At 29.0% G+C, this 144,179-nt stretch overlaps 11 protein-coding genes across 13 annotated transcripts in view; 6 read left to right on the top strand and 5 right to left on the bottom strand.

The window, feature by feature from the left end:
• Positions 1–1,425, bottom strand: part of dia (diaphanous related formin 1) — a 10,993-nt gene extending 9,568 nt beyond the window's left edge. Inside the window, exons 1-2 of one of the 3 annotated variants that reach the window (XM_015519429.2) lie at positions 1,404–1,425; positions 183–255 (exon numbers count right to left, since the gene is read on the bottom strand). In XM_015519429.2, the coding sequence (XP_015374915.1) occupies positions 183–221 (39 nt within the window). In that variant the 5' untranslated portion in view covers positions 222–255; positions 1,404–1,425. Of the gene's footprint in view, positions 1–182; positions 256–497; positions 767–1,403 lie in introns of those variants that run through there. The other 2 variants (XM_015519428.2, XM_015519430.2) reach the window with 2 other exon arrangements.
• Positions 1,426–9,287: 7,862 nt separating this feature from the next.
• Positions 9,288–11,094, top strand: Osi22 (Osiris 22). The gene is made up of 3 exons (XM_015519423.2): positions 9,288–9,869; positions 10,287–10,567; positions 10,666–11,094. The coding sequence occupies exons 1-3, from the start codon at positions 9,635–9,637 to the stop codon at positions 10,738–10,740; spliced, it is 591 nt and encodes a 196-aa protein (XP_015374909.1). The 5' UTR covers positions 9,288–9,634; the 3' UTR covers positions 10,741–11,094.
• Positions 11,095–15,343: 4,249 nt separating this feature from the next.
• On the bottom strand, positions 15,344–23,058 carry LOC107169627 (apnoia). The gene is made up of 2 exons (XM_015519431.2): positions 21,684–23,058; positions 15,344–17,050 (listed from the first exon to the last, which is right to left on the bottom strand). The coding sequence occupies exons 1-2, from the start codon at positions 22,129–22,131 to the stop codon at positions 16,428–16,430; spliced, it is 1,071 nt and encodes a 356-aa protein (XP_015374917.2). The 5' UTR covers positions 22,132–23,058; the 3' UTR covers positions 15,344–16,427.
• Positions 23,059–24,036: 978 nt separating this feature from the next.
• On the top strand, positions 24,037–45,186 carry LOC107169621 (DNA-directed RNA polymerase II subunit RPB11-like). Its single transcript, XM_089216533.1, has 5 exons — positions 24,037–24,149; positions 38,213–38,317; positions 38,384–38,473; positions 38,581–38,758; positions 45,086–45,186. Exons 2-5 carry the CDS (start codon positions 38,265–38,267, stop codon positions 45,122–45,124), a joined length of 360 nt encoding a protein of 119 aa, XP_089072659.1. The 5' UTR covers positions 24,037–24,149; positions 38,213–38,264; the 3' UTR covers positions 45,125–45,186.
• On the top strand, positions 40,253–43,846 carry LOC149060710 (uncharacterized). The gene is made up of 2 exons (XM_089216708.1): positions 40,253–40,715; positions 40,804–43,846. The coding sequence occupies exons 1-2, from the start codon at positions 40,598–40,600 to the stop codon at positions 43,338–43,340; spliced, it is 2,655 nt and encodes an 884-aa protein (XP_089072834.1). The 5' UTR covers positions 40,253–40,597; the 3' UTR covers positions 43,341–43,846.
• Positions 45,187–56,666: 11,480 nt separating the features above from the next.
• LOC107167967 (uncharacterized) lies at positions 56,667–66,477 on the bottom strand. Its single transcript, XM_015517202.2, has 2 exons — positions 66,339–66,477; positions 56,667–58,523 (listed from the first exon to the last, which is right to left on the bottom strand). Exon 2 carries the CDS (start codon positions 58,489–58,491, stop codon positions 56,887–56,889), a length of 1,605 nt encoding a protein of 534 aa, XP_015372688.2. The 5' UTR covers positions 58,492–58,523; positions 66,339–66,477; the 3' UTR covers positions 56,667–56,886.
• LOC107167968 (uncharacterized) lies at positions 66,399–73,224 on the top strand. Its single transcript, XM_089216913.1, has 3 exons — positions 66,399–66,577; positions 69,842–70,010; positions 71,300–73,224. The coding sequence occupies exons 2-3, from the start codon at positions 69,842–69,844 to the stop codon at positions 72,649–72,651; spliced, it is 1,521 nt and encodes a 506-aa protein (XP_089073039.1). The 5' UTR covers positions 66,399–66,577; the 3' UTR covers positions 72,652–73,224.
• Positions 73,225–85,245: 12,021 nt separating this feature from the next.
• On the top strand, positions 85,246–90,695 carry LOC107167970 (uncharacterized). The gene is made up of 3 exons (XM_015517206.2): positions 85,246–85,466; positions 88,216–88,667; positions 89,990–90,695. Exons 1-3 carry the CDS (start codon positions 85,449–85,451, stop codon positions 90,405–90,407), a joined length of 888 nt encoding a protein of 295 aa, XP_015372692.1. The 5' UTR covers positions 85,246–85,448; the 3' UTR covers positions 90,408–90,695.
• Positions 90,696–93,627: 2,932 nt separating this feature from the next.
• On the top strand, positions 93,628–124,274 carry LOC107167974 (uncharacterized). The gene is made up of 13 exons (XM_015517210.2): positions 93,628–94,539; positions 96,234–96,693; positions 111,923–112,109; positions 113,059–113,241; positions 113,351–113,650; positions 113,753–114,037; positions 114,118–114,230; positions 114,453–114,756; positions 119,839–120,040; positions 120,132–120,188; positions 120,468–120,605; positions 121,753–122,012; positions 122,606–124,274. The coding sequence occupies exons 2-13, from the start codon at positions 96,313–96,315 to the stop codon at positions 122,779–122,781; spliced, it is 2,586 nt and encodes an 861-aa protein (XP_015372696.2). The 5' UTR covers positions 93,628–94,539; positions 96,234–96,312; the 3' UTR covers positions 122,782–124,274.
• Positions 124,275–124,779: 505 nt separating this feature from the next.
• Positions 124,780–135,929, bottom strand: LOC107167975 (tripartite motif-containing protein 2-like). Its single transcript, XM_089216199.1, has 11 exons — positions 134,775–135,929; positions 134,299–134,675; positions 128,477–128,668; positions 128,175–128,390; positions 127,806–128,061; positions 127,464–127,731; positions 127,229–127,394; positions 126,974–127,146; positions 126,752–126,911; positions 125,252–125,435; positions 124,780–125,167 (listed from the first exon to the last, which is right to left on the bottom strand). Exons 1-11 carry the CDS (start codon positions 134,890–134,892, stop codon positions 124,890–124,892), a joined length of 2,388 nt encoding a protein of 795 aa, XP_089072325.1. The 5' UTR covers positions 134,893–135,929; the 3' UTR covers positions 124,780–124,889.
• Positions 135,930–140,922: 4,993 nt separating this feature from the next.
• Positions 140,923–141,762, bottom strand: mRpS23 (mitochondrial ribosomal protein S23). The gene is made up of 3 exons (XM_015517208.2): positions 141,592–141,762; positions 141,338–141,499; positions 140,923–141,261 (listed from the first exon to the last, which is right to left on the bottom strand). Exons 1-3 carry the CDS (start codon positions 141,633–141,635, stop codon positions 140,982–140,984), a joined length of 486 nt encoding a protein of 161 aa, XP_015372694.1. The 5' UTR covers positions 141,636–141,762; the 3' UTR covers positions 140,923–140,981.
• Positions 141,763–144,179: the final 2,417 nt, after the last annotated feature.

The raw sequence follows: 144,179 nt of genomic DNA, 5'->3' as shown, positions 1-144,179 counted from the left end.
TAGGTAGCATATTATACTAGTTAACCTTTGATTTACAATAAGTAAGAAAAAAGTAATAGCAGAAAATAATAAAAGTAAAAAAAATTCATGTAAAAATAAAATTTCATATTAAGGAATTTAGTAGGTATTAGTCCAATAATTTAAAATAAATGTATAAATGTATAAATATTAATAGCACTTACAAAACCAGTGGTTGGCTTGGTTTTTTCTCCGCGAGACATGTTTATTCTGTTGAATATTGATTACTTTCAACATCTAAAACAAATAATAAAATCATACAGTTCATTCAACAGACAGAAAAACTTAAATAAATTGTAATATACATAAGGGCTGTAATCTAACAAGAAATCTCAATATCATAATTTAATGAAACAATTGAGAAATATGATGTTACATAGTGGACGTTGCAAAATGTAAAAACCAATAAAATACCAATCGATTTCGAGCATTCTGAAATATTTAAAAAGCAGGTATGACTATTTATCAAAAATATTTACTTAAAAACCTGTTGAATGTTACTACCATACATAATAATATGTATCAGTAAATGAAACAATGCAGGAATCGTGAAAGCGTAGTTAATGATGGAATCTAGTAGAATAGCACCGGTTTGAACATTTCGACGTGTATACGTTACTCACCAAATGATTTTTTAGTTTGTTTGATATATATTATATATTATAAAAGGCAAATAATAATCGTAATAAAACACTTAAAATTAAGTTACAACAACAACAACACGGGCAATTAAAATAACTTGAGTGTTATCACTTATCTGCTTGTACCACAGTCTCGGTTAGATAAGGCATTCTAAAAAAGATAAGATCTCCCACAACCCGTAGTTTGTACCCTGGTCGAACGTACGCTATTCCGTCACAATTCATTGCAACCGTTTACAGATCCAATTGGTCGCAAGTCATCAAATACCGGAAAATCGTCGAATCGTCGATTATTACCCATTAATTTTATACATTTTTATCAATATTACTACAATAATATATCGACGATTCTCATAGGTGTACGCAATTCACGGCACTAACGTGGAATAAAATATATACGTGCGACTATGCGAGCGCAACACTCGAAGGTCCTAACGTTACGCTACGCTCCGTTACGTACCTGTTTTCTACCTACCTCCAAACGGCCGTTATCGTTCTAGGCCGTTTGCGCAATAATTTATTGTGTATTTAATGTATTTATGTATGTATGTAACAAATAAATGTTTGTTCAACGAATAAGTAGGAAACTTTTTATTTTCATGTGCTTAAGTAATATAAATTACATTTTTTGGTTAGGTGCTTAAAAAAAAAAACATAATATAATGTAATGTACATTTTTATAGCGTCATAGACGTTAATGATATGTTATGAATTATGATATGATGATACCTATAAAAACATTACCTACGTCGACTGATTTTTTTTTAAGGCTGTTTGATATTGTATTCCTCGTTACGTAGGGAAAGTAATTTTTATTAAAACAACGCTAACGCACTTTCATGGAACGCCATTTAACTGGCGCGACTTTTTAAGTGGCCGAAACGACGTTGATGTCAGAATTTGTCGGGCCTTGAGAAATTTAGTTTTGATCAAAAGCCAAAAAAAAACTGCAAATACCTACGCGATGCACATAAATATACCAGCTACGGAGGCGGAACTCTACATACCTCTCCCTACTTTAAATAAGCAAAACTATAATGATTTATTTTCGGAGGGGATTATACATAGTCATAGATTACATGCCTATAGTCTTACTATATTTATACAAGGGGAAACTATATTATTCTTCAATTATCTCAACCATTTTTAAATACGTATTCAATACTATTAAATCATCAAACTAGGTATTTTTAAAATTATATAGTTAAATTATAATTCACCTAATTAATATTAACCCTGGACTAAACACCTTAGCTGCATGCTATTAACACTGATGTTAAAAAATTGAATTTCAAAAAATAAATGTTAATTTATTTAAATGATAAAAATTATTTATTCAAAAATTCATTTTTTCATAAGCGTTTTAGATTGGACGGATTTTTTTTAAAATAGTTATAATAAAAAAAAAAAACATACAGTTTATAATTTGCTGACCTAATTTGTTTAAATGTTGTACAAGATTTCTTCTAAGTTACTCTCACTTGAATAAACAAAAAATTTAGTTTAAAGACACATTCATTTTTATGATCTGCTGACGTTAAATAAATTATTTATTGTGGAAAATATTGATGGATGGATTATGGATATTATCAAAAGTATACATATACTACCATTGATTATAAATACTATTAGTATTATAATAGTATATTTTATAATCAATGATACTACATAGGTATTTTGCATTTATGCACAGTATTTATTTTTATAATCATACGACAATATACGTTAAAATAATGTAAATGTTCCAATATAAGTAATAATTTTAAGTATAGGTTACCTACCTACTGCCGAGTACCTACCTACATAGTTTTATAATTTTAATAATGTACACTTTAAAAATATTGAATACAAGATTTCTCATTAGTTTTACTCGCAATAAATTTAAAACTAAATAAACAAATACTAAATAAACTAATTAACTAATATACCAGCAATATTTATTCTTTTATAGATATTTGAAGTTAAAACATTATTAAATTGGTTATTCAAACGAAAATAATAACTATTTTAGTTATTAGTTTATTACTTATTTAATTATAATTTTATGTTATAAACTAGTAAATAATTACTATTTATACCAGGAACACATTATGTTTTGTTCTATTGCGTACGTCGGCATTGCTTTATTAGTTCATAACAATAATATTGTATCATAATCTAATACAAGCAATACAGCACGAGATGACGAGGTACACCCGGGGTTTTATAAAGTAGGTAGTTTGTAGTACAGCACGGCAAGTTCTCTGATTATTATTTTTTTTTTATTATATACATAATATACATAGCCACATAGGTACCTATATACATATATGACCACATGTACAATGTGCCTATCTATATTATTATATTATATACCATATATATGTGTAAAATATATAAAATATATACTATTGTATATCCAATAGTAAACATTATATAGTGGCCACAGTCATCCTTACTGCTATTATTTTTTTTATCACTTAAATGCCTGCCTGTTTACATTATGATTTATAACACATAGTATCATATTACTTAAATATTTGACGTAGTACTGATATTTTATAGAAAAATAATTCTTGAAGCAGCTTGAAAATTAAAACCAACTAATAATTAAATTAATATTAGCATTCTATCACGGATCACGGATTTTAGTGATTTTACATTATGTGAATAACCTCATTAACCTGCTGTCTGAAGATCACTGTAGTACATTTTCATCATAATTAATTAAGTATATTAATGTATTATAATGCTAATCTTAATCTACTTATCCAACCGAATGCCGGTTATAATTTTGGTATACCGCCAGATTGCCGTAAGTTTGGTTGTAACAGCCGACCTGATGGTTACACATCATAAGAGCAATATTTTTAGTTAGTAAACATTACTGTATAAATTCTTTAACATTAATAATATATAGTATACCAAATTAGGTACCTATTAGGTATTATATTAGGTGCTGGTGCCTATATTGACTATCTGGATATATGGCTATCTGTATTTTTGTTCCTAGTATTTGTACCTATGAAATTACCATTAAAAATTATACTTCTTAAGCAATCATCTCAATAGAAAACAAATATAACATTTGATTTGCCTAAGACGAATGTAGCCTGTAGGTACTTAGTCCTAAATATTAAAACATAATTTAAAAATAACAAAATTGACCGAGAAAATGTTGTAAGTCGCTTCAAATCAAATGGACTAACTAGAACTAGATAGGCATTCTAATTAATTTATAAGTAAAAACTACAAATTTGTAAAACCACATTTATTAATGGAAATAATCAATTATTTAATAAAACATATTTAAATTTATTATGAAGTTCATTTTGAACTATTCGAAAACGGATTACAAGACAAAATTTAAAACAGTACCTAGTGTTATTCCATTTTTTAGTTCTAAAATTCGATTTTATTTTTTAAATTTAATGTAAGATCTTTTCTTTTTTAAGGATCATAAATTGAATATGTGTCTCAAAGGATTCAAAGTTGACTTAACAACAGAATAAATTATGTTTCAAAAATTATTAATGGCTTAAAATTCTAGTCGGTGTGTGAAATCCCAATAAGTCCCGAACTTTTGTCATAAATGTGTAGTAATTGATAGAAGCAAGTAAAGATAATATTATTAAACATCAGGTATTTATATCTTATTATCGTACACCCTTTCTTTTTATTGGCAAACATATTATATTAATAACGTTATAATATTGTAGATAAATTATTCATATTTGATCCTCTTATTTATTTCCAGAACAGAATATTCATTATTTATCTCTAAAAGAAATCGAATAATTGTTACAATATTATTCATTTTAAATGGTAATTGTACATGCTATAATAATAATGAGCAGTATCATACTATTCTTAATTATATTTAGATTAATTTATAATTTAAAATACATTACCTAAGTGTTTTTTGTAAACGAGTATTAGTATAATACCGCATGATACCGCACATAATATTATGATTAATTATTATTTTCAATCAACTGTGTTTGAAGCATGATGACTCACTGTTTTAAAATAATGGAGAAAAAATATATCAATCATTAATTATATTATATAGGTATTATTTGGAAGGTAATACCAATAATACGTTTGTTAATAAATATTATTGATATTGTTGACCAATGTTTAATACTTTTGGTTAATTAGTTTAGTATAAGAAATGTTACAGTAACAAGAGTTATATTTTTTTTAAACTTACAATTTTTAGCGTATTTGTTAGTTAAAAAAAATAAAAATTATAGCTGTTCCATAATTAACATATATTTTTCCATAATTAAATTTTAAACTCAAACAAAAAATAATTAAATACCTACCTATACTTTGATGTTTATACCATTATACGCATAAGTATATGATTGAATATTTGAATATAATAGTCGAGGGAGAGGTATAGGCCAAAGAAAAAGTGGTTAGAGGTCAGGGTTATGATTAGGGAATATGATGGTATCGGCATATGATGGCATCGGCATATGTGGCATGGATATAGAGATAGTTATGTGTAGGAAGTGGTGGAAGACAAATACAAGAGTAGTTGACCCACGTGGCGTCGGAAAACGACGATGAATACCTAAGAAATAACCATCTACATATTTAAAAAATCTAATAAGCCATTAGAATGATATGGTAAAAAAAATTGAATTTTATAAAATCGAAAAATATACCTACCTAATAATTTTTATATATTTAAAAAAAATAAGTACATTCAATTATAATTAAAATTGTTTTTTTTCATTGTTTATTTTCTACTTTTACGATTTTTAACCCATAAATGCATTTACGTAATATCCTTTTAAGTTTTAAATGTAAATATTATAATATAATAGCCCCTATATAGGTACCTCTTTTTACGATTGAAATGTTTCATATTTAAATAAAATGCCATCGGTTTCATCGTTCTTTTCTATTTACCTACTCCACTATCGTTAGTTTTTTAAAATTAACTAATCTTTAACGGCTGTTATAGAAAAGATCTTTATTAGATAGACCAAATTAATATGCTCTAAGAGTATATAAGTATACTTTAGGGTCTTGACTTCTGAAGCAGCTAAGCTATGTTAGACTCAGACACACCTTTATAGAATGTAACATTGAGTACATATAGGTGCAACTTGTTTGCATAAATCTAAAAAATTGTGAAGTAAGTATATTAATTTTTTTGGCACTAATGATCAATCCACCTATGGAAGTAATCATGTAGCATGGCAGCATATGCTTACTACCATTTTAGATTCTGAACGAAGTGATGAATGTATTGATTTTACAATGATGTGTGTTTTTTTTTTTGTGTGTCTGTGTACAGCATAACTAGCCGAAATAATGCTTCGATTTCAAACTTTGGGGGTGGTTTCTGATGTAAAATTGAAGATCCTTGATGCAGTATACAGGTCAAAAGTAAACATTTTCCAACAGTTTTCAAAGAAATCGAGAAAAACCAAAAAAAAAAAATGACAGAAAAACGGGAATTTTCACGCAAAATCAATTTTCGACTAAATCGATATTTTTATATGGTTATAATTCAAAAACCAAACACTGTAAATACTTGAAATTTTCACCAGATGTTAATGTTAATGTTATCTTTGTACAGTTTAATTTTCAAAAAATTTTGACTTTTTTTGAGTTATTTATAGACCACTGAAATTTTCAATTTTTTTGAGAAATTTTTTTTGAAGTGTCGGTAAAAAAATGTTGGACGACCAAAAAAACTTGAAAAATTAATACAAGGTTCCTTAAGAGTTTTTCTTAATGTAGCTAAAAAAAATTAAAAATCGTAAGTCACAATTTTTTTTAAAAAGCGTTTATAGTTCAACATTTTACGAAATCTGTCGAAAACGCGAAAATTTGCAAGTAAGTTCGAAGTTGAAAAATCATAAAATTTTTTGCTTTTATAACTAAGGATTAAAAATACAACACTAAGTTTTCCATAAGTTTTCCTTCAAGTAGCTATAAAGAAAACTCGAAGCATCATTATAGGAAAAATTTTAAGTGCGTTTGAATTTTAAATTTTTACGAAATAGCGTAACGATAACGATTTATCTTGAAACGATCTTAAATATTTAAATATTTGTTATTGTTCAAAAATTATAAGTCGTAGATACTTGAAAATTTCACCAGTTATTCATATTGGCATTTTCTTTACATGATTTCATTTTCAAAATATTTTGACTTTTTTTGAGATATTTATAGACAACTGAAATTTTCAATTTTTCTGAAATGTCCATAAATTTTTTTTGGCCATATCAAAATACTAGAAAATTTAATACAAAGTTTCTCATAAGTTATTCTTATAGTGAATAAAAAATTATAAGAATAAAAATGCACAATTTATTTTTATTAGCATTTGAAGTTCAAATATTGACAAAAATTCGTCAAAACCATGAATATTTGCGAATTATTTTGTAGTTCAAAATTCATAATATTGTTTGTATTTTTATCTAAGGTTATAAAATTCAACACTAAGTTTTCCATAAGTTTTGCTTCAAATAGCTATAGAGAAAATTTGAAGCGTCATTATAGGAAAAATGTTTTGAGCGTTTGAGTTTTAAATTTTTATGAAATCGCGTAATGATAACGATTTATCCTCAAACCAGGTATTCGTATATCTATGATAATATAAGTTATTATGAATTATGATAACTACACTAATTGATTAACCATGCCTTATGTAAAATGAATCTTAATTAAAAAATAAAATATTTGTTTCAAAATAGAATAAATGACAATATTTAAATATAATATATCCTAGACTGACAAATCATCTCCGTTCAGAATCGTTTTTCGTATACAATGATACCTATCATTGCATTCAAATTTAATCCCATCCATTAAAGTAACCTACTGTACAGCAGAGCGACATCCACAACTTACCCGCTTTTTTTTCTTTAATAATAAATTCATTAAAATTCTGATTTTTGGAATTTTTAAATATACTCAAAGATCAGATTTTCAAATTTCTGATATTTTTGTTCTACTTATGACGTGTTCTGTAGTGATATATAAATGTATATATTATTTTAAATTTTACTATAAATTATTTAGTAGATATTTTTTTGAAAATGTTGATGGGTCTAATTCAAAATCCAAATGATTAGTTTTTTAGTTATCAAAATGATTGTACTAAGGATAATAATTATTGTCCTTAAAAATGACTTTCAAAAATAAATTAATACAAATAATAAGCGTAATACTTATTGGAATTAGTATTTATTATACTTGGGCCATTTATCCAAGTTAAAAATATTGATAGATTAGTATAGGTAAAATAATAAAATATTCAAATACTAACCATTGACCCCATAACCAAGAACCATTTATCTTTAGAACACAAAATTAAATAATTCAAAACTATTCGTAGGAATTTTTCAGTTGAAAAGGAGTGCTTTAATTTAAAAAACAGAAGTTTGTAACTCAAAACGAGAAGTTGGACAACAAAATCTCAAGAATTTGAAAATATATTTAAAAATTACAAAAACAATATTTTGTATAACTAAATTTTGAAGAGAAAAAGAGGTCAGAGGGTGAGCATGCTTGGCGAATCACCCTGTATGACTGTATATATATATTTACGTTTGCCGAAAAATCATAAGTAGGTATACGTATACCGGTGTTCAAGTATTGGGGCAGATACCTAATATAAACGCATTATTCGAAAACGGACTTGCCAAAAAAAAAAATACTTTCTCTTCCAGCTATTATAACTACAGTAGGTGCCTATATAGCTATATTTGAACCAAATTTAATCGGTGTCATATCATTATTATTATATATTCGTCGTCGTCACAATAACGTAGGTACTATATATATGTACAGTGTATCCCAAAAGTCAAATACTCCCTATAATGTTTTTCCATAGTAGATCAACATTTTAATATTATTGTTATTTTGTAAATTTATTAGTGCTATTATTAATTAGATTTTTTTCTAAAAAAAAATTGAATTTATGTAATATATTATATCGAATTGCAGAGACGGGTACGAAAGGCACTTAGGATGACTTTTGTCGCATACTGTGTTATCTGCATATCAAACTGCAGAATTTCGCATAAATATTAATGCGTATATTTCACGTTCACGTCTATACTTGTTTTATAACCACGGGCCGTGGCGAATAAAACAAATACTTATACGGCGATACATATTATTATTATGTGTCATGAGACGCGACGATTTCACACGCGCGTAGCCGATGAGAAGTAGGAGACCACGGAGGACGCAGACCGCATATATTGGAATATCATAATATACAAAATCGTAATAATAATAATAGTAGTATAACGACACGATAGGTATGTGAGTATATTATACTAAAATAGGTATCCTTTCCACTGAATTTCATCGCGGAGGACTTCTTCTTCGAGTATCCAACCGGATGTCTTATCACCGTTCACTAACGATATATATCTGTAGATACCTCTTCCTATACGTATATATATATATATATATATATATATTATATACCTACATTATAATTGTATATAACATACTTGCTTTGCGTGTGCGCATGTATGTGTATATATAAAACCGTATAACCCACTTACCATCACCGTGATCACGTGAAAGTATTCGGTCAAGGTCCCCCCCGGGTACCACGGCCACGGTCGGTCAATCAGGTACCCGTCGTATATACCTACTAGTGCACGTATATCAATTTTCTATTCGTTTTATACGCGTCGATCTAAGCGTTCGGAGGGCATTCGTTTCGGATGTCGCGATCGTATTCGAACGTCGTCTCATTCACACTCGTCATATCAAGGAATCATTGTCATTATTTCTATCGTTTTATAGGCGGTGAACCGGCATCTCACATATATCACGATATCGCATACACTGTACCTATAGTTGACGGTCGTCACCGGCGGCGTCTCGTCTTTATTTAGTCTTTGCCGTCGTCTCACGCCGTTCGGTCGACACAATATAATAACTATAATTTACAATAAAATACCTATCGCATTTCCGGAGCGGCTTTTCGATTCGGCACAAGAAAAATGTCACTCTCCACATGCGGTCTCGCCGTTTTTGCGTGCGTCGCGATATTTGTATTGCAATGTGCTGTCGATTCGACTGACGCTTTGCCGACCACAGATCAATCGCTGGAGTCATCCACACAGTTGCCGCTGTCATCAAGAGACACCGAAGACGAAGTACTCGGCACGAGTGCTCTTACCACTTCATCAACCGGTGTAGAGGTTGGTGATTATGCGGTTAAGGACACGGCTTTGGGTAAATATAAAATAACGGTTACTCCGATATGTATAATATAATATTATAGGTACCTATGAAATGTTGTTCAATTATATCTATACAAACATATTTATATAAATACTAAATACCATCCATGAGAGAAAATAAAATAAATAATTGTATAGCTAATGGCCTTAGTCGCCGGGCTTTAGAACAATAGAAAAAAAATAATTATATTACCTATAATCTATATCCTTTGGATTGTGATATTAAGAAATATATATTTTACTGTTTTTTAAATCTATAATGTATTACATTTTTTGAAAATAAGCTGCCCACCTCTATAATTGAATAATACATCTTTATAAATAATACATACATATATACATTTAAATTAATTTGATTATTATAATATATTATAATACATAGGTTTAAATCGTTTGTTTTTGATTACAGTGGACAGTGAAAAAGGCCACGTCCATAAGCCTATTAAAAAAAAGAAACCTTTGGGCAAACACAAGAAGAAAAAGCATTCGTTTAAAGATAAATTTTTGCCTCTGCTTCTAATACCATTTGTTATTCAAACAATGCTCATACCGTTTTTCATAATGAAACTGAAATTGTTAGCTTTGAAAGCAATGGCAGTGGGCAAGTTTGCGATTCTGTTGATCGCTTTTAATATGATGCGTAATTGGTCACAAAATGCACACAGTACTTCGATTCGTGGATCATCTGGGGTAATTATTAATACTGTCTGACATTTAATTACATTTAACATAACTGCAATAGCAAGCCACATTAATTAACTAATTAAATATTTTAAATCGTGTTGTAGGATTCACTGCTCATGGCTCAAAATTACGGTTACAACGGTGTTCCAGAATTCGGCGCAATATTTAATGGCCGTTAGTAATTGACCGACTTTTGTAGTGCCTAATAATTTATTAAATTTATAATGCAATGCTCTCTGCACACGTTCAACGTCGGAGGTAGTGCTATATCAACATAAGACTATTTATAAACAAAATCACCAATGATGTATTAGATTAATGACTATATATTATATTAATGAATGTAATATCTCGTAAGGTATATTACCTACATTTTATGATATTGTATTTTATCATTAACCATGTCTCAAAATTAGATTCTATTTATGTGTTATTTTGTGCCTTATATCTTTATTTTAATATTGTCATAATTATCATAAGTTATTATGTAGAACTACTTACTATAAAATATAAAACTTTACATTTTGTATGTATATTATTGCTACCATGTATAACTATCGGTGTAAAATTATTAATTTGTTAATTTAATAAATAAAAATACGAATTAATAACAGTAAATATAAACAGGGAGTTATGCTAGTATTTATATCTGTATTTACTGACTCACTAATAGATAGAGCTATAGCTATACAATGTATATCTTTTTATATAAATATTAATTTTGAATTGGTAAACGACTAGTGTTTATACAATATCTGCAATGTCTAGATGCCTAGTTTATCTATATTAAACCCTATAATTTAAACTGCAGTCGACGCTTATATTATGTAGTTTATTTCAATAAAATGTTATTATAATAATGATACAGGGGTAAAATTAATAAAAGTAGTTGCATTTTAGATAAATAATAAATATTAATAATTAATAGTCATAAATTATATGATACTATTTATTATTCATGTATCGTTTTTATACTCGAATGGATACGTATAGATAAACTGGTGCCTGTATTTGTACAAGAACCATTTATAAGACAAGTATAGTTGTATACATAGACAATAGATAGGTTTACCTAAAACTATTCAAGCTCAAGTGATATACTAAAAAAAAAATACCTAACATTTACATTACATAATTATATATTTGAAAAATATATCATTTTAATAATACATACTTTTTAGTTTTAAAATTAAATAAATTTTAACAAACTGCCTTTAATATAGTATGGCCAGGCTTAAAATGTAATGACGAAGGTAAATATGACTCAATTTGGTACCTAAGTGCATTATATCATGTAAATTTACAAAATACTTAAGCATATTTTAAGTTACTGTATAATAAATATAATATATTTAGCTTTTGATATTCATTCATAGTTATTTCAATAGTTAATAATATAAATAAAAATTACATGTCTACCTATAGTATTTTAAGTACCATTGGTGTCCAACACGTCAATTTCTATTAAATAGATTATAGATAGCACTAAAATAGTTATAATATGTATTTAAATAGTCATTTAAAGCATTATTTTAACGTGAAAAAATACATCCAGAGACACGTTAAAAAATATCGAGAAACTCGCTCTACTGTATTATAATAGCAGGTGTCAAGTGTACCTCGTCATTGAATGGGTCACTGCTGTAATGGATGTATTAAATTTAAAAAATAAATATCATTGCACACAAATAGCGATAATGTGTCTGCTTATATCACAAAGTAAATTGTATAATATCGCTATTAGAAAATTATTATAATTATTTATTTTACTATACTAGTAACACGGTAGGCTGAATTAAATATTGATAGAAAAAAAATTGCATCATAATATAATAGGTACCTACTGTTATTAATTATTATTATATTGTTTCGTATATTATGCTAGCTGATATTAATACGGAAGTCAATAATGATGTTAAGTACTCCCAGTTAAACAAGTTTAATGTTGAATAAGATCATAGTAAAAATAGATAGGTCGCTTAAAATTACCTGATTAAAAAATTTTGAAAATTTAATTCTGAAAAGTACCTTAATAATATTATTATACGCAGTAGAATATTTTTTTGCTTTTGGTATAAAAATTGAAATTTTATGAATTTTTAACATTAATTTGCAGGCTTGTAGCAAACCCACACAATCGGACAAAATATATTATGTCAACATTTTGACTTAAGAGGACCTAAAACCCTCCAATCTTCTTCCATCTTAGTATCTTACAAACGTAGTACATAGCAAAAATGCACTTGTGCGGGACTACTTTTCTCCCTCAGTATTTATAGTAAAATTATTAGAATTCCACAACGCATATGTAAGAACTTTATCTGTGTCATAGCGTCATTATTTATTTGATGGCACAAACCAATAATTTTTAATAATTAAATGAAAAAATAAATATATTTTCTTAAGTTGATAACTTTAATTATATATATGCTATCAAAAAAAAAAAAAAATAATAATAATAACAACGCTATGACGCAAATAATGTTACCTATGCATAGTGGAATTCTAATAATTCTATTACAAATACTGAGGGGAAAAGTATTGTCCCGCACGTTTGTAAAACGGAGACAACGGATGCGGTCATGAAATCTTTTAACAACTTGTAAAAATTAATATTGTGAACATATATTTTTAATATTTTTAATTCCTATAAGAACAACTTTTATAGGTTCTTTAATTACATTTTTAACCTAGCCAAACATTTTCGATCAACACTTTTTTGTAAAAATTTAGAAAAATTATATAAAATTAATAGTTATATACATTTTTATTGTAATAATGTGCAAATTTTCGTAATTTTAAAGAATTTAATAAAAAAATTTAAAATTTAAACAAGTAGTTGAAACGCTCATAAAAATCATAAGACTGTGTATTTTTGATATTTTTATTTTATTTATTTGCCTAGGCTCAAATTATGAAAAAGCTATTACATACTTAAAACGTAGGTTGTAGGAACCTATTAAAAGTTGATCTGATTTACTCAAATATATAAATATATAATACTACTAATTACTAATAGTAAGTGATGTGCTAACAAACTAATATAGGGACTCATTAATAAATAAATTGAAAAAAGATGTAAATATTTCAAAAATGTGTAAATAGTTCAATTTATTTTTAAAATTTTAAATATACAGTTTCTTTATGAGCATAAATCATATTAAAGTAATAAAAATATATAACATCATACTGAAATTTAGCATGTAACAATAATTAATAAACAACCAAATACGTGGACATAACAACTAACACACTGTACATGTAAATAGTATGTCGACATTATGAAGACAGATAATATAATATGTACCATCAAAGTAATTAACAATATTGTCATATCAATACATAAACTAATTTATAGGTGTGGTAAAAACACATTAGTGCGTGACTAGCAAATATATTCTAATTGAGAAAGGTGTCTTATTGAGATGTATAAAATGTTTAATTTGTATGGCTAAGTATTGAGAATTTAAATCAAGGTTTCTCATAAGTAGTCAATGCCGTAACCAAAAAAATCTAAAAAATGTATAATCCACAGTTTCTAAAATTATGAATATCTAAATTTCAAATTTGGACGAAATTAAATATTTTAATAAAGTATATCGATTTTATAGTTGTAATTTAAAAGCCTATGGATATTTGAAACAATTAAATACTAATCCCATAATACCATTATATTTTATACACATCATAATTACTTTTTTAAATGCAATATTTCCGTGAAAAATAATTTAGCCAACTGTATTATCGGAAAAATTAATAGATTACCCAAATTATTTACAATTTTTTACTACAACAATATGGTTAGGTCCATTTCAATCTAAAAACGAGATACAATTTTCCTATACTGTCCATTTTCCTTCACAAAAAAATAAAAGGTTGGTTTCCATTTTTCTCCACATTATTTTCGAATAAAATTATGACTATTTTCCTTCAATATTGATATATAAACTATATAGTTAAATATTAATTAGATATAGTAAAATAATCATTCACATTATATCTAATTTTTCTTTTCTTTAAACAGGTATTAATTGGTTGCTTAAATGTCCTATATAATATTACAATCAATTTATTTATTTATTTTTTGTTATGTATAATTATTTATGCTGACTATTTTGTTATTTTATTAGATTTATTTATTGAAGGAAAATGGTGAAGAATTATTTTTAATTTTTAGAGGAAAATGTCTATGGCCGAAATTATAATACAAATTCAGATTTGTGGTCGTTGTCACAGATCACAGATGTGTGAGGGATGAAAGCCGTATTCACTTTATCTTTTATTTATTTTATTCATAGGTGCAATTTTTGTTCACCATTCTAATTATATAAATACATATTAGTTATGACTACTAATAAGCTACATATGACAATAGTTAAAATGGTAACTAGATTATTTTTGTGTAATCAAAATACAAAAGTAATATTCATTAGTAACATTCTTTTTTCAATTATAATAATGAATTACAGTAACGAGTAACGTTACTTATATCCAGTACTCAACACCAATGGCTATTTGATATTCAATATGATATCTACACGCTACATTAACCTATTACAAGAAAACACATTTTTTTTTCTTTATTGAGATTTTAGCTTCAAAATTATTAAACTATAACATTTGAGTATGAGAAACCTGAATCTCTTGGGGTTTTTTTTTCTCGATATTTTGATTAAAGGAGTTGTAATAAACAATAGTAATATTATGATTTGTTTATTTTAAATACATATATTTATCAATATATAAAGAGGTAGGTACAATTTAAATATACATTAACACAAATTCAAATAAGTAGTAGAAGTATATAATTTTTCCATTTTCAGATTAAAATATAAGTCAACTGTCTTTTATACAAAAATTACTATGTATTAATCATATTTTAAACATAAAATATTTATTTGTTATATCTTATATAGGTATAAGCTCACCATGCAGATATGGATGACAAATAATTTGTAAAAAAGACAGAACATCATTTTTACCATAAATTAGGTGTTGAGTTTGTAAATGTATACATCATATTCATGTTAACTTGATTGAGTACAAATAGATATTTTCAATATTAAAATATTTATTAAATATAAATAGGTAATAGTGTACTACTGCACTATTTAGTATAGTAGTTAGTATAGTATAATAGTTTTGGTTTGTTTATTGCGGTATAAATTGCGTTAATACCTACTTATAAAGTTATAACTATAGTAAACAGCTAGTCCATAATAACTAATAAGTATTCTGTATTTAGTACTAATGTAGTGTAATTGACAAGCACAATTATTGCACGTGGTTAGGCACGAAAACAGAGTTGTGCTAGATTGGTGGGTTGGGATGAGAGGATAATTTGTTTAAAAAAAATTGTTTAAACACGGCCATGTATGATTTGATTTGAAAACTTATTGATTAGTGCCTGCCCCCCTTCAGATATTATGTTTTGTAATGTACCTGAGCATGGTGATATATAATGTCTATGTAAAGTAACTACTACCGCTAAAATTTATCTAATAGGTTAAATAATATAATAATTTGAAATTAATTTTATATAATATTATGTTTATACAATAATTATATGGAACCCGTTTTTCATTCGTATTAAAAGTCGATGGGCGTAACGGACATGTCGTACACATAATTGTATAATAATATCGATATAATTTAAATATAACAATATAGTAAAACCTCCCTAATGGAAATATCCAAATAGCTGACGTATTTTTGAAAACAAACTATAAACTTTCTACAAACTGAACCCTTTGAATGGTGGACAGCATATCTCCACAAACAGCTAGTGGACAACATTTCAGCGACAGAGAGTGTCAGGTATTCAGACTTTCAGAGGTTTCACTGTATTATAACATAACATTGATTATTATCCTAACCACCGGTGATAGACACTATTGCTGACAGTCGTAGACTCGGCGGCGCCCAAATGCAGGCGATTGTCACCGCGATGAACCATCGCGGCGGCGTCGTAGTATTCCTCGCCCGCCCGATTCCAATACGCTCCGCCGCCTCCGCCGCTGTTATAATAATAATTGTTGTTATAGTTATTCAAGTCATCGTCGCCGTCGTCGTTGGCCAGTTGCGGCGGCGGCACCTTCGCATAATAGCCTGACGGCGCTGTATGACCGGGCGAATAGTTAACCATCGATGGCACAGGACCGGGCGCGGTGTGAACATGCACGTGTATGTTTTTATCCTGTGAAGGCGGTGGCGGTTGCGGTTGCGATGAACGGTCATAAGGATCGTAATGGTATCCCGACCAGGACGAAACTGAAGGCATCGGTGACATGTAGGGATTGTGGAACTTGGACAGCTTGGCCACTAAACCGGTCAAGGCTATGATAAGCAGTATCACGCTGATGGTCACGCCCTTGAGGGTGAGCACTACCAAACCGATCAACAGCGTGGTGATCACTCCCAACTTGTACATCATCGGTATCATGATGAACAGTTGCATTCGCCTTCGTCCAACGCCGAAAGTCCGAGTGACTGAAAATCAAAAATTCGAAGATACCACAATATAGACTGGTTATATAGGAGATAAATATAAATAATAATCGTAGGTGGAAATTGGATTCTATAATTAGGGGGGAGAGGATTAATTACTTAAAAGGATTAAAATAAAATATATTGTTTCGCTCGAAAATAGTTAATGTTAGAAAATGATTTATATTTTTAAATAGGTATTTAGCACCAGAAAATGTACAAATTATTTTGTATTTAAAATTGTCTATTCTCCATTTAAATATTTTGATTTATATATTTAAGGTTTGAATCTGTGGTAGAATTATATCACTCAAAAATTGTTCTTACACCAATTTGAAAATATTGAAAAGAAATTTTTGCCTTCGCGTTAGTTTTCTGTTTCTGTTGCTCGAAGTTATTTTTTCATAGGCTTTATATATAATATATATAATATACCATAACCATAGTTATCTAAATACGTACGACAATTAATTTCTTTTTAATTTTATATTTAATTTGTTTGAATTCAAACCAATTTTGTAGTAGTTTCTACAATTTATTTTGAAAATTATGATAGTTAGTCGCTACCAATTGCGTAGCCAGGATTTTGGAATGGGGGTGAGAGCGAAACCAAAAAGGAACAGCAACTGTTTTATTATCTAATAAACAGAAACTAATTGATTAAAAGTTATAACATAACTTATTAATGTCAAACAAATAAAAAACTGTACGACTACAGCAATTTTTTCTAAAGCTTTTCTGAATACTGGTTATCAGGGCTCGAGATTTATAGCACTTAAAATCATTAAAATAAGCGCTTAAAAAGCTCTTAAAACATCATTATAAGCACTCAAATAAGCATTTAAAAACTTAAATTTTTGACATGATATTTATCAAAAAACAAAAAAATTCTAATTAAAAAATCAAACAAAATAAAAATAAATCTTTATCTTTATGTTATAAAATAAATTAAATGTAACTTTCGATACTTTAAGGATTTTATGAATTTTCCGAGGGATTTTCTGAAAAACGAAATGTAAACGATATTTATAATAGTCAAAAACATCATAAAAACGTAGAAATGGTAAAATAAGCAAAAATAATCAGAAAAATGGAAATAAGCATTTTTTTGAAAAATCGCTAAAATAAGCAAAAAAAAACATTTTCAAACTTTATAATTAAACGTATTATAATAACATGACATACACTTCTATAGCACTATGCTACATTTTAAGTCAATCCATAAAAATAAGCAAATGCTTTAAGTCCCGAGCCCTGCTGATTATAATATGTAAATATAATACGTCAATAGTGAGTGGAGGGGTGGGAGTGTCGAATTGCTTCCCTATACCATGGCTTAGGTTAGGTGCGTCCAGTTACGCGAAAGCAAACAGTCCGCCCCTGTCAATCGGTGGAAAAAAAAAAAAAAAAAAAAAAAAAAAAAAAGGTGCGTCCAGTTACGCACTGGTTGCGTCCATAAAAAGCTTCAAAGAAAATAAAGACTTTTTCAGTAAAATATTTGTACTAATATTATTTAGAAAATATAGTATACTTTTCTGTTAATATCTTGAAGATTTATAAAAGTAAATAATATAGCAGTTATTTTTTATTTGTTTTTAGGGGAGCTTAAATAATTTAATAATTTAGTATCATCATAGGCGCCGACTCCACGGGGGCTAAGGGGGCGATCGCCCCCGTACATTGATTTAACGGGGGCAAAAGTATTATTTCGCCCCCGTGCCCCGTTGTGTACAATAATAATTATGTGGTTAAAATATCAGATTATAACATGAAAATATTCATTAGATCATCGACGATTTTATATTACCTAAATATGATCTATAAATACTATAGATCGCTCGACGCTCACTACTATTTGATTTTATATTTTGTCTAAAAATACATCTGTCATTTCAATTTTTCCCGAAATATAGACACGGAACTGATTTTATTACCATTATAGTATATAAACTAAACATTTTCAATTCAAGTAATATTATCTATAAATTATAAACAAATATATTTATACCACCCTAGAGGAGTATTAAAATAGAGTTAAGGGACAATTTGGTAATTACTACTCTCGGTAAGCAAACTACAGCATACTATAGAATTTTTTTTCGCTTAATAGAAGAGTTTGCCCCCGCGCTAATATCTAAAAGTCGGCGCCTCTGTGTACCATATAGGTATTATATTCATTTTTAATGTTTTCTATTTTGTCTTTATTTTTTATATTCTTTAGTAGCTTATTAAGACATTAATTTTAAAAATCTTCGACTTATTCGTGTCTTTAAAATTACGATTGAGACCAAAAAATAACTTAAACAGCTTTTCTAGGTTATAAAACTTTTTATAAGTAATTTGAAGGGTTTTGCTATTTATCTAGTCGAGTGTCAAATATCATACTTAATCGTACAGTTAATATTACTAAATATCATGCCTATGTCAGAAAAAAAAAATATAAATTAAGCGTTCTACATAATTTTTATTGGGATGGTTAGGTAACTCATATAGTCATATCTATTATGATTTGGAGGTTTAACCATTAATAATATGGGGTTTGGTAAGTAGGTAAGTTCTTAGTTCTTAACCTAATGTACGAAACATATTATCAGAAACAGTTAACAGTTACATAAAAAAGTTTCTACTCGAAAAATAGACATCCGTATCTACACCACGGAAAAAATAAATAAATCACGGGGGTAAAGACGAGACACTGAGTATGATATATCATTATAGAGCCCGTGGTAACATAGCAGTTCTGGACATGGACACACAACACACGTTTGTATTGTTTACAAAAATGCAATTATTATAGGTATAAATTTGAAAGCTTATTATTGTTTTACACTCGAATATCGCATTTTTTCTGTATTAGCTTATTATATATTTTTTAACATGAGATTTAGTGTAAAAGAATGTGTGAAAAAAACGTTAATCACTTGAAAGAATATTTGTGAAACATGTTCATTATTTAAAAAGTTTTTCATCGGGGACAATTGTCCGCAACTTGAGTATTAAAAAGTTTAAGAAACATCGATGTAATGAAACTCATGAATATCGTGATATAAAATATTGTAACAAACGGTCAAAAAGTAATATTAATCCAAGACAAAAACAATAATTAACAAAATTAATATTAGTGGTTAATCAGTAATTACATCACACAAAAACACAATGTACTAATTAGAAAGTAAGCGCATCTCTGCTGGACTAGTGCTATAGGCACTATAAACTATTGTACCTTGTACCCATGCAGTACTCATACAGTAAAACCAGAACAATGCTAAAGATTGTTGAGAAATCGGCCAATATCACGATCCCAGGTTAAAACAACTAAACCTAGTTTGAAAAAATAGTAGGTTTACAACTTGTCTAATTCTTAATTATGTCTTAGAATTTCGTAAATCATTATAGATATTAAAACAAGTTTACAATTTCATGTATTTTTCAATATTTTTTTCTGTATATAAAATTTCTACCTACCTACGTGTTTAAATGCGGTCATTTAAAATTGTTTGTTAAACGAGGGCAATCAAATTAAGTCACATGGAAAAAAACATTAGAAATTCATCTCAAAAATAATAAACATATCTATTGAAACATCTATTGAATTATACCTATTAGTTTTCAGTTGGAAGTACATAATATCATATTATTTAATCTTATAATAGTATAATTTTAATTTTTTAGTATACCGCCTACGTCGTACATGTACCTATTAATAATAATAGTAATTATGAATTAAATTTGGAAAAAACAATAGCTGTAAATTGTGTAATTTTGCATGTCGATAAATTTTTATTTAAGAATCAATACTACCGAGATATAAATCTGATTATCATGTCGTCAAAATTTTAAGTATGAAGTTTCATATAGATAAATATTTCAGATGTTAATGAATATAACTGTTTTTCTTTTTTTTACATTTCATTACCGCCATAACATTTCTAATTATATTTATGCATTTCTACGATACACTTCATGTATGCATATAGAATTATTTAGCAGATGACGTTTTGTAATTATTAAATGCCACAAGGATGTAATATTTTGTTTTCATTAAGGCATTTTAAAGATAATGTTAAGAAAATGTAATAATATAATATGTTACAGAATTATCGGTGTATAAATTAACATTAACATATTATATTTAAAAAACTTCATGATATTTATTTTGTTTTCACATAGGTATATTTATGTGTACCTTATTCTTAAACTAAAACATTTATAGATTTTTTTCTTTGTTTTGTTTAGAATTTATTTGCAATATTTATTGATAGTTGAATGAAAAATATGTATAATGCAAACTTTATCGTAAGTATATGCATGTTGTAAGACTATATTTTGAGGATTTACACTCATTACATTTTTCTAAACTGTTTTTAGTTTTCTTGATAACAAAATATATTGTATAAGTAACGATAAATAAATATGTTTGAGGCACCTAAAGAGTAAAGATTGATAGAGTTTAAATAGGTAATATATGGTATAATATACTATATATATATCTACCTCATAACGGTCTGCATCATACTGCAGACAATGCAAATACCTATGCAACGTCTCAATTAGCTAATAATTATAATGGTTTTACGACGGATCGATTCCATCAACGGACACAGTTGTGTATAACGACAATATTTGTCATATTTACCGGCATTTTTCGAATCGTCCGTGCGCTGAGTTATGCCGAGTACGTATCGTTGTTTCTCCCGATCCTTGTACACGTTCAAATCCAGTCCTCGGACTATAGCGTCACGCCACGATAGCCGATGGTTGTCGAAAACGGCGTCTGCTTTAGCCACGAGGTCGTCGGTTGGAGATCCCGGTGCCATCGTCAAGCCATCGCTGGAACGGCGATCGGAGTCGATCGTTTCCAGCCACAAGTCGCCAGCCAACCGACGGTCGTGCGTCGATTCGCGTAAGCGGCTCAGCGCGCGCGCGATCTCAGACCTCAACCCCAACGGTCCCGACGACGCGTCTCGGTCATCGTTCCGGTAATCCGCGGGCTGCCGGACATCCGAAGCGTCGCAGCATCCCGCCACTGATGTAGCCGCCGCGTGCAGAAGCAACGGCACGAGGCAGAACACGGTCCACCGCATGGCGATCACTGGACGTAGCGGAAGTATCGGCGCATGGCGGTGCAAGTGCACTATACGAACGGTCGAAAGCGACCGAATTTAATTAATATTATTGATAGTAGTAGTAGTAGTAGTAGTGGTAGTATCGACGAAGTAGTTGTGGGACGGTTGAAAACAAATTTGCTTAAAACACCACGACCGGAAATTTAGTACGAACGACGAAACAAACATGCACACGACAATACGATGACTACTACGGACGGACCACTGCGTGGACTGCTATAACATGTCTGCCGGCTTTTTGGCACTCGTCACCATATTATACTTATTAAAAGTAATATACAGTCGATTATGATTCACCGCGTGTTTACCGGGTCATCGTCAAACGAACGTGTACATTCACTCAAATCACTTTCGCGCACGTATGAATGACGAATGACAATAGCCCGTGTGTTGCTGCCGGAGAAGCGACAATCGTATTTAGGTACGTACCTTGTACCTTGTTGTGCCTACCTCGTGCGTGTGCGTATTTATATTTTATGGAGGTGCCCGTGTGTACAATTGCCACAGTACATGGACAGGTATATACATACGACTGTGTTTATCTGTCAGCGCGGCCAATCGAGCATTCCGTCCTCGTCTTCGGCCCACATAAATTAATTTTTTACTATTATTATTATTACTGTCATCATATTATTATTGTTGTTATTGTTATTAAATGCGCGGCGTGTTCACGTAGATATGATGTACGAATATAACATATTATAGTATTATAATAACTGTATTCGGCGCGTGTGCGATGCGTTCGTGCGGTAGCCACGTCGTATCGTTCAATGAGCGTGTTTCTCCGGGTTGTCGCGTCGCCACTGCGGCGGTCACTATATTATATTATATACGCGTACGTAGGTATATAACTTTTATTTGAGTGTGTGTGTGTGTGTATACGATGTACCTAGCCCAACAGAATGTGTGCCGACCACTGCAGCGCAGACCGACGGACGATAACAATTATTGTTGTTCCGTGCGCGCACGCTTCTTCTTATATATGTATTATATTTAATACGTCTGTGTCTATGCCACTTGTGAGTATGTGTGTGTGTGTGTGTGTGTACATAAATATATATATATGTGGCGTGCATACTGCCTACAAGATGACCGACTACATTACTATGATCCGGATTTCTACGAATCACGACCTGTGAGAGCTGTACATAATAATAATATATTATAATATAATGCAGTACACGATACAATATTATCTTCTTCAATGTACATTATTATAATACACTCGTCTAGAATTATAATTAATATTTATAGGTGTACTAGGTACTATATACATTTGAGAACCAGTTTCTATCCCACCCCCATTGTACCTATATATTGTATTATTTAGAGAGTGCGTTTACGTTCCTTATTGGAATACTCGAGTACGTTTGTATAGGTAAATATACTCGTACACATGAAACAGCCAAAAATCTATTTTACTGGGCACACGATTTAGTGGACCGATAGTAGTTTAGGTAGTGTAATAAAGCTGATTATTCTTCAAATCCGGTTTTACAGTTTGTCGTCGCAATGGGTCAAGCTATATATTATATAGTTGATAGTTGTTATATGTGTTTATATGTACCGTACAACGTAGAGTTAGGAGCGATATAAACACGTTATAAAGACATATTTTATATGCCTATATCGTATAACGATAACCTATCTATCTGAATGCAAAATGTCAGCAGTTAATACAGTTAAATACATACTAACTAGTGGCAACAGTAGATGGTTTATTGTGATGAATTTGATGATTTCAAAGGACTTAAGAGTCCTCGACAAAAAGTCTACTTTTTATTTATGCGCGGCTTCTAGTTTTGTAGTGTAATAATATTATTAATGTCTAAAAGTATTTTTGTTCATTATTTTAATGTTTAATTTGAAATGACTGCAAGTGACATCGGTAGTCTAGTACTTTATTTTTATATCTAATTTTAAATTAAGAGCGAAGCAATGGATTTGTTTTGTCAATGTATTGATTTCATAACGATGTATGTGTTTCTTTGTGTCTGTGTATACACGATAAATTGTCGAAATAATGCTTCGATTTTCGACTTCAGAAACTTTTCCAGTAGGAAAATGAATCTAGTTGGTGCATTGGGGAGGTCCAGCAGTTATTAATTTAGGAAAAAGTAAATTCTTACGCAAATTCGGTTTTTTACAAAATCAATATCGGTTAAATGGTTGTTGGTGTGATTCTAATGCAAATTACATAGTAGATACGTGAAATTTTCACAGAATGTTCAATTGCCATTTCCTATACTTGATAAGATTTTCAAAATATTTCAAATCTTTTTAAGTTATTAATAAACATTTTCAATTTTCAAGTTTTTTAGTTTTTTTTTTTCTATGAATGTCTATAAAATTTTATTCGTTAAATGAAAAAGCTTCTTTTTTAAAATTTTTTTTTATAAATAAATGTATTTACAATCTGTAATATAATAAAACAATAAGTGAATTTGGGAATTTTTTTTACATGGTTCGGAAGCTGAGTGAATGGTGCGTCCATTGACATTTCTTCAAACTGTTTTTTTTTTTTTTATTTAGCGAAGTAAATCGCGGGGCCAATTTTGTTTTAGTCGACGAGGAGGGTTATCCGGCAGAGTCTTAGAGGAAAGGTTTGAAATTAGCGGGTTTGGATGATTATTTGTTTTATAATGAAATTTTGTATAGTGTCTTGAAGCGAGGGTGTGAAGAGTTGGAATGTTCAGGTCTTTGTGGATTGTATGATTTCTAACATACCAAGGTGCATTTGTCAGAAGACGGAGACTAATCGACTGAAAGGATTGGAGAAGATTTAGGTTTGAGTTTTTGGTTGAACCCCAGATTTGAATATCTTATATCAATGCAGGACGAATTAATTGTTTGTATACAAGAGTTTTATCACTAAGTAATATTTTAGAACGGAGAAGTTGACGTAGTTTATGTAGTTTTAGTTTCATAGATTTTCTTTTGGTTTATGAAAAATCTTAAAAATGTAATACAAGGCTCCTAATATATTGTTTAAATGGTAGTTAATAAATATTAAAAACACAGTCACAATTTTTTTTATAAACATTTAAAGTTTAGATTTTCCCAAATACCTAGATATCACGAAAATTAGAAAATTATTTTGAGTTTGAAATTTTCATAAAAATGTATCTTATTGAATCAAGATTTGCTAGATTTTTCATAAGTTTATTTTCATTTCTTTTTAAATTTTTATTCTATAATTTTCAATACAATTTTATTCGTTGGGTCAAAAATTTTGAAAATTGAATACAAGGTTCCCTGTATGTCATATAATATCTGTTGGAATATGTTAAAAATATATAGGCACATTTTTTATAAACGTTTAAATTTTTAAATTTCAAATTTCGACAAAATTTACAAATTATTTATTAGTTAAAAATTTATAAAACTTTCAACCTTTAAATCTAAATCACGAAATTGAAAATTGAAAACAAAGTTTTACGTAAGTAGTTAATTCAAACAGTTTTTTTATGGTTAAATTAAGTTTAAATTAGGACGTAATTAATATTAAATAACCAAGAATAACACTTTTAGTTATATCGTTGTAATTCAAAAATATTATTCGTGGATACTTGAAATTTCTAGAGTAGGTATACCTACTTAACAGTCTAATTGTAATAGTTATTGTCGTTATGACTAATGACTTATACTAATATTTTATAGTATAGTGTATATAATATGGATGACTGAGAGAGTAAAGTACATAATGAATTTGATTTGATTAATTTGAAACTTATTTTATAGGTACCTACATCTTTTTTTTTTTAATGTTTACAATATAATTATTAATATAGTACAAAATATCCTAGATTAACAAACCGTCTCCGCTCATAATAGTTTTTCGTACACAATGATATTATTATTTATTACCTATGCCATTGAATTCAAAATTAATACCATTCATTACAATCATTACAGTAACCTACTTTAAACCTAGTACCTACAGCAGCGAGCGACATCCACTTACTTACTCGCTTTTAAAAATTATATTTAAATTTATATGTTTTGGTTATAAAAATTGTCTCATACCTATTTAAATTATTTATATTAAATTTTACATCTTAAGTTAATTTCTTAAGTTTTTACTTTTTGGCATATTTTTTATTGTACTTTTCCATGATCAATATTCATGGCTATAGGAGACCCTCCACCAATTATATTGGTTGGCTGATTAAATTTGGTCTATTTGGATTTTGTAGCCTTTTGTAAATGTTGTAGCTTTTATACTCAGATTTCCATCTTTCTTGATTTGATTGCTGCTATTCTCAAACTATAATTCACATACATGTAGGTAGAAATAAATTTAGCGGAAACAAAAATCGAACTTTTTTCAATTTGATGAAAATGACTGACACCCCTAGTGTGTACTCCTTCTTTAAAAACAATTATAACTTATACTCTAATCTACTGGAGAGTAAACTATCATTCCTTACATATTCATATTTATATTCGGTAAATATTTATTTTAAAATATATTTAGTATTTTATAATATAAAATTATAAGTTGAAGAAAATGTTTTATGTTCTCGACGTTCTCGTCGTTCTCTTATTAATAATAAGGCAAAATTTATAAAGACAACTGAAATACATTCATTTAAATACATTAGGTTGTATACTGTCAAATTCGATGTTTAGTTTTTAGATTTCAATGTTCAAATTAGATAGGTACCTATTCTATTACAGTGTCAAGACTTAGCTAAAACTGAACATTTTTTTTTTATTTTTAACCACAGAATAAATTGAAAATGTGATTTTGACTAAATTATCGTTGCTTCGAAATTTTTCTAAATTTCAAATTTGACTGGTAATTTATCTAATGTATTATAATTTAAAGTATTTTAACAAAAATTGTAAATATTTTCAAAAAATATATAGCAAATTTCGATCTATAGCACAGAAATAGTTTAAAATTATCCCAATTTTGTTGAAGAAACTACATTGAGTGAAGAAAATGTTAATTTTATGAACACTGAAATTAATTTTATTTAAAATAATAATTTTTAGTTAGAACAAAAAACTAAAATTATTAATTTACGCGTGAATATCCAATTTAATATAGGTATATTTATGGAATCAAGCTCAATTCTTTTTATAATATTCTTGTAAGAAAAATGTATATGGAACATTGTCTTATATTTCAGACAAATTGTTTCAAGTACTTATAGTGTCAATATGAATATTTGATGAAAATATCAAGTCATATAAATTTCAATTTGATGATAATAAAAAATAAAAACAGACATCGTTTTACTATTATTTATTGATCATATGGCCATTAGCTGTTTGTAGCGGGGAATGGTCGGTTTGGAACTCGTAATGTATGTATGGTAAGAATTTGTTGTTAAAACCCCGGGTGGTCACCCATCCGAAAGCTAGCAGCACTGATTGGTACATATACTCAGAGCGTTTCCGCAATTGAGTGTCACACACATCGTTTTTTTTAAAACATATTTGGCTTCGTTCAGAATCTAAAAGAAATTAATAATAAATTTGATATATTTTTATAGTGCGCAAGGATTAAATTTCAAAGCGTTTTGGAGTGGTAACTTAAAAAATAATACTATAATATCTTATATTAATATAATCCATAGGTTATAAACTTTTAGAAATAGAAAAATATTTGAAACTAAAATAATACTTAAATAGTCAAAAAAATATGAGAGTAATATTATAATATATATTATACTTATTAATACCTATAGGCTATATGTAAGTAGTCTATAACTAAGTACTTTTCAATACAAATATCGCCTACAAATTTATAATTCATATAATATATATACTATTATAGAACTATGCCAACATAAATACAATATATGTCTATGCTGACTTAAGATATAGGTACATATAGCTCATATAGAAATAAATTATTAGGACATAGAGTTTAAAATTGGCGACTAGAATGCAGGTGAAAGATTCAGCTCTGTCTATAGTTCATTGTGTTGTAGACTGATTGTAGACCATAATTAGGAGGAAGTTTTTGTTCATGAGCAACTGTTATGTACCTAACTATCAAGTACTGACCTACAGTGGCGTACTGAGACCCAAAATTGGTGGGGGGGGGGTTAATTTTTAATTAACATATTGGATGACGTGACACCTGAACATAATATTCAGAATTAAATCATTCAAAAACTTCAGTGGAGGGGGTTATCCCCAATAATAAGACCCTCCCCTCCGTTAGTACGACACTGCCTACCTACCTATAAAATATGGAAAATCGATATTATATGCTCCATGGGTGTCGTGGAAGTTAATATTGAAAATGTATTTTTTTTAAATTTCTTTCGAGTATTATAAATAATGATTTTTATATTATTTTTATACAAATTATTATTTTTTTATTTCGTAAAATGAAATGAACATCTTTACATCAATAAATTCTGAGTAATATTATTCTATTCCTTTAGGTAGTCATTCCTACTTAATTTTATTTTGAATCTAAAAAAACTAAAAATTATAAAAGAAACACACATCTTTTAGAAAAACTTTCAAATTTAAAGAAAAACATGGCGTATAACCAATTACTAATTTGTACAATACACTGTCACTGCCAAAAACATTTTTAGTAACATCGCAATATTTTACTGAGGTACTTTAGTACTTACCTAAACATCTATAGGTATAGGTACTAATATTTTATATGGAATCAACATAATTTAAAATTATTACTGAAACATTAAGTCAAACAGCAATTAACATTTTATTTGTACTTATATATTAGTCTGTATAATAGGACTAAATTTTGGCTTCAGCTGAAATCAGAAATGACAGAAACACCTGAATAAAAATGTCTTGCAAATTTTGGTTTACCCAGTATGTGGGTAGTATTGGTCGAGATCCTAAGATAGATGTCTCAGTTACACTTAACTTATGGACGATTTCTCTCTATAACGGTCACATACTCACATATGACTAGCTTTACCTAATCAGTAATCGGTGTCGGTGATTACTAATCACTATATATATATTGTCACTAGACAGAAGGTAATTCCACTAACTTGCGGCTGTTGCCACTACTTACCTATCTTTAAAAATCACTTTCATGCTCAAGCACGTGACCATTTATGGGTATTACAAGAGATTTATCAACGACAAATGAATTTGTGATAATTTTTATGAAATTTACTATGAAATATGAACCAATATATTTTTATTATATTTAAATTGTATTTAAATTATATGTAAATACTAGCTTACGACATTTCAATGATCACAATAAATAAATTGTATGTATGTAATTTTTATATTGGACAATAAGGTAAAAAAAAAAAATCATTAAAATTAAAAAACAAATCAATATTAATTACCTATAAGATTCAAACTAATTAATAACACTCAAAGAAATCCTTACGCGCTTAGTTCAAAATAATTTGTATTTATAAATTAATATAGGTATACAGAGTGATTCACCGAGCATGCTCACCCCCGTATTTTTGTTTAATCATTAAATAATTTAAATGATTGTACACTTTCTGGTACAAATAAAAAATTATAGTTTATTTAAAAATTCTTAAAATCAGATTTTGAAATACTACAAAAGCTCTAAAAAAATAGTATACTTTTAAAATACACTGCCTATTCGAGTCTCTAGAAATCTATTGATGTACCTTTTATTGAAAACATTGTAAACTTCAAAGTCCATACTCAGTTCATAGATTATAGAATACAAAAAATAGCAAACAATCAGACAAACATTCACTTTTATATGTTATAATAATTTTATTTGTTTGTTTATTAATTCAAATGGGGAAAAAGCCCAGTAACAGTTTTAAATTAAACATTATAACAGAATTTAACAAAATATAGAATATATAGATAAGATGTAGTTCGTAACATATCAGACCGTCTTCGCCCAGAATCGTTTTTCATATTAGAATGTTTTATCATTGAATTCAAATAGTATAGGTATGCATTCATTTATGTGACCTACTTAATAACGATTAAAAAGATACACTCAACACTTCTACTGTGAGCTATACCACTTACTGTTCGCTTTTTATTATCTAAAATTGCATTATGTATAAATATTAATAATAAATGTACATAATGATTTCGCCATTGCCTACCTATATAATTGTCAAAATTAGGATATTAAATGTCTTAAAAAAGTTATACATGTTATAAAATTTATATAATAATAATTAAAAATGTATATTAGTTACCTACATTTAAAGAGTGGGACCTATTGTATTAAATTTTCAAGATTTTGAGATTTATTTTTTATTTTTATGTATAAGGAAAAACCAATGAAATTTGAAATTTGAAAACTTAAAATGCCTATACACATCTCAAAATTACTTTTAATAATTTAAAAATGATAGTTTAAATTAGTAGTAGTGTGATATTCAAAATTAATGTTTTTTGAATTATTTTTAATATTCATTATTTAATAACAATTGAATCAAAATAAATTTTTTATTTTAACTTTCAGTTAGCTGCAGCAATATTACAATTGTTCAGTAATTATTATTTTTTATTCCTCTATAATCACCAATTAGATACAGTTCTGAGTTCACTACCAGATAGGTACCATTCTCAAAGATGAGTATTACTGAATTCTTGTTCCTAAAAACGATGATAAATGTAATCTCTTACAATATTTTCTTTAATATTACTATTTTTTTTTAAATGTATAATTAAAAATTAAAAATTATATAAATTGTATTTATTAGTTTTTATATAATAAGATGAGGGCAATATAAAAACTTATGATTTCATTGTATTTAGATAGATAGTCTTCAACATAAGGCATACATTAAAATATTGTTTTCAATAGTTTGGCATTTATCTTAAAAAATAGATATTATTCATGCTATGAAATATGAGTGGTGGCGACTGCGGCAGTGACGCCGGTACACGCTCTGTGAACGACACTGATGAGACAGGTATAATAAATAATAGCCAAGCCACTAGAGAGCGTTAAAATGATAGTTCCATGGATATTTTTCTTTTTCTCTATTTCAAGTCAGATGTCATTTTTTTAGTGTAAGTCCTGTCAATCGCAATAAATGTTTACCGTGATGATCCATTGCCAGACTGAGCTTTAACCTAATAATTCATAAGGTCTGAAGTTGGATATAGGGATAATAACAATTGTGGTATCATTAGGTTTTCAACAAAAAGTAACTAAAACTGTTGCGTGGAATCAATACAATACCCATTAATTATCGAAAGCACTTTCAGACTTTTAGTAGCTGACCAATTTTTTTTTTACTAATTTTTCACCATTTGTGGCATGGTATTGTCGAAGAATCGTATGTTTCGCTTGTGTTTTTCTTATTACCTAAATTACCTAATAAAGAAACTGAAATATTCAAACACATACAAATGTTTATTTGAATATAGAGTAAATAGTTGTGCGCATTATCAACTTAAAATTTTCTCCCGATGATGTGTTTATAGATTTTCAGATTGCTATACACACGGCTGAAAAGCTTGTTTGGACTAAAATTATTGTAATACGAGGGGGCTGTTTCCATTTAGGACAAAATTGATGGAAAAAGATTCAAGCTGTTGGTTTAGTCAACTCATACAACACTTTAAACTCAGAAATAAGCAATATTTTAAAATATTTTTTTGGTTTGCATATTTCTAAAATCCGAAAAAGTTAGCAAATATTTTGTAAAAAATGTAATAACAATACAACCAAATGACAAGCAAATATAATTATTTTACGATTATATAATAAACACTTACATATCAGCTGATGCTACATTTCCCCGAATATTTGGTCGGAATTGGATGCTACAACCGTGCGTACAAGCAACTACCTATTGTTGTGGATCGTATCTTTCATTATTAAGGAGGGAGGAAGGTCGCAGGCCTCAAGCCTAACTATTTTAATTAAAAAAATGGTCCTGACTGCAGTCTAATTACTTTGTAAATTATGATTTTTTTGAAAATGGTGTTATGATTTAATGAAATACTTCTTATACATTGGATCTTACCAAAAAGTGTGTTTTAAATAAGTAATTATTTTTTTTCAATTGTAAAAATTCAAAATAGTATAATATTTTAAAAAGTAATTTCGAAAATCTATTGTTCAAGAAGCATAATACATGACGTAACAATTTCAAAATACTTTGGTTCATCAAAATGGTTTTTACCTTTTGTAATTCTCTGGCCGTAAGCTGGTGTATTTAATGAAATATTTTGTAGCTACGGCGCTCGGCAGCCGGCCGGCTATAATTAGATATTTTAGCCAAGATTTTATATAAATTAACGATGAAAAAAATCACAAAGAGCAACTATAGTAATTTATTTGATCGTTGTGTTTATATAATAATTAAAAATGTTTTGGAGAGCTTTTAAAACATAAATTTTTTGAAACAGGTGTTTTCTGATCTTTACTACCAGCATGTTTTGATGGGCTCACTTTTTATCTAGAACTGTCATCTTCGGAAACCGAATCATTTAAATACAAATACCTAGCTGATTAAGTTAATTAATACGATTAGTAGTTGAGGCCTAAACATGGTAATTCTAAAGGGCCTGGGTGGGTAAGCGACCAACCTGCCCTGTCAGTCCACCTCTGATCCTTACCTATATTATACATAGGACATAGGTACAAACATATTATATATTTATGTACATACTTTAAAAAATGACAAGAGCCAAGAGGTTCATTAACAATACCAGAGTATCGATAATAATGTGCATGTAACTATAAGACACACAATCGCAAGTGTGGTGGCATCACAATATTAATTAAAATTTATTGTTAGATTATGTTTATTAGTTTCCCTGCATTAAATACTGCAATACTATATTCCGCTATCAACGAATCCGTTTAATTATAATAATTGTTCATAAATTCAACTTTGAGCTTCAGCAAGCTAAAAATCCTTCAATACACATATAGGTATTCTGTGTGTGGAATTCTTTCGACATGTAATTTAAAGTATATAAATCTAAGGAAATATTTTTGGATTATATATGTATGTAATTGACATAATGATTTTAAAACCCATATGAGAGAACTGAGAGAAGAGAACCATATTCTGGCTGTGAGAGAATTATTGAGCATTATATTAATTTAAGAGAAGTCGCATCTTGAAGGTCTCTACATGTCCGTTTTAATAAGTCTAATTTCTGTAATATATCATATTAATATTAAGTAAAATACAACATTATATATGTATAAACAAACCATTAAAATTATTTTTATTTAATCAGTTAAAAACTACCTATATGCTATGTAAGTATGCACCTATTTTTATAGTGAATATTATGATAATAAGTGGTATATTGAACTCGACTATATAATTTTCATGATGTGTACTGTCTAAAGCTTTTTTGATTAAATATCCAGAACCAATGAAGGATAATCTGGATAATGTGAATAATATAGTATATTGATGCCGGTCCATAAGTAACTAAAAAAGTGTCCATTATTTTTCATATTAATCTGAATGATTGCACTGTTATTACTAATTGTACCGTTGAAAATATGATCATCTGAGCACAATAACAAATAACCAAATAGCTGTTACATTATATAATTTTCGATGAAATGTATTTTAAGTGAATTGATAAATAATTTTTATTTAAACATTTTTATAAAATGCAATCATAATAATCAAGAATATAAATCCTAATATACAGGACTGAAAACGATATGGTTAGAGGGTGTGATAGGTAAATCCTCCTATTAATTATAATATTTAATATTTTAATATTTTTAATTATTCTGCAGTTTTCAGCAGTATTATAATGTAACAATAACTAATTTTAAATATTTAAAACTAAAAATTATATTATAAAATAACTTCAGTCTATAAAGACAAATAAGCCTAGTTTCCTAGTTCCTTCTTAAAGAACCATCCAACTCATAAAATTTTCTTTGGCTTAAATTATAGTACACACCATAACGAAAAAAATGATATTGTTGGTGACTATCAAACCGCACTCTTCTTGCCGTGCAAATAATATAGGAGATCTTCTATATATTTTTCCAGACTAACATTTAAAAACAAAATTTAAGGATAACAGTTTTCAAGACTTAAAAATACTATACAAATTTCTTGACTAACTTACTTTAGGAATTTCCTCACAAATTTTCCTCATATTTTTCCTAGATAATGAATTAATGAATATAAAGTTCTTGATTGTACTAACCTTTTAAAAAATTTGTTTGCAATTGATAAAGACATTTAATATCAACTGCAATAGGTATTTTTTTAAATATTGAAAAATAATAATGTAAGACTATTTGGAATATTTCATTTCTCAAGTTTGATCCATACAAATTTTGTTGATTTGAACACAAGTACTATATATAATACATTGACTACCTACCTAACTATATCTTGTTTTCTATTTTTGAAGCATTTTCATAATGTATTATTGCTTCTTTGTTGATAAACCATAAACCCCATTACCAAACTGATGAGTACTTTTATCATTATATCAAAAATGAATATTTGCTTTTATGTTTTAAAAATCTGCAATTCAATTTGAATCTTACATCATTATCTAATCCTACAAATAAAATTAGTGGTGGGATTTTTCAATTTTTTTTTTTTTTGGGGGGCAATATGCAAAATTTATATTTATTGTACATGGATAAATATGTAAAATAATTCCAACTTAACTTGTTAAAATTAAAATTATTAATAATAATTAATTAAGAAAAATGCTGTGTATTATGTTAGGTTTCGGCTCGTATCAACTTGACGTTGGTGACAATAGATCATCAGCATTAAGTCAGCCATCTGTGAGCAGATGTATCGTTGAAGTATCAAATGCTTTAAATTAATCGGATATCATAAAATGATGTATAAGCTTCCCTGATAGTTTTCAAAAATTAAATGCAGTAAATAGAAGGTAATTAATTTTCACTCATATCTGACTAAAATCTTTATGGTACCTATACTATGTGTACTAAAAAATAATATATTTTTACGTAAATTGAACCTTGTATGATTTTCAAATTGCTATATTTGTTCTAAACATAAACATATATCTTGATAAAAAAAAAAGGAGTTTCAGGGGTCATAGGGACTATATAGACTGTACACATGTTGCTATATTTATACCTCTTTTAGAAGAGTTATATGCTGAACACATTTATGTGAACCACAAGGGTTACCATAGCATTAATACACAATTAGCAAGTTATTAAGGAACATTACGTAGTATAATTTATTTTTCAGTGTGTACTTTTTATTGAATATAAATATAAGTAGAAGTGTAGAATCATATTGTACCTAGAACTTTAAAATTGAGTTGAATTGACAAGATAAATAGATTCAATATAAGTTATAACAAGTTCAATATTAGCTATTGACCAAAAAAAAAGGCCATTGTTCGTTTAATTTTAAGATATGACATTATGGTTCAGTTATTGACGAAAGATTTGTGACTCTAATGCAAGAATAATAAATTTTAATCATAAATAATCTGGTAGCAATATATGGCAGCAAAGTATGATATCCACTTACATGAAAAATTTGTAAGACAATGAACATGTTTCATATGATGTATTAAGTAGGAATAATAATTTTTATATTTACAAAATATAAATAATCTTCAACAATATTACTGTAGTTAATAAGTATTTTGTAAACAGAAAATAATTTTGGATCTTCTAATCATAGTAATCTTGTCATAAGGCAATTCAGGATACCATTTAGACCTTGACTGTTGGCTTCTAACACCATTAAGTGATACGATTTCTGATACACCTGATACTTCATTTAATAAGTGGTTGACTAGTACACCGTGGACCATTAAAATATGTAATGGGATCTTAAAAATGAGAATTAAGTATTCAAAATTAAATTTAAAAAAATAATAATTATTATAATCATATATTAGAATAATTGTTAAATATTAAAAATGTTTTTATTAGATGTTTATTAAATTATTATTTTTTGAATCATTTTCATACTCTAGCCCAGCGTTTCCCAAAATTTTTCTCTTCCGAACCCCTTAATAAAAATTTATATTCATAACAATAATAAATAATAATACTAAAGTGATTACTTTATTTTTTTGAACTTAATGCACAGATTTTTATGATAAAAAAAATGGATAAAAATAGATAATATATATTGTTTGTATAATAAATAACTAGTATGTTCAATGTGACGGATCGTGTTGTTTCTTTGATGCTAAATCTAGTATGTTAGGATCTATATTAGAAAATGAAATACGTAAATCTAATTCTATATTTAATCGATTTCTATATTTATTTTTAGTATATACTTAAGTTGAAAATCATTTTTCACAGAGATAAGATGTTGAAAAAAGCATCAATAGTCTTATTGTTGCTTCTGATATTTTTGTATACTCATATTTTAAACTCAACCAAAAAAAAGACAAAGGAGATTCTTTGAAAACCGTTTTTAAATTAAAATTGATTTTCTGATGTTGTTGTTAAACCAATAATTTCAAGGACATCTGCATTAAAAAGATCTACTACCCAATTTTTATTTTTTTCAGGAACTGGAAAATATTTTCGAAATGAATATTTCAAAATTTAGAGGCGTTTAATAATTATATATTTCTACGTTCTGAGGAAAAACTTCATTTGATGATTCTAAAAATGCATAAAGAGTTGGAAAGTGGTAAAAATTGTTTTGAAGTGAACGTTTTCTCCACAGCTTAAGTTTTTTTAATATGTCTACAATGTTATCCTCCACGTGAAAATTACTATCTTCTTTCCCTTGTAAACTCATATTTAACGAGTTCAGATAATTAAAAATATCAGCTAAATAAACCACTGTACAGAGCCATTTAAAATTATTAAATATTTAGTATCTACCATAGAGTCATTTCATAAACATGTATATATATATATATATATACATGGTGATTCATGGAGCGTACAACACTCATTATTTCCAAAAGTGTAAATGTTTTTGAAAATATAATTTTATATAGCTTCAAGTCGTTTACAAAACAACGTTTTTATTAAAAATTATATTTTTAACATTTTTTTATCCCTATAATTTTTTAAGTATTTTACTTTTTTGAATGACAACATGTAGTTTTAATTTGATATTCCAAAACAGAATATTGTTTTAAGTAATTTTATATATAAATATTGAATTGAGGGCGAGTAGTTTACGAGATATAGGTATTTAAAGTTTAGATGAGTGGAGTAGAGTGGTACGGGGTTACCCCGCGACATATTTGTTCACTACTCCGCTCATCTAAACTTTAAATATTTATAATTCATAAACTACTTACCTTAAATTCTATTTTTATGTATCGAAATACTTAGAAAAATATTCTGTTTTGGAATATCAAATTAAAACTACATGTTGTCATTCAAAAAAGTAAAAAACTTAAAAAATTATAAGGATAAAAAAATGTTAAAAATATAATTTTTTAATAAAAACATGGTTTTGTAAACGACTTGAAGTTATGTAAAATTATATTTTCAAAAACATTTACACTTTTGGAAATAATGAGTGTTGTACACTTCATAAATCACCCCGTATACAGTTGCCTCAAAGTTATTAATTACAGAAAAAACAGAATAATGGATTAATGATGTTTGTAAAATAATTTATAAATTCTAAATACAAATGCCTATTTAAAGGAGAAAATTCAAAAGTTTGAAATCTATCACAACTTGATATACCAACACTTGGAAAATAAAAATAGTAATTTTTCGATATAAATAATTAAAATAGGAGACGTAACAAAGGCCAACAGTGTTAGCGGGCTATAAGATACTATTATCAGAATTTGGCAGTTGGCACCACTGCTAATCACATGAGAATACGGTTCCTCGGTAGTCCATTAAATAATATAATACGTCAGAACACTTTACAGTATAGTACGGATGGTGTATCGATCTGTTCATATTCCACTATACCGTTCCACCCTTAATCTCTCCCTACCAACGACCCTCTCTGTGACTCAACCCACGGACGCTGAAATAGTAGCGCTGCGTACGATAATCATTTATTCTTTGTTTACGCTTTTACGCCAACCTAGCTACGAATACGTTCAACTGATAATTGTATCATACAGCGGATATACTCTAAGCTAACCTAAATTTTCCACGTTTTTGATTCTTTAATAGTCGCAAGTCGCACTAAAATTGAGTTTCAGCACTTCAAATATAATCAGTAAAAATGAATGCACCACCGAAGTTTGAATCGTTTTTATTGTATGACGGAGAAAAAAAGTGAGTTTCCTAAATTATTATTATGTATACATATATATTTAGTAGAGGAAGATAATATCTTTTTAGAATCGTCAAAGAATTGGACACAAAAGTTTTGAACGCAGCAATATTCACTATAAACAAAGAAGATCACACATTGGGAAATTTGATCAGGAAGTAAGTGATAACGACTGAAGTTAGTCATAAATCATTAACCAATAACCATTATTTCATTGTTATTGTTTTGAATAAATAATAATATATATTATTTTTGTTTTGAATAGCCAACTACTTAAAGACCCCAATGTACTATTTGCCGGGTATAAACTGTCCCATCCTCTGGAACATAAATTTGAACTTCGTATACAAACAAGCTGCCCCGAGTATACACCACAAGATGCATTAACCAACTCATTAACTGATCTTTTGGCTGAACTATCTTTGTTCGAAGAGCGTTTCAAGGTACCTAATAATTTTTGTTAATAATAATAATTTTATAATTTATTTTAAATCCAATGTGTATATTTCTAATTTCAACACATTTAGTGGATATTAATTTTCTATAGGTATGATATCACCATTAAAAAGTAGAATCCATAACTTTTGTATATACCAATAAATGTTCAATTAATTTCACAGAAATTGTTGGGAAGTTTTTTGGATAAGAATCATTTATTATCTTGTTCAACAGCTGTTGTGGTACTATTTCTTTACGATTTTATAAAGTTTTATTTATCGTTATCTATACTCTATTCAGAATAAGAATTCCCACTCACTTGACGAAAACTCGTCTCGTTCGCGCATGTTTGTTGCCACCAGCTGGCGTTGATGTCAGCAGCGCCGCCGCCGCCGACATTCCGCAGATGTATACACGGCGGCAGCTGTCGATGTCGACAGGTGACGGCAGCCGTCGACAACTAGCGACCAATCACAGCGCGACCGATACTCGCCAGGGGAGTCTGACGGATGCCGGCGGCTCAGTTGCATGCGCGAAAGTGGGAATTATTATGCTGAATAGAGTATACCTACTAGACTAGTAGTACTAGTGTATTATTTATTTATTATTACGGATTATTTTATTTTTTACTTCAGAACGGGAGGGGGGAGAAGATAATTTCAAAATTGAAATGGGGTAAGCACACCATAGCTCTGTCCCAGATTCCTTTAAATATAGTTAGTATAATTAAATCTTAATAATATTAACCGCTAATTTAGTATTTCTTACAAATGATTGTTATAAAATTAAAACTAAATAAATTACATCAGTCATAATTACTCGAAGGCTATCGCTGAGCCACTGAGAAAGTGTTTTAAATCTAACTGCATATCTGTACATTTTATTTATTACAATGGGATTCAGGTTTTGATTTGTATATGTTTATTTGTCTGAATGATTTCAGAACTTTTAAATGTTTTTCTAGCGGGTGTAAGTGAAATAGAATAACTTGGAGGTGTTAATAATTTATCAATGAGTTATTGATCTTTATTCTTTAATTGTTGTCATTAATTTGTATATCATGCATGTGGTAACTAAAACAATTTGATAATTTAATCTCTTTCCTGTTTATTATTATTCTTCCTATAAACTTTAGCTAGAAATTTATCACCAACATTAAATTATGTTATCATATTGCCATCATTGTTCATTTGAGATATTTTTATTGCTCAATGACTAGATACTTAAGGTATTTGTATTGAGTAGTAACGTGTCAAAATAAAGTCTAACATTTGCTAATTTAGTGTTTCTCGTAATGTTAAACGAGATGTATTATAAGTTATTACAATACATCAAAAGAAATGTAATTAATTGAATCGATTGTAGATTTTGGAGTAATTGACTATTGTGATAAAATATCAGCTATATTGTTTTTAGATAATATTTTCCGTGAAAAAGGTTGTCAATTTTTATGTTCATTCTTGAGTTTGTAGTTGTTATCATTTTGTATTAGCATTGATTATAGAATAGACAGATAGCCCATGCAATGTTAATATTTGGTGACCATGCGTAGGATGCAACCACTATGGAGCGCTAGTGTAGTTGGGATGCAAGGAGGTGGTACCCCCATCATAGATGTTTGCCATGGATATGCGGGGAAGGGAAGAGGTGGCTTATCGCGAAGTGCCGATCTAAAAATAGAGTAATAATAAGAAACTGAAGATATACTGAAATGATTGGAAATAATAATTTTATTATATTATCATTTATTACTATCTTGTTCATTGTGGAACAACCGCTTTCCGAATTTTCTTGTTTTTTGAGTTTTTAGTTGCATTTGCATTTACAATTAAAAATTCTTAAACATGTCTGGAAATAAATGCCAATATTTAAATTGTGGAAAATCAAAGAAAATGTTTCCAAATTTAAAAATGTATCGTTTTCCAAAAGATGATAGAAAAGAAGTATGGATAATACATTCAGGTGAGTAATTAATTTTAAATTTTAATTTTTCTGTACCATTGCGAATATTTATAATTTTTTTTACACATATTTTTTTATATCTACACAGGAAACACAAGTTTGTTTTCTGTTGATCCAGATAAACTCCACAATAGGTACATTTGTCAAGAACATTTCCCACCCGAAAGCTTTGTACAAAATTTTACTCAAAATCGTTTGATAGATACTGCTATTCCCTATAATTATCAATCTAAAACACAGCCATCTACATCATCAGGCATTAACCAGAATGATGAATCTCAGCAGGAGTATAATATAATGTCAACCCCAACTAAAACATATACACACTCAAAACCAGACATGGTAGAGTTAGTTTTTCCGAGCCCCCCTTCAACTTTTTCTACACCTCAAAAAATTAAAATAACAAATATAATTGACATGCCTAGCCCAAATTTAAAAAGGAAATCTGATTTGATAGAAATAGATACACCTAGAAAAATCAATTTAAAACAAAAATTAAAACTAAAAAACAAATTAATTCATAATAAAATAACTCAAATTTCAAAATTAAAAAAAAGAGTCAAAACTTTTAAAACACATAATAATGCTAAGAATTTAATAAATATGCATAACTTTCCATCAATTAATTCTAAGGCAATGGTAACGATGCAATTAAAAGATAGGAGTCGTCCGTGGACATTAAATGAAAAAAATTTAGCTTTAAACTTATATTATAAATCACCAACAGCATATAAATTTTTACGTTCACAAAAAGTTAATTTACCTGGGCCATCAACTATTCGTCGTTGGATTGGTCAATCAAAATTCTTACCAGGTTTTAGTAAATTATTTTTCAGTCATATACAAAAAAAATTTGAGTCATCTGATTATAAAGAAAAAGCTTGCACTGTTTGTTTTGATGAAATGTATATAAAAGAATTTATAGAATATTCCAAAGAATTTGATTTTATTGAAGGTTTTGAAGATTTAGGTCATTATGGGAGGACCAATAAAAGTGCTAACTGTGTTTTAGTATTTATGGCTCGAGGTATTTACTCTACATGGAAATTTCCAATTGCATATTTTCTTGTTCATTCTGGAGTTAACAAAACAATTTTAAAAAATTTAATAATTGATGTTTTACAAAAGTTATTTGAGGTTGGGTTGTGTCCCAAAATTATAGTTTGCGATCAAGGCACAAACAACCAAAGCACTTTAAAATCATTAAATATTTCAGAAGATAATCCATTTTTTTTTATCAACAACAATAAAATTTTTTCTTTGTTTGATGTTCCTCATTTACTTAAAAGTATTAGAAATAATTTAATTAATGCCTGTTATATAAAAGATAATAAAATAATCTCATTTGATGATATAAAAAAAACATATGAGTTGGACAAACAAAATCATAAAAGTAAGTCTCTCATCAAAATAACAGATGCACATATTTACCCTAATTCTTTTCAAAAAATGCGTGTTAAATTAGCAGTACAATTATTAAGCAATTCCATGGCCGCAGCAATCCGAACTTGTATACAAACAGGACAATTTCAAAGTAACACTTCATCGAATACTGCAGATTTTATTGAGTTTATTAATAACTTATTTGATTGTTTAAATAGTAAATCTTTATATAGTCATAATCCATACCTCTGTGCATTAACTGATCTAGGTACTGTAAAAAAATTTTTAATAGAAGCTTCACAATACTTCACAAATTTACAAAAATTAAAAAAAGGAAAATTATCTCAACCTCCCTGTTTTAAAGGGCTTACACAGACCATTAAAGGTGTATTGCAATTTTTTGAAGCAGAGAAATCTAATGATATTGTATTTTTAATGACTAATCGTTTAAATCAGGATGTTTTAGAAAACCTCTTTAGTATTTTTCGACAAAATGGTGGTTATAACAAAAACCCAACAGCTAAAACAATCAGAACTTCCATAAGAAGTAATTGTATTTTTTCTTTATGTACATCAAAAGCGACAAATTGTGAGGAAACCCAAGAAGATGATAATCCAATTATAATTGACCCAGTTAGTTCACTAAATAAAATAAATTTTAACAGTTCAAAATTATCATCTGATTCCGACACAGAATGTAATTCTAATTTATCTCTCTGTTTTTTTTCATCTGACGAGGACTCAAATAATACTGATAGTAATATTGATGTCACTTTAGAAGACTGTTCTGTAACATATTTCGCAGGATATTTGGGCTATAAATGTATGAAAAAATTTAATTGTAACCAATGTCAACTTGAACTATTTGTTGATAAAAACTTAAATGATAAAAAGCAGTTGCATCTTCTTAATAAAAATTATACTTCAATTGATAATGAAAGTGGACTTAAAGCACCATCAAATAGTTTAAATAATGTAGTAAATAAAATTTTAAATATTTTTGAAAGCAATTATAAAAACTATTTGCATAAAAAGAAAATAAAATTTCAACTAATTGAGCGCTTAAAAAATAATAATACAATTAAAAAATGGCTTGATGAATCATTGACAAACTGCATAGATCATAAAATGTACATAATTGAACAAATTTTAATTTGTAAAATATTTAATAAAACAAAATTATTTTCAACTACCACAAAATTAGCAAAACTTTCTAAATTAAAAATATTAAACCATATTTAAATAAATTAAATACATTTTTTCTTGTTCTGACCTTGTACCTATTTGCATAAAACAATATAGAAGCAGTCTTAACTGTCCTTTTTAGGACAATTCACATCAACTACATTAAATAGTTCTTTTCAGGACTAAGGATCAATTACATTAAATAGTTCTTTTCAGGACTTTGCTTTGATTTTTAAATAGTTCTTTTCAGGACTATTTGCATCAATTACATTAAACTGTCTTTTTTAGGACAATTCACATCAACTACATTAAACAGTTCTTTTCAGGATTAAGCATTGATTTTTATTATATTAAACAGTTCTTTTCAGGACTTAGCATTAAATTTTTAAATAGTCTTTTTTAAGACTATTTGTTTCATTTTTATTAAACGGTTCTTTTCAGAACCAACAAACATCACAATTTACTTTTATTCTAATAATTATGCTTCAATATAAATGTATAAATGTATTTTACCCTTATTTTGTGTTTTTTTAATAATAAAGACAATTTTTTTATTCTTTAAACCTAGTATTTTATTTCTAATCCAGTTTAGCAATCTTGGTATATCTTCACTTAGAATCGTTTTTCATCATATTATATAGACTTATAGTTGGTTTCTAAACTTAACACATTCAGTATGTACTTATAATAACAAAACACAACTATTATTTTATTTATAAATTATATTAATAATTTAATTATGTATATTATTTGTTGTTATTGAGTTTTTATTCATTTTAAAATTTGAACACAAAAATACAAAACAATGTATTTTATAAAGTATGAAAATACAATAAAATTAAAAATTACAATATGGTTAAAGATTTGCTTTATTTTTAAAAATGGTAAATCTAGTATAGTATGTAATGTTCAATTAAATATTTCCGCCCAAAGCAGATTTTACTGAATCGTAACATTCCAAACATCCAAACAAAATTGATCTTTCGTAATGAAATTAATTAATTGTTGCTTTCTGTAGTAGAATTCGGCATAAAAATTAACAATTTTGTGAATATACTATTTAGCGATTGTGGCAATCATAGCGCAATGCTCAGAAAATAATAAATATAGGTTTATCCATGATAAAGTCATTAATAGGCTTATCGCTTTTTCTGTCACTACCTCAAACCGGTCTAGGAATAATATTATATTATTCGCCGTCAGTAGTAATAATATAAAATTAATTCATGCAACGCTACCTACCGGCAGCTATCATAATTAAAATTGTAGTCGCCGAAAATCCCTATAGCATGGTCTATCTGTCTATTCTATAATCAATGGTATTAGTATGAATAAAACACACAAAGCTTCTAATGCAATGGCGATTACAACTTACAGCTAAAAATTAATAAATGTTCTAACATTATCTATTAATAATTATGCTCCTTGTCAATTTTTTTGTGGGTTATCAAGATTTATAATAAATTGTCAACTGTTTAAATCGTAATGGTTTAGCTATGTAAACAATTGTCTACTCCTCAGTAATATCATTATAAACAGCGTTCATCATATTCGTAAATTTGTTGAAAATGCATTTTTTGAAAATATAACGAAATATGTAGAAGTAAGCGAAGTCTTTAAACCTAATTTCACAATTTCATGAAACAAATTTATATCTTACCAGGAGTAGCATACAACTACTTAATACCGATCCTCAATCAATAAATACCCATAGGTATATTGTGTAACATATTGTATTATGTGTTCTATCTATAATGTCTAAAAATTAATTATTAAATTTAAAAATTGTTTATTTGTTTTAGGACGCTCTAAAGCAGAAAAAAGACGAAGGTTTCGATTAAAGATAAATATTGAAGTTAATAATGTCCAGTAAAATAAGAATTACTAATTAATAAATTATAAATTGCCATCATTTACAGTCTTTGAAACATTTTTAATCTATCATCAGTTTTATTAATTTATTTGTACCTACAGCATCCAGTTCCAGTATCTAGGTATAGTAGCTAGTAAGTAGTAGGTAAAGAATAAACCTGAAGTAGAGTTTAATATATTCAACGTGTTGTAAAATGGATATCAACACTACCGACCTTTATTTACCTAAATATTAAATTATTTAAATTATTAAATAATACATTTATGGAACATGGATAAACGCATTGAAGCGGTTAGGATAATAACAACTATTAAGTAATAGTGATATATTTCTGGATAGAGAGGGGTTGTCCAGAAGTATATTTAAGGAGACACATACTCTAACCATACCTCCCATTCATGTGTGTATACAGGGGGTGTCAAACTGTCAACCCCCTGAAATGATTTTCCTAATATAGTAATATTCATATATATTTACTTCTGAATAAATGACATACATACAATTAGCATAATAATAGTCAAAATAAAAATAATGAATAAGGACGAAGAAATTGTTGGTGTATAATTTGTGTTGCTTTATTTTGTTACATCTCTGAAATCGAATACACCAAAAGAATCCTTATATACTCAGGATGATCTTTAATAGCAAACTCTCGTGGAAGCCTCACCTCAAAAATCTCAAAACTGAATGTAAGAACAGAATGAAAGTCATCAAAACGTTGTCTCGGGGTTCAGTCTTCTCACTATATACAAAATCGCCCATATCATCCAAAATCGACTATGGTTCATTAATCTACTAATCAACCAACTCTAACATCTTGCCACTATTGAACCTATTAATTAATAATGAAGGAATCAGACTATCCATAGGATTTTTCCGTACCAGTCCAGTTCCCAGTATTCTTTATATCGCAGGTGAGCCTCCTCTATAGATTCAAAGAAATGAAGAAATACACTACAAAACAAAAACCTTGAACACCACATAGGATCAAAAATATTAACCTCCTCTTCTAGCCTCAAAACATCAATGAATCGTGAAAAAATCATAGATGCATACATCAAACTGTGTAATAATTCAAACTGCCTTATCAACACAGACATCTTTTCTCCATTTACAACAACTCCCTTCTGGCAATGGTCCCCTAAAATAAACACGCAGCTTCTTCATTTCAACAAGAATAGCACTCCACATGCAACAATCACAGCAATCTTAAACGACATTTTTTACACCGAATTCCAAGATTTTCAACATATTTATACTGTTGCTTCCAAAACCAATGTCGGAGTAAAATTCACTTACTGCACAATAAGTATTTTAAAATGCTTCAAACTACTCCTTAAAGCCATCATCACAGTGGAAACTCAAGCCATCGAAGAAGCATTATTATTCACTAAGTCAACGTTCGAAAATAACATTCTAATAAGCGCACTTCTAGCCATCGAAGCATCTAACCCCTCTAATGAGGTACTTTACCAAATTCATAATACCATCTCCTCGACGCAAAAAAGTGATTGGATTCGTGTGGGTTCCCTCTCACACAGGCATCCCAGGAAACGAAAAAGCGGATACCCTCGTCCTCATCCATTACTACTCTTCCATACAAAGATATAAAAAGAATCATAAACACACACACTACCAATATGTGGCAAACATCCTGAGATGAAATACCAATATCAAACAAATTAAAGTCAATTAAAAAGAAAGTAATTAAATGGCATTCTCAGCCTAATATCTCTAGATGTTCCGAAACCATCAACATAAGAACAAGAATCGGTCATACCAACTTCACCCACGTACATATCATAAAATATGTAGGACATCCTCTCTGTAGCTAATGCAACGAACCGTTTTCGATTAAACACATAGTCCTAGATTGCCCGCTGTAGGTCAACTCAAGAAATATCTTCAACTAACCTTCGTCGATGAAGGAAGCACTAGGAAAACACAATACTCACTTAATATATAGCTTCTTCAAATATACTGCCATCGAAACCAAAATCTAATAGGTACTATAAAAAAATCTCTCTACTATTGTAAATATTTATAAAACTGTAAAAGCTACTAACCTATAATCATACAATTCCCAACTATAACTTAATTGTATATGTTCACGCGTGAACAATTATGTGCTGCGCTCTAGTAGTCGATCCGGCACCTACGCTCTGGCAATCACCTGATTTTAAAGTTTATCAAATGTAATCATTGTAGAAAAACAAAAATTGTTAATTAATTAAGATGATGACACTCAATCAAGTTTTTTCTGTTTTTTGAATTTGTATACCTATCTTTTTATGAGTTTTTTTTAGTAGCAATTAAGCACGATAGTGTTGCTTTAATTATTGTTGAAATTATAATATTAATTGTTAATGTGTTGTAATATGTATTTAATCCTATCAACAGAGATAGTTCAATCAGTAGTGATGAGTGAATTATATTATACCTAGTGAGAAATATTATACATGATAAATAGTTTTATTATATTGTTATACCTTTATTATGTTGTTACTTGTTATATATATTGTAATAATGTTATAAATTGTAAGCCATACAGGTAAATAATATCAATTTCAGTGCAGCTGGCCAGTTCCTGCACTCCACATTACCGTGAGTTATATTATATTATATTATATTATATATTGTTTGTTGCTATACATTGCGAATTATTATTTTATTATTTTGGTTACCCCAAGTTGTTACCTGCTGCACTCAACCCCTTGTATACTGCAGGCGAACCCTCCGTTCACAAGTAAGGTTGTGTGTAAGCAGAGCTCCTTTATAGTTTATACAGTCCATTCCAATGAGAGCGTTAGGTGTCGGGGAACTTATCATATTGTTTGACAGCCCTCGCCCGTTCAGTATATAACAATGTAAACCTACCGCAAGCTTGTTATTGAAGCCTTATTATCAATAAAAAAATATTATATTGTTGGCCAGTTTAAAAAAAAAAGTTACTGTAGGAATACAACACCCAATTTCCCCACTTCCGTAATTAAACCTTTGCAGGGTTTTGTTTACTTTTATGAAACATTAACAACATAAAAATATAGTGATTGATCATTATGTTTTTAAGTATTTAAGTGATTTAAATTTGGAATAGTGAGGCGACGTAACAATGTTCAGCGAGCCGTTCAGGTTGTTTACAATATTGATGGTGGATAATGGGAAATCCTATGTTCGTTGAATTTTAGTTATATCTGCATAGAAAATTATTGATTAGTATTCATAGTAAAAAGTACTGTACTACAGATTATAGCATAATGGATTCATTATTTAAAGTTATTTTTTATTTATTATGATATGCCTTAATGGGTAATCACTTATTAGGATATTAATAATACCTAACAATACAGGGTTAGGTTAGGTTAGGTTCATGAAGCATAAAACAATCATTATCTCAAAAAGTAATCACTTCTTACATTTTTTTTTCTTCAAAATTTCATATTTACGCTGTTCTAGAATTATATATTTGTTTAATATTTTTCACACTTATATTTATTAGGTAAACCACCATCAACTTTTGATTTTCAAATGGCAACCCATACTGAAAATGTCATAATTTAGTAAGGTTTTTTTTCTTATCAATTATCACGTTCAAATTTTTCATAAGTTTGTGGATATAATTCCTCAAAGTTAAGTGGTTTTGGGAAATGTTTGTTTATAAACGTGTTGTACCTAGTCAGTACTGCAGACCACAGCAATTGGGATTTTTGTGCTTGAGCGAAAAGATAATACACTTTTCAAAACAATTCAGTAAGTACAATAGGTAAGCTTAATTTGTGCGCCAAAATACCAAATTTAGTGGTATGTTGTACAGTTTTCTCCCACGTTAATATTGCAACTGGTCAATGGTCATGATATTATACTTATCGTTTAAAAAGACCAACAGTTATTAGTAATAAATTTGATACTGTTCGACTCCAAGATATAATGGTAATAAATGATCATCAGTGTACCTACGTCCGACGACAATAACTTTTATTGTTATATTGTAAGTAATTGGATTATTGGACTGTCAAGTCTTGTAAATTTCTTACATCTAGGGGTTTATGTTTATCATTAAGAGCTGATAATGAAGTATTTGGTGTTGCTAACAATAGCAATTTTCTTGCTATATTGGAACTTTTAGTAATTTGCCGCGGGAAGTCGTACAACAATGCCTCCAACATCAGTGAGAATATAGTACTAACAAATAAAAATTACAGGAATCGTATACAAGTTCATGGGTGTTTGGAATTTGTTGAAAACGGCCAGATTTACTATAAGAACGCCGATATTTTATCGTACAAAACGGGACTAAGAAACTCTTGTAACCATTATTAAAAATGAAATAAAAACTGGAACAACAATTTACAGCGATCAATGGAGAGCGTACTCAACATTAAATCGTCATGGATATATATTTCCTCTAACGGTTAACCACTCAGAATTGTTCATTGATCCACAAACAGGAGCACACATTCAACAAATGAAGGCCTTTGAAGAATTGTAAAATCCAAATACAATATAAAAAAATGAAGCGTCTTCTTTACTAGACTTCTTCTTACCTAACCACGCGTATTGGACTATTACCAATAAATTTAATTTAGCTATTTATGTATTCTGCACAGCTTACTCCTTGAACCTTGTTGGTGTTCATACTGTTGATTGTTGTATAGAAACAGTCAGTTTTTTTGGATTTCTATAATGTAAATTAAAATATTTTTAGTGGGTCTACTCATAGATGGGACATTTTGAGCAACACTTTAGATAAAAACTTGAAAGGCAGATTACTTGTACTGAAATCCCTTAGTCAAACTAGATTGGTCCTATCACTCGGATTCTTGTCAAGCACTTACTCATAATTACATAAAAACTTTAAAATTTATTAGTAAAAATAATAGTGAAAATGGATACTCAAAAGAAATATTAAAATACTATGAAAAAAAAAATGCATATCTATCTTTTTTGTGGTAGGTATGATATATGTTGAATAGGTGTAATTGGATATTTATACATCTGTAAAACAGTTCTGATGACCCGTTAAACGCGTTGAATTTACTAAAATCGTTGAAAAATTGCATTTTAAATTTAAGAAACAGAAGTGTAGTATATAAAAATAAAGTTACTGAATTTACTTCAGAAATTAATAGCTAGTCTTTACCATGATGAAGGAAGAGAATATCAAAAAAAATGTAGATTTCTAGATTTTAATGAAGAATTGAAGATAATGATATTGAACAAACTATTGAGAACTTAATATTGCTTTAAATTTTACTTTACCTACTTGATAGATGTAGATATTTACATAAAAAATGAAATCTAACGGTTTCAAGAGTATTTTTCCTTATGCAGACCATCAATTGGAAACTATGAACATGAACATTGTAGTATAATTCATTTTTAGAAATAGTTTAATGAAAATTAATTAAGTGATGTCTTTCCCGATTTAAATGTTGCACTTAAAATTAATTTAACTATACCAAGTTCAAACTGTACAGCAGAAAAAGCTTTTTCAAAAATAAATTGAGTAAAGAACAAATACAGCTCAACATTAAAAAAATAAAATTTGACTGTGCTTATGGCATCAGGAAATGACATTCTTAAAAAAAAAGTTAATGAAACAGTTGTTAAAGAATTTTGTCCTATAAAAGCAAGGAAAAAACTTGTAAATCATAAATTACTAGCTGATCCCCGTGCACTTCGTTATCCGTTAAAAATACCAACTCTATATGAATATGATTCAAAATGTGTGTTTAATTCGTAGTTTAATATCCGTCAAGTCATGTTTAAAACTTCCGTGACAAACTCCCGTGGATTTACAAATTTATAATAGCTCGAAAACGCGAAATGAATAATGCGATAAGTACCAATAATAAATAGTTATAATTACTTATATATCAACCTTACAATAACCAAAAATATTTAATATTTAGTATATTTTTTGGTGGAAACAAAGCGACACTATCGTATTTCTTAATATGGTCATCCTTCTACCCCCGTAACTTGGACTAGATTTATGCCAAAATCCGGCTCCACAGTCCACACTTATAGTTTAATATATTGGTATTTCTAATTTCTATAGATTTATAAAGATGTTCGAACTTCTTTTTTAAGACAAGAAGGAGATTGTGTAACCCAAAATGAAAGAGCAGAAGCTGTAGCAACATATCAATCAGTAAAATCCAATATTCTTCGAAATAAAGTAAGGAACTGCCTCCGCAACCTGAAAATAGAAAAGAATTACATATACCAGGTTTGTGGCGTCAAACATTAGGTTGAAGAAATTTTATTTTATGTGATGATGGTTTAGATCAGTGGTTCTCAACAGCCGGTCCGCGATTAAAGAGATGCCGGTCCGTATTGTGTTGTTATCTGATCTATTTTAAGTATAGCGTTGGGAATTTTATTAGAATATTATATTTAAAAAAAGGTCTTCGTACAATTGAGGTAGTCCGCGACCTATAAATTATTATCGATGTGGTCCGGGGACCCGGGGTAGTAAAAAGGTTGAGAACCACTGGTTTGAATGATACAATTTTAATTTTTGGAACGCCAGAATTTTTTTCTAAAATGTGTGACGCAAAAACTCTAATTATGGATGGACTTATAAAAGTGTACCAAAAATATTTTTACAATTATACATCCCGTGAGGATTTACCCATTGCGATATCTCCAGAAATAATGGTGATATTGAAATCCTGGTTTTGTAATAAAACTCACAGGGATAAGAACTACAGTCGTTTCATATTTTAATTAATTTTAATGTTTTGGTAAAAAGTTAAAAAATATATTTTTATATTTAACTATTTCCAAAAAAAATTAAAGATAGTCATTTTGTAGAGTTTATTTTCATTAATTTCCTGATTTTTAATATTTTTTTTAGTTTCGAGAAAAATTGCGAATTATTTAATGGGGCTAGGTAAATTGAGTGCCGGGGAAAAATAGGTAGTAGGTAAGTTGAGTCCCGGAAAAAATAAGGCAGTAGGTAATTTGAGTCCCAAGGAAAAACGATTTATATGCATTTAAAATTTAAAAATGTGCACTATAAAATTTGTATTTATAATTTGTGAACAATTCATTGCCTGCATGTATATGATTTTGAAAATAGCAACATGCATTTTTATTGCATAAAAAATTGTTATATAATTAATAAAAATGCATGTTGCTATTTTCAAAATCATTTACATGTAGTCAATGAATGTCCACAAATCACAAATAACAATTTTATAGTGCATATTTTTAAATTTTAAGTGCATATAAATCGTTTTTCCCTGGGACTCAAATTACCTACTACCTTATTTTTTCTGGGACTCAACTTACCTACTAGGTATCTATTTTTCCCCGGCACTCAATTTACCGAGTTTGGGTCATTTGGGACTCAATTTACCAACCCCGTATTTAACACCATAATGTTATCAAACATGTGACCCGCTGCGCCGCGTACATTCCCATGCGGTCGGCAGAATACTTTCCGTGTTCCTAATAGTAATAAATTTATAATCATATTTTATTTCTTCAAAACTAAAAAAAATATCAAAAATCAGGAAACTAATGGAAATAAAATTTTGAAACGTCAATATTTTCAGAAAAATAAACACTACAAAATGACTATCATTAATTTTTTGGAAATAATTAAATAAAAAATTATATTTTTTAATTTATTTACAAAAACATTAAAATAAATTTAAAAACGAAATAATTGTAGTTCTTAACCCTGTGAATCTTATTATAAAACCAGAATTTTGATATCTCCATTATTTCGTGAGATATCGTAATAGGTAAATCCTCGCGGGACACCCTTTATACTATACATTTTTTATATTTTGATGTAGTATTCCCAGGAATATATGCTTTACTTCCAAATAAATCTGAAACTACATATAATCGAATGATTGACCTTTTAATAGCAAAAGCTAATAGCTTAGGAAAATGTCTTTTGCCAACAACTTTTCAATTAGACTCAGAAATAACGATGTTTAATACAATAAAAAATAAATATCCAGATGCACAAATTCGTGAATATTTTTTTCATTATACTCAGGCAGTTTATAGGAAAGTTGTTAATGTTGGTCTTCGAAATGATTGTGTTTTATCTGAAGGTGATCCACTAATTAAAACTTTAGTTCGTAGAATTTCAGCTTTACCTTTAGTTCCTATAGAACAGTTAAATGATTTAAGGCTAATAATAGAGGGTGATAAACCTGAAAATAATGAAAAAGTGGAAGAATTGTTAAATTATTAAATTGAAACATGGTTAGAAGATTTAACGCCTAGAATTAGCCGATATATTTGGAACCACTGGACTAATACAGATAGACGGACAACGAATGATTTAGAAGGTCAGCATTATGCATTAAATAAAGCAGCGGGTCGAATTATCACAGTATATTTGAATTTATAAAAAAACATTTAGTAGTTAGGTGTTCTCTATGAATAATTCAACTAATAGGTATAAAATCTAAGGAATTAGTATCATTTTTTTTAAATTTCTATTAATCCATTTTTACAACTCACCATACTAGTAGATTCATCAATTGAAATGCTCGTAATTTTCAATTTTGTTTATTTTCGTAGTGTTTCATCGAAAGCAATCTTAATGTCAATACCTCGAGTGGTATCTTTTAATCTCTTTTTTCACATCTACATCCTTTGTAAATTAACGAAAAATTACGGATAATTCAGATTTATTGTGAATATCGGTAGATTCATCTTAAGCTATACTAAGGTAGGGACAAACAATTAACAATGTTGTTTTTTAAATCAGTGAAAATATCAAAGGTAATTTCTAAAATACGTCTTTTTAGATTTTTCTTTTCTTTTTTTTCTACATTTTCAACCATTTTTAATTTTGAGGATTTAAATAGAAATTACATCTAAAATATTTTTAATAATATACTCGCAATCCGTATTACGGGCTTTTTGCTCAAGCAATATTAAAGGCAATTACAAAACTTGCTTCTACACTATAATCTACCTCGTTAGTAAACATTTTCATAGCATTAGTTTGCTTAACAAATTTTTTATTTCATCGAACACAGTTTATTTTGCCACAAATTAGAACCGATAGGAAATTTTCGACTAAATGTGCTGTGATTGGTTTCGTAATGACGTTTTAGATTACCAAGTATTACTATAATTCTATAACCTTAATTAACTGCGATAATATAAGTTGGCATATGAGACAAAATGGTTTATCGTATGACTCTTCCCATTTTAAATTATCTAGTTTTTCTTCTTCATATTTACGTTTAGATAACCACTGTTTTAGAAATTGACATCGCAATATCTATCGGTAAAGTGTTACAAATGTTTTATAAACAAATTAAGTTTCTACTTCACTAGGTAATTAAGGTAACTATTTAGCACAGACTATTTTATCAACGACATAATATTATAATGTATTGGAATTCGTTAGAAAACTCGTAATTTACCTAATAAATACAAAATAATATTAAAAGTAATTCGTATTTTAATATGTTAGTAGGTCGTCATTATAGCTCTCTTTATTACTTTTGTGTTATAAAATTACAGATTTGTCGTAGCTAATTGTTTACAAAGTTTCTTTTAATAAAAAAAAAAAAAAAAAAAAAATTACAGATTAAATTATTAGATCAAATTATTTAAAATTATAAAATGTATTTACAAATATTTTGGTTCTTAATATCATTGACTTTATATACGTGGCTCTCGAACATATCCATGATGATTGTTGGCCATCCCTCCTATATACTATATGTATAGTATTTTAAAATAATATATTTTGTTGCCTGTAGCTCGTGGATAGCCGTTTATCCTACTCCCCGGTACTAGATAAAAAACAGTTTGGTAAAAGTTATGTAAATATATAAATTACACTGATAAAATAAGAAAAAATCGACCGAATCCAATCAGTGGGTTATATGTATAATTAATAAATGACCGCTAGAACAGAAGAGATGGTTCTATGGAGGATTAACGTGGTTTCGACTTTCGTTGTGACCAAAGTAGAATGAACAATCTACCTAGGATGAGAAAATAAAAATAATTTAAATAAAATAATGACTTAGGTAATAAGACATATTGGTTGGTATAGTAAATTTCAGGTATAATAATTTATCAAAAACATGTTTACTAAAATAAAATTACAAATTATAGTGTGTGTTGTGTATATATCAGAGTGGATCATTCTATTATTGCTATGGAAATCATAGAAAATATTTAGTATTTTACTAATATAAGTTATAATATGTAGATAATATACTACCTAAAAATATTGCCAAAAAACATGAAAAAACTGAAAAATGAATTCAGCTGGGAATTAAATATTAATGTAGGTAAGTAAAAATTATAAATAATTTTTCAGATCATTAATTAGTTCACTAAAACAAACAATAAAAATAATAATAAAAGTATAATATAAAAATGATACACTAATATCATTGAATTTATTATTCTCAATGTTAATTATACACATTGATATAAAATGAAATAGGTAATATGATAATATTGTTATTTATTTTGTATTCTTTCTTATTGTTACAAATTTTAATTTTTCTACGTATTTTCCCAATATCTATATTACATTAATAAATTCAACAAAAATTCTAAGATTTCAACATTCTGAACGACCTGAATTTTTGAGATATCCTAGTGAAAATGAGCTGAGACTTGAATAATTGTAAGTTATATAATTACAAATGTATCATATGTACCTATTAGATACCTATTTAAATTCGCGTAGAAAATAAATAAAATTGGTAATTTAATCATAATCTAAGCCCAAACAGATACATTTATTATAAATACTAAAAAATCAAAATAATAATCGATGGTTGTATAAAATATTATAATTGTGTCTTGGTGTGACGATGACTTATGCTCAACTACGGAAATGCACTGAGTATATAAGTACCGGCCGGTGTTGCTAGCACCCGAATCGGTGACTACCCGGATACTTAGCGTCAAATCCTTGCCATACCTACCTTACATATTTCAAACCAACCATTCCTCCCTATAAACAGCTAATGACCATGGCAGCATAGTTGCCAGGATAATGGTCAATAAAAAAAAAAGTGTGCAAGTGGCCGGCTGTAATACTCTGCTGTATATATATATAGATCACTATATGATGGATGTGTTAAATTTGAATGCAATGACAGGTATCATTGTATTCGAAAAACTATTCTGAACGGAGATGATTTGTTAGTCTAGGATAATATATTATATTACCAATATATAAATTATAATATATTTTTATACGCTCACAAAATGTTTTCTATAATATTGACTCTGGAGGTTTTCTTTACAGTTATTGAAAGAAAAAGTTATGGAAAACCTTGTGTTGGTTTTTTTAACCTTAGGTTTAAATCGTAACAATTTTAATTAACAAATTAATGAATTTTAAACTTCATAATTCTATGCAAAATTTCGAGATTTTGACATATTTCGTGTAAACGTTTGAACTTTAAATGCTTATAAACAAAAATTATGACTAACGATTTAAAATTTTTTTTTACTACGATAAGAACAACATATAATAAACATTATAGGCATTTCAATACAAAAAAATTTGAAAATTTTATTTGTCTATAAATAGCTTTAAAAGTCAGAATATTCTGAAAATTGAATCATAAATACATAACGCTAATATAAACGTTTAGTGAAAATTTCAAGTATGTACAATCAATACATTCCTCACTCAGTTCAGAATCTAAAAAAATTATTTATATAACATAAATTATAATATAGTGTTACTGTGTTAGTAAAATTATGTCACTCATATTGTATAGTACCAATAGACGGAGGACATAGCATCGTAACCGTAGTCGGAACGATCACCACGGTTTCAGTAGTACCACCATTGCCATAATTATAATATTTCGTTCGCAGCAACGATTTCGGAGACGCTATCATCGTCTTGTTGCTCGAATGCTTCGTGGCCGGTGGTCTTCTTCTGCCACCAACATCTGTCTCTTGGTTGGACGGCGTCGACGTTATACGCTTGCTATGTGCTGTTCGCGCCACGGCTCGTCCGGATTGGCGTCGGTCGGCGTCGGCAGCGACGTTGGCCAACTCACTCCTCGGCGTGGCGGCCAACAGCAATCGTGCCACCGCTTTGCGAAAGTCACCTATGCGCCGCTCAGTGTCCTGAATACTGCGCACCGCGTTCACACGGTGCTCGCGTACGGCGCGCAAGCACAGCGCGACAACATCGTGAGCAGCCGTGCCCTGGCGGTCCACGCGGGCCACCGAGGTCTCAGGCCGGTCCAGTGTTGTCTTAGGGGCCGGGGCCGCCGCTCTGTCCAATCGAGAGAACAACGTGAAACAGGCTCGCTCCAGGCATCCCGCGATTTCAGTGACCGCCGACGAGCCATACCGGAGCGGTGCTCTTTTACCGACACACGTTGCGCACGTCGCACACAACAGTCTCCGCAACGCAATCTGCTCGCGCTCCACTTCACCGATTGCCGTTTCCATCAATTCCCGTATCCTGCTCAGGTACTGTTGGCCCGCTGTCAACGTGCGCTGGGCCTCAGATAGCACGTCGGCTTGCGGACGTTTTCCGCCGCCGGTCTCCGGTGGGTGTTGCTCGGACGATCCGGTCGTTGTCCGCCTGCGCACGCGCTCAGCGATCCTCGCACACTGCTCCTGCATGACCCGCAGCTTGTCCAACACCTGTGCCGGTTCGGCATTGTCTAGCACGTCCGACGACATCCGGCCATCACGAGACGGGGACGGGCTGCCCGCCGACGTTTCCCTGAGGTATCCGGACATCAGCTTGTGCAGCGACCGGGACGTCCGAAGCGATTCACGCCGGTACTGCGCGCCCACATGGTCAGCCAGCGCGAAGAAACGGCGTCCTTGTTTGGTGGACCCGAGCCGACGTCTCGCCACGCCGACCGTCGGCTTCGGTGGTGTTGGCCGCGGCAATGGTGGCGACGAAGACGACGGCCGCTGACCCGCGTCCAAAACTTCCGTCACAAATCCGCGGTACCGACCGTGAAGCTGCTGCCACCTGGCGTCCAGCCGGTACGCGCGCACTGTGCTGGCGGTCCGCCGCGCTCTCAGCTCGTTCTCCGCGCGATCGTGTACCATCTCGCGACGGCATTCGGCCGCCGACCGGCCATGCAGCACGGCCACCAGTCGACCGTGCGCCTCGGACTGCCGCTTCGCCAGTTCCGCGGACCGGCGCCCGTATTCCGCGACTGCCGTATCCAGCTTTACTCGGTCGTTGGCCATGCGCCGACACAGACTCTCCGTCGTCCGCCTGCACGCTTGCACTTCGGCCCGGACCACCTGCAGCTCCCTCCGCCGTTGTTGCGCCACTCCGTCCACCGGTTCTTTGCGCACAGCCGCACCTCTAGCCACCGATGACATCACGACGTAAAGTAATATAACGTGTTATCACTCTGTAGACAAACAACACAAACATAATATATTATAGAAAAAACCGTAATATTATGGCGTCACAAATTTATATAACACTACACTAGATAACGAACTCGTGTCTTCAAACAAATCATTGTTCGACGTTTTCTCGCAGGTTGACAAACTGACACCGGAGATGTGTGATGTAAATATTATAATCAGTGGCGCACCCAGTGGAGGGGGGCTTAAGCTCCCCCTCCAAACAAATTTTTTTTCATTAAATTATACATTATTGTAGCATAATATATAAATATATATATATATATATATATAATATAAATATTATTAAGCCCCCCCCCCCAAACAAAAATTCTGGGTGCGCGCCTGATTATAACACAGTTAGTATCTTTGATATCCACAGATATATTGTGGCACCCAAAGCTATAGATATAATACAGGTAGCAGAAAGGGCGTTTTACTCAGAGTTCCCAATATAGAATAGTAGGTATTATTGAAATATGTGAATTGTGAATATTATATAATGTGTGAATAATAAGTGGTGGTGGTCAAAATTTATTATAAATCATAAATGAATTCAAAAATAATTCTGTGTAAAACAATTGTATAGTTAAGCCGATCGTGTGTATGTATAGCGTATATAATATTATATACAAATATAATATTATTGGTACACACTCATTGAAATGATCGCATTAACACAACAATCATTTGTAAATATTATGTTTACTTGTATTTATAATTACTTATTGAATCATCTTTAATGACAACTTTAATAAGTATCACGTATATAAATTAGAAATATACATTCTCAATATATAAAGTATTTTAATGATGCTGTCCCAAAAAGCAAGCTTGTAATTATTACACGTGATTATAATTAACACAACGATGTGGATTGTAAGATATAACCACCGCAGCGCCATGTAACTAAAAATTCATTGAAATTAACCCTCCATATTAAGTAGGAAAATATATAATTTAGCACCGAGTTTTGGACACAACATTTATTAGTTTTATTTATATTTATTTATTACCTAATCTTAAAAAATGTTCGTAGGTCGTCGCAGTATGTAGATTTTACTCCTTGTACTGTTATAGAATATTATGATCTTGATAAAATTTCCCATTTCAATTATAAAAGGTTAGGTTAGGTTATACTTTATTATTCAAAACTTTTCGTTCCATTGTCATATATTATGTTAAAGCTAACATGCAAAAATAAATAACAATAAATGTCCAAAATTATCATCACTAAAAAAACAGCTGAATTAAAAGTTCAATTTAAATTTAAACATTCCGAATAATTAATATACCAATAAAACCCACCAACATTTTTATTAATTTGTATCCCATTTGCCCGTCATTGTTTCCAATTTCAATCTTCTAGTTTTGATATTTTTCAAGAAAAAACACCAAAATTGATTTCGTGAAAAATAGGTAAATCTATAGTAAACAATTGTTTTGGAGTTTTCTTACTGCGGTATAAGAAAACTGAAAAATCGCATTTAATTTCACATTTCTTCGATAATTATCATTATGAGGCGATTCTCCTATCAAAAATAAAATGATCAAAAACAATGACTAATAGGTAAAAACAAAACAAAGTGTATTAAAAGACAATGTAGACATAAAAATCATTTAATGTAATATTATTATTAAACTCATATTATACGCGTATTACATATTAAGAATTACATCACTGGCGACTTAATTATTATCAATATGACGAATAAACGTTTATAAGTGACATTTCTAGAGAGTTAAGAAAATTTTAAGTACGCAAATACCTATAGTTAAAATGTACATGTTTAATTAGTAGTCTGCATACAAATGCTATATATATTATGTATTTATGTATTCAAGTCTATACTCATACACTTTAAGAAGCTTTTAGAATAGTTTAAAGTAGTAACTTTTTGGAAGTACCAACTTAACAATAAAAATAAAATACATAGATGTGTAAGACAAATTGCTTCAAAACTCATTTATACCTAACAATTAACATATAGTCATATAACATATTATATATATATATATATATATGCATAGATAATATGTATACCCGCAGTTACAAACAAACTATAGAAATATAATATAATACATATTTTAACAACCGTTACATAGTGTGCACAGGATAAATTATAACATTTTAAATATGTTTAGACGATGATGTAATCAACATTATTGTCATCCTCAACACAATACAAAATTGTGTTTTCGTTAACAATTACCTACAAGGAAATGATATTATTGTTTTGATTAGAACAATGCAAGTACAATGCTATATTGTACCTATATCATAATGAGATAATATTATATATAATATCAAAATAATAATAATAGGATGTGTGATGATAGAAGGAACACAACGTCGTAATTCTAGTCTATTAAATGAATCTAGATTGAATAAGTGTTAATTATTGTCTTACTCGTGGTTGCCAATTAAAAATTTTATATTGCTATAAATTCGTAATACTCAATATAAAATGTTATTTAATTTTAATATCAACGCCTGTTTAATTGAACGCGACCTAAAAATAATCTTTTAACAAAATTTAAATATTGTTGTTGATTGATAAGGTTAATAATTGACGATTTGCAATAAACATCAGTGAAAAACATAGCAATTTTAAAACTAAAAAATTTTTAATTACCTTTTAAATAATATATACTATTTCTAAGGGATACCGTATAGGGTTTACCTTATCTATATCTTATTATACCTTTATCTATATGTGTATTAAAGGTTTATTGTTATATAGAACGCTATTTTTGTGGTTTCTCAGTTTGTAAATTATATATGAAATCGAATATCGTTTGTTTTTTGTATGAATTACAATTCTATAAACTGTTACATTGTATAGGTATCTAATGTGCAACGTCAAACCACAGCACTGAATGCATTGCTACCCTACAATGATTATTGATCCATATAAAAGAGAACAGTGATAATTAGTGCGCAACAATAATATGGTATAATTATTACTGCAATCGTCTTGGTTTCACTCGCGCGATAATTATTTACTTTATAATGTACGTTCATTATAATTAACGAGATTTTTTTTCGAGATTTAAATTTAATACAGCCTTTGAAAATCTCAGTTTCATGTTCGTTGGTCACACGAACGATTTCTTTTTGTAATTAAGTATATATTATAATATAACTGTCTATAGCTTATAATTGTTTTATTCTGTTATATTTTAAATGTAGCTAGCTATAATTTATTGGCCTATAAACCGAGACAACATAGTCATTTTTAGCACTTGTGGATGTTATATTAGTTTTAATTTGTATAAAAAAGCGTTTCTCGACAAAGGTACTCAACAACTCAACTCGTTTATGAGAAATTGCATTTGATATTTTACATAATCTGATTATTGGTTTTTGGTTTCAGATATATTTTATCAGCTGATTAGCACGTATTATAATATTACAACCTAAAACTTGTTCAGTTATAATTCCAGTAATACATTATACTTAACTAAATAATAAACATCATACTGTATAATTTTTTTTTTTGCATGAAATGTACTGGAAAAACGATAACGTATATATTACTTATTTATCATTTTAATATATTTTGTAATAACGTGCTTTGTAGATCTCATCATACAACTCCGTTCAAAAATGCTAGTGGAATTCCTAATATGTCTGAGAGGATTCTTCTCCTTATAATTATGGTATTGTTAAATATTTTAAACATTTAAATTGGTTATTCATTTTTAATCTTAACCTAAACTTTATAAAGTTTAATCAATATAAGTTTCCAACATATTTTATTCTAACATATTATAATTTACGTATAATATATGTGTATACCTACTGCAATTAAGTACCAATAGCATTTAAAATATTTTAGAAAATTTCTTCTGATCTCTGCTAATTTTTGAATTTTTGAATTTTATACTATTTTATTTTAAAACTATATAATGTATCAACGTTTTCAAAAATTATTTATTTATAAATTATAATCTTATTACCAGCATATCAAGAATTTTTATCTGTACCTACCTATATATTATATAAACTATACATATAATTATATAATTTGCTACAATATAATATGAAATATAATATAAAATACTACAGGGTAGTTTTTAATATGTTACTTATAAGTAAGTTATAACTCTTAAATACGGTAATTCTATAATGATTTTATTTATAAAATAACTTTCTAATAAGTAATAATAGTGCGGGTAGACTTCTAACTTCTAAGACAAATCCTTCTAAATCTACACTATCCCAAATATTCTACGAGTAGATAAATAGATAAGGCATGTTGTATTGAAAGCTGCAAAATCGTAACGACATAATGATGTCAACGGTAATATAATATCTCTATCCCCTCTCTGACCCACAAAAATTCTTATGATAAAGTACATCGATAGATGATGCGAAAATTAACAAGCTAAACAATATGAAAGTAAAAATAAACAAAAAAGAAATTAAAATTTTTAGTTATTTTACGCTCCGGTCATCATTTCCAGTGCCTTCACATATTATGCGCAATATCCGTCGGTAGTTAGTTTTCAGTTTTTATATAGGTATAATATACCTAATATAAATACCTATATTACATAACTAGCTTTATTTGATTTGATTGTTCATAATTATGGTATTATTATTATTAATGTCATGTCGAAAAGTTATTGTTGTTTTAAAATCTGTGGATATGTTTTTCAACTTAATACAATAACTTTTTACATATATTTATGAAATTAAAAAATTAAAACTCTACGACATGGTTAATAATATTGTCTTCTATATCATGGAAATTATGACACAAATTTCGTTTCTTCAAATATGAATGTAGCCTGAGTGGTTCTATCCACAAGAAACAGTTTTCACAAGCAATTTATTAGTGTGTGGCATCCTCTTAATTTTATTGTACAGTTATACTTCTGTATACTGAATACTGATATAATATGATACACTATAAAGTATGTCTGGGTATTAACGAGTTAATCAGTCAAAGTTAAATTACTTTTAACTAAGTTGAATGACAAATACTTTCTTTTTTAAAAAAAAAAGTATCTTCGGACTGAATTAATTAATTTTTTCCCATGATATGCGCAGTTACTATAATCAATTAATTAATAGTATATAGCCACGTTAGTTACATTTTTCATAATTTAATATAAAAACCTAATAGAATTTAAACGCATATTATTGTGTACAAAATAAAATTTATTGTTTTTTTAAATAAAAACAAATCATTAAAGACATTATTCATACCAATTATTAGATGAGTGTATAAATTCAATATTAAATAAGTAGTAAAATATCAAACTATTGAAATCACTAATTCTAGATTCTATCGATCATCAAGTATCAAAAAAAAAAGACGTATACAAATACATCTTTGTGCCTACTATGTGAAACTTCAAACGACTAACACAAAAATAATGAAAAGCAAATAAATATAGGTAGTTGTATACATAATTGTAATATTGCATATTAATGGATTATAAAATAGTCCGAATACCTGCATTTAAATATGCAAATCAGACAGAAAAATGACACGAGTATAATACTAATACGATATTATATACGCGTATACTCGTATGCTCTTTTTAATATAATATAATATGTATATTTTTGTTTTTATGTGTTTATACTTTATACTTATATCTAACTATAGCTTATTGTGTATTTATTAGATGGAACCTTTATTTTCATTTTAGAAAGATAAAATATAATTAATATATACAATAGGTAATTTTTATGGTTTTAGATTTGTACAGGGCTTGATGTCGTGATAGAAGAGGGTGTCCAGTGACACTACTTCAAACTTGATAGGGCTGGTGGATATTTAGTTTAATGATGATCATTTTTTTTTTTTACTAACTAATGTTAATTGTCTTTAAGTATTAAGTAGGTTACGTGGCCATTTTCGTTTGAGGCGGCGGATTGGGTTATCTGGGAGTGAGAAAGAGGAGAGGTTAGAAATGAGAGGGTTAAGATGATTAATAGTATTTTTATGAATTTTCATGTAGTGGTTTGACACTATTTCGGAGATAGTTGGGATTTTTGGGTCCTTATGAAGAGTGCGATTGCTGACATACCAGGGAGAATTGGTTAAGAGTTTGAAAAGCTTTGAATTTATTTATGTTAGAGTTTTTAGAGGTTCCCCAAATTTGTATGCCAAAGGTCATTGCAGATCGAATGATTTGTTTATATATGAGAAGTTTATTATTAAGAGATAGGTTAGATCGCAGGAGCTATTTGAATTTATGGAGTTTAAGATTGAGGAAAGATCTTTTGTTTTTTGTATAGGTTGCCCAAGTTAGTCTTTTGTGTAGGTGAAGTTCAAGGTATTTTACGGAGTTTTGTGATTGAATTATTTTGTTATTTAGTTTTACTAGCTGACTTTTTTTAAGATCAAAGGTAAATGTAATGAACGTTGATTTATTTTTGTTGATTTTTATTCTCCATTTGTGGAACCAGTTTTGTAGAAGTATTAGGTAGATGTTCTTGGAGGTGATTTGTGGCAGCTTGTAGACATTTTTTGGAAGACAAAATAGCTGTATCGTCGGCAAAGGTAGCTAAAGTAGAATTATTTAAAAAGATTATACAGCGTAGGAGCTGGAGAGATAAATACGTCATATATAAGTGAAAAAAATGTAAGTGATTTTCAACCAAGCTGAGTTACTTTTTTCCTATTTAACTATATAAGAAAAGAAGTAAATTTTAACTTAAAACTTAACCCACATTTGTCTCTATTATTTGATGAATTAAAAAAAATTAGTCAACTTGCTTGCAGATTCATAACGCGGTGTAATCTACCTGACTGCGCAGAAAATGAATTGAAATACAAAATAATAAATAATAATCTAAGGTTTGAGTGTTGCGGTAAGTGTGTATTATATAATATTATAACAACGACAGCCGCAATGACCACGCCTATAATGTTTTACTACCTACGCCGAGACTAGTATAATAAACAATAATAATAATAATGTGATCATCGAGTATTACGCTTGTTTAAGTTTAATATAAAATTATGTTATTATAATTGTGTTATTATAACAATAATATGTACACACGACGGCGACTACAACAATAGGAAAAACGCCAGCGCGCGGAACCACGTTCACCAGACCACCGCGTTTATACCTATATGGCAATATATTTAATATCTATACATGTATAATATTATACTCTTATATTTTATACCTATACGAATGAGTAGAGTATGTAATAACATTGTTATAAGAGTTTTCACCGGAATTAAAGTCGATGCTGCACACGATTTCAATATAACCTGTGCGTGATGTATTACGATAAAAAATAAAATGTATAATATTATTATCATGATGATTATTATTATTATTATTATTATTTGCGCAGTGCTGAATACCACGCGATGATAGACCGAGGGCCGGGCCAGTCTCATTAATATAATATTGTTATTATGTACGGTCGTCGCCGATCTGCGCCGGTAACATTCGCATTTGGCACACTAACCGTTTTAGACCGAGTCATTCGCCGCCGGAGCAGAGTGCATTAAACCGAACTACTACGTTTATTATAATAATATAATAATCACGTATATTGCATATAGTATACTAATATAATATGTATATGCGTATATTATTATGGCAGCAGTCTCGCGCCGGTTGTGCGGAATATAATATAGACGGTGCGCCTAATAACCCGACCCCACCAGCCACTGTACCACCGCCACTACCTCCACTGAAGTATTGAACTCGTATATTATTATTATTATTATCGTAATGATACCATTACCATATTATCGTTAGGCTTTCGTTTGTCCGCCGAACCGACTACGACCACCGTTAACCGCGTATTATATACCTGTACTTGCCCTTACCACCTATATACGACGACGAGTCTGCCGCACAGCGCTGTTCAGATAGCTGTCGTCGTCGTCGTCGTCGTCATCTCGCTACATCCGTTTCAGTGGCATATCAAATCTCCTCCAGTTCGCTCGAAAGCATCTTGAATTCTGCGTGCCAGTTGGCCAGTAGACCACGAAGAAGATCAGCAGGGTTACTGCCGGCCGCGTCCACGTCCCGCCAGAGTATTCGTCCGCCGTGGCTCCGACAAAAGGTCTGTAACGTAATTTTCATAAACGTTTTAAAATTTAAACATTTAGCGTCGTCGGCGTTGTTTCGTCATCGCGCAGTGACGCAGGCGCGAGCCCGTCTAAATAAACAACGTGATTTTAAAATGACAATTCATTTCACACATGTCGTGTGTATCTGGGTGATCCTAATCTAGTCCCGTAGTACTGCAGGGCTCGTCCATCTAGCACGCAGACGTGTTGGCTCGGAAGCGATCGATTGCTCTACATATTATATATACGATATATCCCATTTGATTATAGTCAATCAACAATCACCAAAAAAAAAAAAAAGTAAATAGGTACTATCATGCTTAATGATGCTTAATTTCTGTATATACGTAAAAATTAAATACTAAAAATTAGATCTATAAATAAGCTGAATAAATCATATATCAAAGCATAATGGCACGAATTAAACTTTCATTAATACCTAACCTAACCTAACCTAACCTAGGTATCCATAACAATATAATTTTACCTATTTCATTTTTGTTTGGAAAACTGCGACTTTGTACACTTAGATTAGTTTATGAAATATTACAATATTATATTATATATACACATCTATATAGTTATGTTATAATTTAAAATAGGTAGTAGAGATATTCAAATTCTATTTTGTGAAATGTGTGTATGAACACTTTTATTGGAACGGTTTTACTCAATTATTCTAGTTAAATCGTTAATCGGCACAAATGTACAGAATCGAGTGCAGTGAAGAACCGAAAACAACTAAAACTGCTGAATCTATTGATCAGTAATCAAATTAAGGGAAGCCACTGGCTGCAAGATAAAATAAATTATAATATGATGAGATACGGTAGAACAGATCATAATATACAGAATATACGTACATTATTGTGTGCAATAAAACAAAATTAAATCACTTAAATTTTTAATTTATGTATTGAAATATAACACACTCAGACAAAACGCACACGACAGTTTTGTCCACGTTCGATATCAACACAGATACGTTTATGATAATTATATTAATTATACTTACATCGCGATCGTTCGAAATCGACTGGTAAGTCTTGCGCAGCTTTCACCGACAAAGTTTTATCCATATCTCGTCGTTAGGGAGTGTTCGAATTGCAACTTTACAGGACATCGATTATAATTAGGGAAGAGGACTTGAAGCATTTGCATATTTGTTTTGCACAGGCACAAAAATAGCAGAGTATATGATACAAATACATTTCATGCTTTCACAAAGCTAGTTTTGAAATTTTATTATGCATATAAATGCATATTTTACGTTCATTTGGTTTTTAAGGCATAATATTTTACACTTTTATACCTACGTGATTTTTTACTTTTTGAGACATATTTCTGTACTAAAATCGATTTTTCCACTGTCACATTTTTTATTTTTAGTACAGTCAAAATGTTTGGATGAAAATTTATTTATTTTTAATTTTTGTCGTATAATATGGTTTTTAAGTGTGCATGGGTACACATTTTTTTGTAGAATTGATAACGATCTAACATTGTGCACTATACCTACGACATCGCCACCACAGCTTTGTGCGCACTGCGCACCACGCGGGCTTTTATTCGATTAGAATTTATTTATAGAACGTTTCTAGACATGATAATAATCAATATTTTAGTATTTAGTCTCAGTAAGTTCTGCATAATGTACATTTGTGTTAAAAAAATATTAAGCACATATAAGTGTTTGCATATTTAGAGCTATGTACAAGTCCTCTACCCTATATAGTTATAACTGTACAAAATAAGCTAGATTTAACTGCATTGTTATTGTGTATACACTAAATGTAATAAGATCTTTGCGTTTTTTATATTATTTTGATGTCATTTGACGTAATTGCAAAATAAAATTTAAAAAAACAATTAATATTTTTTTCAATTTTTAATTTTTATTAGTAAATTTTTTTTACTTTTTTGGATAACAGCATGCATTTTAATTTTGAGCGAAGCGATAAATATATTGATTTTACAATAATTTGTGTTACTTTATTTATTTGAATTTCTTATGTATTTGCGTATACAATAAGTAGGAGAAATAATGCTTCGATTTTCAACTTCGGTAGCCTTTCCGGCGAGAAAGTGAAACTAATTGGTGTATTAAGGAGGTAAAAATTTGAAGTTCTCAGTAGTTTTCAAAAACGCTGGGAAAAAAAACCAAAAAGAAGGAAATACAGGAGTTTTTCGCAAAATTTTGTGTAACTCTCAAACAAATTGCCGTAGATTCATGAAATTTTCACTGGATGTTCAATTTAGAATTTTGATTCATTTTAAGCTGGTTAAGAACAGTTTCAGTTTCAATTTTTTTTCTCTAAATATCAATAAAATTTTATTCGTTGTATCAAAAAGTTTGAAAATTTAATACAAGATTCAATAAAAATTCAAATAATGACAGTTGAATAACATTTAAAATACATAGAAGCGGTTTTTTTTATAACCGATTAAAGTTTAAATTTTAACAAAATGTATTAAATTGAAAATATACAAATTATTTAGCTAAATATCCTAGACTGACAAATCGTGTTTCGTATACAATGATCTTATATCATTAAATTCGAATTTAATACCATCCATTTCTGTGACCCACTTGTAACCTACCTACTACACTGTAGAGCACCATATTCGTCGTTGTTTACATACACTATTTTAGCAAGTAAAGGTATATAATTAGCTATAGTTGTTTATAGTTTAGATAAGTAGAATAGTGGGCCAATATTTTACTCATATAAACCTTAAAAACTTAAAATTCATAATTATAACTATAACTTACAATTTATTTAAAATTAAATTTTTATGTATCGAAATATTATTAAAAATATTGTGAGTAGGAATATTAAATTAAATATATATATATATGTGGCTTTTCTAACGTCGTTTAAAACTGAAAAATAAATTAGAAATTAAGAACGATGAAAATTTGTAAAAATATCATTTTGTTCTTCAAAAATGTCGATTAGTGTAATTATATGAAAAAAAATATATTCAAAAAATTTAAAACTTTTAGAAACTATATGACGTGTAGGCACTGAAACTGATAGTCTTGCTGCATAATACCTATATACAACATAAATTTTGCCGCCTGCATTATTTTTTTTACAATCTGTGAATCGATTACCCGTCATTTGAAGGAATAAACTACGTACATCCTGCGCATAATACGACACTATACTTGTAAAACCAATCGATGCAAACATTTTTTATTATTATAATAATATTCTATTATTACCTCTGTGTCTTTTTTTGTAAATCGACAGATGGCGCTAAAGATATGGACATTTCTATTGGTAATGTCGTTGCCTGCTGCTGAGCGTGGACGCAGTTTCGGTTCATTGGCGGCTATAGTATTGGGCAATATCGATTACCAGCAAATCCAACAAAAACTGTTCAGGCACAACGATGTCGGTGATGGCGACAGTAAAATAAGTAAGTTAATTTATTATCGTCGTCGTCTCTTATTCCGTTAAAAAATAAATGATACAAATTTACGAGTACCTACCGGAGTACCTAGGTATACCGTGCACGTCATCCCTTTGCTATAGTAATTCAATTGAACCACTTGTTTAAAAAAAACCGATTTGGCGACTTGTCCAACAAAACGTTTTATTACAGTTGTAGATTATTACTAGATTACTAGACTTGTCCACTATTAAAAATAGTTTTGAATAGCGGTACAAATAGCAAATTGTAGGAATAAAAAAAACCGTACATCTGATCCAGGACACGTTATTTTCATTATTCCAAAAATTTGGGTTTGGTGACGATTCGGATATCTCAATCAAATACATATTAAGCGTACGGGATGAGGCTGCATCCGATTTCCGTCCCAAGAACCTTTTTTTATATCAATTCCGTCCTTCCGTCCCAGTTAAAAAAAAAGTATTTACTTATTCCGTCCTTAATAATTTTTATAATTTAGTCATAATAATTTGTGTAGTTATTTTTGTTATAAAATGCATTAAAAAAAAATATAAATTTTCATATAATTTACATTTTCATATAAGTTAATCGTAATAATATATATATATATGAAAAAATTCAGTATATACTAAATATAATGAATAATTTGTATAAATATGGTCGTCATAAAATGCGTTCAAAAAATATAAGTCAAACTATCATATCATTAATAGTCATATAAATACCATAAATACTTAGAAATTTATAATTGGATTGAATTTATAGGATATTTGTTTTACGAATTCCAATCGAGACATTTTACCGGAACTGTATTCATACATTATTTCTTTAGTAAAATCTACTTTGGTTAACAATGAAGGTTTCCTTCGTTTTATAGTACTTCTTAGTTTGATGTAGGTATCTTGTTAAACATAGTTTTATTAGTTAGAACTAATATGATATTGTTATTTATTCGATTTGACACGCGACGGAATTGGTATATCTATTTAAAATCCCGGGACGGAACTAGTATATTATCTTTAAATTACATTTTTATATTTGGGACGGAACTCGGATGCAGCCCGGGACGAACCGCGTGAAAACATCTGAGTCTTCATTTACATTATTGTATTATTGAAATAAAACAATACAACAATATTAGATTAAATACAAATAAACTTAACCTGGCGATGAGCTAATTAATTTAACACAGGTCCAAGAATAGGGTCCCTTTGGACAGAGTTGTTCGTTGATTTAATTACTATAAGAGCCCATCGTCATCGGTCGTGATAATATTATATATTTATCTGTTTCAGTTTGGCCTGCGGTGCCACCGACGATCTGGTGGACTGGCCATAGGGTGGACAAAAGGTCCGCCCCTAAGATAACCAACAAGAACCCGTTCGCAGCGGCCGCGTCATCGTTAACACCGTCGGCCGACGGCCGGTGCATGGCCCGCGTACAGTCAGCGCTCGGCGAAATGATGTCTTCAGCGAAGGGTACCAAAAACGGGAATCGACGTCACACCGCCGTCCCACAGCCAGCGTCCGGTTTCATGGACCTGTCCGGTTACGCTCTACATCAGCGGTTGCGGACAGCGCCTGGCGCCGAAATGTACGTGACCGGGATGCGCGCCAAAGTGATGCCACCACACGACGCCGCCACCGCGGAATCATCACCGAGCGGCGGCGACACAGGTGGCTTCAGTGGCGGCGCGGGTGGCGACCGTTCGTGGGCTCGAGTGGACGGGTGTCGTTATGATCCGCTGGAAAACACGCTCGAGGCACGCATGCGGTTCGGCCGCACGTTGATGGTGTCGGGCTCAGTGCGGCTATTGTACGGTGGTGGCAGCGGCGGCGGTGGCGTCGGTGAAACCGGATGTGACATGACGCTACGTCTCAGGCCGCGGGCCGGTTTGGGATTCACGGCCGCTCCGCTCACAGTGCCGGAAAAATCGCCGCCCAACCGTCTGACGGCCATGCCGACGATGACCATTCGTACCACGGCCACGTTCATCGACCCCGAGCCCGTCAACGACCCAGCGGCCGCATATGTCAGCGTGCACTCTTACAATTGCGTTGGCGGTGCGGCGGGTTTGCCCGGCAACAGGGAACGGCCAGTCGCGACGGCCGCTTCTTCCGACCGTTACGAACAGTTCTTGTCATCCGAATTGGGCGGCGGTGTCAGCGACGAACTGTTGCTGTCGGCCGGCGGAGACCATGACGTGGACGTGGACGACAGTGCCGCAGAGTCTGGCGGTTCCAGTGACGAGCGTAGCGGTCGACGTCCATCGCAGCCGCCGTCGCCGTCGTCGTCGTCGGCATCCGACGAAACCGCACCCTCCGAAAACCCTTCCGTTATCGACAACTTCCCCTTCGTCTCGGCCGGCTTCGTCAACCCTCCGGCACCCAGCCCGGAACCCAGGCTCCGCAGGATACAGTATCACAACAAACTACCCCAGCACCCGCTGTTGACCATCGCCACTGGTCCTGCTGCGACCAACAATCCGCATCACCAGCAGGCACAGGACCAACTCCTCATGGAAATGGAAGACGTTTTCGTTCGCGGCGTTCGGTCCCTGTTGGCCAAACACATGGAGCGCACCCTGAAACCCGTTTTGAAGGATTCACTCATGGCCAACATGGGGTACACAGTGTCTTACGGTTGACACATTATGGTTACATTACTCTATATTCATGCTCTGTAAATTACTCGAATTTTGAATTTTTTTTTTTTGTTTTTGTTTCATTTAATATAAATCATAATTTATAACCGGTTAGTGTCCACATTATAATATATAGTACTTTTACATGACTACATACAATGCAATAATAATTTATTTTGTAATATTTTTATTTAACAGATTTTTTAAATAATCAATTCCGTTTGTGTGGCTTCTAAAGAAGCAATGCCAACGACGGTAATCATGTTAAACATATTATTCTGTTGTGGTATATTATTATAGAAGTTGTTATTATATCACACGCGAATTATTTAGGTTCTACAAATTTCAATGGAGAATGCGTCATTAAAATAATATAACACAATCATTATACATGTGTAGATATAATGTGAAAAACAAAATCTGAAAACCTTCGTTCATGTCATAACGGTTATTGAGGCAATAAGTTACGTTAGATTTGTGTAAAAATAGTACTATCAAAACTGCACTTTTTATATTTTTTTATGTCCAAATTGATTTTTGTAATAATATACAATTAAACTATCAATATTATTTCAATGTGTGATGTGTCGAATAAGCTTTTTTCTATTCATCATTAAATCCAATGTCCTGACTCCTTAGTCCTTACTCCTAAACTAGAATATCAATATCACTAAATACTAATTATATTAAGTTTACTTTGATAGGACATGGCACCCGCATTTGTTATCTCCGCCTTAAAAATTATACGTACACAATAATATAATATTACATTCTGTATAATTCTAAAATTAGAGTGAATTATCCCCTTATAAAATTTAAATGTGAGTTTATTATCTAGGGCACAATAGAGGCTTTTATTGATATTTTTATTAATAATCAAGTTTTGTCCTTTTTTAAAACTCTAAAATTATTATAAATTTTAAAATTATTATACTTACATACAAATGATTATATCAATAAAACCCTCAATTGTGCATTACATAATAATATTAACATTAAATTGTATAGTCAGTCAATTCACTCTAATTTATTTATTTATTAAAATGGATTGTTCTTATTGTAAAATTTGCTATGTTATTCGTTTGTAAAATGAAAACAACACGTGCAACTATGTAAGTGCCATGTGCTCTTAAGATATATTTTGACATTATTTAAATTTAATTATTTTACAAGGTAATACGTAACAATACTAACAAGTAGTATTTAGTGTCAGATTAGTATAGATACGTCTAAGTCACATTTAAGACACTAATAAGACAATAAGAGTAAGAATGCAAATAGAAACATAATATATAATTATTTAATGATGATAACTACCTACCTACGTAAGTATTTAAATAAAGGGGAAAAGTTCAGGGTTCGTTCTTCCTTCCAGAAAATAATGACGTTGTGATTAATTATTAATTATTAAAAAAAATATCTACATTTATATTTTACTTAATTATTAAGAGGTCGTTGTACCCGCATATATGTTGACTCCATCTTACTGGCGTATAACATAGCAATTATTGTTATGTTCAGAAGAATCCAATTTATTTACTTTGTTATTTTTGATATAAGAGTTAAAACATATTGACACACTTTGATATATTATCAAATATTCAAATATAAAATAACAAATATTACTCCCACATGATTAATGTACGAAAAAAAAAACGTAAAATAATTGGTAAATTCAGTTTAGTACTTAGGTACTCAAAATATGAATTCTTCTAAGTGTAAAATTTGCTACATTATGTGTAAGCGTCAGCGTAATGAATACGGGCACGACACTTTATTATAAGAAAGTAACAATAAACATATAAAAAAGTATATGATGATAATTTTTATGAAAATGAAGGTATTCAATTAATAATACCTAGCAGCGTTGACCCTTGTGTAGTAACGTAAGGAAAATTACAGAATAGATAACTGTACCCAATGAAATTGTTTTTTAGTTACGTTCATTACGTTTTATTTCAATTGACGCAATTGTAACAAAATTACTTATAAAAGTTAATTGTTATGAAACAACGCGTTATATTCAAAATTATTGAAAGATATAATATAAAATATGATTGTATTCATAAAAAACTTGAAAAAATTTGAACTAGATAAGCTTACGGACATATTTTGCTCAATTCTATCTTATTTATTTAAACAAAAATGATTAGCCACTCTTTTATATTAAAGGTTCTGAGTGAAGTGACGAATTAATATTTAATAGTATTGCAATGTGATGTGTGAGGTTTTACTTTTTTGTCAACAGTAAATATTTTTGTAAATTAAAAAAAATAACGTAATTTTTAACACCATACTTTTTAAATGAAAAGGTAACGTACTAAAAAATTATGTAACACGAGAGTAGTTTTAATAAATATATTTAAATGTAATTTTATTATCCACTTTTTAAAAGTTATTTACCCAACACTGTAATTATGTTAATTAAGTTCCACGAGTTATAAATTATAATATAATAATGTTATTTTATGGTTTCAAAATCATAGACAAGCTTTGCAAAAGATGGCTTTTAGATTTCATAGCAAAAAAAAAACATTTAAAATGTGGATAGGTAAGTATGGTTTTTGTATTAAAATATTACAATATAAAACTACTTTAATAAATTTAACTAATATTATAAGTGCGGAGTCCCAATTTTAATTATTGTTTAAATAAATAAAATATAATTTTTTTACTTTCCTATGTAGTTAAATTTTTATATAATCGATTTAGATCCGTTTAGGTGTTGAAGATTACCTATACCAATATATTATCATAATATTAGACATGAGTATATTATACAGTATTTAGTATGAGAAGTATATACATTTTAAAAACTTAATTAAGCATGAACAGTTTTTAAAGCTGTACTGAATAAGAATAATAGATAAACTGTATTATTACTATTGTTATTATTATTATTGAATACGAAAAATGATTGAAGTACATACTCGTCATAAAGTCAGTTTTTAGTCTTTAGTGCTAAAAATATTAGTAAAAATCTAGGTTATACATTTTTCCTCATTATAGATTAAAGTGTTAAACTAATATTATTTCCAAAAACTTTACATGGGTACTGGGTAGGTTATAGGACATAGATACATTACAATATTATATAATATAATAGTCAACACCCACGTTCCGCGTATTATATTGGTGTGAATAGGATCATGGAATAAATTAGTAACGTCTTTGTAATATATTATGCATTAAATTTGAATTCAATGATAATTCAAATTAATATGTAGGTAGGTACTTACTAAAAACAATTCTGAGCAGAGAGGTCCATCAAAATTTAATTCTAAATATACAATAATATGTATATTTTGTCGTAAACAATATATTATCTAATAAAAAATAATATTATTTAATATTTTATATAATTATTACTAATTGTTGGTTGTTATTAACTAATAACTTAACATCGATATTACCAAGGTAAACCGGTGTGAATAGGTTCGCGGTGCAAATAAAAACGTAACAATAATCTAAATTTTTTGAAGACTACAGTGTAAATAATAATATACGTGGTGGTAAAATTCTGGCATAGTAAAATATCTAAAATCGTAATTCCCATTTAAATACCTGATTCCGTAAATTTTTAATTTGATATATCAACATAAGAAAATGATGTACCTAGATATTTATACAAAATTTCAGATTTTTGGAATGCTAAAAGAAAAACCTTTGAAGAATCTTGCTAAATTTCAATACTAGTTTGAAATTTAAATCATAAATATAATTTGCCTTACTAATTATTACTAGTTGAAAATTAAATGTCCATACGTCGATATAAAAAAAGATGAGCAAGTAATTACCTAACGCCCTTCTATTATACATTAGGTGTCTTAGTGTCTATATGAGTCACTGTAGTAATGCATGCCTACTACATAATTGCATACGAAAAAAAACTATTCTGAACAAATTTTGTCAGCCTTTAATGATACCAAGTACATTTTATAGTATTATTATGATAAAAGTAATTTATATTAGTATCACATATTAGTACTGCAGAAGGTTAAATTAATTTTTGATAAAAAATTGCATTTGAAACATAAGCATTATCTGCAGGCGTTCTCTCATCAATAATGACTCACTTCATAAAAATATTTTCATTACAACCTTAAATAATCTTGCTACGTAAACCTATAAAAAACACACACACAATATACTTTTAATTCCCACTCAAATCGTATTATATCACTCATCGCCTCTCATTCAAGAAAATACTAGGTAACCCACCCAGGTGCCTTATAAGAAACTGGTGTAGAGACCTACTCTCTCCCTAAAAACATTCTCACGTGATATTTGGGTGATTTTTCATCATGCCAATAAATCCTCCTTCGTTTTACTCATTGTCCAACTATGCAAATACAGATTTTAAATATAAATAATAAAAATATTAAAAAAATAATAAAAATATTTAGGTATACAATATAATAATATAAAAGATTCAAAAACCCAAAACTAATATTTTTAAATAAAAACATAATAACTAAAATCATTTTTTTTTTAATCATTGTTTAAGGCATCAACGACAAAGTTATTAGCCAGCGTTAATTTTTTTTAAGAATTTAAATTAAATTGCATTACCTACATTAAATTACTATCTTAATTGCTACTTAAGTAATTACTACATAATATATTTATATTTATACATTGTTATCTAAGTTCCAACTAAAATCATTATTTTTCGTTTAAATATTTAATTTCGTTAAAATTTTAACTTAAAATATATATACAACAATACTATAGGTATTTATATTATTTTTTATTTTTTTATTTACAATTTGAATTATTTATGAAAATCTTTGATTCAAATTTTAAATTCTTAGGTATGAAAATTGGACATTTCATAAATGTTTAACTACAAATTAATTTGTAATATTGTCGAAATGTTGATGAATTTTGTCAACATTTGGATTTTAAATAACAAATAAATACAAATTGTGTCTATATGAGTCTTCAATATAACTCAACTACTATTATAACAACAAGGGTTTTTTCAAACGCTTTTAAAAACTATTGGGAATTTTAATTGTTGATCCTTTAAAGTATCAACTATAGATTCACTTTCCTACCTGATGACTGACACAAACCAACAACGGCAACAACGTAAATTGACGGAAAAAACATTAATATACCTCTAAACCGTGTTGATAGCTATTTTTTTTAACATACAATATCTTCGAATCTAGTAATATGAGATGCTAGAAAAGGTAAGTCGAATGTATAATGTATAATAAATAGGGCCCGGATTTAAATGACTTAAAATCATACAAATATGCTCTGAAATATAGCTAAAAATACATTTTACTACAAAAATGACCCTAAAAATGCCATATATAATATATATATATATATATATATATATATATTTAACAATTTTGTATTTTAATTTGGAATTTATAAATAATATATTATTATTATTTATTATTTTATTTAAAACGGAAAAATTGACATAGTGCAGCTATAATGCTGTCAGGCATAATATGTTTTGGGGCAAAATTATTCATTCCGAAACATTCCAAAATATGCATTAACATTTATGTAAAATTAAAATTAAAATAAGCTAAATGTGCATAGTATATATTGACCAAATATGCATTAAAAGGAAAACCATCAGAATGACCCAATAATGCTAAAAATTCTCTAAAAATAAAAAAAACTTCAAAATATGCAGAAAAATGCAAAATAAAATGTTTACTTTTAAATACTCATTGCATTTTGCATGTAACGAATTATATACTGATAAAGCATTATCTAAGATCGACCAAAAAAAATTGCGCTTTGCATTGAAATTCTGGCTGTAATAATAAACTTGACACTAACACTTGAATTATCCTCATTATCTTGGCTCATTAACAGTATTTATATAGATCACAGTATATATGTGATATCTTTTTTCACTTTGACTTCCCAAATTGGACATTTCATATAACTTTGCCAAAACACAAATATATTATGCTAAAATTGAGAAGAATATAGTACCATTAGTAAATAATAAAAAATATGTATTAAACGGTATCGCAACTTCTTTCGTAAAAAAACAACAAATACTGTTTTTTCAAATGGAGATTTCAATGAGATATCAAAGATTTCAAACCAAGAAATTGGAAGGGGAGTAATCTATTTCTATTGTAGGTACAAAGAGAATTTATTTTAATATTCCTGTTCGAGTTAACTGTCACAGTGTGACTGCATCATTTGAAATAATCTGTCGTAATTCACCGTTGTTTTGATACTACCAGGTGACCACTGCTTAAAATAATTCGAAAATGTGTTTGACAGGAAAATTGGGTAATACATTTCGACCACAATAATAACCAGAGTCTATTCGTAAAATATCGAGCTAAAATTTCTATTAGTTTTCAACCGACTAAACATTATAATGTAATGTATTATTATTCGATATTTTACAATAATACATTACATTATAATGTTTAGTCGGTTGAAAAATAATAGAAATTTTAGCTCGATTTATTCGGGAATATGGACCCAATACCTATATTGCGTAAAAGTTTTGTTATTTTAAATAGCGGTTTCAATATTGTCAAATGGAATTTAATAGAAATGCTATTATTAGAAGTATACACAATAGAGTTATAGGTAATTCATCAATATAATAATAATTAAACAAAACCTTGCATAAAAATAAAAATTATACGCAATTGTTTCTCTTATAATTTATGGAAATTTGTGGATAGTCTCATGATGATCGCTGGAAGATAAAATATATTTGATAATTTGATGGGTATTATAACCTCAATTACGATGTAAAACAAAGATTAGTATTGTAACTTTAGCAGATCATCCAAAATCCTTGTTAACTGTGTAAAATAACTTGATTGTAAAAAAAACTAGCAAAACTAAAAACTACAGACCACTAATAATGGTTTAAAAATTAAAAGTTTACTTATAAGTTATCTTTTCGTACGTTTTAACTGAACTAGTTACTTTTAAGATGCACTAATTAATTAATTTAACGTGTTGATTATTATAAAATGAAACTTAACTTAACGAGTACTATTTTAATACAATTTAAAACAATTAAATTCATCTTAATATATATTAAGATCTAATATTTAAATTATTTACGTAGTTTATTATAACAATATTATGACCATTGATCCAATTATCAAAAATGTGATTTAACAAAATAACAACTAACATTATTATTTATAATATTACTAAATGAAAAAAAGTCGTATTTTAATATCAAATCAAAATAATTTACTTTATTTTGTTTAAGGTATTTAACTATAACAAAAATTCCCATGTCAATTATTTAATGCATTAACAGTATATATAAGTAGATAAATCTAAATTCCTAAGTAGTGAAGTAATAGTAATAAATATCATATAAAAATAAAACATAATTATAATTATACAATTGATTTTGGTTTTTTTATACAAATTATGATGTTATCAATATAAATGTTTTCGCCGAAGCTACAAAGATCAATAAGAAAAAAAATAACATAAATGTCAAATTATAAAAATTTAATTTTATGTGTAAGTAAAATAACTAGCAAAATTATCGAAACGGATAAAAATAAAATATAAGGAACCATGATAAAATATTAAAATGTATTGAGCTAACTTTACGTCCTTACAAATTTAAACTTCTTAAAATTATATTATTATATTATTATTAATCAACCCTTGGCAACACAAGCCATGTTATTTTAGCAGGGTTATTTTAACTGTGAGAGAGGGTACGATTGATTTGTAACACATGTACCAATATATGTGGCAAGGTTTTTCGCATAAGCACCCAGGTGGTCGCCCATCCGAAAACTAGTGGCATCGGGTGGTATGTACATATCACGTAGCTTGAATAATTGCGACATCGCGTCACCCCAAGCCACTAAAAACTGTTTTGTTCATTTAATAAGTATGACATCTATAATGATTGATTGTAATATATTATTTTATTCTTCTGAAACCTATATTGTATTATTTATATTGTCAAAAATTGGAATTGTTACGTATGTAAACGTGAAATTAACTAAAGATTCAGGAGTAATCAACAGTATGTGGTACCTATAATAAAGAATATCTAAATCTGACTGATGAAAAACATTTGGTAAAATCGGATATATTTGATTTCAATATAAAATGTATTAATCTCATCCAAACTTTGAGCATCTTAAGGGTATAAAATAATTTGGATAAATAAAACATTAAACACATAAAAAAACCTATATGGGTTACAAATTAGTAGCTAAATACAATTATTATGATTAAATAGTTTTATGTTTAAATAATAAAAATAAATAAATTATATTAAACGAATTATGAAAATAAAAAATACATAATACTTACACTAATTTACTTGGAAATTATTTTTTATTGATAACATACATTTCCTGAAAAATACTAATATTATGTTTTTTAACTATTTTTTTTAATGCAATTTTCATTTCCTTCCATTTTTGATCATTTTATATTTGAAATATATTTCATATTATATTATATTTTAGAAGTTTAAAAATAAAAATGAAATTGCAATACATTCAATAAATTAATTAAAAGTTACTGTTCAGAGTTATTTAGTTTAAGTATTTAGAAATGTTTAAATACCCATTGGTTGATATTACTTGTTATACTGTAGGTAGTTACTAAGAAATAATAATTAATAGAATTACTAAGAATATTTTATTAATCCAAGTATGAAGTAATAAAATATCAATCTTCCAACTTCATGCTGAAAACTTGTCAATTGTTTTTAATTTCTTCATCTGACAATATAGGGATTTGGAACAACTCAGTGAATAATAAATTAAACACTATTAAACCATTCAAACGTATTTGCACCATTTATAGACTACACAATGTCCCAATGAATAAAAATGTTTTTTTTTATTAAAAAATGCTCTAATGTGAGTTGGAGGGGGAAGAGCTCTTTTATCAGACAAAAAATATATTATATTCGATAAATGCTGCAGCAATAACTCCAATTTTCGCCAAAACTTTTGCGACGTCAGGGCTGTAACTTCATTTTCATGTAATATGAAATATATTATAATATGTACATGTTTACAGCTTAGATTAACAATAATAAATAATTATCGTAAATATAATAAAATATTAATATCTACAGCTGTGCGTGTTAGATGTTTAGGTACCTATAACATTAAGTTATATACACTATTCAATACAGGAAAACTATGTTAACAACACCACTACAACACTTAAACACTGCTATTATACCGGTGGTAGTTGGTACTGCAAATTAAAAAAGAAAATGTGCTTATAAACACATACAAATAACGAATACCAATCTATTGCTCTAACATGGGAATAATGCGTATAATGTAGTTGCAGTTTACTGAGGCAACTCAATCTGTACACAATTTCGTTTCCGTTCGAAAAATAATGCGGTGTAGCATAAAGGTGATATTTCACGGTTCGTTCGACTGCGTAATATAGTCAAAACGGCTAAAGGTACGACCAGTGACCACTACCGCGTTAAAAGACGATGAAACTATGCCTGTGTATGGGTGTGTGTGCCACAATCAGTTTACTATATATATACACACACATTAGATACACACGTCAAACCGACCAACTCTATGTATAAAAATAATATAGGTAGGTAATAATATATTGCAATATTATATGGGGCTATATACTTCCAATAATATACAGCAGCTTGCTGCGTACCGTTATTTCTACACTTTGTTATTTACGCTTTATTTAAAAAAATATTCGAGTATCCTTAGTGAAGGCAATTTATACATTTTGCATTAATGTCGTATAGTAGTGTAGTGCATTATACCCCTTTGAAAAAGAAATACAAATAAACAGATCATAAAATGTTTATAACACGTAAGTACGATTACAGAAAGTAAATCGTATATTGCATAGTAATTGGATTTAAAATTTAATTTTTACGAACAAAAAATCAGTTTCAATCATTTTCGCAGACATAAACCATTAGCCATCGCTTTGAGAATGCACTTATGGTAAATTTTAAAATTACAAGCGGAGATAAAATTTCTCAATGATTTCACTATTTTATACATTTACAACTTTGCCGGTGTTCAATGTAGATCAATAATTAATAGTTAAATTGAAAAACATCGTGAATGCATACATTTTTTTATATCTTATAATTACAGTGAGGTATTATTCTTATAGGTGCATGCAAATGGTAATGTATTTTACCAATAATTGATAATTGCTTACTGTTCGTCGCTAATATTGTCAACAGTTAATTTATACATGACACATGTACAATGTGAATCAATAATAATATAATTATTATGTATTGCCAATTATGAACTGTATAATAAGTAATTGAAAACTTTATGACAGTGATTTGAAGGTGTTTTAAATATCACACATTTATTTATATTTACTTTAACCTAACATAACATCTCTAAAGCATATTATTTCTATGACTATTTACACACTATTTACATTTAAAAAAATTTGTTTAATTGAAAATTTACAAATTCTTTAATGTTAAAAATGTATAAAACGTTAACTTTTATAACTAAGGATTGAAAATTTAAAATAAGATTCCACATAAGTAGTTATAATTCTGAGGCAAAAAAATCTAAAAACTGTACAAACACAGTCTTTTTATAGTTATTTTAAGTTCAAATTTGGATGAAATTACGTATTAAATAACCAAGAATAAAAATTTTAGTTTTATTCATAGGTACTTAAAATCTCTAGAGTAGGTATGCTTTATATTCTAATTGTAACAATTTATGTCATTAATGACTTATATTAATACTTAATAATAAATTGTATATAATTACTATGAATGCCTGAGTGAGGAATGAGTCGGGTACATAATGAATCTGATTTGATTAATTTGGAATTTATACTATAAGTACCTATCTACATTTTTTTGAAATAATAGCAATATAATTATATAGTATAAAACTAAAAAATATCATAGACTGACAAACCGTTTCCGCTCAGGATCGTTTTTCGTTGGCAATGATGCTATATCATTGACTTTAAATTTAATACCATCCATTGCAGTTCCACTTGAAAACTATTTTGTGGAACCACATCTACGTATACTTACCCGCTTTTTTTTTTTTATTCTTTCTTTGTATCTTTAATAATTGTGTTTATCAAAACAGCTGAGTGTCGAATAAAAAACCCCGTGGATTCGCTTGTATATATATATTTTTTTTTATGAAGACTATTGGCCATAGCCTGCACTAGAATTTTGACTCTTGTTGCACCGATGTATATTTTGTGCATTTGTGCACACTGTATAGTTCTCATCAGATTACCAATGAATTACCCTGAATAGTATAATAATACTCCTAAATACTTAATTAAGTCAAGATAATTTATTTTATTATCTACCAACATATTTGTTTTTCACAAAAAATAATGTTTATAAATGTCCAAACAATACAACTATTTTATACTAACTGAACTACACTAGTTATCACTAAATATATCATATAATTAAGTATTAGTCTTAAGAGATAAATTTACAATTAATTGTAATATAAATAATTTATCAGACCATACTATACCAATATACGTTTATACAAATATTTGTAAATTAACAATTTTATCTTTTAAGTTTTAATTGGTTTTAAATGGCAATAATGTATTTATTTATTTATTGTAAAATTAGTAATAAATTGTAACAATGCACTTTATAAATTTCAAATATTATTATCATTTATAAATGTGATTTCAAGAACTTGGACTATATCTTTCTAAAAAATTATATTTATATATTGTATCAATTTTTAACTTATTCACCAACTGCAAAACAAAACATACAATTTTAAGAAATTGAATGATAAATTAAGCTTTCGCAAAGTAAAACTAAACTCATAGACACTTAATGTGAATTTAGTACCTACGACGTATTCCATTTAATATTGTATAGGTATTATAATGTTGTATATTACACATGTACATTAAACATAGGTCCCTATTTGTAATTTAACCTATGCATGTCTATATTTCTTAACATAAATGATAAATACAAGCTTGAGTTAATAGATATTAAACATTAAATTAATGAAAATAGGTTGGTTGTATAATTTTTTTAAGTTGTGACATTTACCGTTTGAATTAATTTCATAAAGATTATGTAATATTACTGACAAACGAAGTACTTCATGTGAAATTGTTGTATAATTTATTGTGTAAATGTCATTCAATATTTTTAATAATATTATTAAATAGGTACCTTATTATATTATTATTTTTAAACATATTCAATTTGAATTGCTCTTAATAAACGTACCTTATTATTGTTTATATATTGATTTTCACTTTTTTTATAAATATTTTAGAACTTTAGTAATTATTACATAATAATAAAACAAATATTATAAATTTGAACAAATAAGTATATTATTATTCCTACCTACCTATTATATCATTATAATAAAATAATAATAATAATAATTATTATTATTATTACTATTACTATTATTGTTATTTTCGTTGTTGTAATAATATAATAGAACATCATTGTCATTTCATATTATTTTCCGCCACCTAGTTCAATTACAATAGGGTGATTGTAACGATCAGATTAAAAAGGTAGTGGATAAATGGTGGGGTCGGTCTAGAACTGTTAGTGGTAATATTATAAAAACGGATAACAACAAGAGAATAAGTACCATAACACGAACTCTACGAGTCTACAACCAGTTTCACTTGATTATTTTTCATATTATAAAACTGTTTAACATAAAATAATTTTTATTATTTTAAATCATTTTTGTGTACCTAAACATTTTGAGCAAAAGTAGTTTCGACAATATAAAAAAACATTCCTAATAAATCACAATCGTCACAATAGTACACTATTGTACATGATGAAGACGAATATCGTAAGTTATAACGTTATTGATTATATTAAACTTATTTTAATTTTAATGATACTATAGACAATTGCTGTACCTACTCAACTTCTAAAATTTAATAGTAGCTGAAATGTTTAATTAATATAGGTTTAAACTGTACTACTGTAGTATATTACTTCTATATTCTTATCATATTATTTGTATGTGACCCGATATAAAGACAGCAGATAAGAATTTTGGTCCACTCAATATTTTAACTATATTAATTAAAAATCTACCTTGAATAAAATTTAAAATCCTTCAATAGAATGATAAACTAAATACTAATCTCTAAAAACAAAAATTAATAATAATTAGTATGAAAAATGAATATAAAAATTTAAGCCATTAGTTAATTGAAAGGAATATTTAACTAGAAAAAATAGACATTTTATGATAGGCTATTTCTATTTTTCGATTTTATTAGATATCAAAACATTTTTAAGACAATAATGCGTTCATAGATATAAGTACAAACTCTATAAATTAGTTCAACATTCACGACGAGAAATATAATGGAGAACAACATTTTTATTGTATTTTTTGACAAGTTCATATTATATTATTGGTAGTAATAGAATATTATATAACTCATAATATAAATATTATATTATGAGGGTTCAGATTTAATTACCTACCTTATTTTATAAATAAATGATTTTTAAATTTTTTTCACATAACTAATTACCTAAAATATTTTTGATTTATTATAGACGTAGGTGGTTAGTCAAAACATCTAAATTGATAATAGGAAACACACGTGTTACCTATAATAAAGTTTAACAATATATTTCCTTAAATATATACCAAAATATTTTGACTATCTTATACTTACTAAAAATATATTCTTACGATTGTCATAGATTGTACGATTTTATTACCATTAAAATTATTAATGTTTTGTCATGAAATATTAAAAAAAAAACCTTTAAACATACACCGAGTATAGAACGTACCTATAACAAGTAGCAACCCGCTGGAATCTTCGGTGTAAATCAGTATTATCTTTTTATGGCCCAGCGGTGTTTGCTAATCATAACTGAAAAATTTAATGATTTAAACAGATAAATTTATTAGACTGTACAATTGATTATATAAGTACAAAATTATATATTGTTAAACGAACCTGCACCAATATATTTGACACACATCCAAAGCATGTAAATGAAATATTATTTTCTGTCTATTGGAAAAATACCGTGGCTTTGTATAATATTGTACAATAATACAATAAATGTATATAGATAGTGTAATATTATTATTATTGTCGTTGTTATAAACCACGACGACCACTGCCGCAATGTTATTGCGCAAATTGTAACCGCCATCGCCACCAATACGCACGCACGGTTCACTACACTTCTTTATTCGTATACATAATATATTTTGCACCATTATCGCTATATTATTTCTACATACATGTGATAGTATTGCATTATGACTTTGTATTACGAAAGTATATTTAGGTCTTAGATACTGGAGTTTAATCCGGAAAATACGTTTAATGATCATTTTTTTTTATATATACAACCATAACACAGCGCACGCTATACTGCAGATTTTACTATATTTATAACATATAATACAATGTACAAATACAATTGATAGTAATTTTATTGATAGAACTATGGATTTTTAACGATACCTATGTGTGATATATTGGTCCAACAATGATAATTTAAGCATACCTATTGGAATAGGCAGTCCATATTTAGGTCAAAACCCCGTCACACGTTATCCGGGGGTAGAACGCCCTCTCAGCACCCATCGAACACACATATTAATTACACCTACACAATTACGTATTTTTTAAAAGAAATATTAAATCAAATAATTTATTATATCTATACGTAATTGAATTAATTTAAGAAGTGTACATTATCTGCATTGGTGTCTTTCTACTCTGATTGAAAATAACGGCTAAAAACTTGACTTTATTTCATAATTCCAATTAGATCGACTAACTTCATTATGTTTTCATTGAGAAATCGACATAAATAATAATAAATAATGTATAAAGAATGAAGAAAAATGAAAATTACAGTGATTTATTTATTTTGTTTTTCATAACTACTTATATGCATTACACCATATTCTGTAAACCATAAGTTAAAAATAAGTGTAATTGATGGATTTTATACTTTCATAATATTTAAAAACATACGTGATAAATATTTTGTAATAAATTAATGTTCCCGGGATCTTCGTTCTGAATCTGTCTCCGGTTCCTATATAATACATACAGAGGCTTAATGGGGGGGGGGGGGGCACTCGCTGTAAAATAAAATATTCTTTTACGGCTATAGGTATACCTACATAATATTGACATTTAATTTAATAAAACATCTTGTTATGGTATAGTTTATTCCAGGGATGGCTAGCATGAATACGTCCACAAGCCACGTGGATACACACAATTTTATTATAACTAATATCAAGAGCCAACATGGCAACATGTTTAAATATACATTTATTTTAAAATTTTTACGATTTTATCTAAGTAATTAAGATAGCTAATAGCCGACAAACATATCATAATAATGTATTAGGTCCGTGCCACACTAGTTCAATATTATTTTTTTTTATACTAAAGAAAAATCATAGCGATAATAAGTAAATATTGTTTTTTTTTTTAAAATAATAAGACGCGTCGTCGTATAGCAATAGGAATTAAATGTTATTGATGATTTCGTGGAATCAAATAATACATAATACGTATATTATATTATAAATATAGGATCAGAGGGGTCCGGCGATGTCGATAAGTTTGCAGCTTTTGGTCATTGGGATTTTCGTGTCAGCGTGTGCGGCGTACAGCGGGGACGAAGGATCGGTGGATTATTTCCGTGGCCATGGCGGAGACAGTAACAAACAGTTACCGGTCATATTGATGCACAAACAAGCGCTGCAGGAGGACGGCGGTTTTCAGTACGCTTTCGCGGCCGACAACGGTCTTCGACAAGGCGAATCGATCCGACCGGACGGAAGCCGGACCGGAGCATACTCATACACGGACCCCGACGGTAAAGAGATCTCCGTCAAGTACACGGCTGGTAAGGACGGTTTCCGCATAATACAGGGAGACCATGTGCCAAAAGCTCCCGTGTCCGTGGTACCGTTACAACAGCAATCGTCGGCGCCAGCTTACGTTCCATCGCCATCTTCCAGCCGTCCGTTGTCTAAGAACAGGTAAACTCTAAGTATTAATAATGTATATTATAATATAAATATAATAACAACAATGATATATAATATTGTACCTAATAATATGTGCATGTGTAATGTACTTAATGCAATATTTTGTGGTATGCGCCAGTGGTGCTCTGAAAAGGAGGCGGTGGACAACGGGCTCAGACCCTCGAATCCGCACCCCTGGAGCGCGGCGAATGTCATATTAATCAAAAATCAGAATTTAGATTTTTTTTTTTTCAATTACACATTTTTATTAGTAGGACAGTTGTAAATTAAATTTGGTTTGATTTCCATGGCAATATTATTAACAACGGTTGGAAACATTTTTTTAATTTTCTACCCTGTAATAATTACACGCTAGTAATGTTTGATTGTAATTGGTTATTACACGCTGTTATGCACCTATATTATTATTATTATTATTAATTTGTGGTCCTTGGATTCCACCCTTTACAAAATCTTGGTTGCACCACCGCTGGCATACCACTACACGCCTGCAGTTGAACAAAATTTGGCTAGCTGCTATATATCTAGTCCTAGAGACGGTCGTCATAGATTGACCAACGACCACGTGTACACATCCCATCAAATATTCACTAGGAGATGTTCGTGAAGAAATTTTAGTATAGATTTCGAACTGGATTAATTGGTTTTCATCATGTTATGTTGTATATTTTTACCGGAAATCATCTGGTCGATTGAAATATTTCCAGATCTCACAAATTATGCGAGCTTTTGATATTCTGTAAATTTTGGAAACAAATTATCCATTGAGAAATTTTATTTCACATTCATGATTCAAATGATTCGATAAAACAAAAATGTAATGAAACAATATATGAAAAATTGTATTATATACTGCATATATACTGCTATATATAACATGACATATAAATTGATCACTCAACTAAAATCTTAATTTGGTGAATAATTATACTTTAGTTTGATAATTTAAAAAAAATGCACCCTTATAAATTAACCTTGCATGCATGAGCTAATTTCAATTTATTATACATACTATTTTAATTTATTTTATTTGAATATTATATAATAATATATTAATAGATCACTGGTATCTGGTGAGTGTACCAATTATTCAGTTCTAATTTGAAGTTCAGATTAAAAAAATTAATATACATTTTAATATCAATCAAAATTCATTCTCATATATCATTTCATACAAACTTGTTTTACCTTTTCATACATTTAGTACCTGCGTTACATTAATCCATATTATTATACCTTTAAACCACTAAAACATAAAATTATAAACATCGTTTCGTTTGTCATGCAATATTATTGTTATTTATGCTTGGCAGATTGTTTGGTGCTCCCGGTGGACCTGGTTCTCAATTTAGCAGAGGCGATTTCCACAACGCAGGCAGATTTGATCACAATAGTGGAGAATCTTTTGGTGCACCGTCGCCATATAAATCAAAGTATTCGAAACCTCAACAACACTACAGAGTGCGCGAAGACAATAGTGCCGAATTAGCGGCTAGGTACGATGACGACGGATCATCTGCATACGACGGTGCCGGAGATTATAGCAGTCACAGTCCATTCCGGACACCTTCGTCTCCCGCGCATAGTGCCTACAGTGGTTCCAGTGTTAACTCACAAAAAGATGATGGCAGTTTAAATAGCAACGAGCAACAACCCCACTCATTCGGTAGTGGTTATGCATTCGAATTTGGTGGTAGTAACAATAACGGCGGAACATCACCTGAATACTAAACGCAATTTATTTTCGTGTTCTTCTCGAACTTTGGTAATTAATGTATAAACCATAGTTCAAGCAATGATTTTAAAAATAATTATTTTGTTGATAATTATTTATATTCTGCGGGAGATTGTTATAAGATATATAGTGTATTTATATATACATATACATTATTGTGTATCATGATTATTTCCTAATCTTTAAGTTTTATAATTATTGTGTAAAAGTATGATGTATATGAATTATGATACTATAAGTTTTTTTTGTTACGTTTCTAATAAAAATTATAATATAATTAATAAGGTTTATAATTTATATTATGTTTAACAAAGCGTTCATTTTGCATCACATTTAAGCATATTATTGACGATAATTACAATTATTTAACAATAGCCATACATTTTCCACTCTATAATCCAACTAAAATATTTCTGTTATAAATTAGAAATGGTCATCCATTTTGTCTTTTATTATAATTTTCTGTATTGATATTATTTTTTACCATAGCTGCCAATCACAGATACCAATACTCCATAATTAATAATTATTTGTAATAATTTTGGGTTTTCTCTTTCTCTGTTAATATAATATGTGACCACTGCCGCATTTATAAAAAACGATTAATCAACCAGTAATCGGTATACAACACATATATGGTAAAATTATTACGTGTCTGTCCATCTATCTGTCTATATTGGGGCCACGACGGTGGTAATAAATAATATTTTTACTGGGTTTTCCACTAGAGGGGAATGTCATTTTTAAAAAAATTGTTTTTTTAACGTACCGCCCACTCTCGTCCTTTTTCCAATCGAAAAAAAAATGTCCTAATGATATAATAGCAATAATAATATATGGTTACTAACTAAAATAATGCTACTATATTTCGGCGAACAAAAACATATAATATTTTAGAGTTAAATTTTATTATAATATTTGTAGTTTAAATAAATGATTCATATACAATAAATATCGTGATATAACAAGAGTAAGAATTTTAGTATTGAAAAAAAAAATGATTCAATAATAATATTTTATAATTTGACAATAGTTATTGAAAAAAAAAACTAATACATAAGTAGGTACTTATTTTTACCTAGTCATATTGTATACATTTATAAGAAATAAGTATTTTTATACTATAATAAGTATTTTTTATCAGAGGTCTTGTTATTTTACCTTTTTAAGTTCTATAGTTGAAAACACGAAGATTTAATGTCTAAATCAATTCAAAGAGCTTGTATAATTGCATTTTAAATTCCTCAGATAAAAAAGTATAAAGTATTTAAAAATATTTTTGTATTATATTATTTTAGATTTCAAAAATAATACATTAACTCGTTATCTTTTCGTTTCAAATAAGACTATGACTTATAAGCACATAAATTATATAATATTATAATAATGATATAACTTATATATAGTGGACTTAACGTATAGTATTATAGTAATACCGTCTACCGACTAGTGCATATATAACGAGCATTTATGTTTTCATAATATTAATTGAAATCCATATAAAAGACGTCTTATTTATTCGTAGGTTGTCGAAACGTGTCAACATCAATTATCAATTTGTAGGTATAAGGTACTATAGTTTAGGTTAGTTATTACTAATAACTAACCTAAACTATAGTATATACATTTTTACTAATAACTTATTAGTAAAAATGTATATAATATACAATATATATTATGAAGTATGAAAATCAATAAAGTTAAATATTGGTATTCGTCGTCATGCCGAACACAAAATATGTAGGTAACTTAATTTCAATACAATTTTACAGATCTGTTCCTTAATTTCATCAAACTGGAAAAAAATATACTAACATCAGTTATATTCTCTGATGGATTTCCTACTTGGTATATATTTTTTACTCGATCTAACCTGGATTTAATAACTTAATAATCTCCACTTACGTTGTACCCACAATTTAGTAACTATATCAACTATAGCTAGGGTCTATAACTTAATTATATCCGGATGTATTTCATTAAAAGGTTATAAAGTTTCATTTTATGTGCATAAAGGAACTAATTTAAAATAGGTAAAACTAGTGCTATACTACGTTATTATAATTTATAATACGCATCATAATATATTATACATGTAACATGTTATATTATTCCGTTGTAACATTCCCATTTTTTAATACTGAAAATTATCTAGAAAATATTGTATTGAACGCATAATATTTTTTCTGAAAATGCAAGATGACCGTGTGCGTGATGCTATAGTGGTCAGAGATAGAATCGCAACTCGATGGATTTCACTGTTCGATAAACTATCGCATATTATATGTAGGTACCTACTGAAGAGGGCAGCGACGAATAATTAATTAATTAATCAGTATTGTAGAGCACAGAATTCTCTCAACACTGTCATTGGCACCGTCTCTTCGGTATAAGTGTGGTGTCTGATGACTGTTGACTGGTGAATAAATGTGTGTGTGTGTTAGTGTGTTCTCTTTGATTTAGATTTTAGAATAACATATTATAGCCTACGAGCAAGACAAATATTATATATGAAAAAATATTGTAGTCAACACTCGTCACGCGATATTCATTATATTATAGTACATTATATGGGTACACCGTGATCGTATAGTGCGTATTATAATAATATACCTTCCAGTTATATACCTACCTACCTATAATATACATATTATAGTCATACCGTCACCCATCACAATGAGTAATAGTACCTATACATAAACATAATAATATAATAATATTATCATCGTCCATATCTACGCGTTTGTTTCCCTCGTAAAATCGAAACGTCGAAATATTTTATCGTAACAGTTATTATATTTTATCATCGTAGTATTATAACACTACACCGTTGTTTTTCTATACGCACGAAGATGTACACACACACACACTTACATAATAGTATATATATACATACACACATACGATGTGTGTGTGTATACATATATATATATATATATATATATATATATATATAATATATTATTTATAATAATATGTATTAGGTATGTACCGTGTAGTGTAAAATACTGACGATGTGGCGGCGGCAGCGGCGGGTGTGTTGCGCGCGCCGTATACATGCGCCGACGTAATTATAATTATTGTATCGTCTCTGCCGTCGTCGTCGTCGCCGCCGCCGCCGCCACCGCCGCCGCCGCCGCCACCGCCGCCGCCGCCACCGCCGCCGCCGCCACCGCTACCGCCGTCATCGGGGTTGTGTGGTAGTAGCAAGCGGCAGTGGCAGTTGATAGTGGTCCTTCGCCGCGTAATGGTTTGTCCACCGCAGCGGCACCGAACGTGTACTATCATCGCCGTAACAATAATAATAATATGATTATAATTATTTTAATAATATAATAAAAAAATATTATCGTTTTTCACGCTGAAAGCACTCGCAGGCGCGTTTATTCGAACGGTACGACAATAATATCTTCGTAAAACGATCGCGAGTAATCTCCACGCGTCACCCCGTCGGTAGTCACCGGCCGGTATTGGTGGTGGTCGCTTTCTATTCGATATCGTATTAATAATAATTATTGTTTTGAAAACAGAATTTCATTTTCGACACCGCTGTGTGGCTTACGTACCTATTTTTTTTTTATTATTCTAAAAATATATCGATCGTATTGTACTTTTCATTATTTTAAACTTTTTTCTTTAGCCCGGCATAATAATATAACACTGTTACCATTTATTACAGTATTACGGATGACACATGTTCGAAATGGTATGACGTTAATTAATAAAAAATAATAACATATTATATTTAATACCGTTGTAATACTATCTAAACGCCTAAATAATTGTCCTGCGTCGTTTTACCACGATTGGCACCCGAATGTGTCGTTTTGCGATTTTTCGCGCGATAATTATTAATAATTGCAAATTGTGCGCGCACCACGAATAAACTACGCGACTCTATTTGAATTGTTCTCGAAACGAGCTGAACACGTTAGCTCGGTATTTTAATATATATCATCATCATCATTATCATTATTATTATTATTATTATTATGGTATATGTATTTGGAGGACATTGATTTTGACCAAGCAGGGGACTCGGCAACTCGGCGCCGGCACAATTACCATAATAATAATTGATTAATTAATTGACGACCACGGCCACGGCTTGTGAAACTATTTACACCGGTGAGTACACATCATCATCATAAAGCATGCTATTTTTCAATTTATAATAATATTTATTAAACGGTGTATTTTGTATTGTTGGTTTTTATTTTTTGCTAATAATTATTGTTAACTATAGTCTGCATTATACCATTTACAAATGCAATAGGTAATATACATCTTAAAAATATTAGATAACAAAAATAAATAAAGACCTATAAATTGATTTTTATCACTTATTTTATTTCCGTTTTAGATGGTTACGACTTCAATAGGTAATATCGTATGTGGGTAAACCAATAAACTATATTATATGCCCTCATTGTTTTTTTTATAGTTTTTATTTTAATTTTTATGAATTTTATTAGGTAAATGTATGTATCGTTATCTTTATAGTATTATGATTGTGTGTTGTGGATCGTAATTATATAATTATTGAATAATAACTATACTAATTTGCTTGGATTAAAAGAAAATAGCAGCAACCAGCAGCATACCAGAATTAAAAATAATCATAATATTGATGATAATAATTATTAGTTTGTTGAGGGTGTTTCAAGTTAAACGATCTATTGCCTTGCCTTCATACATCGTATATAGATATATAAACTGATATTTAAACCGCTTACTATACAACACGCCTTAGCATATTATACATACGTGCGTTTGCACGTAGGTATCGATACTAAAATATTTGAATTATAATAATAATTATTATTATTATTATAATGACCACACCGCTGCTGCACTGTATACCACTGCACTATACGCTACTTAATTATAAACATAATAATATTTATAATACCATCGTCGTAAAATAGTAATCGATTTCACATCGTTTTATAAGTTATAATTATAATTTAAAAATTACGAGTTTAGGGAGCAGCGTTTCTGCCTCCGGCTACTCACTAACCAAAGAGAAAAAAAAATATATATATATATACACATATGTGTGTGCGTTAGATTGAATGTATGTGTGTATAATGGGCTAAAAATGACGTAGTATAATTACGTTTTCCATTAAATAATTAATTTTTACCAAAGATTATCACAGTACCTAGGTAGAATGGTTTGATATATACATATATATATATATATATACTGTATACATATTATATATTAGACGAACATATTATAATATGGTAATTCAACCATAAATTAATTACTGTAGTAAAGATTCGAGATATAATACTTATATGTATGTATGGTATATAATATATGACAATAGAGAGCTAGGTTCAATGGGGTAGTTGCTACTTAAATAATGATGAGGTGTCCGAGTATGGTTAAGGTCATTGTTAATAATATCGTAATGATGGAGAGGAACAGCAGCGGTGGTACGCGGCGGTAGTGGCAGTCAATTGACGTTATCCGGCGGCATCCGCTCAAATATTATTGCATCGTCGATGCGTTATAATATTATAATTTATAACGACGACTATAAGTAAATGACAGTGATAATATAAGTAGAATAGAATGAAATTGGCATGTATTATCCACCAATAAAATTTTAAACGGACGATTATTAGCGTCGTATAATATATCAGTGTATAAGGCGGATGCTGCATTAGCTACAACATATCGTACATTGTGACGTTTGTATGACCAATTAAAATGTGTAGGAACTCTTACAATGTTTATACGAGATGTTTCTATTTAATCGCCACGCACTAGGACGATACAATTTATTGAGTGTGTGTGTATGTGTGTTTCAGGACGCCGATGAAATAAATCCAAATCAAATTATCTTGCATCGAAAGTATATATATACCTAGATATACTACGTCCACGAATATGAAGGTATCGCCATTGTTGCCACAGACGTCGGCAAAAAAACAAGAAGACGTTCCTCTTCACGAGAACTCGGAAGTCACTAATAACTGTTTGAAACGCCGTCGGCTTCATTCGCAGACGAATATTATAATCAATGGTCACTATCGACATAGTAAACACCATTACCCTCGACACGACGACAAATCATCATCAATGGATTGTTTCGACACCATTAGCAACAACGTTAACGGCAACAGCAACAGCAGTAGTTGTAACAGCAGTAATAGTGGCGAAGACGCGAGCGATTGCGACGATTCACCGATGAGACCTAGCAGTCACCCGAACCAACAATACCCAGAAGGAGGGTCGTCCACACCGTCGCCTGCACATCACAATATGAAGGTACGTTGTTATAATTTATGAATAATAATAATAACGTCAGCGAACGTTAATATCACTCGTTGTTGGTACACTATAATACAATAATATTCGTTTATTTATTTATGTTTCTTACTATCGATTCGATCGGTATTTATATTAAAAAATAGTCAACGTGATAATATTGAAAACTATACTATTGCAATAATTTAGCATCGATCGAATCGATGACGACGACGGGGATGTATATAAGAGCCGAGAGATTAAAAGGCCGTAGCAAGTAATAAGCTTTGAAAATAAGTTATTAAGCTGATATTGCTACAGCGGTGCGGCGTGCTGAAAATAGTGGAAGTGATGGCAGAGGTCGATGACAATGACGACGTAATTTTTCTCTGCAAGGGTGAAACGGTAGCAGTAAAGGCGGCGGTGGCACCAGTGTTGGCGGTGGCGTCGGCGGTAGTGGCAGTATAATAATAATAATATGACGCCGCCAGCTTTTACGTTTACCTTCCCTGCACCTTCCTCACTCAATCTTATTCCTTGTTGTTATGTCAGTGCCTCCGTATTTTTAAAAGGGTAGGTCAGTTTCACCAGCCGTGTATAGTACACAATAGTCATGTTTAGTAACAACAATAAACGTTACTACACAAACTATGACTTGACCTATAACAATATATACATAAAAGTTTATATATAGGTATCTACAAAATAATTTTATCATAAAATAATTATTATTCCATGAATAAAATCAGACGACGACCTCGGTCTACGACTAGATGAATACGTTATGAAAGAACAAATACATGTTTATGATTATTATTTTTAATTGGATTAGAAAATATATGATATTTGATATTTTAATAAATTATGGATTTTTTTAAAAAAAAATAGGTTTTGTTTTGTTTTAAATAAAATATTTAAAAAAAAAATGTTCAGCCGATGATTCGATTTTAACTATTTTAAATGTGTTGTTCAATAACAAGTCATTTTAATGGAAATTGCTCTGTCCCGTCTTATTAAATCAAGTATAGTTATAATTTATATCAAGACATGCATTGCGTAGCGCACATATTATTCTAGTATTCTAGTAGGTACATTATTTTGCAATTTTATTGAAAAATGATAAAATAGTAACACAAATGATTACGATCTGCATATATATATGAATAGCTTTTTCATATACATACACAGCTGCGTAAATGAAATGTATATATTGAGATAGTGCACGCCGGGGGTGAACACGCAATAAAATCGTGACGTGGCATGGGGTGAGGGGCAAAGAGACAAGTGGTAATAGTGGCAGTAGTGGCGGTAGTAATGGCGTTGGTCTGCTGTTAGTACTGCAGCGTTTATAGAACCGGCGCCGGTGGGGGTGGCGAAAATGGTGAAAACAGTATACATGTATATATCCGTATATGTATATATATATACGTATTATATATTATATATAGAGAAGGGTACGATATTATAATTAGATGACGTAATAGTAATAGTGGACCGAATACACGAGGTGGTGGAGGAGGGTGAATAATCCCATTTGCCTCGGCCCTGTACCCTGATTTCATACCGCCACGTCGACTGACCAACCCTTTACCGCCGCCACTGTACACACATACACACACACACACACACGCGCGCGCGCACGCTTATATACATTCTCCCAACCGACCGACGCGTTCACCCCGATCCTATATACCACCACCACATCACACCGACCTGCTGGCATGGAACGTATAAACCCTCTCCTTCGCCACTCTCGCTGCCCCTTATTCGCTCTATCCGTTTTCCTTTTACTGTATACATTCACTGTATACTATATAGGCATTCGTCGCCGTCTCCAGCGTCGTCACTGTGTAGCTGCCGCCGCCACGTATATGTTCTTCTATATATACATTTAATTATACATCATAATATATATTATATATTGTATATACATATAATTACATATATATACGCACTATCCTCTGTTGTACACGACCGAACTGACAGACCTGATAGTAATTATAATTTCATCTCTTCCCGCTATGCTCGGCGCACAACACTACATGCTGTCACTGTTAACCATCCGAACATCGTCTGACCACCGTCTTCGCCTACCCCTTCACTAACAACCACCACCGATTCTATCTGAAACCAGTCAATTCGAATAAAATTTTAGTTCCTACCGATAATATTTTTCCTGCAGCCTTCGTCTGTTGCTGCACGTGCACACGCCACACACACTCGTAAAGAAGCAACTGTTACCCCTTTAATAATAGTATTGAGCAATAAATGAGTTTACTGCAGTGTTTATAATAGTGTATATTACAGTGACATAAGTAACACGCGTACATAGTTCACTATTATACGCATATACCTATATATTATATATCACGGTACAATTGAATTTTAACTATCGCTTAGCAACTTTCAACATGTACAAAGTTTTCACGCCCACGCGTTATCGTTTTACACTGAAATTTTGAATTCTGATACATGATGTTATGTATTTTTATCATACTTTTACGATTATCGCTTTTTTTTTCGTCTATATAGTTTGTACGGTACCTATATAGGTAATAAATTTTCACTGCCGTTGTTGAGTAGACATGTATTTTATTCTAGGAAGGTTGTAATATTGCATCGTACTTTTATATAAAAAAAACGCGAATATAGTCAAATGCGTTTATAAATATTATTGCATTCTATTGAAATGTATAATATTTTCCCAGGAAGAAGAATAAAGAGTAGGATTTATTGAAGCATCACCGCTATTCCGTCGCCGCCGTTACGAGATATACGTACAGTGTACACACACACACATACACAGATATATATATATATATATATATATATATATATATATATATATATATATATATATATAATATATAGGCAGCAAATATAAAATATAAGCAGCGGCAGAACTGTTGGGCCTAGGCAGCGTCGGCGGTAATCTTATTATTGTATTATAATAAATTTACATATATTAATCAACAGCGGCGGCGACTCGGACGGATTTTAATTATATATCCCGACGCGGCTCGGGCCAGCCCGTTCGGCGATGGTAGTGGCGGTAGAGGCGGTGGTGGCGGTGCTGCTTGCTGGGGTGCCAACCCGCACCGTCATCCCTACCCGGCCATCAGTCCTCCACCCACCACTGGTGGTATATACTGCAAGCTATAGTATATAATTATATATCGTCGTCGGTACAAGGGAGGTGTGTGTGCAAGAGAAAAGGGTACTACGCTACCCATCTACTCGCCGCCCGTCGACGATCTCTCGCCTCTCGCGTACATTATTCGTATTCCCGCCGCCGTATTATTTACCCCTATCCACGCCTCTATATCCATATACAATATATATATAGATAAATATGTGTGTGTGAGTATATATATACAAAAGCGAATATATATATATATATATACACACATATATATATATATATATAAATATATAAGAGGAAAAGGGGTACGCCGTCGGTGCTCATTTACATTAATCCAATAATTGCTGCATGCAGCGGCAGTAGTAACATTGCTATGAGGAAAGGAGAGAGGTGGTGGTAATTAGCAATTCAAATAAGCGGCGCCGCCGATGCCGCCGCCGCCACCACCACCGCTGTCGACGATGGCGTGGGGGGTAATAAGCTCGAAGGCGGTGGTGAGTATATAGTAACGCGCCCGCCACCAATAATATTATTTTGTGCCGTCGCTGAAATAATTGTACCGCGCTTTTTTTTTCAACTTTAATAACATTATTATTTCACACGTATATAAGTAAAATCTTATTTTATTATACGGTGCGACGGAACACCGACATTCGGCTAAATCTTTCCGCAGTATTTGAAAATAATATGCTGGCATATCTATATATTATATGTATATTATATACTATGGTTTTTAACGTACATAATAGGCACCTACCTACTGCGAATGTGATCGCTACTGCGCGATGGTATAGTAATAACGGACCCCTTTGTAACTGGCATACCATCATATATATTATATTATATACGTTTGTGGTTTGGTTGTATATAATATATATAGTGACCGTCCGGGTTAGAATCGCCTCTCTCATGGCGTGATGATGGGAGGGAGAAATTACGATGATGATGATGATGATGATGATGGAGGACAAAACAAAAATACGAGTTGAAAAAACAAAATAGAATTATAAAAAAAAAAATCGACAAAAAAATAATAAAAATTACTGACAACAGGAGCAGAAGAGGGCAAAACGAGGACGAGTGTAAGTGAGTGTGCGCGCACACAAGCTATGGGTGTGTGTGTGTGTGTGTGTGTGTGTGTGTGTGTGTGTGTGTGTGTGTGTGTGTGTGTGTGTGTGTGTGTGTGTGTGTGTGTGTGTGTGTGTGTGTGTGTGTGTGTGTGTGTGTGTGTGTGTGTGTGTGTGTGTGTGTGTGTGTGTGTGTGTGTGTGTGTGTGTGTGTGTGTGTGTGTGTGTGTGTGTGTGTGTGTGTGTGTATATGTGTGTGTATATGTGTAAGTGAGTGTGTGTATGTAATTAATTATTCCAATGGCAGCGGCCGCCGCCACGGCGGTCTGATATATTTTTTTCATTTCATTATTTATTACGATTGTTTTTTTTCCGCTCACGTCCGTCCGACTGGGGCAAAACGTCCGTCCAAATACGTATACGTATATATAATATAATATGTATATAATATAATATATACGTATATACATATATTTGTGTTATTATTTTTATAATTCGCCGCCCTCTACAGCTCGTCTCATATAATAATATTTGTTTTTTTAGCCCGAGTATTTTTTATTTTTTTTTTGTCCGCAGTGCGTACGTTATTATTATTATGATTTTACATGAACACAAAACTTTAGAAAATGATGACGACTACAGCATACATTGAAATGCTGAAAATAGTCAACACTATATATTATAACAAAAGAATGATAAAAATGGTTGTAAAATTACTTCTTCATTCGATCAAAAGAAGATACGGATTTTTTATAATTAAAAAATTGTAATGGGTATTATTGTAGTGAATAGTTGTAGGCGTATATGAAAAAACTTCAACATTATTGTAGAAAAGTAAACTTTTAAATTTATGACAACAAACCTTAAAAATATTATTTATTTTTTATTTTTTGATAATTCATAATAATATACTGCAGAATGACATATTTTTAAATCGATATCCAAAAGATCCTGAAGTGATAATTAAATAAATATTTTCTATCAAAGTTTAGTTTAAATATTAGTTTTCAGTAATTACTTCAAAGTAGGTACTGAAATGATTCATATATCAAATTGCTATATTAATTGAAAGTAGGGCTTCAACTATAAAAATTATTGATTGATAAACTTCATGAAGAATCAAAAAAATTTCAAATTTAAAAATTGTTAAATAATCTTAAGTTTAAAAATGTATGTAAACATGCTGTAAAGTGTGCCATTTTTTTAATCATGAAGTCTTATTTTGCAGTCTTACATCCTGATAAAAATTAATATAAATTTGGTATTGCCAATGTCAATCATTCTGTAAACGGTTTACTTTTATTAGGTGATGATGTTTTATTAGACTTTGAAAATTGACGCTCCGTGTTTAATATAATAACACACGTTTAGAAAGGAAATATTATTAATCAAATAGTAGAATGGATAATAAAAACAAATAATATGATACATATTTTAATATATGTATGTATTTTTGTAATGATCTTTAAATTATGTACATGACATTTAATTTATACATAACATTTTTGATATAGAAATAATCGTATTGATATGATTTTATACTATAATTTAATTTTCGTAAAATATTAAAACAGATTAATGTAAAATATAATGATTTATCTACTTATTATTTCTATATAACAATATATCAATTTATATTTAAATATGTCATTATTTTTAAATAAAACAAGCAACTACATTACCAATGACAATTACATTGGATGTTCAGCCAATTAAGTAAAAACAAATATATCCGAATATTATAAATTATGTATAACGTGATTCTACAGTAAACAACCTTTTAATGCTTTTTTTATAGTTTTAATATCAATCTTGAAATTAGATTAAACATATGATTAAACAAAAGTCAAATATTTTATACTATTATAAGTTATGATCAAACCTAAAATATTCACATTTTGTTAAAATAATAATATATAATGATAATCTTGATATTTAGACTTAATATGTGAAAGCAGATTGTACTTATTAAGTTTTTTCGTTATTTTTACTTGTAAAAAAGTGATTATAGTGTTATACTGCAATATGCAAGAGTGCTATATAAATCAGGAAGTATGAAACACGATTAAAAAAAATCTGGAATTGTTATTTTTATGAAATTGTTTATCAGGAAATGATATAACAGAGGAATGATATATTCAAGGATTAATATATTCTTGGAATGAAAAGATGTAAACTTGTTTTTCTAAACAGAATTAACTAAGGAAAATATAAAAAAGTAAGAAATTAACACGGAACAATATTTTTTTGGGACTAGTATAAATTAGAAAAATATTGCTCAGGACTGTATAAATCAGGACAAAATGTTTGAGTACCTATATTATACATCGTTTTTAATAGATCGTATTAATAGAAAAAATAAAGCATAGGACTGGATGGGACAGGACGGTTATTCACAGGAAAATATTCACGAGGTAAAGTATTAAAAAGAAATATTATTTTATTATATTTTGTAAAATTCTAAGAAAAATAATATTTTTTTTTTCATACTTTACCTTTTAAACATTTTCCTGTGAATAACCGTCCTGTCCCATCCAGTACTATGCTTTATTTTTTCCATTAATACGGATCTACATGTATAATATTTACTAAAAAATGTTGTCACGATTTATACAGTGCTGAGCGATATTTTTCTAATTTATACTACCTACCTATTCCTAAAAAATACGGTTTCGTGTTATTGTTTTACTGATTAATATATTTCTTAATTAATTATGTTTAGAAAAATATCATTCCAAGAATATATTAATGTTTTTGAATATCATTCCTTTATTATATGATTTCCTGATAAACATTTTTATGAAAATAACAATTCTATATTTTTTTGTCGTGTTTCATATTTTCCCGATTTGTATAGCCCTACTGCGTATTGCAGTATAACAATATAATCACTTTATTTCAAGTAAAAATAACAAAAAAACTTCATTAATTAAAGTACAATCTGCTTTCACAACCATCCGTATATGTTGTAGTTTCCACTCCTAACTCCTAAACTGCCAAAAATCGCTTGTAGGTATAATGTTATAATTAGGTACGATAACTATGTCTGAGAATCATCCCTGTCATCTCAAAAGACACTGAGACTTATTGTTATTAAGCGAAATCGCACAGATTAAATTATGGCGGCTAATGAGTGATTTTGTTTCTCGAGTATATAATATGTAAAAATTAACAACAACCAAAATGTATTGATCGCATTTTATTTAAAAAAAAATATTCAGTGTTTATAAAAACCAGGAACGCTTTAATTACCTACTGTTTGCATATTTTTTATACTTACGTAAGGCAATAACAGATAACACTACTGCTCGTTTATTAGGTTGGTAAAATATTTAATCACCTTATTAATTATATCATATTATCGTTTATCAGTTGTAATTAGTTTAATGACTTTCTATAAAATTCTTGAACACCCTGTATAATTTTATATCCAGAATTACGATTATTAAGAAAAAAATGATTGTATCTTTATAGTATTGTAATAAGTATACCAGCACAATAAAATTGTTTAAAATAAAATAACAAGTCAATAATATAATATAATGAGACGGTAAAAAATACAATATTTACATTTGCTACAAAATAATATTGTTAATTTACAAAATACCTATAAAAGTATACGATTATTAGTAAATTAATATTTTGAAATCAGTTAAATTATTATAGTAATTATTTCTGTAAGCAATACGCATACTATTATTATAATCTAAAATTGTACATTATTACATTAATACAGTTAATGTTACTAGCTTTTAATTTAATTTTACATACTATGTATATGAATTTAAAAAAAATAACTATAGTTAAATATAACGATATAAAAAAATCAGAGGTATTGAAAATAAAGTTCTTAAATATACATAAAGATTCTAAAAATTAGAATTAGAATTGAATCAAAAATTTGGGACAATTATGCTTGGTGAATAAAATACTGATTACGACGTCATTTTAAGTTGTTATAGGTATAATAAAATATTTATTTAGATTTAAAAAAGCACATAAAAAATAGATTGAGCATTTTATATTTTATATTTTTAAAGAAGTCATGCTGTTTTTTAGTATAGTTAGTGGTCACTGAATACTTATTTATATAATTTGGACAAAGTTGATCACCCATATCTGCATCAAAATCTTTTCATTCCACCGGATAAAGAACAAAAGCTCTAATTATCCTTTGGTAATGTATTTCACTTCATAGGGGGCACGTTATTTGAGTCCCATCCTGTAAGCCTCGAATGTAGTTACCAGCGTAGTTGACAAAAATAATTTAAACATAAGTATAATAATAGATTGAAAGTAACGTATATAATTATTCTAATTTAACACAATGATATTAAAATGGCTTGATAGAAGGGTGACTTTAATTAATATTATTAAGTGACGTATATCAAATACGAGTACATAGGTCTCTATGCAAAACATTCATTTTCAAAAATTAGTAATCGTTATGAATACAAAATTTCAATAAGGATGCCTACAAACTTACAAACTTAAAGATATTACAGATATTATGATATTCCTTTTTATTATTAGGTTGGGTAATTTCAATTTTACATTATCACCTCAGACGACTAAAATGTTTAAAAACAATCACTTTTGGGTACCCACTAGTTTAAATCGTGGGTGGATATTGAAGTGCTCCCAGTGACTTACTCTCCTCCTAAAAAAAAAATTAAATTACATAATAACTCGAGAACCAAGTAAATAGTAATCGGGCTGCTTTATTTAGAATAATTCTAGCCCCAAACATAAACAAAATAAATGCAATCAAATTTTCGATTATTACACCGATAACTATTAAAAGATATTAGGATTTTTATAGTTTATATTCGATTGTATTGCTCGGGAAATTAAACACAATAAATAATGAAATACTATAATACCACGATCGATGTATTATTTTTTAAATGTTTCGCTATTTACCTAGGAAAGTTGATTTTAATCTGTAGTATATTATGACTCATGCATATTAAAATAAATCGCTTCATTTGATTGAATCTAAAATTTGAGTAGGTATACCTTTGATTCAACAAAAACAAACTAAATTCTCGATATCAAAACCATGTTAATTATTGTTTGTATATACAGACTGTCAGGAGTCGATATGTATTGTATACCTACCAAAGTACATAGAACGGTGATAATAAAACCAACTGCATAATTATAATTTCATAAATATATAGCATTAAATTTATAGAAAATTAATTGTTAGGTAGGTAGGTAGGTAGATAGATAGGTAGTTATATTGTACATACCTATACATATGTTTTATCATTATATTATGAATTTGTAATAAAACGTAAAATTATGTTTATTTATGGAACGATTTCACTCCGTTTTATTAGTAAAATGTAAAACAATTAACAATTCTGATTGAAATTTTATTACGTATAATATCCTTGTATACATATAATGTATTAGGTAACTTTACGAGAGGGAAATATCTTCCCAATTTCAAACGATATTCATAGGTACCCTATACATTTGAATGTTTGATATAAATTAATAACAATAATAAGCGCTTACCTTTGATCAAATATTTCGCGTTGGAAATCGAAACGGGTGTAGCTATTCATTTGGATGACAAATATAAATAAATGAAAATATACCTGTATACTGATAGCAGCTATATTATCATAGGTACCTGTATTATTATATGCACAAAATTATTAAATATTATTTAGTCCAACGTTGAAAAACGGAAAATGGAACAGTTGAAAACAAAATATAGAGTTCGATTCGACGTCATCGAAAAGCCGACTGCGAGGTTTTCCGTTTGCAAATTATTGTGCCCTATGTTTTTTTTTTTAAATTCCTTTATGTGACCGTTGTCAGGGATTTATTATTGCGACCGTGCGTCGGGTGTAGGCCCTTTGCGCCTCGCTACGCCCACGATAGAGTGCCTCTATATTATAGTTCGGGTCAATCATATTGCTATCAAATCCAATGTGCGTGAATCCACGAATATAATATTAAATAATCGATTAATAATTAGGTACAATGCGAAATTCGTGACAAATCCGACAACCTGCAACCGTTACAATTACATATGTCGTAGTTAGGTAGGTATATAATAGTAATGCCCACATAGATTATAATAATAGCGGGATCCAGCACAAGATAACTTGGTGATGTATTCCTGTAATAATATGTTTTACGGACAAGCAATTAGAAAATTATCTCATGCCTTTTAAACTCGTCATTAAACTTACTTAATAATAAAGACAGTAACGATAAATATTTTACGCAACCGTAGGTATAGTCGTGTGATGTCTGAAGCGTAGATGTGATTATGTAATGCAAGTTTTGTATTTTTCACTTGTTCTAGAACTTGTATATTCGTATCGCAAAATGTATTTTTATTTAGAATTAAACCTTAAATATCGGTAAAATTATGCAATACACTAACAACAATTAATTGGATTATACATTTTCGTTTATGATTTATATCGACTTATTTACTAATGTGGGTTAAAAAAAATCATTTATAAAAACGTTTGAACAGATAAGTGATTTTAAAAACGAATTTTATAAGGTTAGGTTAAATTAACGATTAGTTATAAACATGTCTTACTAAAACGTTTCGTATCTTTCACGATGGGAAATACAATAATTCTTTAAAAGGTATAATGATAAAATCGAAAACTACCCTTTTAAAATACCATATATACCTGATTCGATTTCCAATCAATGGACAGACTATATTTAAAGCGATCGCCTCAGGAGTTTTCATGTTTTAACCTAAAATTAGCCTTTTAGTTTTCGCAAAAATTAACTTGCTTGATAAAATTCAAAAATAAGTGATTTAGTTTTCACCCAAAAGTAATATTATTCATCGTAAACAAAAACATAGTAAATTCGCTGTTACATGTTTTACATCTAATTTGTGTTTCATAATTTTTGCAGATAGTTTTTTTTTTTTTTTATAAACTTACTATTTTCTTTAGAATGTTTTACACTTATATCGTTATTAAATTGTACATTGACATATGTTTTATATACTTAAATGTATATTGACATAACGTTTATCAACTAAAAGTTGAAATAACATTTTCAATATAAAAAAATTTTTTTTAAAAAACAGTGGTAACCAAAATGTTTTTTCGTTTAGGTAATAATGGTGATTTGGGCAAAAGTAGGTCCACCCGCGGTCAACTTCTGATTAACTTTATGATCAACCATTTAAAAAACATAATTTAACAAGGCTAATATAACATTTCTCGATTTGTCCAGTATCTAAAATACATGAAAACAATTATCAATTATGATGTGAAAATATTTTTTTCTATGTGCATTTTTCATCCGTTACTCTGTTCAATCAGTTATATTGTTTTTAAACCGTTGAAATCGATGATTATTATAGGTATACTATAATGGTTACAATTTGTATTATGGTTATAGCATAATATAGCATTACACTAATTATAAAATACTGTATTTAAAAGTGTACGTTTACATAAGTACCTATTAGGTACCTATAGTAGATTATTAATAGGTTAAATCAAATATAATTTTAGTTAATTAAATTAAATTTAGTTCTTATTTTGCGACGAAGACGAGATTATAATAAAATAGATCTTCCTTTAGATCTAACACTGAATATATGATATATTAATATTATTCTAAATTGTGCTATATAGACTATAGAACATTAATATTGTCATCATCGTCATCATCACATTATAGTGTCCATTACCTATAATTTAGTTAAATAGCTAATATATAAACAAATTACATAGGTAGGTACCTACTTAATGATTCAAAGTGCTATTGTATTAGGTAATTATCAATTAGAAATTAATCGAATTTTAACTATGGTGATATTATTATACATGCAGGTGATTACTAATTATTTTTCAATAGGTGCCTACATAATATTAAAATTATAGTAGGTGGGTAGTGGGTACACACAGTGTTCAATTCAGAATTTTTTCTGGAGAGGTGAGCTAAATTTTTTTTCAACCGGCTGTATATTTTTAATTATTGATTTGTCATGACTAATCAATTTCAATCAAAACATTTTTAACTTAGAAATAATAACAAAACAAACTTTATTGGACACGATTAGATAAGTTCTAAAAAATCGTGACGAGTACATTTAAAAAATACATTTCGTTGAAAATTGTATACGCCAAGAGGGTAGATGATGAATGAAATTTCGGATAAATATCCACCCTGTAATATATCTGAACTAATCTCTGGATACACAAATACACAATATATCCATGATAAACATAGCTAGTTCATTTAATTATTTAACTTATATTAATATGAATAATAACAACAAATAAATATGCCAGATACGTTGATATTATAAATTATATTGTCATCATAAATTTGGTATGAATCTGTACTATCTTGTTATTTAGTTATCCTTAAAAATGTAATAATTGATTGTTTTTAACCATTTCATCTTTATTTTGTGTACGAATGTCCATATTTTAAGTCATAAGAACATTTTTTTTTTGGCAGTCATAAGGACATACAGTAGAACCTCGATTATCTGTGGCTCGATTATCCGTGTTTGCGATTAACCGTGCTCACTCTTCCAAAAATTTAAAAATAAGTATGGACTGTAGATATATATGTAGTTATAATCGAACATTTTATATTACATAATACACGATATCGACAATTATATTAATGACATTTTTGACGGTTAGGTTTTAAATTTTGACTTCCATGACGTTATTGGCTTAAGAAAAATTAGAAGTGAAGTAAGGAAAATTATTTCAAACCAAAAAAAAAACAAAGACTGATAACTTCATATTTTAAGCCCTAATAACTTGTTGTATAAAATTATTGTATGTACATTATGTATATTTCTAATTATAATTGAATCAAATTTTTAAAATTTCATTATTATAAAATTGTACCTATGTATTTCTAATTAAAATTAAATAAAGAATTTCATTATTATAAAAAGTCTCGATTAATCGTGATTTTCATTTATCCGTGTGACCCCCTCCCCATCATTACCCCGGATAATCGAGGTTCCACTGTATTCCAAAATTTCTAATTTGATTGTTTTAAACTAACCAAGTACCTATTAGTGTATTTTAGACTTTACGGGTATACGCCTACTTATATAAGATGAAGTTCGGGTATTTTCTATTTAAATTATAATTTTCATAATTCCTTAGCTAAATCATATTTACCTTATTTTAAAAGTGCTCATCTAATTTTCATTATATTATGTATTTTCGATTACGACTTGATAAAAATGTATTTAGTTAGAATTAAAATATTATTTTACGTAATACAATATTTTAGAAATATTTTATTGTTGTCATAATAGCAACATCGCCGCCAACTATTATTTTGACATACTTTTTTTTTTCCTGGTTAGAACCGTCAGCAGAGGAGGATCTGTTTGCACAATACTAACATACTTACCAATGATGATTCCTGTTAAAAGTTTTATACTTAAAAGACCCAAGAAATAAAATGTTTTTATTTGGTACCTACTGAACGTTTAACAAAGTTTACGGGCATTTTTTTATTGAAATAGTCATGTTTACAGTTAATTATTTAAAAATAACAACATTCTCATTATTTTCTGATAAGGGCGTGAAGCTGCAATTTTACATTTATTACGTTTGTATTTGCACTTATAAACTTTATAAGCTTTATAGTTTTCTTTTTTTCATGTTATTTAACATGTTTAAATTTTTATTTAAGCCCAGCACTACAATAAAATATTTAAATAACTAATACTAAATACCTACATAACATAATACATTATGTTCTACACTATCTTAATTTTATTAATATGTTGATTAAAGAAGAAAATTGACGTATTGGCAGTAGAAGTAATTTTCTAGAATGCCGGAAATAAGTTTTTTTTAGAGAAGGAACTCAAAATGTTTTTCTTATTTATGAGTAAGAAAGAGAGAAACTTTTGATTTCCTACTATTGTGATCGGGAAAAATGTAAATCTACGTCTGTATAGGTACTAGTTCTTACAAATTATTATCAAAATATAATTTATTTTTATATTGAAGAAATTAAATTATAAAATAACATGACTTTTTTTTTTTATATATATTGTTGATTATTTGATTCTTTAACATCAGTGGCCATAAATGGCATCGTTATAAGTGCCATGCGTGAGTTGTATTGAATGAAACAATTTTGATTAAAATCAGAATGAACATTTGACCTTACCTATACAGCTATACTTCAGGAATTGCAATGATATAATTTCTTATTGGTATCAGGTATATTACTATAGTAAGTACCTTCCTACATACTCTAAAATATTCATATAGACCTACCTTTTATAAAAAATTAAAATGAATGTTTTCAAACAATGAAAACAAATGACTTTCAATAGGAACGAAAAAATCTCGGAATGTTTTGCCCTCTCGTTATTTTTTTTTTTAGAAAATATAGACTTAGACTAATATATTTGCTGTAATTTGGAAGTCCTATTTACATTAGATTTTAGAGATTTTGTATATTTTTTTATTACCTACCTATTAATTTTAAAGTATTATGGATTTTATGATACAATCACATTTTCAAAAAAATTATGGTTAGGTCAATAGATACATTTAATATTATATTACTTATTTACATAGAGAATAATTATTAACATTAGTGATATACATATAAATTGTTGATAAAGGTTAAATTAGGATGACGTTAAAGCAGCCTGGTGACGATAAAAGGGTTAATATTTATGTGTAAAGCATGTTTATGGATTGTAAGAGCTTTTAACATGCACCTATTACAATTTATTGTAAGTATAGTCACTTAGCGTTAAATATGACGTGGCCAGTGTGTTACTACCTATGTCATATAGTTAAATCACTACCTATTCATTTGACTAAAAAAAATAAGCAAAGGCGGAAGTTTATACTAAAAATACACATTTAACATTTTAATTTTTCACACCAACACATTACAGTATACAGTATACTTATATAATAATGCAATTTTGATCATATGTGCATTTTAATAACCATTTTACCAATCTGAGCTTTTTAATTTTTTTTATAAAAATATTAAATGTATATATTCGTCTCTTATTTAATAGGATGGTTTTCAGCAGACGACTACAGTTGCCAATAATAACAATTGTAGTAATGGAGGAGATTGTATGGCACCGGCAATAAGACAAACTGCAGTACAACATCTAGCAACCAATAGTGATGATAAAATCACATTATCGTTGTCATCTCACTCTGAAAAAAACAATGACAGTGAAACCTTCGACATTACAAGTAAATAATGTTTAATGATAAACTTTATTGTGACAATTATTATTAGGGTTCAAAACTTATAAAAAAAGCAACCGTGACCTCACGAAAATAAAAATGAATAATGACCTTCAAGAACCTAAATAATAATATTATGGTCTACTAAATAATATAGCTTTAAAAATATATAATATTATATAACATAATGAGATAGTCAGAAATTTAATGAACACTCCTATTTTTGTTGTTAATTTGAACTGAAAAACACTTAATTGTTAAAAATAATTAACATTAAAATAACAGTACCTAATAAATCGATTTAATTGAAGTAATATCTAGTTTTAATGATCATGCAAATGTACTATTCTCCAAATCGGCATACTTGACAATTTTTAGATGTGGTATGAAAAACATTACCTACATTTTTTATAATCTTCATCAAATATCAGACTTATCCGTACTCTATCAATATAAAATAATATATATTATGAATACAGTATATTATTTACTTTGGTTGTATATTATTAACAAAAAGAAACAACCGATTGTTTTTGTTTTTTTATATATAAAATCATAAAATACGATCAATATTTTTAGCACTCATATTCTTTTTATTTATATTTTATGTATATATTACAAAAGTAAGGCTAAGACTACTGATATTTAGTGTTTTTTTTTTGTTTAACACGCCTCAAAAAGATTAAAGCATAATATTATAACAGCTAAGGTAGGAGAGTTTCGTAAATAAAAATATAATGTAGGTATATAGAAACATGAAACATGAAACATGATTTTTTATACATAACCTATCTATATCAGTGTATATGGTGTATAAGATATTTTAGTAAATTTTTAGTTATTTATTTCAGCATAAGATTATTTTTACTTAGTTAAATATTCCCACATTATATATTGCTTACAATTTTAATAATTACACTATTCAATTTTACTAATTAATTAACTATTGCAATAGATGAACCGATTTTGTTGTCAAGTTCAGTTAAAAACCTCAATAAAAATGCAAAGATTAATGACAAAATTCCGTCGGCAGATACTGATTTTCATGATCATATGGTAACAGCCAATTATATTAACAGTGAAACTAGTAATGATGATTGTTTGTCTCAATCACCTTTGAACTTAACCCGTTCTCAAGGTTTGTTGAGTTCTATTCATATATTTATAAATACAATACATACAACTGAAAATCATTGTATTATTATGTATATATGTATACACTTACGAGTATGTATCTTAAACTATAGGATCGTCAGAAGAAGGTGGCAACAAGAGTGAGGACGACGAAGGAGAATATGATAACGATAGCGAAGAAAAAAACTGTTTTGGTAATGCCATTAATGAAGATGAAAATATGGTCAATGGTCATAACATACCAACAACAGAAATTCCATTTCCTTGGAATATTACCTCAGCCAATAATAAACAAAAGCAGCAACAACAGGATGGAAAAATCACAGCACCACCACTTCAACTTTTGTTAACTTCTGGTCAACTTACTACGGGTTGCTTACAAGCAGCTCAATTGCTAATACCAACAGCTCGAGGTAATAAAAACAAAAAAAATTTAAAATTTTTGTTGTTATGAATAATTGATCAGGTATATTATAATATAATAATATAAACTCACATATTTTAATACATTAAAGGTATTATGACTCAAACAATTTTGGCCATTCCTATTAATGATATGGTTTCTTCTGCAATCACAACTCCTACTTCAAATCAGCAACAACAATTACAGCAACAATTATTATATCATTCAACAAATAATATTCGACAAAAAAATATTAACCGACAACAGCTCAATCAAACTTGTCAACCGTCGTTACCCTTACCACTCAATCGTTATTTTCAACAACACCTAACTACAGCTGATGATACGACTATTGCCAGTGGTACTCCCGACAATGTTAGTAGTGAAAATAATAATTGTAAGTACTATTTTTATTTAACTACATTAAACTTTATATTTCCAGAATTATTCGTATATTTAATATTTTTTTTTCTCCAGACGATGGTAATGTGATTAATAATGATACAGTTACAGCAGATCAATATAATAATATTCAACGACGAAAATGGCAGTCCCCTGACCTCAATAGCAAAAAACATACATTTTTAACAGTAAGCTCAAAATATCATCGTTATTTACTTATTTTTCTATGTACCACGCACAATGATGCACATAATATACAGTATCTACCTATGTATAGTTATTAATAATAAAACAAACAAAATTTAAATCAAACGAGAAACAAACTTATACTTCACTTTTCCATTCAAGAGCTCTAATAACTGTGTGGGTAATGTTAACAATTAAATGTTATTTTCAATATTTGTCCACAGCCTCAACAAAAGCTATTATCTCGCACCAAGAATGAGGAAAGCAGTGATTCGATGAATGTACAGCGTTCAAAAGAACCGTCTATGGTTCAAATACCAACAGGCACAAATGGAGATAGTCGTATTTATTCAACCAATAATGCTGCTTCAATTGTTACTGCTGCAACACCAATGTCACCACCTACACTCAGGCGTAATGAGGGTAGTAATGGAGGAGGTGTAGAAGTAATCCAACGTCAAACTATGTGGCCAACAGCAATTACGGCAACCGATCAACATAATGGTGACGATGAAACAGAAAATGAAGGTAAACATATAAATGTATTTAAATAGTTATATAAAAATAAACCAAAATGTATCTGAATAAAAGAGAATTCAAAAAATAAACTTATGAAATATTGGAAAAGTGTAGAATAGCTAGAATTACATATGACTATATGAGGACAAACACACTTTGCAGTTGCCTATAATTGAGTTACTGTGGTTCCTGAATTTTCCATAACTTTTAACTTAACAAGTAATTTTTACGAAAAAAACTTTTGTAGCAGATAATATTTAAACAACGTAATTAAGAAAAATTATAAACAGAACATTTTAACTCAAAAAGTTGTTTTTGTTTTTCAATTAACTTAACTTAGACTATGAAACACTTTGAAAAATAAATAAACAATTTGTCCCGTAATGCAGGGCACTGTGGTGATTTTAACTTTTAACCTAACTTTATATATTATATGTCTAAAATAAAAATAACTAGATACCAACCTCCCAAAACCTAATACCTAAATAATAAAACCTAATGAAAATTTATTTGTTCAAATTTATATCACCATGATAATTTACGACACACTAATCTAAACAATATACCTTCAAAATTGTAGGCCAAAAGTTGGCAATTATCATTAAACAATATTTTTGTTAAATCAATAATAGTGTAGCTGACTATGCAGTGGCGCCAATAATAATTAAAACTAGTTTAAAACCCGCCTAAATATACCCAGTCATCAGCTTTTCAACGCATATATACCACTATGTTCAAATTTATTCATACGACCCATCATAATTATGAGCAATTATGTTCCCAAAACTTGAAAATGGACAGCGGCGCCACTCCGTGTCTGTAACCAAGACAACGAAAGACAAGACAGACGAACACAACGCAATCATAATGTATTATAATTCATTGTGAAAATATAGAGTTTAGAAACTGAAAACCTCATCATAAGATTAAAATTAAAATTATACATAATTTTCCATCTTCCCGTGTATCTAGTTATATTTATTTTAAATCCCTAAAAACTAATTTACAACAATTGCATATTATATTATGTAAGTTAGTGTAAAAATTACACGTCAAATGTAATTGAACGTGTTAATCGATCTTGCACTTCCTTTATCAATTTTACCAAATACTACCACCACATTGGACAGTGTATACATTCTGCATGGATCATTTAACAAATAAAATAATTTTTAAGAATTATATGTTTTGTTTTCATACCAATATCAATGTCCTATCCAACTTCTATTACATTTAATATTATATTATATTTGCATCGTTTAATTTTAAAACCTACCTATTATATTTCACTAAGCCTGTAATAACGATTAAAAACATAGATATAAATATACAGGGTGATTCTTTTATCAAACAACACTCATTTTTAAAAAAGTATTGACTTTTTCAAAATATTTTTTTACATAGTTTCAAGTTGTTAAAAAACCAACGTTTTTATTAAAAAATTATATTTTTAAATATTTTTTATCCTTATAATTTTTTAAGTTTTTTTTACTTTTTTGAATGTCAACATAGAGTTTTAATTTCATATTCCAAAGCAGAATATTTTTCTAAGTATTTTGATTCATAAAAATCGAATTTAGGGCTAGTAGTTTATGAGTTATAACTTATTATGATGATATATACTAATTTATAAGTTATAACTTATAACTCATAAACTACTTAGCCCTAAATTCGATTTTTATGAATCAAAATATTTAGAAAAATATTCTGTTTTGGAATATGAAATTAAAACTCTATGTTGACATTCAAAAAAATAAAAAACTTAAAAAATGATAAGGATAAAAAATATTTAAAAATATAATTTTTTAATAAAAAAGTTGGTTTTTTAACAACTTGAAACTATGTAAAAAAATATTTTGAAAAAGTCAATACTTTTTTAAATAATGAGTGTTGTTTGATAAAAGAATCACCCTGTATATATTATAAATTTATAAACATATAATAATACTATGCGAAATTGCGAACTGATTAAATTTATGTTACTGTGTGTGTATAGTGCAACGATTTACCAGTTAGGTAGGTATACTGAGCAGTCGTATTTATGTCGCGCTCGGAAAATGCGCTTAGATCAGCGTTTCTTAAACTTTTTATCCGTGGAACCCTTTTTGATGTCCACTTTTATCGTGGAACCCCTACTTCTTTTTACCTTTTTAGTTTCTTTTAGGATTATTTGCAAATAAATTATAATATTAAGTAGAAGTATAGATTATTGAATATACAGAGTTAGCAGATAGATTATTCCATATTGCTTATACATTATTATTTAATATACAAGTATTATTTTCCATAATGGATATTTTAAAGTTATTTTCTTAAACATTTAAAAAAATTTACTTAAGCTTCCCGGAACCCAGAAGTGATCTACACGGAACCCTAAGGTTCCGCGGAACATAGTTTAAGAAACGCTGGCTTAGATAAACAGAACACGGAAAAGTACACCTACGAGTATAAGTAAATCGAGTTTATTAACGGTAACTGACGATTTAAAATTGTATTTTTCAGATTTATTTAGGTTCTATTATTCATAATAATTTGCGTTAATGTATATTATAAAATTATATTCGTTTAGCTAGTAATTCCAACCTCAAGAGCAGAGTTACTCAAGTGAAATAGTATACCCCTACTGTATTTGTTTAATACTATTGAAGACATTTAATAAATATACATATATTTTTCATATCGTATTCTATTGTGTTAGTCTTAAACACAGTTCATATTTTGCCGAGTAAAATATAACTTAGATCACATTATTAGTATCAATTTAACAACCCGGTTAGTGTAGTAAGAATTATTAGCCAACAACTACTCTTTAAGAGGACGCCACATCCGCATAAGTTGTCTCCAATTCTCCATCTTACATCAAGTGCGTACCATAGCAAATTTTACGCTCAACAGTTTCAATTTAGTTCCGTTAGTTTAAAATTTAGAGTGAATTGACCTCTCATAAAAATTAAAGGTAACATTATTATCTAGGTTATCAAAGAGATTTTTTTATTATATTTTAATTTTGAAGCGAGTTATGAGTATTTTAAGATATTCAAACAATTTAAAATTTTAAAAATACTCATAACTCGCTTTAAAATTAAAATACAATAAAAAACCTATGTGATAACCTAGATAATAATGTTACTATTGATTTTTATAAAAGGTCAATTCACTCTAAATTTTAAACCAATGGAGCTAAATTGAAACTGCTGGGCGTAAAATTTGCTATGTTACGCGCTTGTAAGACGGAGACAACACCATGCGGGTGTGGCGTCCTCTTAACTGGATAGGATTCAGTAAACACATCGACAACCACATTTACTTATAATCAATAATCAAAAGGAGTACATACCTAAATATACGATAAGCCAATAAAAACAAAGACGTACCTATAAACTTATTTTCATAACTCAAATCTGTTATTGTGTTGTAGTAGATAGTAAGTTATAGAACCATTAACTGTGAATAATTTTAGAGGTAGATTGTCCGACACTTCCAAAGTTCCAACCAATCATAACACTCTTTTTTCGATTTTCGAATAAACAGGCTGTCGATATTAATATTATTATCAGTTGAGAAGTAGGTAAAGATGTTTGATTGATTATTCTTTACTAACCAGTTCTAAGTTCTAATAACTGAGTTTTTGGACTGATCAAAATAAAGTTGTAGAAGTTATTTGACAGGTGTTGCCAACTTTTACTTTAAAAACTCACACGGTCAAACACGATATAGAAATATATTTTCAAACATAGGCTTATAATAGATGTATTATATTATTATAAGTCTATGGGTTCAAAATATTATTAAACCGTGGTAGGTACATAAATTTCTAAGTAATCCTGTTCTCATGGATGGTGTTTGAAGATCACAGGTTGCTTAAAAATAAAATTTTGATATTTTTTATATTAAATTTAATGAGAGCAATTATCCATTGGTTAATTGATGGTAATATTACTGAAATTATTTTTTAACAGTGTAAATTGATGTATATGCCAATGCGGCCAATAATTTTACATAGGTAGGTACTTTACATTAATATTTATGTTAATTTGAAATTCAAAGAAACATCATAGATTCACAGAAACTAAAATTAATATTTAAAGAATTCTTAAACTTTTATTTTGAGTTAAAATGGCTTAATATATTAAATATATACGTAACGTATATAAATATAAAACACAACTGGGAACATAAATTAAAGATTATCAATGTTAAAACTGATTTTACGAAAAGATAAAGTTACGTTGTTTTAAAATATGGCCAGTATTTACAATCGTATTGGTTTAATTGTTGTTAAATATATAACCGATAGTTGGACTTAACTACTTGTGACACTATAGGTTTAGTATTTTCGAAATAACAATAAACTAACCGAAATATTTTTTTAACCAACTTTGCACCTGACCTACGAGGTTTTTTGAAACTTTCTGAAATCCTTAATTTATTAATAGTCATTAAATAAGTAGATAATTATTCTAAAAACGGCCCACTCAATGACTATAAACTTACCACACCTATTTAAACATATCGATTATTATAGGACTAGGTACCTTACATACGACTTTTAGAACCATTACCAATAGGTAGGTACATTACTGTATGTGTGTTGAAATGGACATTATTTTTAGGGGGAAACTATATATATTTTTTATTTCTTAACCTCTTATTTTGTTCACTACTATAAGAAAATAATTTTAATTAAATTTGGTCATGACTCAACCACTCCGCGTGCCACGAAGTAGTTATAAATTGCAAAATATTGTTTTTTTTTTTGAGCTTAAAAATATTAAACTTATCAAAAAATGTATGATACTATAGATGCATAAATTGTTAATAAAAATAAATTTATAACATTTCTCATAAATCTATTATTTTTCCATGAAAAATAATAAAATACTTTTTATTGAATCTGAGCGCACGGTAGTGCGCCGGACAAGTTCCAACAATGCCAGATTATCACTTCATTGTATATTTGTATGTAACTAAGATATTTTTTTTTATAGGTAGCAATATAAAAACACTTACGAGTTACGATCATATAACTGTTATGCGTTATTATTATTTAAATACTTATTTTCATAACCTTCACGGGTAAAATATTTTCAGAAGATAAACAGCAGCCACATCACCCTTCTCATGTTATATCTCCTGCGCCTCCAACGTCTTCCGCCAACATAAATGCTTTGAAGTCATTAGCACCGCCATCTTCACAACTTAACTGCCACATAAAACCATCCAAGGATGAGGACTCGACTTCAGCAGCTGCTGCTGCAGCGGCTGCATATAATCAGCAAAATGCTATTTGCACGTAAATAAAGAATACTATTATAAAAACTTACCCGCGCTAATATTATTTTATACTTGAAAAATTTAACTTTTTTTCACACATAACTTTTCAGAGCACTCGCCACACACATGATATGTGCTTCACAACTCGCTGCTGCACAACAACCAATGTAAGAAATGTTAATTTTCATTATTTAGTCTAATAAAATTAATAGATCTTTTACTTAAAATAATAGGTACCTATGATTATAATAAAATATCAGTCTGATATCAAACTGTAAGAGTGTTATTATCTAGTTATTCTAAAAGTACACATTTATATTTAACTGTTTAACTTTTAACATTCTAGTTGTACAGATATTTATTTAGTTATAAAAATTACTCATTTTTTACTACTAGAATTTATCATAAATACATATTATCTATATACTATGTATGTGTGTGTTTAGGTTTGAGAATCTGGAAAGTGGCAACCCCACTAAAAAACCAAATAATGTATACAATAACAATAATAATAACATCAAAACAAATAATATGATGGGTGTAGTGAACCCAGCTGTATTGGAAAAATGGATGATGGAGGAGAGGTAAGCGATAAACTATCTTTTAGTAGGTACCTACCTATATTGTATTTAGTAATATATATAGAATTAAAGAAAAATAACTAAAATGAAGCAAAAAAGTTGTTTGAAAAATTAATCAAATAAAATTATAATTTTATGCTAAAATCGACCATGATGGAAAAAATTGAATTCTCATAACAGGGTGCGAAAATAGCAAATGATTTCAAAGACATGTTTAGCACACTGTTTAATTGGCCAAGATTTAGGTTAACAATGTTAGCGAGTACTACTATGGAACAATTTATAGATAAACCGTCTAATAGAACTGAAAATAGAAACGATTACAAAACGGCAAGTGTAATTATTCCAAAATGTCTGAAAAGTGACGGAAAAACCTGATAAATAAAATTTTATGGTAGCAATAGATCAAATCCCAGAAACATAGAGTACGTCCATCCTACAACTGTTACACAAAAAAGAAGATCATAATGATGGATTGTAAGAACCGTATAGAATAATAAATGTTTAATACATCATATAAATTAAATATCTAGGTACTTAACATTATTCTGCTAAACACAATAAAACTATTTATCAATGAAATAATATTTGATAGTCAGTACCAAACAGAGTTTTTGGTATCCGGCAGGTAAGGCTTAGATCAGATCCAAGTCACCAAATAGATACTTAACTGAAAAGAGCTATGAATTTGATAAAGATGATGTCGACATGCTCATTGTAGATTTGTAGGTAGTAGACAACATACGACTCAGTATGTTCGTTAGATATTACAATATTTAAAGTGTGAGTACCAGGTTCTAAATGCTAAGTTATTGAAAAACACATTCTGAAGAGTTGAGGAGACCCTTTATCGCTTACCTTGCTTAACATTGGAATTAGTGTACAGACAAACCATCAAGTAATCAAGAGCATGCAATTCCCCCCTCTCGTTTATAGCAAACAAATATCAGTGGAGTTAATGAGTGGTGGTGAATCTTATGTAAACATGAAATCAAATAAAAACTCATAGCAGAAAACAAATCTCACCACAGACAATTGTCTACTGAACCTGTTTAAATCAAAAATTATAGTCAATTTTGGAAAAATAAAAATAAATATTTTAAAATCATTAATTTGTTTATGTTGAAATAAATTTTCATATTTTTTTTAGATATTATTACAATAATAATAATAACAACAACAAAAACATTACTGGTGGTCACTCACATCACCAGAGGTATAACGCGGCCGCCGCAGCGGCTGCTGCTGCAGCAGCTGTCGAATTGTTGAGTGGTGGCGTATCTGCATCGTCAAGTGGTGGCGGTGGCGACAGCTTAGCATCGTGCAAAAAACGTAAAAGACGCACTTCGTTCACACCTCATGCCCTAGAATTGTTAAACGGCCATTTTGAACGCAATACACACCCATCAGGTAAAAAAAATTCATATCATAATAATATAGACTATAGTAGGCAATATTTTATGGCTTATTACTAAGTAATAAGATACTTACTAGTAGGTAATTAGTAGATTGTAATTTATACATCCAAAGTACACATAACATTGACCATTGTTTACATTAAGTCGATAGAAATAAACTTGTAATTCATATTTAGAACCAATTAAAAAACGAAAAATACTAAACACCCATATTGTTGTCACTGATTTAATGGTGCATGAATTAAAAAAAAAAAAAAAAAAAAAAAACTATCATTGAAATATACAAAATTACAGACCATCACATGAACAAGTTTAATTATGACTCATTATATATAATAATTATTTTTTAAGCACTACGAACGTTTTCTTCCTAAGAAAATAAATATACTTTTTAATCATTTTGAATGTCTTAATACATTACAAGTGCTATTTTTTTTCGATGAATTCGTGAAATTATTTTACGACGCCTACTATTAAATTGTGTTTAACAAGAATAAAACATTATAGAAGTACAATATTTTTTCTACTTAGTTCATAGCATATTTGAATATTGTGTTATTAATGTCAATACCTTTCCGTTTTCAGGATCTGAAATCACTGGACTGGCACACAGATTAGGCTACGAACGTGAAGTGATACGCATTTGGTTTTGCAATAAACGTCAGGCGTTGAAGAACACTGTTCGAACTATAAATGGCAACGGTCCGACCCATATGACTGGCACAAAATCTCAATCTCATAGCAACACAAGTGGTTATTAATCACTGTATTATTTATAAATTTTACGTTGTGTCCAAATAATGAACCATACCCAGTTTTCCGACAATCACGAAGTAGCATCTGGTCATGTCCATATCTCTTATGCCATTTTTTTTACGCAAAAACTCTACCGGAAGAATTATTTTCTTTTTTTCATTCACAATACCCGTCGATTCATAAGAATAACTAGAGGTTAAAAGACCAAAAATTGGGAGGAATCGTTCTATAAAACAACATGTTTAATTTTTTTCATAATTTTTTTAATTGTTTTAAGTGTCTAATTATAATTAATAGATGTTAATTTATAACTTTTAATATTATGTTTGGATTTTCATTAGTAGTTTTAAAAGAAAACTATAACTATATTCCAAATAATAATATGAAATAAAATATTTTTTGTGAAATAATAATAGTAAATAGTACCTATTTAATATGTGTAAATAATGTTAGTGTACAATATGGTTAAGTTTAAAAACTAACTTATATTTCAGTGAAAATAATATAAGCTTAAATTAAGCTATATATGTAATCATTTAATTATTAATTATATAATGCATGTCAAAGTATGAAATTAAATCTTATATCAAGTCAAAGTTACCAATTGATAGACTGTTAAAAAAGCACTAGGTCTTTTACAAATAATTGGAAAAAGCCATTTTAAATAGTACATTTGGAACCTATTGCAACCAATAACAAACAACATTTTAACAAATTATGTGTCAAATATTTAGTTTTTGTTGTACTACCTAACAGTATATCTTAAAATGTGTTTGACTTAAGAATAATAATTAATTTTGTCATATATTACAATAATTGTAATATACATCTAGTCAAAAGTGTAACTTCAATACCATAACTAGGAAACTAGATCTATAGCAGTACATAGAATTTACATAATACTTTTAGGAGAGGCTATAAAACATTTCCTAAGAGCCAATTCTTCCATACTTCCAATTGCATTAATGCATCTAGCTTTAATGATTTTAAAAATTATACATTATTATTGTATTAATATACTTTAAAGAAGGAATATTTGGTCTCTTAACCATTGAAAAGTAACTTACAGTTAATACCTAATAATTTTATCTTAACATGCCTTATAACAAATATTTAATTTATATCTGTATAATATTTGTACTATGTATAAGCAGTATTGTAAATTTTCACATGTCAGTCTGCGTGTGTAACTGTATGTGTAAGTGTGTGCTTGTAAATGTATATGTGTGTATATTTACCCTATTAAAATGAGATAGTTTTTTTGGTATTTTAACCGCCTTAGATTATTTCATCTTATGTCAAGACTGTTAAGTATTAAAATCGAAATTATTGATGTAAATGAGGTAGTAAATTAATATTAATAATAATAAAAAAAATTATAAATATTCTTTAGTTTTTCTTCTTTATTTGATATTGAAACGTGTATTTTTTTAAGTTAGTGTTATAATAATTTGATATGTTATACCATCATTAAATAAACTATAAGATAAGCACATTATTAATGATTGTTTTTCTTTATACAAGCATAAATTTGATGATATAAATCTATTATAAATATTTATACTAAGTAGTGCTATTTTAAACTCTGGATACAATATTTACTTTATAGCATAGTAAAGAATAAAAAATATATAAATGACTAGAATATGAACATATTTATAGTATTTACTATTTAGAACAATTATTCTGACTTATATGAAAAGGTCGGTATAGTTTTCAAATGTGGCATAAATTTTGCACATAAAAGACAATATACAAAACCCACAAAAGTAGTAACCAATAAATATTTTACATACATTATACACTTTTTTCAATAATAGCCTTAATGTTTAATCACACACATTAAATAATATTAAACTTGTAGCTTTTAAATAAATTTAATAGGATCATTAAACATCAACCTCTAAGCATATTTGTGTTAACTACAAATTACAAGAACAGAAAATTTGCTTTAATACTATGAAATGTACTATTTAATGACTATACAAAACATAGTACATGAATATGAAGAGAGAAGAATATTTAATACATATAATTGTTTTTATACTTACAAGTTTTAAATACATAATTAAGTAGACAAGTGTTTATTTAATAAGTAGTAGACTAATACTAGTTAAAAAAAATGATATTTCTTTATGCTATCGGCTGCTACATCAGTCACCAATAAATAATATGATGAGCATTGTTGACTATCATCGATAACAGAATCTTGAAGTTCAGCAAATGCTACCATACCAGCTGGACGACGTAATTTGCAGCCATTGGAATCAACAGTGTTAATTAATTTTTCAGTGTTCATATCAATCAAATCAATTACATATGAGTTAAAGTGACGTCTAGTAGCCAGTATAAAATTATTACAAGTAGCCAATGAGGTATACAAATGTGTGGCTAGTAAAAAATTAAAACATATATTACTTAGAAGACTAAGACTATTCAGTAAAAATACTATTAATATTTTTAATAACTACTTACATTTTTCTGTAGCTGCCATAACTGTGATTGACCGCTCATAAGTGCCTTTGCATGAATATATATCTAAACAGCGACATCCAGTAGTAGTTATACCAGAAATTACAATGATCTGTGAATTTGGCCCAATTGCCATAAAGGTACCAACACATTCGGCAGATTTTCCATTACTTTTTTTATTATTAATCTATGTAAAAAAAAAAACAAAATTATAATAATGAATATGTATAAAGTAAATATAAAAAAAAGCAGGTAAGTGGGTATCGCTCTGCTGTACATTAGGGGGTGGGGTGGACCTCTGACTAAGGTAGGTTAAATTTGAATGCAATGATAGGTATCATTGTATACGAAAAACGATTCTGAACGGAGATGGTTTATCTGTCTAGGGTATATTATAGATTATTAAAAATTTTCAAATCTTAGATTTAAAAATAAATATTTTTATGAATTTCTAGCTTAAAATAATTTGCAATTTTCGTGATTTTAAGTATGTTGTCAAAATTAAAATTTAAATGCTTATAAAAAAAAATTGTGACTATGTATTTCTTTTATTTTTCAACTGCTATTGCTACAATGTGTTAGGAGCCTTTTTAAACCTAACCTAACATTTTAATTTTCAAATCTTTGATCTAAAAAGAAAAACTTTTATGAATTTCTATCTAAGGTAATTTGAAAATTGCCGTAATTTTTACGTATTAAGTCAATATTTGAACTTCAAATGCTAATTAAAAAAAATTTCGCCCATGTATTTTTATAATTTTTTAATCACTATAAGAATGACTTATGAGGAACTTTGTGTTAAATTTTCAAGTATTTTGATAGGACCAAAAAAAATTTATCGACACATCAAAAGGAAATTTTCAGAAAAATTGAAAATTTCAGTTGTCTATAAATATCTCGAAAAAATTGAAATTTGAATTACAACCATATAAAAAAATCGATTTGGTCGAAAACTGGTTTTGCGTAAAAATTCCCGTTTTTCTGTCATTTTTTTTTGTTTTTCTCGATTTTTTTGAAAACTGTCAGAAAATGTTTACTTTTTACCTCTATAATGCACCAAGGATAATCACTTTTACATCGGAAACCACCCCCAAAGTTTGAAATCGAAGCATTATTTCGACTAGTTATGCTGTACACAGACACAAAAAAAAAACACACACACACATAATAACATAATAAAATAAATAAAAACATAAAAATTAAAATATTAAATTATCAATATAATAAATATTATAACTGTTAGGTTACATATAAAAATGTCTTAAAATATATTCTGTACTTGAATATTAAAATACAAAATTAAAAGTTAAAAATCAAATATTATAGGCATTCATTGTTATGATACATTTGGAGAAATTAAGAATTTAAAAAACAACATATTAAAACAAATACATGAACGAAAAATATATTTAAATACATGTTGGTTATTAGGTTATTAAGTAATAAATTTCTAATGTTAAAAACAAAATTTGTTATAACAATTAATAATTGTTATATCCTTACCGTAAATAAATGTTGTCCTGTTGTCGCCTTGAATGCATATATATTACATGAAGAATCCCCTATTAATATATGATCATACATTTTATCCACAGCAATACACATAGGCTCTATCATACTAGAATGAGTCCAAGACTTCACTGTTTCACCATCTAAAGTCATTCTAAAAAAATAAAATAATAGTTTTTGTAGCTATAAGTAAATAGATATATTTCGGATTATTACTGTGTCACTGTGTTTGTACGCCAATTTACAGTAACTAATGTATCATCACTCAATAAACCAATACCAGTTGAAGAACGACCACGCATAGCTTCAATATTTTGTATATCAGATATATAATTTAAGTGAGTATCAAGCACTCTTATGCGACAATTTCCAGTATCTAAAACATACACCTAGAAATGATAATAATACAATATTTTAATTAGATATATATTACTTTTATATAGTTTTATAAATCATTTTTTGGAATCTTACCCTATCGGAATGATGATCTACAGCAATTGCAACAGGCTGTTGCATTGAAGGACCTTTATTATATTGGCATATAGGGTCAATGCTTTTTATAATAGAAAATTCAATATGTCCTGTATTACGACTACATGCTACAGGTCTACCTAGCACATAAACAAGAATTTTATACCTGAAATACATACAAACAGGAGAAGTCAAATTAATTAATCTTTTTTTAACTAATTCTCAATTTATATACCTGCCACAAATAGATAAACATAAACGGATTGTGTATTGTCCATTTTTATGATCAATAATACGCACTTTATCAGCACTATTATTAATATCTAGGTGTTGAAGTTCTGAATTGTTTGGATCTATCATTTCTTGTTGTGTGTCATCTAAAGGTCCAATTAATTTTATACCAACTGGATCACCACCTAAATTTCGTCGATTCCCATCATAGTCAACAGCTGTTAAAGTAGCAACCAGTGTATCTACCAAACGAGGTATCAACAAATTTTCTCCTAAAAATACAAAGATATTTTTATACTTACACACAATTGTTAATGAATTGATATCTTATATTATGCAACATTACCTTTTGATTCAGCAATATTCAGTGTACAATTACCAGGACAAGTAGTTGTAGTGCGTACTTGACCTATTTGTCCTATGGCATTATTTACAACATGTTTTATTTCTGATAGATCCAAATCCAGAGCAATAAAAGCATTTTCACGAGGTTCTTCAATACCGCCTGTAGGTTTTTGCAAACGATCATTTAAAATTTTTATTCGTTGATTAATAGATTGTATATCTAATAATTGATTGACATTGCCACATTCATCCATAACCTAGACATAAATTAAATAATGAAATAAACATAATATAATGATTAATGATTGACAACACAGCAAAAAATAAGTAGTAACTTATAATTATACTGACTCTATACTTTTATACATACTTTGGTTTTTTCAATATCAATAGCTGAGAGTTGTTGACTCAAAATACTATTTTTTGCATCACATGCCTTATGTATTTGGTGTTGCAATTGTTGCTTACGGGCTTCTATTATGTTCATCAAATCACTAAATGTATCATCCAAAGTAGATAAACATTCATTACGAGCTATAGCTAAACGTTCTATTTCAGCACATACTCCATCCCTCGAATAGTTCAACTATAGTTTAAATGAATTACAATTCATTTAAATTAATATGTATGCCACCAACATTTGTATAACACATAAATATCAGCGACACATACTTTTGAAACACATTCATTAGCTTTATACAACATTATTTCAGATGTACGTTTCATAGCTACAGATACTGGTATGATTGTATGAACCAATGGTGAAGATTTAGATGAAATAAGATTGCCTCCGCCAATTGCTGTCTCGTGTTTAGTACAAACTGAGCAGAATACTTGATCACATGTTTCACAATAGAGTAATTCCTAATGAATATAGAAAAAATAATAATACATATAACCATAAGTCATATTTCCAGTTCTAGAATTATTAGCCCGGAATTATATAATATGTGTTTATTTTTATTGCACAAAGTTTAGCAGTCTGGATGTGGTTAAAAATGCCGATTTTTGATACCAATATATCATACCAAATTGTATTTTGATTTATATTGTATATTAGTTCATAAATGCATACAATATACATATTTAACAAGAAGTAAAATAATAAGTGTAAAAATTGGTAATAACAATTTTTAAGATTTTTAAATATACTATAAATGGCATTTTCAGACATTCAGAAGATATGACCATGCATGCCCAGGCCCATATTTGAGGGGGCAAGTGTCCCTTGTGGCCCAGGGTGGCAAGTTTTTCAGTTTATTTGGAGGGCGACAATCTTATATTGATATTTTATGGCGTATCTAATTAGAAAAAAATGTATTTATTTTATTTATATACTTCAATAAATTTAGTAAAAAAAGTATTTTGATAATTATTATTTAATATTAAATATTATATCCATAAATAGATTGGACTTTATGAGTATATGATAACAATGTGTATTGCACCACTACCAAAATAATTTTCATTTTTTCATAACACAATATTCAACTGAAGAACTATATATCAATACGCTAAAAAATTGTGTTAAGTAAATGTAAACTTTACTAGTGAAGTAGTTCAGCAACAATGACACATCAATAGTATAGTAACCACAGATAATTATCCTAAGACAATTCAATAACTTAAATTATGGATAAGAAATAATAATTTTAGATTCTGAGTGGAGCGAGGAATGTATTGATTTTACCATGATGTGTTTTTTTTTTTGTATCTGTCATCACGTTTTGGGGCAGTAAAAATGCTTCGATTTTAGGACTTTGTTAAATCAGAAAGTGAATCTTATTGGTACTATGGGAGAGACGGGGATCAAAAGTAAAAATTCTCAATATTTTTCTAAATAATCGGGATAAATAAACTAAAAATTAAGGAAAAATGGGAAATTTTAAGCACAATCCGTTTTTGACAAAATCAATTTTGGTGTTTGATGTAACTTTAAAACAAATGACCATAGATACATGACATTTTTACCGAATGTTTATATAAGTATATAATATCCACCATGCAATTTTCAAAAAATGTCGACTTAATTTGAACTATTTATAGGCATATGCAATCTTCGATAATTATAAGTTTTTTTTAAAGTTCAAAATCTTAGATTTGAAAATTTAAGATAAGATTTCTTCCAAGTTTTTCAGCCTTTATCATAAAAAAAAATATACACCAGAAAGTCAAATTAAGTTTTTATGAGTGTTTGAAATTAAAATTTTTACAACATTAGATTTTTACTAGATTTCTCATTTAGCGATTTTCTTATTTTGGTGTAACTCTAAAACAAATGACCATAGATATTTGACATTTTCATTGAATGTTTATATGTAATGTTTATTTTCTATATTTAATAAAATTTTGATTACTTTTGGGCTGTTTACTGACATTTTAATTTTTCAACTTTTTTTAGTTTTTTTAGATTCTGAACGAAGTGATGAATGTACTGATTTAACAATTATGGGGTTGTTTTTTTGTGTCTGTACAACATAACTAGTCGAAATAATGCTTCGATTTCAAACTTTGGGGGTGGTTTCCGATGTAAAATTGAAGATCCTTGGTGCATTATAGAGGTCAAAAGTAAACATTTTCCAACAGTTTTCAAAAAAATCGAGAAAAACAAAAAAAAAATGACAGAAAAACGGTAATTTTTACGCAAAACCAGTTTTCGACCAAATCGATTTTTTTATATGGTTGTAATTCAAAAACTATAAATACTTGAAATTTTCACCAAATGTTTATGTTAGTGATATCTATATACAGTTTAATTTCCAAAAAAATTTAACTTTTTTTGAGTTATTTATAGACCACTGAAATTTTCAATTTTTTTGAGAATTTTTTTTTGAAGTGCCGGTAAAAAATGTTGGACGAACAAACAAACTTGAAAATTTAATACACGGCTCCTTATGAGTTGTTCTTATTGAAGCTAAAAAAAATTAAAAATCGTAAGTCACAATTTTTTTTATAAGCGTTTATATTTCAAATTTTTACGAAATCTGTCGAAAACGCAAAAATTTGCAAGTAATTTTGAAGTTGAAAAATCATAAAAATGTTTGTGTTTATAACTAAGAATTAAAAATACAACACTAAGTTTTCCATAAGTTTTTCTTCAAGTAGCTATAGAGAAAACTCGAAGCATCATTATAGGAAAAATTTTAAGTGCGTTTGAATTTTAAATTTTTCCGAAATAGCGTAACGATAACGATTTATCCTCAAACGATTTTAAATATTTGTTATTATTCAAAAAGTATAAGTCGTAGATACTTGAAAATTTCACCAGTTATTCATATTGGCATTTTCTTTACATGATTTAATTTTCAAAATATTTTGACTTTTTTTGAGATATTTATAGACAACTGAAATTTTCAATTTTTCTGAAATGTCGATAAAATTTTTTTGGCCCTATCAAAATACTAGAAAATGTAATATAAAGTTTCTCATAAGTTATTCTTATAGTGAATAAAAAATTATAAGAATACAAATGCACAATTTTTTTTTATTAGCATTTGAAGTTCAAATATTGACAAAAATTCGTCAAAACCATGAATATTTTTTCTTTTGTGTTTTTATTACGTTTTGGGGCAGTAAAAATGCTTCGACTTTTAACTTCAGTACTTTGTTAAATCAGAAAGCGAATCTAGTTGATACTTTGGGGGATCAAAAGTAAAAAAATCTTAATTTTTTTCTAAATAATCGGGATAAACAAACTAAAAATTAACGGAAAAACAGGAAATTTTACATACAATCAGTTTTCGACAAAATCGATTTTGATTTTTGATGTAACTTTTAAACGAATGACCATTGATACATGAAATTTACACCGAATGTTTATATAAGTACTTATATTCTATCCACCGTGAAATTTAAAAAAAAATTTTACTTAAGTTGAACTAATTTAGGTATATGCAATTTTCAATCATTATTAGTTTTTTTTAAATTAAAATTTATTTTTTAGTTAGAAAATCTTGAAAATTTAATACAAGGTTCTCAACAAATTGTTACAATAGTAGTTTAAAAATAATAGAAATTCATAGTCAAAATTTTTTTTTATAAGCATTCAAATTTTGAATTTTGACAAAATACGTAAACATCACAAAAATTCGCAAATTGTTTTAAGCTAGAAATTCAAAAAAATGTTCTTTTTAAATCTAAGATTTGAAAATTTAATACAAAATTCCTTACGAATTTGTCAATCTTTATCACAAAAAAAATGTCCACCAGAAATTCAAATTAAATTTTTATTAGCATTTGAATTTCAAATATTGACAAAAATTCGTCAAAACCATGAATATTTGCGAATGATTTTGTAGTTCAAAATTCATAATATTGTTTGTATTTATATTTAAGGTTATAAAATTCAACACTAAGTTTTCTATAAGTTTTGCTTCAAATAGCTACAGAGAAAATTTGAAGCGTCATAAAAGGAAAAATGTTTTGAGCGTTTGAGTTTTAAATTTTTATGAAATCGTGTAATGATAACGATTTATCCTTAAACCAGGTATGGTTATCTATATATGTTATCTATGATCATATAAGGTATTATGAATTATGATAACTACATGCAATGTTTTTGGAAAAATTGATTAACCATGCCTTATGCAAAATGCGTCCTAATTGAAAAATAAAATATTTGTTTCAAAATAGAATATATGACAATATTTAAATATAATATATCCTAGACTGACAAATCACTCCGTTCAGAATCGTTTGGTTGATGCCTATCATTGCATTCAAATCTAACCTACCCTAGTCAGAGGTCCACCCCACCCCCTAATGTACAGCAGAGCGATACCCACTTTCCCGCTTTTTTACTTTTTTCTATTAATGTCAAAAAAATTGTATTGGTTGGGTCAAAAAGCTTCAACATTTAATATAAGGCTTCCAACATATTGTTTCAATAGCAGTTGAAAAATATTAAAAATACATAGGCACAATTTTTTTTATAAGCATTTTAAGTTCAAAACTACTAAATATTATGTAAAAATTACGGCATTGCTCAAATTATTTTGGAAAGAACATTTTTTTTTTAAATCTAAGATTAGAAAATTTAATTCAAGATTCCTTATAGTTTGTCTACTTTTATCAAAAAAAACAAAAAAAATGTCCATGGAAAGTCAAATATTTTAATAAGTATTAATAATAGGTAATAATAATCTATAATATATTCTAGACAGATAAACAGTCTCCTCTCAGAATCGTTTTTCATATATAATGATATAATATCATTGGATTTAAATTTAGTTCCATCCATTACAGTAACTCACTCCTAACCTACTGTACAGCAGAGCAATATCCACTTTCCGCTTTTTTAATTTAGTAGCTGTACATAAAATTTGCACTTCATATTTTTTTTCAATGGCATCTACCAAGTGTACAGCTGAGCATTCATTTTCTGTTTAAAAAACTAGTTTAAATTAACTTAGGTAAGCTAAGAGTCAAGAAAGATGTTCCGAATTAGCATTATTAACCTGAACTAATCAAAGAAACTGATTTTGAAGATAAAATTCATTAATTTTCAAACCTCGCAGAAGTTTAAATTGTATAATGCATCTAGTATGAGTTATTTTTTATAAAGCTATATTAAAAAACAAGGTAATTATTTTGTCAGTTTTTCATATTATTTGGTACATTAAAACAAAAATTGTAAAAGAAATATATTAAATCAAATGTTCTTTGAGGTTAGATCTTATTATTACAAATAATGTTTCAGATTTGGGGGGGGGGGCTGAAACTCAGGTTTATATTAGACACTTTATTAGACACAGGTTTTTGGGGAGGGCTAAACAAAGTTTAGGAGAGGCTAAGCCTCCCAATCCCCTTTTTTGTGCCTATGATGCAATATATGTTATATTTTATTACATAAAAAATTACTCTATTAAAGCAGATACAACTGTTCAAAACATGGATATAGTGAGTTTTTCAATACTATACTTTTTTACATATAAATACTAATTATGTTTTTACACAAATACCTATGATTTAACTATTTAGGTTAGCGGAAGAGGCTACACCACAAAAGTTTTTTTAAGATTATTTCATTAAATAAAATATGTCAATTGCATAACTTTAAACTTTTATTAAAATAATTCCATAATCAGATTAATTGTTTTAAAACTTGTTTAACATTTAAATTTTAAAATTTGTTTATTTAATTCTAGAAATAAATTCTTATTCTATATAATAACTTCTTCTAGTTCACACAAAATTTACTCTTCTAGAAATAAATAAGTTGGTTGGTAATTCCATGTGTAATATTAATTTCTTGCATACAACACTCACTAAGTAAACAGACTGTCTTTGACTATTATCATTTTTGTATTCAATGATTTATCATTGTATTTAAATTTCACACATAACTTTACAATGATTTACTATCAGAAACTCAACACCTACAACTGTACAGCAGAGCAGTTACCAATGTTACATATTTTTTTCTTTTTTTGAATATTCATATTTGACATTTCTTAAATGCATATAATTCCGGCTTTAGTTATAATTTGTAATACCTGATTAATGTGCGAAGATAATACACCACCACCACAACAAGTTGGTATTAAGGTACGCCGTCTATGAGTAGATATCAAATCCAGCAATTGATTGACTAGAAATGATGGAGGAAGTGCTGTGACTCCTCCATTTTGAGGGACAACTATAAGTTCCCTGCATATTGGACACCTAAAGGTCTGCCGCTGTTGTTGTACAGTCTGAGATTCCTGTTGTTGCTGAGATTGTATAGTGTTACTACTACTACCTCGGCCATTATTCAAGTCTTGTGCTGTGCGTCGATTGTTAGCTGCTGCTGCAATCCTCGTCAAACAATGAACACACACTGTGTGTGAGCACGGTAAGAGTTTTGGCGTACGTTCAACTCCATCATATACGCCTATAATAATGTGTTTGACGATAAAGTTTTAAAAATTTGTTATAAAATAACACAGACATATTTCTCTACAATCAAACAATTAAGTCAACAAATTCTCACACAGACAAGTGGCGCAAGTTAAAAAGGCATCGTTGAAGTCGTCATAATCGATTGACACCGTTTCAACTAACTGTGTTGAATTGCTGCTGCTGTTGTTGTTACTGTTGACAGTGACCATTTTTCTCAAGTCCCCAGGCCCAGTAGAATCAGTACATCGTTACGAAAATAATAAATTATTGCACGTATCGAAATTAATCGATTTGCAAGCTTTGTAGTGATAAATCAACCGCCTCGGCGGCGGCTGCTTTTCGTGAATTAGCATAAGTAATCAAAACTAAGATAGGTTCCGAACAATCGATTCCCGACGACCAGCTAGTGACGACGGAAATATTTTTATTCCGTCCGGCCTTTTGTTTCTATTATCGTACACAATGAATTATAAACAGCAACAAAAAAAAAAAAAAAAACGTTATCATCAATCCATTGTTATTGTTACAGCGGCATCATACAGCCATTGCGATCCAATGATAACACTTTTTACGTCTAATAATATTATTATTATACACCACACGACTGGACGACCGATCGGCAGGCAGGTGGTCCGCGGCGAGACGCTGGCGGAGATGTACTGCTGGTGCCCGGTGGTATTCGACTGGAAGGGAAAAAAGCGGTCTCGACGATACGTCGATGCGATTAAAACGTAAAGCTTGGTGGCGACTCGCGCACGTAAAACGTACTACGCGACCGTCGTGAAAATCGATTGTTTTCTAGTCTGCTGGCCTACTGGCCTGGCGCCACCGCAACACGAGACACGACTGAATGTGCACATGCACTTCGGACTCGTTCACCCGAACCGTTTATTTCTTCCCCGTTATTGATATTCGTGATCCATCAATGGTGTACAGCGTGACGGGCAAAACATAATTACAATAGTAATATTTTTTTAAAATAAAAACCTTTAATTATCACAATCAAACAGCCACACACGCTGACGGAAAATCCTACATCATATATATATATTAAATATTAATCGATAGGTATCGTTAATCGAGTGCCTGCATATTATTATAGTACGTGGATTATAATAATATTATAGTTCAATAAAAAAACATACACATCATTATTACGTTGTACTAAAGTACAAAACGCACAAATGCTAGCGCGCGACCGTGCATCCGTTTGCACTGGTGCAGAGCATCGAGAAAGTTTCGTTCGGACACGCACACACCGCTTGAAACGCTCCAAAACTTTCTGGCCCACACTCCAACACTTCACAACCAAAGAGGCCAAGACCACCGTTGGTAATGCGCATATGCCGGTGCCGTGGCCACAATCCCTATATGGCTATATTTATAGTGCACTTATCTATAATTATAATGACATACCATAATATACCACATGCAGCGTTGCATGAAAAAAAAATGCATCTGTGCGCTACGAATAATTTAAAGATAGTGTAATAATAGGTTTTATTTTTGTCTACTATATGTATAGTTCCCGGGGTGTGGTATACTGGTATATGCTATATTATGTTAATCGTCGCGTTGACCTAGTCGATTAACGACCGATTTTTTTGTATTTAGCTTATAATATATTGTGTACCGGTAGGTACATTCTTAAAACATTGTCTATGCGATGTGCTGTGTGTGTACCTATTGGCTACCTACTACCATTGATTATAGAATAGAATTCTGTAATCAATGCTACTACCTATGATGAATATTGTTATTCGCCGAAAATTCACAATATTATAATATTAAGTACCGAATACCTATGTAAATATTATATTATTGGTAGGTATACTCACCAACATATAAACATAATGAAACAGTTACGATACTGTTCAGGGCGACTCATTAAGAAAATTCATTGTTTCATCATAACAATCTATTAATGTTTATAAAATATATGTGTCTTTCATTAGCGCCCAGACAGGTAAACAACAAGTACCTATTGAACTGCAAGTGTTCTCGTGGGAGGTGGGCGTAAATTGCTTGGTGTCACAGAGAAGTTTATACATTCATAATAAATATATTAAACTATATTATTTATTGGTAGGTATATATAATAATTAATTTCCATGAACTACAGCTTAGGTCATAGACTATTAATCATTGATGCTGTTTATTATTTAATGATTTGTTTTTGAAATTGTTAATTTATACACACATTCGCAAATCGCAACACAAATAATCACAATGTTATAATAGTTCTATATTGACATTTTTAATGATAAAAGTTAATAACTAATCATTTTTAAATATCCATAGTCCATGCATATCTATTCTTTAGAATAGTTTAGATATTAGATAGCTACCATAGCTCAATTTTTATACATCGAGCTATTGAGCTACCGAGTACCTACCTATTCATTGTGTTTCGAAAGCAAAATATTTTTCCTTGAAATAAGAAATTAATAATCATTAAAAAAAAAAAGTAATAAACTACGATTAACCTGAACAGGCTGAACATGATGACGGTAAAATATCGTTTTAGAACGTCTTAAATGTATGCAAATAAAATATTTAATAAATAAAAACATTAATAGATTTTGAAATATTGAATGTACTTCGATAAAAGTAGTAAAAGTACCACTCGGTGTAGTTACCTACCTATTAACCTATTATACATACATTCATTTTTTTTTAAACAGAAATTTAATAAGAATATTTTATAAGTTATATATGTTATAATTTAGCAAATAATCAATATTCAATTCTAATTAATTTTATTACAATAAGCCCTGAAATATCTACTATATGTTTGAGTACTAATAAAATTAAATTTTAATAGGTAATTTTATAATGTTATGTATCATATAAGTATAATATAATATTAAGGTATCTATATTTATATCTAAATGTATTGATCTCGATTAAAATTTATTGTAAATAATATTCATTCTACAATCGTGATTTATATTCAATTTCTTAATAATTATGGTAATTGCGTCTTATAATAACCGCATTAATTTTACCTATATATCTATTATATTATGTAGATTACAGTCTACAGACGGCGACAAGTATATTATATAATTAACGTTTGATATGACGTTTATCGACTCTATAAATAAATATTGTTATAAGATAACAGTCGTCTGTAAGATTGTTACTTGTTAAACACATTTATGCTTTAGTTAGACGCTTTAGTTATTGACTTTGCCTATTCCAAATTCCAATGTATAACACTTAAACGTATTGAAGAAGGTTTAGGTAGCTAATTTATCGTATTAAAAAAAAAAAAAAAAAAAATAGGAAAGAAGGCAACAGCTCTGCAGCTAATGTACTCGTCATTGAATAAATCACTGTAAGCCAGGGGCGTCATTTCAACTTTTTTAAACGTATGCTAACAAGAAGGCAGGTTAATATAATATATAGACTTGAGTTATAACAAAAAAAAGGCAGGTAAGTCGTGGATGTCGCTCTGCTGTACAGTATAGGTTACAAGTGGATTACTGTAATGAATGGAATTAAATTTGAATCCAATGATATTATATCATTGTATACGAAAAACGATTCTGAGCGAAGACGGTTTATCTGTCTAGGATATATTATAGATTATTAAAATTTTCAAATACTAGATCTAAAAAGAAAATTTTTTATGAATTTCTAGTTAGAAATAATTTGCGAATTTTCGTGATTTTTACATATGTTGTCAAAATTCAAACTTTGAATGTTTGTAAAAAAAATTGTGACTACGCATTTCTTTTATTTTTCAATTGCTATTGTAAAAATATGATAGGAGCCATGTATTAAATTTTCAAATCTTAGATATAAAAGGAAATTTTTTTATGAATTTCTAGCATAAAATAATTTATGAATTTTCGTGATTTTTACGACTGTTGTCAAAATTCATATTTTGAATCCTTGTAAAAAAAATTGTGACTATGAATTTATTTTATTTTTCAACTGCTATTGTTAAAATGTGTTAGAAGCCTTGTATTAAATTTTCAAGCTTTTCTACCGAACAAAAAAATTTTTATCAATATTAATTTAAAAAAAAACTAATAATGATCGAAAATTTCAAATGCCTATGAATAGTTCAACTTCAACTTAAGTCTAAAATTTTTGAAAATTGCATGATGGATAGATTATACTTATATAAACATTCGGTGAAAATTTCATGTATCTATTGTCATTTGTTTTAAATGACTGTGCGTAAAATTTCCCGTTTTTCCATTAATTTTTAGTTTGTTTTTCTTGATTATTTAGAAAAGTATTAAGAATTTTTCACTTTTTACCCCCCCCCCCCCCCCCAAAAAAAAAAAGTACCAACTAGATTCACTTTCTGATCGAACGAGGTACTGAAGTCAAAAATCGAAGCACTTTTACTGCCCCAAAACGTGATGACAGACACAAAAAAAAACCCCCACATCATGGTAAAATCAATATATTCATCGCTCCGCTCAGAATCTAAAATTATCTTTACTCACCGCAGAAAAATTATTGTTAGGCCAAAATGCATCTTGATAAATTTAAGACATACATTGGCATACCCTGAAATATCCCAAATGACGCCCCTGCTGTAAGTGTAATTTTTGAGTTAGATTTTAATTCAATGATAAACAAATAAATCATTATATAACAAAAATGATTTTGAGTGAAACCAGTCTATCAACCTATATTATTGACTTCTGGGTACATTTTATAATGTATTTAAATTGCTATAATTATAGTGAATCTAAGGTGTGATGTGATTTAATGCATTTTCCAAACATAAGTAAACTATTAAAAAATTAATACTCAAACGAGTAAAAACAATTTAAGGAACTCTACAGGTCAAGTAAATTTTAAAACAAATTGTATACTTACGGTTCGTTAAAATATTTCTGAATTTACCTTTAGACTAAGGAACATATCATGTCACCAGTACACAAAAATATAACTGTTGCAGATTAAGTACTCGATAGCCCATTTCATTGTCCTCAAGAAAATTACTTTGTTTTGTAGTTAATAAACAAAATATTGTACATTATACAACATATATTCTATATTTCAATATGAATAAATGTATATACTGAATATGCCTGATAAAATCTTTAAATCCATTTAAATACATTAAAAAAAAAATATTTATTAAATTAATATCATAAAACAGTGCATGTTGCGTATATGGCTATATCAAAGTAAAACCAATTTGAACAAAATCATTATTTTTATGTATTTTGTTTTCATCACTTGTCCCCACAATATAAGATATTATTCCTAGAAAATAAATGATAATATAATTAGTTTGGTGCCAACCGTCAACTACCAATGTTTATGTAATGAATAATGATTAACAAGTATAACATGATTATGTGAATTACTAGAAATTTTTTGTCTTAAATTTCATTTCTTTGTTTATTGTTATACAATATGCATGTTTATTGTTCATCTTATTTTTATTTATCATAACTTATGAGTTATGGATACTAAAATAATTTTAAAGATAATTACATCATTTTACAAATCAGTTCAAAAATCAATGTAGACATTAGATGACAATGCTATAAGCATTAACTAACTATAATACATAAACCACAACCAAAAATATAAAAACTTAATTATTATAAAAAATATTATTAAGAACTCAATTTCCAAAGTTTCTTCTACTTCCTGTATTGATACAATAATTCTTCAATTAGTTTAAATGGTAATGTATAATGATTTCAACTCCTATTTCAACCGATCACTTGGATTACAAGTTACACAATTTGAGGAAAACAATGTAGTTTCTAAATTCCATGATATGAAATATATTGTATCCACTATCCTTGGATTAAATATTCATATATTACTTGTAGTAAAACAAATATGCTATATTATTTTGTACTATTATTACTAGAATCTACTATTTACCAGTGACTATGAATCAAATTTAAAAAAACATTAATTTGTTTACAAGTAATACTAATAACCTGGCATATCTCAAATTTTAATCCTGAGCTCGCTTCTGGTTATAAGCTACTAGTGGTTTTCAAAAAATCTAATCATAATTCTACAGGTTATTATATATATATATATATAATGTTATTACTTATTATATATACATGAATTTATTACACATTTTATTTTATTCAAATCATACATTTTGGACTTAAAATAATACCTCAAATGTGCACAGAAAATACATATACACAAATAGTAAGATTAAACTAATTTTATATCAAATGATAAACATATATGTATTTCTTACTTTAACACTACAAAAATAAGAGACGATGTATGAATTAATAAATGTATTCAAAATTTTAATAACTATTAACAAATTCAATAAGAAATACTAATTACTGTGAACAGTTGTTTTTTTTAAATGATCATTGGTTTCATTGACAACAGATTTATTTGTATTATCATTTATCGTTGTGGTATCGACTCTTTTGGATGAAGTTTTGTTAACTTGCAGAACATTATTTTTTTTCAGAGTATCAATCACTTGATTAACAGTGAGGGATGGATCAGCAACTACCATGTTCACAGCTATGTTTGTGACATTTTGATTTTGTTGAGTCTCTCGTAAATTGATTGCTGGTAATTGACCACGAGTCTCTTTGTGGAACATACTATAACATGAAAATGTGCTAATTATTTAACTTACTTAATTATCATAATTAATAAAAAAAAAGTCATAACACCAACGCTCTGAATGTATCCTCCGGGTAAAATATATCTGGAACTTTAAGCGATTGAGACGGCTTTGCATAATGTGGCTCCGATTCAGGCGGAAACGCCCGGTAAACATCGTACCAAATGGGTCGATCATCAACTTTCATTGCACCAGACTTTATGAGTCCGTTAACCCTAAAGATATTTTAATAGCTCAGATTTATTTAAACTTTACATACGGCATAACTATGGGTCGTTATTATAATCAACAAAAACTCTTACAGTACCTCGTAAATATAGTTCCCAGTTTTTCCAAACGACTCCCAGCCATGATTATTGTATTTATTAATTAATAATTATAAAATGTACACGAATCTTTGCGAAAAGTAATAACCGGCGAATGAAGTAAAAAAAAAAACTGATTTTCGAGGTTCGACAATTTTGTTACAGTTATCATCAACGATAACACAATAAATATCAGATAAGATACTGCAGCTGTAGTCGCATGGGTCGTTATAAAATATACAGTCGACCGAAAAACAATGATACAATATAAATACGTATATTTTAATATTTATTATATGGTAAAACTGTAATCAGGATAACGAAGGCCTTGTCGCCTTGAGGGCCTATCGTAATTTCCCCAAACATTTCACACATTTGTTAAAAATAATTAGGCTATTGTTAATAATTCCGTCCATATATTTCATTACGATACCGTAGTGTATACCCGACACCCGTCTATTTATTCACGGCTGTCGGCTACAAATTACTATATGTATAATATTTTAAATTTTGATTAAAATTATATTTGTCTATATTAATTACTGGCCCTGGGCCCTTTCCAATCTCACTACACACTACTGGTTCAGTAGACGTGAAAATTAATTTTTTTAAATCAACATGTCTGCACTAACTACTTATTTTGTTGTTTTAATTCTTTTAGTTCTCATATTTTATTCGATGTTGATTACTTAGAGTCTACGGCTTTTATACGTTTAGTCGTTCAAATGATTATTCATAAACTTAGAAATATAAATAATAAATCCTTGGGGACAGATAAACAATATCAGTCGAGCTGGTTCAGTCGGTATACCGCGGGATTCTGGGTTGTACCACTTGTACCAAGGGTACCTACGCTATTTTGTCCTAAATCCTAATGTGATTTCATGCCTATTATTTCCTAGTTCGGAGTTCCGATGTACACTAATAATTGTTATTTTCAAAATGTTTAATATTTCGTTGTGTTTTTACGGTTTAAAAAGCATAGGCTTTTCATTTTATACGATTCACCGAAAGTTGACACGAGACCCACGTTTAAGAAACACTGACCTAGTGACCTATGGCTTATTAAATCTGTAAGCATACCTATCGACAAACATATTATCAAATTTTATAATAGATTAAAACAAAATTGCGAATTTATTTGATAATTTATTGTTAATTGTTTCGTATTATGATTCAGGCACGTATCTATTTAAGGGGGTAGCCTGTTGCCCTGGCCGACAAATTTATTAGTTAATTTAAAGGTCGGAAAATTTTTATTTTTTATTTACATAATATTGTGCGTATTAATTGTATCACAAGATATATAAATGCATACTACATAATATTTTAATAATTTATTATTTTAAAGTTTGTTAAAAACAATATTATTACAACTCAAAAATGTGCATTGTTTTTAAAAATTAGTAGTAAAATAAAATGAATGATTACAAAAAAAATATTTAAGGTCAAGTTTAAACCAAAAAAATAAAAATTGTTTTGCGATCAGCGTTGATATTATTGACAATTGAATCAGAAATAACAATTAGGCAAAGCAGATTTTCAAGAAATGATCAATGTATTTCAAAATACCCTATATGCAGGAGAAAGTTTAAATGTATTTATGCATTTATATTATTTTTAAAAAATCACAGAATATATAAAACATTATACAGAATCTGGAATACAATAAAAGTCAGAAAAAAAACGCAATAATAGTAATATTATTTTTCTATTTATATTTTATTTTTATAAATCACAACTAGTAAATACTATTATTATTTCAATTTAACACAAAAAGGACATTTTTCGTGCAATAAGAAAAAACATTAAATGCTTTTAAAGAAATCTTAGCGTTCATTTTTATTTGACTTCTACTTTTTTTACTCATAGTTCACTTAGAAATTAAAATGTCGTAAAAAACCAACGAAAGAACACAGTATTAGAGTTAGGTTCCTAAATTAAAGTTTGAATTTAGGTTGCTTCTCTAATATTCGAGTTAACAACTTAAAATTTGTGTTATTGTTGGACGTAGGTATATTTTGATAATTTGATACATTATTATTATTATGCATTAGTAAGACAGAGACAACATAAGTATCTATGAGTACGACGTCTCCTTTAATACCCAACAATAATATACCATATAATTATATAGGTTATTGTATTTAAGTATTTATATATTAATATTATATTATTTATGTAAGTGCAATATTTTCATAAAAAATGAATTCAGTCCACCGTATTAATAATAATAATAATAAAATAAATTACTATATACGTGTATAAAATTACATGATGTAATTACGTACCACTTGACGAGTGGTCACGCGTAAACAATAAAAAATACAGCAGCATACGGAATGACTTTCGTCTATCGCGCACCCGATATAACAATCAATAAAGGATTATCGAATGCCCTACCTAATTTTTCACGGAAGGTATGGATGTCGAGACGAAAACTTCGAACGTGAGTTTATTAATCGATCAAAAAATACCTTATTCTACCGTCGGCGGAACCTAAAACCGTTAATTCAGTACTAGGAACCGATAAGGAAACAAGCGTCGTCCGCCGAACGTCGTTCGTGGCTTATACCGTCACCAGTAAGAC

The sequence above is a fragment of the Diuraphis noxia genome, unplaced genomic scaffold, assembly GCF_037042655.1.
Source record: "Diuraphis noxia isolate RWA-SAM2 unplaced genomic scaffold, SU_Dnox_SAM2 contig0001, whole genome shotgun sequence".
NCBI lineage: Eukaryota > Metazoa > Arthropoda > Insecta > Hemiptera > Aphididae > Diuraphis > Diuraphis noxia.
Note: the sequence above shows the minus strand (reverse complement) of the source record. Positions and strands in the feature narration are given on the sequence as shown.

Excerpts from the sequence above, each read along its gene's own strand:
- Osi22 (XM_015519423.2), top strand. The coding sequence starts at position 9,635 with ATGTCACTCTCCACATGCGGTCTCGCCGTTTTTGCGTGCGTCGCGATA. Across the intron at positions 9,870-10,286 it reads GGTTAAGGACACGGCTTTGG|TGGACAGTGAAAAAGGCCAC; the intron begins GTAAATATAAAA and ends TTTTGATTACAG. Across the intron at positions 10,568-10,665 it reads CGATTCGTGGATCATCTGGG|GATTCACTGCTCATGGCTCA; the intron begins GTAATTATTAAT and ends ATCGTGTTGTAG.
- LOC107169627 (XM_015519431.2), bottom strand. The coding sequence starts at position 22,131 with ATGCGGTGGACCGTGTTCTGCCTCGTGCCGTTGCTTCTGCACGCGGCG. Across the intron at positions 17,051-21,683 it reads GGACGATTCGAAAAATGCCG|TCACTCGGACTTTCGGCGTT; the intron begins GTAAATATGACA and ends TTTGATTTTCAG.
- LOC107169621 (XM_089216533.1), top strand. The coding sequence starts at position 38,265 with ATGAATGCACCACCGAAGTTTGAATCGTTTTTATTGTATGACGGAGAA. Across the intron at positions 38,318-38,383 it reads TTGTATGACGGAGAAAAAAA|AATCGTCAAAGAATTGGACA; the intron begins GTGAGTTTCCTA and ends ATATCTTTTTAG. Across the intron at positions 38,474-38,580 it reads TTGGGAAATTTGATCAGGAA|CCAACTACTTAAAGACCCCA; the intron begins GTAAGTGATAAC and ends TGTTTTGAATAG.
- LOC149060710 (XM_089216708.1), top strand. The coding sequence starts at position 40,598 with ATGTCTGGAAATAAATGCCAATATTTAAATTGTGGAAAATCAAAGAAA. Across the intron at positions 40,716-40,803 it reads AGTATGGATAATACATTCAG|GAAACACAAGTTTGTTTTCT; the intron begins GTGAGTAATTAA and ends ATATCTACACAG.
- LOC107167967 (XM_015517202.2), bottom strand. The coding sequence starts at position 58,491 with ATGTCATCGGTGGCTAGAGGTGCGGCTGTGCGCAAAGAACCGGTGGAC.
- LOC107167968 (XM_089216913.1), top strand. The coding sequence starts at position 69,842 with ATGGCGCTAAAGATATGGACATTTCTATTGGTAATGTCGTTGCCTGCT. Across the intron at positions 70,011-71,299 it reads TGATGGCGACAGTAAAATAA|TTTGGCCTGCGGTGCCACCG; the intron begins GTAAGTTAATTT and ends TATCTGTTTCAG.
- LOC107167970 (XM_015517206.2), top strand. Across the intron at positions 88,668-89,989 it reads CGTCCGTTGTCTAAGAACAG|ATTGTTTGGTGCTCCCGGTG; the intron begins GTAAACTCTAAG and ends TATGCTTGGCAG.
- LOC107167974 (XM_015517210.2), top strand. The coding sequence starts at position 96,313 with ATGAAGGTATCGCCATTGTTGCCACAGACGTCGGCAAAAAAACAAGAA. Across the intron at positions 96,694-111,922 it reads CTGCACATCACAATATGAAG|GATGGTTTTCAGCAGACGAC; the intron begins GTACGTTGTTAT and ends CTTATTTAATAG. Across the intron at positions 120,606-121,752 it reads AAATGGATGATGGAGGAGAG|ATATTATTACAATAATAATA; the intron begins GTAAGCGATAAA and ends TATTTTTTTTAG.
- LOC107167975 (XM_089216199.1), bottom strand. The coding sequence starts at position 134,892 with ATGGTCACTGTCAACAGTAACAACAACAGCAGCAGCAATTCAACACAG. Across the intron at positions 128,391-128,476 it reads CTAATGAATGTGTTTCAAAA|TTGAACTATTCGAGGGATGG; the intron begins GTATGTGTCGCT and ends TTTAAACTATAG. Across the intron at positions 125,436-126,751 it reads CAGGACAACATTTATTTACG|ATTAATAATAAAAAAAGTAA; the intron begins GTAAGGATATAA and ends TTTTTTACATAG.
- mRpS23 (XM_015517208.2), bottom strand. The coding sequence starts at position 141,635 with ATGGCTGGGAGTCGTTTGGAAAAACTGGGAACTATATTTACGAG. Across the intron at positions 141,500-141,591 it reads CTGGGAACTATATTTACGAG|GGTTAACGGACTCATAAAGT; the intron begins GTACTGTAAGAG and ends AAATATCTTTAG. Across the intron at positions 141,262-141,337 it reads CCGGAGGATACATTCAGAGC|TATGTTCCACAAAGAGACTC; the intron begins GTTGGTGTTATG and ends TTCATGTTATAG.